We start from the raw sequence: 128,448 nt of genomic DNA, 5'->3' as shown, positions 1-128,448 counted from the left end.
CCCCTACCGCCTCTACTAAAAAAAGAAAAAAAGAAAAAAAAAGGATACACAAAATATATATATATATATATATATCCTTACCAAAAAAAAAAAAAATCCATTCTTTCCGAATTTGCACGAACTTTCCACCACGACATGTGCCTTGCTCTCCGAGGACAAGTATTAACTTCTAAATCCCTGCGCACACAGACGCATGCCCTGCACGCATAGTTACAAACAGACAAGCAATTACATGAAATAAAAAATAAAATCCAAAAAGGTGGTATTTCTATTTGTAAAAAGAAAAGAAAAAGAAATTTAAAAGATTTTTTTTTTTTTTTATAAAAGAAAAAGAAAAGACAGAAGGCTGGGCGTGGTGGCGCGCGCCTGTGATCCCAGCCCTTGGGAGGCTGAGGCAGGAGGATTGCTGTTAGTTCCAGGTCCAGCCTGGCCTTACAGAGCGAGACGCTGCTTCAAGAAATGAAAAAAAAAAAAGAAAAGATAAAAAACAAAACCAAACCCAGAACATAACAAAGGAAAACAACACTATTAAGGAAGTCAAAGTACTGGTCATGGCTTGTGACCCCGCACCCCTCAGCCCTGCCCCCACCCCCCGTCGGGGGACGGGACTCGCCTGGTGCTCATTGCCTGCCACGCAGCCCCTAGAGTCCCCAGCCCCGGCCCCCCAGGGAGGGGCTCTCAGGCCTTCCCCGCCCCAGGGCCGGCCTGGGGGGTCGTCCCTCCCCAAGTGCTCTCCTCCGTCTTCCAGCCAACCCACGAAGCTGAATATATGCAATATCCGTCCGTCTGTCTGTCTGGGTCGAGCTCAGCTGTGGGGAGGCCCGGCCGGGGCAGTGGGGACACAGCCGGCCGGTGTCAACGTCCGTGATTTCAATTTTCCTTTTTGGTTTTGTTGTTTGTGGTTGCCTTTGGATTTTCGTTCTTTTTGTTTCTTTCTGTCTTCTGTTAACTCTGCTCTTAAACTTCACCAAAGCTAAAGACAATAGCCAGGGGGGCAGACAGAAGTCCCAAGACAGGGCTCCAAGCCATCCATCCCCTGCCTCTTCCTGCCCCGGCCCTCCACACACACACACACTCAGCCCTCCGAGTGCTGGGCGCTGCCAGAGGCCTAGTGGGGGGCGTCCTCCATCCCCCGGAAGTAGGGAGTCAGTGGGATGGGGCAGCAGGTGAGGTGACACCATCAGCACGGGGTGGGGCGGGCACAGTGGACAGGGCGTGCCCGGCGGCAGGTTGACAACAGCCAATCAGATCCCCTTCCCCGCCCCGATTTCTCAGAAATTCTCCAGTTCCCACCCGGAGACCCCACGCTGGCCCCGTCCGGTGATGGATGACCCGAAGCTGGAGAGGGCCGTTGGGATTTCGGGGTTAAGTTCCTTTCTGTATAGGAAACTAACATTTTTTTCAAACCCACCTCCACTTCAGGCCATCCCTTGCCCATCCGTGACGGGCATCACGCCCTGGCGAAGCCCCCCACGGCCTTGCCGCTCAGGGTCTAGCCTGTGACCCTGTTTTCCAGGTGGGGACTAGATGATGTCTGGGGCCCTGAGCTTGATAACCAGGAACGCCCAGGGTGGTGGGAATGACGCCAGGAGGTTGGGGTTCTCACCGCTCCCCAACAGAGACAGGGCCCGGGTCCCCCGGGGGGAGAACTGGCCGGTCAAGCTCACCCCACCGTCCAAAGACAAGGCACCTGAGGCCTCAGCAATATGTCCCGGCCTCGGGGGCAGTGTGGCCGGGGTTGAGCTGTACCCATATGTACATATACTCGTATTTAGTTTGGAGTTAATCCCTGCAGTGCTGAACACAGTAGCTTTCTCCCTCTATCGGGATCCTCCCTGGGTGGTCCTTTCTCTCCTGGGGTGCTGGGTTCGAGGCCCAGCCACTTACTCTCTACCAAGTGTTTTGATATCTTAGAGACAGGTTCTCCCCAGGTAGCCCAGGCCAGCAATCCTCCCTCCCTCAGTTGCTCCGACGACAGGCGTGTGCCACCACTCCTGACTTCCCCATCCCTGCCCTTACGAACTTGTCCAGCCTCAGACCCCACTTGGCAATGGCTGTCCTCTCCCCTCCATTCACTCGTCCAGCGCACTCAGCTTGGGCCGAGGAAGGAGGAAGCCCCACAGCGATTGATTCCCCAGGTCCTGTAGCCGGGGTACCAAACAGTCATTTCCCGATCAGTGCCTCACTCATCTGATGGTGCGGTTTGGGGGTCCTCCCCTGCCCCCTCAGTCCCCACACCTGCTCCCCTCGGAAGTGAGACAGGAACCGGCAGGTGCGCTGGGCGGGAGGAAGGGATGCGCCCCCAAACCACCACCCCTCCTCCGGCGCCCTGCCTCACTACCCCAGCTTGGGGGACCCAGCTGGGTACGCTCATATCCCAGCCAGGCAGCCATGTCCCCTCAAACCGAAGCCCCGTAAGTCTGAGGGTCCCAGAGTGAGCCCCCCGAGTTCCCGGGACAGGCACTGGGTGTGAGGGACTGGACAGGGTGCTCGTGGGTGGCAGGGGGTGCGTGGACGTTCCTCTTCATCGATCCTCACTCTCTCCTCTGGCCTCCCCTTGCTTTCTGGGTGTAAGGCTGGCCGTTTCATTTTCCTGCCGAGATCTTTTTGGGTTTTTACTTAGAGATTTTTGTTTCCATTCAGCCATTTTGTATTTTACTCTTGGGTTGATGCACCTCTGACCTTCGGCTTTCCATAGCTGCGCTTGCGCAGTCTGTGGCGCCCTCTGCCCCGCCCCCCCAAGCAGTGGGCTCTGGCTGGGGAGTGGAGGACAGCCCAGGCCCCCCGCTTCGTCACCGCCCGCGCCCACAGCATACTCCACTCATAACCTCATATATTACAAATTCATTTTGGTTTCTGGTTTTTTGTTTTGTTTTGTGGACGCGCCTCAGCACCACTGCCTGCTGTTCCGTTTCTCCCTATGCAAAAAAAAAAAAAAAAAAAAAAGGGAAGGGGGGGGTCCATAAAAGATTCAATAAAAGACAAAAAAAATAAATAAAAGGAAGAAAAAAAATGTATAAAAATTAAACAAGCTTAAGCTGCAGCTCCTCTTGGGTCTTTCTTTCTGTGTGTCCATGACTGGCTTGGGTTGGACCAGGAAGGGTGAGGCTGTGCCCAGCCCTGGGGCCTTTGCCCTCGGACCTGGGCACTGGGCCACCGCTGGGGCCCTCCGAACCTCTGCTGCTGGCGGGCTACGGAGGCTCAGGGGCCAGCAATTCCAGCCTTGGGCCTCGCCCTGGAGCCATAGGCTTGGCATGATGGCTGGAGCCTGTCTGGAGGCCAGTGGGTCAGGAGTTCAAGGTCATCTTCGGCTCACGGGTGGACATGAGAGCAAGTCTTAAATAGGAACCCAGCCCCCTGACCTAGAAGGAAGCCTGTGGCCTTCAGGTTCGACTAGCTCTGCAGGAGGGGGTGGAGGGACAACGTCCCAGGACCATGACTCCTCATCCCTGCTGAGACAGGGACCTCCGCGAGGCTGGCAGGCCTTCCCAGGGCCACACAGCATTGCACAGTCCGAAAGCGTTTGTCTTTGGCACGTGAGCCTAAAGCCACGGCCTACATGAGAACCAACCCAGACGTCTGTGTCACAGCTAGGCCCAGGCCCAGCTGCCTCTCGTGACCACGGACCCCTGCCCTGGCTCTGACCTAAGCCCACACAAAGAGACTGACAAAAGCTTTAGGACCCTTTATTAATTGACTGTCCTGGAGGGTTCCTCCGCCCCCTGGTGGCCGTTGCTGGAACTACCCACCGAAAACAACCTCCCCCGGAGGGCTCAGGAATGGGAGACCTCTGGACAAGGTCGTCAGAAAGAACCAGGTGACCATGGGGACAGCCTCAGGACAGAGAAGAGAGACCCTGACTGAGAAAGTGTGGGCCATGGGGTATCCCTCCTCCAGGACAAAATTCAAACACAGGGTGCAAGGCCTCCCAGGAGGTACTGGGGTGAGGGCCGCAGGGGACAGTCACGTGATGTCGGGAGCGTGCCTGGAGGGGGCAGGGTGGAGTCAAGAGAGGATGGAGAGGGAAAGGAGGGCATTGGGTGGGTATGGGCACCAGGTCGATGGTGGGTGTCTGAGTGAGGGGAGGAGATGGATTTCTGCAGTGTAGAGGTGCCAGGCAGAGCTGTCCTCCTGGTTTTCAGATCCAGGCCACAACAGGCCTGCTTCCAGTGGCTGTGGCTTGAGGGGGGTGGACAGAGCATCCCCAGGCTGCTGGAGGCTTCACAAGGCCGTTTTCTTTCCTCTCTCATCATCTGAGGACTCCTTCTCCTCTAGTTCCAGGCCAGCATTGCTCTGTCCTTCCTTCCTCTCCGCCTTCTGCTTCTTCTGCTTCTTCTTGTCCTCTTTACTGTAGAGTTCAGGTGTCACAGTGAGAGATGGTCATTGCACTAGGAGCCACCTTGTCAAGCCCTGTGAGGACAGGCTAAGGGGTCTGCAGTGACCTCAGCATGCCCAGCAGGAAAGAAAGCATGTGTACTCCATGGAAAGAAAACGGTGGATGGATGGGTGGATGGATGGATGGATGGGTGGGTAGATGGATGAATGGGTAGGTGGATGGATGAATGGGTGGGTGGGTGGATGGATGAATGGGTGGGTGGATGGATGAATGGGTAGGTGGATGGATGAATGGGTGGGTGGGTGGATGGATGAATGGGTGGGTGGATGGGTGGATGGGTGGGTGGATGGATGGATGGATGGATGGGTGGGTGGGTGGATGGATGGGTGGGTGGATGGGTGGGTGGATGGATGGATGGATGGATGGGTGGGTGGGTGGATGGGTGGATGGGTGGGTGGGTGGGTGGATGGATGGGTGGATGGGTGGATGGGTGGTTGGATGGATGGGTGGATGGGTGGGTGAATGGATGGGTGGATGGATGGGTGGATGGGTGGATGATTGGGTGGATGGATGGGTGGGTGGATGGATGGGTGGATGGATGGGTGGATGGGTAGATGGGTGGGTGGATGGTGGATGGGTGGGTGATGATGGGTCAGTGGGTGAAGAGAGTGATGCTGACAGAAAACCGTGCTGCATCTCAGGGCAGGCAGCTGTGTCCTCTGCAATTCTAGGTACAGCCATGCCCAGTCTCTAATTCTCAACCCTCCCATCTTCAGGGCCCTATCACATTCATGGCGCTCTTCTGTATGCTCTGTTGGGGGTTTGATCCAGCGCTATATGTGTTCAGATGCTAAAGTCTGGACCCCAAGATCTAGTTGCAGTCCAGACAAGTACATTCTCATGGACACTGAAGAGTGTCTGTAAACTTCGCTCCCCAATTATCTCTGGTTGGTTAATGAAGTCTGGACAACCTGTAACTAGGCAAAAGAGACATGACGGGTGGGGCTTCGGTTCCCAGGCGGGGACCAAGAGGCAGAGAGAAGAGGAGGAAGGAGAGAGAGGACATGGCCTGAGGGAGCAGATCCAGCCCAGACAGGATGAAGACTGGCATGGAGCTTGGGGAGTGTCCAGACTAGTTTAGAAAATCAGTATAAATCGGGCTTAGTATGCTTAAAGCTGTGTAAATGAATCGGTTGGTCTCTGCCTCCACTGTTTGGGAGCCAGCCGGGCTAGGAAAGCCCTCTTGAATTAATAAATCCTCCACCATAATTCCCATCTGCCTGTTCCAAGTATGCCCCACTTCTCTCAGAGCCAGACCCTGCATCTGGGATTCCTGGACAGAGCTGGGCCCTGGCCCGTCCTAGCTGGGCCTAACCATACTGTCTGCCCAGGGGTGGTCGCCCTTGGGGTACCTTGACTCCATGTTCTGGCTCACGATGTGCTCCATTCTGACAGCGATCTCTTCATCTTCCGCTCTGCACGCACGGAACAAAGGTTGCTGTGACAGCTGGAAGCTGTTCTCTGCCTCAGTATCCCCCACCGAGGGCAGAGGGAGGGCGGGGAAGCGAGGTGACCTCCAGGCTGACCCCGTGAGGGAGCGCGGAAAGGCAGGAGGCCGGCAGGTGGGGGTTCCTCACCTGGCTTTGGAGCACCACACTCGGTTGACCAGCATGAGCACGAAGACTATAAACAGGAAGCCCACTACCGCGGCCAGGCCTACCAGCCAGGGTTTCAGGCGGCGCTCAGAGGCTGCGGAGGGCAGGACCAGTCAGAGACAGCAAGGTGGGGCGCGCGGGGAGAGGAGGGGTCTGCGGGGAGGAGGAAGTTAAGGAAAGGGGCTCGTCCTGGAGGGCGGGGCTTAGAGAGACCTAAAGAGGCCGGACTGGGGGTAGGGGTCCTCGCAGTTCTCCTGCTTCCTGGAGGGGAGGGGCTGACAGAGAAAGATCTAGGGGGGGAGGGGGAGGGGCTCCCAGGGGCCTGTATGGACTCAGAGAACCACCTTGGAAGGCAGCGGCCTCAGCTTGTGGGCTCTGAGAAGGGTACCAAGGAGGAGTGCCCTCCCTGGGGAACACTCATCTCTACCAGGGCCCTCTACACTTCCTCTTCTTCTTGTGCCTTCTCCGTGCCTCAGTTTCTCCTAGTGGGAAACGAGGCGGTGGAGAGGCCTTGCCTGCGTTCCTGACCCCCTCCCCGCCCCCCGCATGGGCTTTGCAAACCCCAGTCCTACCCTGCTGGGCCTCAGCCGGTGCCAGGAGCATTGCGGCCAGCAGCAGCAGCAGGCTGCCCAGGGTGTCCATGGCCAGCGGCGCTGGGAACCGGTCGGCGTCCAGCTGCGGGTGTGAGCGGCACAGGGCCCCGGGTGGGGTTAAGACGGGAGTTGGGGGGGGGCGGGGGACCTACCTCCTGTGGTCCGGCCTCCTATGCCCGCCAGGCTGGGCATCAGGCCCCTGCACCCGGAGGGCAGAGTCTGCAGCTGGTTTAATATTAACGCGGGCCGTCCCTCCCTTCCCCCCTCACCTCGCATCCCTACCTGGAGCCCGGCAGCCCAGGGCCAGCCACAGGCATCCGCTCCAGCATCCGGCAAGAGGCCAGGCTATCTCGCTGTGATGCTTGCACCCTCACACGTGCCCACCATCAGGCTTGATGGCTGGGACGGTCATGGCAGCTCTGTCAGCACCAAGCTGCCAGGCAGGAGGAACCCTCAGGTCCATTGCAGGGCCATCTGCCCGAGGAGCATGCGGACAGCGGACACACACCCCGAGCTGGCTTCTGCCCTCAACCTTGAGCCTCAAGCTTGATTAGATAGTGAGCCCCACCTGGGCAAAGGGGGCCCCACCCACGGGGGTCACTCAGGCAGCAGCCACAGCCTGGGCGCCTGACAGGCTAAAGGATCAGGCTTTGGTGCCCTGTGCCTGTCCTTCCCACACGGGGGAAGCCTGAGGCAGGAGGATAGCTAGCCTCAGGCCTAGCCTGGGCACCAGAAAGAAAACATGTGCCGGGGCAGAGAGCTCTCTAGTAGCATGCGTGAGGACCTGGGTTCCATCCCAAGCACCCTAGAAACTGGGTGGGATGGCACACACCTGTCATCCCAGCACTCCCAGGTGGAGGCAGGAGGGTGAAGAGTTCAAGGTCATCCTCAGCTACATACCAAGTTCAAGGCCAGTCTCTCAGGGTCTGGAAAATAAATTTGGTTTTGTTTTTCATTCGTTTCTTTGTTTGTTTGGCAACAGCCGGAGCTATCCTGGAACTCACTCAGTAGACCAGGCTGGCTCATGGAGATCCTCCTGCCTCTGCCTCCTGAGTACTTGGATGAAGGATATTACCTCACCCGGCTTGACTCATTTTTTAGAATAATCATAAACTAAAAGGTTTGTTTTTTTTTTAAAGATTTATTTATTTATTATTTACACAGCATTCTGCCTGCACGTCAGAAGAGGGCACCAGATCTCACTGTAGATGGTTGTGAGCCACCCTGGGGTTGCTGGGAATTGAACTCAGAACTCAGGTTAAGGGCAGCCAGACTAACAGTTTGAAAACCGTTGTGCGGATGGTTATAGAGCCCCGCCCTCCAGATGCCACCACAGACAGACCCTTCAGGTGAACGCTGAGCAGAGTCAGCAAGGACCTGCTTCAACCTGTCAGGCAGGCCTAGGTTAAGCTCCTACTGTATACGTGTCCTCCTAGGCCATCAGGCGCCCACACTGACAGGCCTGCCAGCCGAGGTGGGCCGCCGAGGAATGACTGACTGGGCCATGTCTCACAGCCCAGGGGCTTCACCCCCACGTGGCTCCTTTTGCTCCCTAACTGAGGCTGGCCTGGAATTTGCCATTCTCCTGCCTCAGCCTTCTGAAGTCTGAGGGGGACAGGACCCTAATGCATAGTTCTGTGCTGGGTATGACAAGTCTCCTGTGAGACTTTGCCTAGACATTCTTCAGCGGCCTGCCTCGGTTTCCCATCTGTGCTGCTAGGCTCCCTGGAGGCACCCAGGAAGGTTATGTGGGTGGGGGGGGCAGGGAGACAGGGAGATGGCAGCTGTTGGATGCTCAAACTTCTAATCTGTATGTGAGTCTGGCTGCAGTCTCTCCTCCTCTCAGCAAACACCCCTGGGGCAGGAGTCTGTGTGAGGAATTACATAATGAAGAACCAATGTTGCAGGCAGATGTCTGTTAGCGTCAGGATGGCCAGGGTTGTTAAACAGAGGAACCCTGCCATAAAAAACCTAAAAGGAGATAATGTCAGGCCCAGCCTGTTGGAGGCGCTGAGCTCCATTCCCAATGCCACAAAAGCTGGGGGGGCGGGGCACACCTGTCAGGAGGTGGAGACAGGAGGATCAGAAGTTCAAGTTCAAGTTCAAGTTCTACTATACATCAATTCGAGGTTAGCCTGGACTACATAAGATCCTATCTACAAGTCCTAATAAAGTGAGGGTGGAGTCTGCAACCCAGCACTTAAGCTGAGGCAGGAGAATTGTGAGTTTCAGGACGGCCAAACCCTGTGTCATGGGCCACACATGTCTGTGGGGACACAGGGCCCGTGGAAACCGCTCTGCCCAGCAGAGTCTCAGGGGCTGTCCCTCCAGGTCAGCCCAGCTTCCAAAAGTTGGTTTGCACGGGCGGTTCCTTGAAGGCGATGGAGGGGCGTCGGGGAGCGCGGGCAGGGTCCTCCTCCCCGCGCCAGGCCAGGGCCAGCTGAAGGTCCAGCTCTTCCAGGTCCTCCGCGGCCAGGCTGGCCCGCAGCTCTCGGGGACCTTCCTCCTGGTCGGGCTTGGGGCCAAAGGCCCAGTCTGCGGTGACAAGTAGCTGGTTTGGCCGGGGCTGGCCCCGCCCCCGGCCCCACCCACCCCGTGGGCAGACCCTGCCCAGGTCCGGGGCTCCTCCCCGCACCCCCGGTGACCCCAGCCCGGGAGCGTGGCTCACCAGCCAGGTCGTGAGCTAGGTCTTTGATGAGGTGGCCAACTATGGCATAGGCCACGGCCACCACCAGGATGGCGGCCATCAGCAGGTACATGGCATAGCGAGGCAGGCGAATGGCGTCCAGCGGGGGCGGCCGGTACTCCTCGTACATCGGAGGGGATGGGGTCCAGTCCTCTCTGTCATCCATGGACCCCCGCGATGGCTGGGGCACCTTTAGAAAGGAGCCACGTATGGGCGCATTAGGGGATGAGCTAAAAGGATTAGGACGGCTCCTGCAGGCCATCTGTCAGGGCTGGGTCCCTGCCTCCCTCCCCAGAAGTGACGCTGACATACGCACTGACCCCGGGGCCTTCGCAGCCCGGAGCCCTCTGCCCGGGTGCATGCTAAGCAGAGAGCTGGCCTGCTGAGGGCCCGGGGAGAGCGCTCAGGGGGAGGGACAGAGTGGGGACTGGACGGTGGAGAGGGCCGGGTGGGCACCTAGGGGGCTGCAGGCAGCGCAGTCTGCTCATGGCCGTCCTCTGGTGGCCACTGTGGGGAGGACGGGGCATAGAGGAGTGGCGTAGACGGCGTGGCTCTAGACTGAGTGCTCAGGACAGCCTGGAGGAGCCCTGGGAGGTTCTAAACGCAGTGGGAGCTACGAGGGCGGAGCCTGAGCGCTCCCTGAGAGAACCGGGTTCAAATCCTAGTTCTGAGAGGCGCTCCGGGCTGTGGTTCTCCCCATCTCGGGTGTCCCTGGCAGGGTGGATGTTCCTGCCGTGAGGGCTTGATGTCACATCCAGGACAGCCAAGCCCACGCGCACCCGCACTGCCTCCCGCTTCACGGTCTGAGTCACCGGGTGCACACCCAGTATTCGGGACAGCTGGGCAAGGGGTGTGGGCTTCACTCTGTCCGTGACTTCCACACGGCCTGAGTGCCACAGAAGAGTAGCAGGTGGAGGCCTGGAAATGGAAAGGCTGAGAGAGGCAGAAGGGCCGGGCCGGGAGAGCAAAGCCAGGAGGGATCAGGGAGGGTGACGATACCAGGGGGAGGGAGACCGACCAGGTCAGATGAAACGGAAGGCAGAGAGGGGAGCTGTACCTTGGTTCTCAAGAGGTCTCCCATGGGCAGTTCCTGGGGACACACGGCTAAGTCATAATGGGGAGAAACGGGAGGTGAGGAGGCTTGCATCCCGAGCGAGAATTCTTGGCAACCGCGCTGTGCTGATGGACAGACGGAAGTGACCAGCCAGGAAGAATGTTGGAGGGAGGGATGCCTGGCATCCAGGAGACTGAGGCAAGGGAATTGCCATGAATTCCAGTCTAGCCTGGACTATGCATTGCAGCCCCAACTAAAAAAAAAAAAAATGGTGGAGCTGCCGCATACCTGCCATCGAGGGCAGGGAGGCCGGGAATCATCCTTTGCTACATGTCAGGTTGGAGTTCAAGGCAGCCTGGGCTGCAGGGGACCCGGCCTGGGGAGGAAAGGCAGCTCGCTGGCCAGAGCAGCTCTTGCACAGAACCTGGGTTTGGTTCTCAGCACCCACATGTCTAAAACAGGGCTGGAGGCTAGCTCAGGCGAAGGTGCTTGTCAGATAACCAGAGACCTGAACCCACACCCCCCAAACCCATGCAGAACCCAGGCAGGTGGCCGCACCGTGCCCGTTAAGGACCCGTTAAGCAACACAGCCCAGGCCACTCAGCAAGCTCCAGGTTCAGAGACATGCTGCCTCGAGTAAAGAAAATCTCGTGCATCGAGAGCTCCAGGGCGGCAGTGACGCCAGCCACCGGCCTTCCCCAGGCATCTGGCAGCAGTGGGGGCCTCAAACCAGCCCTGCTCTGGGACAGAGCCGGCTGGACTGGTGCGGGCACTCTGGCCAGGCCCCCTTTGTGGGGAGAGCAAAGAAGGCGGGGGTCTCTGGGACCTGAGCTGAGAGCAGTGGCCACTGGAGGGAGGCCTGGCTGCCCGTGACCCGCCAGAGCCACCCGCCCAGTGGCATCGTGCGCATGGTTAGGGTACCCATCTGGGTTCCAGGCCTTGGAAGGTAGAGCTGACGGCTGTGGGGTGGTGGGCTGTTGTCAAACCCATTTACAGAGGTGGATGGGGTGCAGGGAGCGGGGCGCCCCAGTTAGCACAGACTCATGGACTCTTCCTGTTTACCCCCAAGGCCACCGACCTTGTACACCAGGAGCCAGCATTTAGGAAAAATAACTTATTTTATTTGTACGGCGCCTAGGGTTGGCTTGGGCCCCCTGCTCGGCCTGGATGTGAGGCGAGGTGGCCCACACAACCCCCGTTCCCTGTGAACTCAGGCTTGGTCAACCCTGCCATGGGACCCAGCCTTTCCAAGCCTGGAAGCCTCCCTGCTGCAGGCTGTGCTGGGCTGGACTGGCACATGAGACACAAAGTCACAGGGCAGATGCCAGCAGGAGTGGGCACCCCTCGAGGCAGGCACTGTGGGAGGGCAGGGCAGGAGGCCCATACAGCTGCCTGGGAGCGCAGGCGCGGCTGGTGGGCCCCCACACACAGAAGGGCGGGATCAGGTGACAGGGAGTCCCGGCACATGGTCAGGTGACGGGCAGAATCCAGGTGCAAAGTTCAGGTCAGGTTCAGGGCGCAGACCTGAGACATTCTGAGTGCCGCCTTGGGTGTTGCCGGGTGCCGCCCCGGGCACCGCCGGGCGAGCCAGGAGCGGGGTTAGGGTGTCGCCCTCAGGCGCTCCAGTCCGTCCGCGTACTGGAAGTCCTGGCCGGTCTCGTGCTCGTACATGTCCAGGGCCACCTGGCAGCTCTCCCGCACCACCCGCTCAGGGTCGGTGATGTGGTCCCGCAGTGCCGCCAGGCAGGTGGGCCTGGCAATGGCGCCCAGGGCCTCCGCGCACTCGTGCCGCACCATGGGGCTCTCGGTGGTCCGCGCCAACGTGGCTGCCAACTCGGACACGGCGGCCTCGTGCTGCAGCTGGCCCAGCACATAGCCCACCTCATGGCGGAAGAGCGCGCTACCACAGCGCAGGCCTGCGGGGAAGGGCCGGGACACAGGGTGAGGGCGGCTGGGTGGGCGTGGGGCCCTCCGTGACCACCGTGGCCAGCGACACCCAGGGCAAGCGCCCAGGAGGTGTGGGGGCCACAGCTCCCCTCCCGGCGGAGGAGAGCACCCGCGTCCCCAGGGCCGGGCTCCACGCTCACCTTCGGCCAGCGCCAGGGCGGCCTCCTGGCCACCCACGTTGCGCAGGGCGAACATGGCGCGGTACCGCTCGAAGAGAGGCCGGGCCTCGTCTAACAGGGCCTCCCGCAGCCGAGCCACGTCGTGCTCCTCAGAAGGCGGGGCCGGGTCTACCGAGAGGTAGGGTCCTGCGCAGGCAGGCTCCCCGGGGTGCTGCTGCAGCCACTCCAGGCGCCCGACCGCCAGCTGGCACGTCTCCGCCACCTGCAAGGGGTTGGGGGCGGCGGTGAGAGCCTGCCGGCTGGGTGCGCATCTGACCCAGGCCCCGCTCTCACCCTGCGGCTGAGCCGGGCCGGCTTCGGGGAGGACACGGACTAAGAAGGGGACAGAGCGAACACCTGGGATGAGGGGCGGGGGTGGGGGGCTGGGGGAACACAGAGCAGTCTGTGCAAAGGCCCTGGGGCCGGACGGAGCAGGAGAAGCGAGGGGCATGAGGAATGACAGCCAGCAGTGGGTGGAGCCCAGCGGCCACAGGCACACTGCAGGTACACGCCACGGTGTACCCCTCACACTGCGGAGCATTACTCAGCCACGAACAAGGGCTCATACACACAACACAGCGTGAATCGACCTTCAGGACAAGGTGCTCGGAGACACAGACACAAAAGGCCACACAGCATGGGCTCCATGAAAGGAATGTATAGAATGTTCAGAGGTGGAAGGGACACTCATGGGTGCTGAACGGGGGGCGGGGGGGCGGGGAGGCATGAGGGAGAAGGACCACAGAGGTCACAGGCATTGGCAGTGAACAGCTAAGGGCAGAGGTCAAAATCTCAAGGCTGGAGACCCAGGGCTGTGGGGGGGAACCTGTGGGGTGCCCCTCCATCTCCAGAGCATCCTTTTCCAGGAGGTTGCCCTGGTAACCAGATATGGACTCTAGAGCTGGTCCCGGCAGGACTGGACCAGTCAGTCTCCTCACCTCGACCACTGGGTCGGTGGCATACTGCTTCAGGAGGTCTAGAACTTCCGGGTTACCGATCGCCCCCAGTGCTTCCCCTGAGGAGACAAGCCAGCAGGCAGGAGCTTGCTTGATGCCCAGCACCCAGCTGGTATCCCTGGCCGTGACTGGGCATACAGCCTCCCAGCTGGCCGAATCCTTCCTCAAGAAGCTGGCCTACTGAGGCTAAAGTGAGCCCATGCAAGCCGGAGCCGCTGGGTGGGTAAGAAGTCATCATCAGACCAGGCCCGCGCACTGAACAGGCTAAGGGACGAGGGGTACAGGCTGTCCCAGGTCCCTGAGGCCACAAACAGGCTGGCGTGGGTGCTTCCAGGGACCTGGCTAGGAGGCCGAACTCTGCTGCTGAGAGATGAGGAGCCCCTCCCTTCTCTGCCCACGGCCCTGCGGCTCCCATCTCCCCCTGCAGCTCCACCCGCCTGTGTCCCCGGGACGAAGCTGCACACGCCACTAGCCGCTCCCACTCACCTGCCTCGTGGCGCACCATGGGTTCCTGGCTGGTGTCCCCCAACACACCTACCAACACAGGGATGGCGCGCGGGTCCCGCATCTGGCCCAGGCAGTACGCCAGCTCATGCTTCAAGAGGGCAGAGCTGTCCTCAAAGCCCCTGCTGATCCAGGTGATGGCTTCTGGACCACCAAGTGTCCGCAGCGTGAACAGGGCCCGGAAGCGGGCCGGCAGGGGCTGCTTGGGGTCCACTAGAATCTTCCCTATGGCCTCTACCTCCTGCTCTGTCACCATGGCGACTGCCTCGTGGGCGGGTTTTCTGCGGCCTTAACCTACTGCAGGAAAGGGAGGTGGTGAAGCTAGGTGCCAAGGTGCAAGCATGCTTCCCAGCCCCCGGGAGAGGCAGGATCCCTGAGCTCCGGGACCCGGAACGTTCTCAAACCTCCACATCCACGACCCTCCACCGACGGGAAGGGAAAAAAGAGCCCTCGGGTGCTCTTCACAGCCATCTTGGTCACAGGCTGTGGCTTCCCACTCCCGAGCGGCCCCCGGTTCCTGCTGTGGAGTTCTAACAAATAACTTTCTGCCTCAGGTGAACGGCTTCTCCCCCGGGGATCTGTCTCAGGCTCCACACAAGGACCAGGGATGTAGGCATGAAGCCTTGCCCTGATCTTCGCCCTCCGGACTTCTCCCTGCTCCTGCCCTGGGCCTTTGCTCAGGTTTCACCCTCTGCACCGCTTGTGACTAGGCACAGGAGCTTTCTTTCACGGGTGAATTAACACGGAACCAGCCATCTCCAGGTATGAGAAAGACCTGCTGTCTGCCACCTAGACACCAACAATGACCCTGGCAGCCAGGTCACAAACAGGACGAACAGGCTGTAGCGAGCTGGAAGGCATTCTGGGTTTAATGAGGGAGGTAGAGCCGCCCTGGCATACCTCAGACATCTTTTTTGGTAGTTGTTTTGGGGTTTTTTTGCTTGTTTGTTTTCCCGAGACAGGGTTTCTCTGTGTAGACTTGGCTGTCCTAGAACCCAATGCGATCCGCCTGCCTCCCTGAGTGCTGGGAATAAAGGTGTGCACCACTACGCCTGGGCTGGACGGTCACCTCTTAAAAATGGAATTAACACACAGGAAGCAGGCCCACGGGGAGCGGGCAGCCACTGTGTGGCCACAAGACCCATCTCCCCATTAACCCAGGACAACAGAAGAGGAGGCCCGGGATCTTGGGGCACCCAGACTGCTGCTCTAGGTGTTGGGCAGAAAGGTTCCAGGCTGGTCAGGCCCAGGAACGGCATCACCTCGCTGAGATGCTGAAGCAGGGGCATGACCCGTCCCAGGAGATCCTGTCTTCAAAAACTGAAACTGAGTGCGCACGCGCAGGCCGAACCCCCAGCTCACCCCCGCACCCGGGGAACGGGGCAGCACCGGGTGAACGGGGCAAGGGCGGCAAGCCTGTCAGTCAAACGTGGGACAGAGGGTCAGGAGTTCAAAGCCGTTCGTAGGTACGCAGGAACGTGGAGGCTAGCCTGGGCTACGTGCTACGCTGTGTCAAACCAAATAACGTAAATCAAAGGCGGCGAAGCAGCCCAGGGAAAGCCACGGCGACGCCCTGGGGTCCCTCCGGGGCAAGCTGCCCACCCCCACCCCCCGGCAGCTAGTTCTTCAAAGCGGAAGTCCTCCGGAGGACTTACGGCGACGCCCGCAGTGCTCTGGGCACAGGGACTCGTTGCTGAGCGCCTCACTCGCCGGACGCGTCGGAGCGGGTCTCGGTGACAGCGCCACGGACGCCGGGAACAAGTCAGCAGCCTCGCGGCGCGCAGCGCTCCCTGGGCGCCGCCATGTTGGGGTCACGTGACCAGGCCGGGCGGAACCAGCGCTGCGGGGAGGGGTGTCTCCGGAGGGCGACGGCCTGGGACCGTCCTGGGATCCGGAGACGCGACTTCCGGTCCGCCTACGAGCGAAGACTCTGCCCCTCCGTGCCGAAAAGAAGATGGTTCCTTCCGATTCAAGAGGCACCAGCGACCAATCCCGACAGAGCATGCGCAGACCCGGGGCGGGGGCCATGACCCAAACAATGGAGGGAGAAAGGAGTGGGAGGTGGGATGGGGGTTACGGTGTGGCTCAGCGGCGGGGGCGCCTGCAGCCAATCTGAGGCCGTGCGTCCCATCTTGCGGGCCCACAGGATAGGTGGAGCGAACCTTCACTGTCTGCAGTGACTTGCACATTAAATCGCTGTTTAAAATTTTTGAGTACTAGGCCTGCGTGCGCCTGTAATCCCAGCACTTCCGGGAGGCATAGGCAGGTAGATCTCGGTGAGTTCTAGTCGCCCAGAAGAGTCCAGGGCGGCCAAGGCTACACAGAGAAACCCTGTCTCGAACAAAACAAAAAGAAACAAAAATTAAATATATGTGTGTGGAAGTGTCGTAAGTTCATCTCTTTAAAGATTTCTTTTATGTGCATTGGTGTGTTTTGCCTTACTGTGTCTGTATGAGAGTGCCCCATCCCCTGGAGCAGGAATTACACACTTGTGACCCACCCTGTGGGTGCTGGGAACCCATGAGCCCTCTCTCCAGCACCATGAAATATATTATGTAATTATGAAAACGTAGTCTATTGTAATGACAATATTTAAAATATAAAAATGAAGGCAAGACTAAAATACACTATAAAAATGCTACCAGGAAGCCCATTCTTATATGGGTTTCTAGGAGATTTAGAAATATGGAAATGTGAGTACCCATAGGAAAATACACAATGTATACTTAAGAAAATGCCAAAAAAAGTTCAAAGTATAATGAAAATTAAACTGGGAATGAATTATTTTAAAACATTTTATAGCAGGCACTGTGCCTCGCATCTTTCATCCAAGGATCTAAGAGGCAGGAGGATCTCTGTGAGCTCAAGGCCAGTCTGGTCTACATAGTGAGTTCCAGGACAGCCAGGGCTACACAGAGAAACCCTGTCTCAAAAACAAAACAGAAATCAGGCCATAAAGCTTTTACATGTAATCTCTCCTGTTCAAAGAGAACAAAAACAGAACATAGCCCTGTTGGGACAACTTTTGAATCCCAGCACTTGGGAGGCAGAGCAGGAGGATTGTTAGGAATTCCAGACTACCTCCACTCTCTCCTGTAGATCTTTAGTAGTCAGTCTTCCATGAGTGACAAGTATCCTGAGTGGGAAAACAGAAGGGCGCCGACACTCCTGAGCCCAGTTGCATCTTGATCTCTTTGATTTCCTCTTTAGATGTCTGAGACCAGCTTCTTGCTCTGCAGCCCGGGGCCGACCTCTGACTGGGGACATAGCCTCCTGAGTGCTGGGCCAACACACGGGGAACCCTCTGCCTACACCTACTTCCTGAGGGCGCTGAAGGTCGGCTTCCCTACATGAGGTGGTGTGTGTGGAGGGAGACACAGTAGGATGCTGGGGACACACTGGCCACCTAGCCTGGTCTGATGTGAGAGATCCTGCCTGAAAACAAAAGATGGAGAGTAATGGAGGAAGATGTCTGGTCCCCATGTGCACATACACAGAAAAAATAAATAACAAACATGGCTGCATATAACATACCTTACTGTCACCCTTGGCCAGCTCCAACACATGTTTACATGAAGCTTCTGGAAAGGGTGTGGGGCCCTGGCGGGTCACAGGGTGTGGTGATACCAGGTGTAATCTGGCCCCTATAACAGCTGAGGGGAAGTGATAGGCCCAGAGGTGCAGGAAGCAGATTCGGCTTCAGAGCTTGGCATGATGCCCAGGCTGCCCTGGGAGGAACTGATACCAGGAAAGGCTGCACAGGGCCCATCAGCTAGACTTCCCTTCAGCAGCCCCTCCACCCTTGGTCTGTGATGGCCAGAAGTCCAGCATCCTTGTGGCTCCACCTCCCTCTGGAAGGGTTCTGCTTCAGCAGTTTTGTTGGTTAGCTAGCGGCCACTGGAGCCTCCTCACTCCAGTCTCTATAAATAAAGAGTGGGCTTTGTTAGCCCGGTGACACATACCTTCAAGCCCAGCACTCGGGAGGCAGAGGCAGGTGGATCTCTGTGAGTTCAAGGCCAGCCTGGTCTACAGAGTGAGCTCCAGGACAGCCAGTACTGCACAGAGAAACCCTGTCTGGAAAAACAAAACAAAAACAAAAGAGTGGGGTTTGCTGTCGCTCAGAGTGAGCCCCATGGATTCTCCTGCCTCAGTGCATAAGCCCGGGACTGGCTGGTTTTCTCTGTTGTTCCCTTCTACTTTTTGGTTTACTTATGGGTGGAGCACAAATACCAAGGTGGCCTGTGCAGAAACCGCCTCCTCCTTCTACCATGGGTGTCCTGAGAGAACTGAGCCAGGTTTATTGGATGGTAAGCGTCTTTGCCTGCTCAGTCATCTTGCTGGGCCCATGACTAGGAACCTGACCCCTGTGTCGTGTTTGCAGGGCAAGCAGGATACCCCTTTTTCATTTTATTAATTTTTAAAAATTGTATCTATTTATGGTTTGATGGCAGAGCGGAGCAGCGCTGTGCCCCTCTTGACCCCGGGGACTACATAGCCGGTGGCTATGGATTGGCTGTAGCCCGCCCTCTAGGGTTCCAGAAACCCCAGGGCCGGAGCAGAGACTTGCGGGGTGCCCTGCAAGGCGCTGCATGCTTGTGTCTTCTGTACAACCCAGCAGGCTGGTGGAGGCTTCTGTCACCATATCCAGCTCTATCTTCTCTGGGGACTAGCTTTCCTCACCCCCCCACCCCCGGGCCTGGTATGCTAACTTAATCAAGCTTAAAAATAAAAGTTAGCAAAGGTATAGGTTAGTAAACCTCACTACATCATAAATAACTTTCCAGGTTTTCTTCTCTCTTTTGTTTTAAAGGGTTCTTTATGAGTTTACATGGGGTGTGTGTGTGCAGTACCCACAGGTCCAGAAAGGGGCATCAGGTCCCATGGCGTTATGGTTTTGAGGCACCACATATGGGTCCTGGGAGTCACACCCGGCTCCTTTGCAAGAACTAGTGCTATAACCACCCAGCCATTAAGGCCATGAATCCAGCCTCTGCCTGAACTCCTGATGCTCCTGCCTCCAGCCCCCCAGTGCTGGGATGACAGGCATGCATTTTAATTTACTTTTTGGTGGCTGCCGGTCTCCCTGAACTCCCTCAGTTCTCATCTGAACCTCCCAGCCCCAGGAACCCACATTTCCTACCATAGAGTATACATCATGTTGCACTTTGTCTGGCCCTCTCACTGAGCACAGTGTCTTTTGGGGTGCACTTGATAACCGGTCACAGTCCTGGCCTTTTTCATGGCTGTGTGATGTTCCACTGTGGGAATGGCCCTCTTCCAGAGTGCAGACACTGGGTTGTGAATGAAGGGAGCATGGGTGCTGGTGTAGAGTAGGAGGTCCTGGGTGGGCGGCTGCACTTCTGGCAGCCTGGTCTTGCCTCTTGGCTGTCCTGTGTTTGTTGCTCAACAGCTGCCCCGGCCTCTCTACTGCGTGTGGATTTCGCAACCTGGCCCAACTTCCCCCAAAGCCTTGCAGTTTATTTTGTTCTGTTTTGGCAGAGTACTCAGGCACCATAATCTGAAACTGGTTTCAATGTGTGCTGAGCACCCCAGGGCCTTTGCACAACCCTTTCCCACCTGGCTCACCCTGAAGCTCAGCCCTGAAGCTCACCCTTTGCCCTATACGTATTTTTAAAAGTTTAATAATTTCTATTTGTGCCTGGTAGTGGCGGCACACGCCTTTAATCCTAGCACTTGAAGGCAGAGGCAGGTGGATCTCTGTGGGTTCAAGGCCAGCCTGGTTGGTCTACAGAGTGGGGGCTAATAGGGAGAAACCCTAACTAGAAAAAACAAAACTAAAATAAAATTCAATTTGTTTAGTGTGTGTCGTTAACTAGGGGAGTCACAGGTGCGTGCGTGTGGGATGGTCAGAACGCTGCCTTCCACCAAGGGCTCCGGGTACTGAACTCAGTTCCCTTTGACCTGACTGCGGTCCCTCTACCTTTTAAGCCATCTCGTTGGCCCCAACGTCTATTTTCTGAAATGGAACTTTCTTGAGGTTTGTTTCCGGCTGTCAACATTACGGCTTCTGCAGCACTCAGCCGGGGCCACACAAAGAAACCTCATCTCCGAAAAAAGAGAGAGACAGAGAGAGAGAGAGAGAGAGAGAGATCTCGAAAAATCAAAATAAACCAATGCTTGGTGGGCGGGTCGCCAAAGGCGTCCGGGCGCTGGGCGCCATCCGTGGGGCGACTGCACCTGAGTGAGTCACAGCTTCGGTGGACGCGTCCCCACTTCTTCCCGGGACGTAAGCCACGCCCTCCGCAGCGCCGAGTCACTCCTGTCAGTTTCCCCCTTCCAGCCCCGATCTCCGATCTTCCTGGACTGCACTTCCGACCGCGGTTGCCCCGAGCAACGCGTGCCGCCTTGCTTCCTGTATTGATTTGAATCCTGAAGGACGTCCCATACTCCCGAGCTGCTCTGCGCTCGGACGCGCAGGCGCAGTCTGACCGGGTGGGCGCGAGCACGGCGCGGGGTGGGTGTGTCTGGGGAGTGGCCTTGAGGAAGAGGGAGGAGGCTAGTCAGGGGGCGTGGCCCAAGGGGGGCGTTGTTGGTTTGAAGGGGCGTGGCTTCGGGTCCCGGCACCGAGGATTGGCGGCTGAGCCGTGCGTAAGGGCTGTGGGCGTGTCTGAGGGCGTGTCTTGCTTACGGAAGACCCGGCGGCATTAGGAGGAGGATCGAGGGGCGTGGCCCGACGCGCCTGCGTGTGGGGGCGTGGTCTAGGCGCGGGGATGCGCTCGGCGGCGGGGCCGGTCGCGGGCGCGCGCGCGGCCTGCGGGACAGACGGAGGGAGGGAGTAGGGTTGCCGCTGAGTGCCGCCATATTAGCGACCGCGGAGGCCGGGGGATTCCCGTGAGCGGCGGCGGCGGGGCCTGGAGCAGCGGCGGGGCATCGAACGGGCGCGGCGTGTTCCTGGGACCGGCGGGAACCGGCGGGAACCGGCTGGCGACGGGAGCGCGGCAGGTGAGGACACAGGTGACTCGGGGACCCGCCCCCCAGCGGACCCCTTCCTTCTCTGGGGCTCCAGCGCCGCCTGACCCTGAACCCCACATCCCAGCGGCCTCCAGCTCGGGCCCCGACCCCGTCAGTTCGCCGAATCTGTCAAAGCCGGGCTCTGAGCCCTGCTCCCCCCAGACCCAGGGCGCCACCCGTGCTGCTCCCCGAACCCCAGAATGCAAACCCTCCCGGATTCCAGAGCAGGCCCTGCATCACTCCAATCCTGAGACTTCTGCACAAGGCGACCTCGCCTTGACCTCGCCCTGTCCATCACAGCGCTCCATCCTAAGCCGTTTTCCAAGCCCGGCAATGTCTAAATGCAGGGCGTTCCACATGTTGCTACACTGGACCCTAGGTCAGGCCCTGGGTCACCATAGCTCACCCTCAAGTCCGGGTTACCCCTTACTACTCCCACCAAAAGCACACATCCAGAGGAGGCCGCGCATCCCAGAGTCATCTGTCCCCAGTGACCTCGCCCTGTCCATCGCAGCTCTGTCCTTTCCAGCTACATACCCCCAAGCTGAGGGCATTCTCACTCATGCTGCTCACTCAGAACTCTACGACTGCACCTCCTTGACTTCCAAACGCAAATCCCCCTGCATTTTATCAGATGCTCCCTGCATCCAAACTGGACTCGCAGATCTGGCCTTGTTGGGGGTCCTCCAGTGGATGGGATTGTGGATAGAGTCACCGTGTAACACTCAGTGGTTCGGCCAGGATCTTGGTGTCTCGGCTCAGTGGGGACATAGCCAGAAACCTCCGAGTCTTTTGTCCCCAAACCCACCGCATGCTCTCTCAGATCTGAACCTCTACTCTGTGTCTCTAAATGCAAGTCCAGGCACCCCTGTCCTCTTTGCCTGACTCCAAGCCATTGTCCCCTCAGAGCCCTCAGATGGCCCTGCGCACCCCTCCTGGCCCCCCTAAAAGCCTGACACCATCCCCTGTGGAGGTATCACCTTCCTTCTATGCTTGCCCCAAATTCTCTCCCTAGTTCAGGGTACCTGGTGGGAAGCAGGTCCCCCACCCACCCTGTGGGAGAGATGACCTCATTCCTCTGGCTGCTGAGCCCCAATCCCATCTCCTTCCTGTAGTTTGAATGACCGGCAGCCCCCAGTGAAGATTCAGCCAGAACTGACGACGCAGCTGGCTCTGGGGATCTGTGCTTCGGGAGAAAGGGAGTTTGGTGGCTCCGGTTCTCATGGGGCTGGGTTGGCAGGTGTTGCAAATTATTAATGGAGTTCTTCAGTGTGTATTTGGTACTTGAGGAATTTAGCCCATGTCCTGTGGGTCACTGGCTTGTTCAAGGGTCTTTTTACCAGTACCAGTCTTGCTTCTAACAGAGGGTCAGGAGCCAAAGGTGCACTGAGGAGTGGCAGTCCTGGTGTGTTTCATTTCCAGAGCCTTTGCACAGGCTAGTCAAGAGCCACGCCCCAGCACCTCACTGGGAGATTCTAGGCAGGGACTCTACCCCTGACCACACCCCTTTTATTTTTTATTTTTAAAGATGTGTATGTGCGCCGCAGGACAGTAATGTTGCCCGTGGAGGCAGAGGCAGGAGGATCTCTTTTTGAGGCCAGCCTGGTTTACAAAGTGAGATCCAGGACAGCTAAGGCTACACAGAGAAATCCTGTCTCAAAAAAACAACAACAATAACAAAAAAGAGGGGTGGGTATGTGTGGGGTTTTTGTTTGTATGGGTATTTTTCCTGTGTGTATCCCTGGGTACCACATTTGTGCCTGATGCTGGTAGAGACCAGTCGGACCCCCTGGAACTGAACCAGACAGTTGTGAGCTGCCCTGTGGTTGCTGGGAATTGAACGTGGGTCCTCTGGAAGAGCAGCCAGTGCTCTTAACCACTGAGCCACCTCTCCATACATATTTTTATTTTATGTATGTATGTGTGTCTGCTTCTACGTGTGCCACAGGCAGGCAGAGCCCAAGTGGGTGTTACGTCTTATACCTGGAGTTACAGGTGGTTATGAGTCTCCTAGTTCGGACACTGGGAACCAAACCTGGGTTCCTTGCATGAACTGTTTACTACTGAGCCAACTCTTTGCCTCATTTATTTCCTTAAACGTTTTTTGGTGGTGGTTGGTTGGTTTGGTGTGTGTGCTGGTGTATGTGCATAGGTGAGGATATCATGCGCCCCTCTCCGTCACTCTCCACTGGACACAGGGTCTCACGTAGCCTGGAGTTAGGCTGACAGCCGTCCCGCCTGCCTTGGTCAGCCCCAGCACCGGAGTGAAGTTTGGGAGATTTGAACCCTGATCCTTATGACAGCCACTCGACAGCCCTTCCTTTTTATCTTGAGACAGGATCTCCATAGCTTGTCCAGGCTGGAGCTGGCACTCCTCCTATCCCCGTCCAGTAGCCAAGATGACAGGAAGATGTTCCAAAAGTGCCCTGTGGGTGTGGGGCCTGGTAGGATGGGAACCCTGGTGTTGGGCTGGAAGACACAGCCATTGGGAGCCTGAGGCTAGTGGGTCCTGAGTTCGAGGTCATCCTGGGCTGTAACAGCAAGAACTGTGTGAAAGGGAGGGAGGCTGGTCATTCATCCAGGGGACCATGTGGACATCCAGACGTACCTCCCCCACCCGCCCGGTTCCTCTGAGGCTGGGTCTGACCCCTGGGCTCTGGATTGTGGAGACTTCAGACAGCTCTGGGGAGGAGGCAGGATGTGCGGTGTTCTGAAGGCTGCTTGTGTAGACCTGGGCTTGGAATTTGAGAAATTGGCAAATCCCAGAAGTGCCCCGTCTCCTTGGACCCAGAGTGCTGAGTGGGGTGTGTGTGTGTGTGTGTGTGGTGTACAGGGTGTGTGGGACTATGCAGGGGTGTGTGGGTGTGTGGGATGTGGAGTGTGTGGGTGTGTGGGATGTGGGGTATGAGGGCTGTGTGCGGTCTGTGTGGGGCTGTGTGGGCTGTGCAGGGCTGTGTGGGGCTATGCGGGCTGTTCGAGGCTGTGTGGGGTGTGTGAGCTGTGTGGGTGTGTGGGGCTGTGAGGGCTATGTGGGGTGTTCGGGGTATGCACGGCTATGCGGGGCTATTCGAGGGTGTGCGAGGCTTTGCCGGCTTTATGGGGTGTGCGGGGTGTGGGGGGGTGTGGGGGGGGTGTGGGGGGTGTGGGACTGTGCTGCCCTACGCTGCCGGGCACAGCCTGCAGACGCAGGTGGGGGAGCTGCCCAGCAGCCGCTGGTGTGTGCAGAGTCCAGAGCCTCTGCTGCTCCCTTGTGGCGGGCTCCTGCCTCACAGCCGCAGGACAGCCTCCCCTGCCTCAGCCTCCTCCTTGGCCCTTGGCCTTGCTTCCTTCGTTCAGCTAGTAGATACAGGCTGGCCCCAAACCCACAGCGTTGTAGTTGGGGGAGAGGGTTGTTTGTCTTTTCTTTTTCGAGACAGGGTTTCTCTGTGTAGCCCTGGCTGCTCTAGAACTTGCCCTGTTGTCCAGGCTGGCCTTGAACTCACCAGATCCCTCTGCCTCGGCCTCCTGAGCGCGGGGATTCAAGGTGTGCGCCACCACTGCCCAGCTTGTAGTTGCTTATTTTTTAAGATTTACTTTTTATTTCTAATGTGTGTCTGCATGTGGTTGTGCATGCGCGTGTGTAGGTCAGAGAGGACTTAGGATGCCCTGGAGCTGGACTTAGAGGCGTTCTGAGCCAAGTTCCTCTACCACAGTGGCGACTGCTGACTCAGGCGCCTCTGCACCCCACTTGTCGGTGAGCGTGTGTGTGCATGCGTGTCGGAGGGAGCCTTGCAAGGGCGAATTCTCTCCGTCTACTTGTGGGTCCCAGCTCATGTCTGCAGGTTTGGTAGCAGTGGTCCACCCACTGAGCCCTCTTGCCAGCCCAGTTTTCTGTTTGTAGTTTTTTAACCACAGTTCCACGATAGCTCAGAAAGCCTCAAACATTCAGCAATCCTCCTGCCTCAGCTTCCCAAGTGCCAGGTGGCAGGGGTCCCTGGCCCTACAAAAGCTTCAGGCTGTCCCTGTACCCATCAGGGACTCCTTCCAGCTCTACGAGCTTTTCTTCAGCAAAGCTGATTTTTATTTGATTTTATATTTTTAGGTTTTTATCTGCTTTAACAGTCTCACATCCCACATTTTATTAAACCCAACAGCCCTGGTTTTTATCTGTTCGCAGGGTAGTGCAGCCGTCACCTGTATCTAGTTCTAGAACAGTCCACCATCCTAAAGGCAACCCCATACCCGGCAGACATCACCCGAGCCTTTGGCACCTAGGAGCCTACTTCTGTCCCGGTGTTCCCCTGCTCTGGAAGCTTCTTGCTCTAGCATCTCTGGTCCACATCAGTGGCGATGAATGCGGCCTTTGATCATCTGCTCTGCCCTAAGCCGTAGCTGAACCGCTTCCCCCGTCTTAGTCCTGCCAGGCGGAGTGCCCATGGGGGACAGAGCCCCTGGCCTGCTGTTCGGACCCAGGACTCGGTGTTCGAAGCTTTCTTACTCAGGCAGACGCACACCTGAATGGGTGCCTGGGCACATGGAGCCTGCCCCGTGCTTGTTTCTCAGTAGGCCAGGCAGGGTACCGAGCCCAGTGGACCAGCTTTGAAGGACCCTGACGCCCCCTAGAACCTGCCTGGCTGCCGTGGGGCGGCTAAGAGCGGGGCGCCACTGAATGAAGGAATGAATGGGTATGAATGGGTGTGCACGTGCATCCTGGGCCCCAGGCTGGGTGAGGTCACGTGGTCGGACCCCAGACACTGGGCAGCTACAATATCCCTGGGGTCTCTGACTGATGGGAGCTGTCAAGACCTCTCTCCGCTGGTCTCCCCCGGCTGCGCTGGGGGCCTGTCACGTGCCTGCGTCTGCGTCCGTCACGCTGGCCAGCACCGACTAGCTGGCGCTTTGTATGCGTCTGCTCCAGCCGACTAACACCATCCCCGCTATGCAGGCGGGTGTCCCCTGCAGCACCCCCACACACAGAGGAAGAAAGAGGCCCAGGTACCCCAGCACCTGCTGGAAGGTTCCAGGGCGGAGGAGCTCTTGGAGGCTCTGGCCAGTGTGTGCACAGGGAGCAGACGAGTGAGGACCTTGGTATAGATAGATAGGTGTCTTACAGGAAATTTGGGGGGTACAGGTGAGAGCAGAGCGGAGACTCCATCCCTGGGGTGCAGGGAGCTGTGCCACGCCCTCACGTGTTGGCCTGTGCTGCCGGGAAGTCCCTGCCTTTGACCCCTAAGGGTATTTGAGGACTACAGGCCCTCGTCAGCAGTAAGTTCTGTAGGATATCTGATCTAAGGTCACATGGGCCCGTGTCCAGGCATCCCCAAATGGGCTCTGTTACAGGAGCTGACCCCCGCAGCTCTGTCCTAGGGCTGCCCACGTGGCTCAGCTCTTCAGGTGCCCCATGTGTGTCTCCAGTGCACGTGACACAGTCCCAACCACATCCCCAGCCCTGTTGCCAGCTTGTGACAGAGGGGAGGACGGGGTGGAGAGGCCCAGGGCTTTGCCATGGGCCTGGGTGGGGCCAGTGGCAGGGCCTCTGCAGCTGGCCGCCAGCTCCACGTGTCTGCCGCACGCTGGGGTACCTTGAGCAGTCTGTTGCTCTGACTGGGGGTGTGCCTGAAGCTGGAGACAGGAGTGTCTGTCAGGACCCTGGGAGCCCCTGACGTGGAGGCCAGGAGTGTGGCCCAGCGCGCTGCAGGGCCCAGCAGGCCCACAGAATGTGATGAGGCCCCATGGGCACAGTACAGCATGGCAAGTCCCCATGCTTGGCTACAGGTGGGGGCTCTCCTTGGGTTTCTTGATACACAAGCTGTGGGGACCAGTTTTTCCAGATCTGTGGCCTCTGGAGGGCGTGAGCAGCGGTTGAAGGCCAGATGAGCTGAGCTTCCGTCCTTGAGGGAGCTTCCTGGTGGCAGGAGCCCAAGGCCCTTCCTGTGCCTAGTGCCCAACAAGGGGACAAGTGTGCAGTGGAGGTGGGTGGCCGGTGCTGCTCTGGCTCCTGGTGGCATGGGGGGGGCCAGGCACAGGACTGGCACAGGCCCCATCACACCTGTGGCTTCACTCCCTCCCGTGTGCTCGTGGTCCCCGTGGGCATCACACTGGGATGGCTTGGGCACTGCTGGGTGCTAGGCACTGTGCTGGGCCTCAGCGTCCTGGGATACAGCAGGGTGAGGGCGCCTGGGGGAGACTGAGGCACACAGAAGGTGCAAGACAGCCCCCCGAGCTCCTGAGGGCTCTGTCCCCCAGGTCGGCCTGTCACCTACAGTGGCAAGGTGGCAGTCTGAACAGCTACGCAGCCTTTTGCTGTCCTGGCTTCATGCCCTTAGGTGGAAGCAGCCTGCCTTCAGCCTGTGTGCCTGAGGGTGGACTTGAGCTCCTGATCCTGCAAGGTCCGCTGAGGCAGGAGGGTCGTGCGTTCTGGACTACCTGAAATGCTCAGTGAGAGTGTGTCTCAGGGGTGGTGGTGGGTAGACGGGTGGCACCTTGGTGGCAGTCCTCCTTCAGCCCGGTCTCTGGACATTTCCTGTTATGGAGCCCACACTGTGGGCCTTTCCCTGTCTGCATCCCTCACTGACCACGATGTCCTCGAGGTCGCCTCAGGGCCCCCTCCTGATGGCTGAGTGGAGCGTGTGGGCGGACCCAGCTGCGTGTCCCTCAGCTGGTGGTACGTCCTCCCCTGCCTGTCGTTCTCCCTCGGGCCTGCAGCTGTGCAGGGCTCTGCGTGGGGCTGTCCATCTCAGGTGGACAGCTAGGAGTGCATTTCTTGGGTCACACCATTCTTTAACTGTTTAAGGGACTAGGGCCGGAGAGGGAGCTGGTGTTAAGGGGGACCAGCTTCCTTCCGTCTGTCTCTTGTGTCTATCTGTTGCGTTTCTCTGTAGTCAGTGTGTTCCCCTCTGGTGGAGAGGGGCCTTGTGGGGTTCACGCACGCTCATGCTGTAGTGTTTGGTCAGGAGGGCGGGGGAGGTCGCACTGGGTATTGTCATCAAGGCCTGTGCCCAGGCTGGGAGGGTGTTTCCGTCATGTGGTATAAAAGCCATGGAGTGTGTAGGCGAGGGCCTGGGGCCTGGGTTCTCAGACAACAGTCCCGCAGCCTGCAGTCTTGGACTGTTCCTGCGCAGAGCAGGCTGGGGTCTCTACCGTTGCCGACCGTGCCCCTCCCCCCTCAAGTGTAAGCTGTCTGCCTGGGCACCAAGGCTCAGAGGTCACAGTTGCTCCAGCTGCTGATAGAGGCTGATGTCCCGTTTCTCCGTTGCTCCTGCTTGCCACTAGCCCTGTGTCCCTGCTAGCACTGGACACTGCCAGGGACTAAGGTCACCAGGCATGGCCACCCTCAGATGCATGACGGGCTAGCCTGGCCTTCTGCTGAAATGTTGGGACTAGGATGGAATCTGCTACCCACCCATATAACTCCTCTCCAGAGGCCCAGCAAGCTCCTCCTTCCCAGACTGAGGTATGCTGATGGTGGCTTCTGAGATCTGCTCCCTGGACATGGTGGCACATACCTGAGGCAGGACAGTCAGGATTTTAAGGTCTTCCCTGGCTACATAGAGGGTTTTAGAGGTCAGACTGGGCTACGTGAGACCTTGTCTCAAAAATAAGATTTACAAGCTATGCAGTAGGGACACGCGCTTTTAATTCCAGCATCCGGGAGGCAGAGGCAGTCCTGGTCTACAGAGTTCCAGGAAAGCCAGGGCTACAAACACATTTACCAAAATGCCCAGCCTGTCCTTTTCCGTTGCCATGTCCTGGCCTGCCATGCAGGGTCCCCGTGCTTACCTTTGCCCACCCTGCAGGCTGCCCTCTGCTGCGGGCCCCGCCCCGCCCGCCATGGACCAGGACTATGAGCGCAGGCTCCTGCGACAGATCATCATCCAGAATGAGAACACGGTGCCATGTGTAAGTGACATGGGGCCGTCCCCATCGGGTGCCCCAGGGCATCCTCACCCGTAGACCTGGCACCGTCCCCCCCGGGAACCGTGCATGGGCCGAGGGACCTGCATGCTACCTGGGGTCACCGCTGCTGAACCCCAAACCCGTCTCCTAGGTCTCAGAGATGCGGAGGACCCTGACACCAGCCAACTCTCCAGTGTCCTCGCCCAGCAAGCATGGTGACCGCTTCATCCCCTCCCGGGCCGGGGCCAACTGGAGCGTGAACTTCCACAGGATCAATGTGAGGGCGGGCAGGGTGCTGGGCCTGTCGCCCTGTGGGGGGCACAGCCCCCCGTTGAGGTGTCTCCTCATGGGCTCCTCTCCCACAGGAAAATGAGAAGTCCCCCAGCCAGAACCGCAAAGCCAAGGATGCCACCTCCGACAATGGCAAAGGTGAGGGTCAGCCCCGCCCCTCGCCACAGGCCCCGCCCAGCTAGGCTGGCCTCACCGAAGCCCCGCCCCTGCAGGCCCCGCCCTCCAATGCTCTGCTCTGCTCCGCCCTGCAGATGGCCTGGCCTACTCCGCGCTGCTGAAGAATGAGCTGCTCGGAGCAGGCATTGAGAAGGTGCAGGACCCGCAGACGGAGGATCGGCGGCTGCAGCCGTCCACGCCCGAGCACAAGGGCCTCTTTACGGTGAGCGAGGAGGCGGCCCCTGACTGCGAGGCTGCGGGCCTTGCAGGACCTGTTCCCTCCATTCTGTGGCCTCCGCCCAGTCCGTGTTGGCTTTGGGGTGGTCGGGGTCCCCAAGGCCACTGAAGCCACTCAACACGCACGGTCCTGCCCCAGTATTCCCTCAGCAGCAAGCGCTCAAGTCCTGATGACGGCAACGACGTGTCCCCGTACTCCCTGTCTCCCGTTAGCAACAAAAGGTGAGCCGGGGCCCGGTCCCGAGGGCCAGTGGGCTGGTGGTGGGGACTTGGCATGTAGGGCAGCAGCGAGCGGCACCCTGCTGTCGCCACAGTCAGAAGCTGCTGCGGTCGCCACGGAAGCCCACGAGAAAGATCTCTAAGATTCCCTTCAAGGTGCTGGATGCGCCGGAGCTTCAGGACGACTTCTACCTCAACCTGGTGGACTGGTCTTCCCTCAACGTGCTCAGCGTGGGGCTGGGCACCTGCGTGTACCTGTGGAGCGCGTGCACTAGCCAGGTGGGCTCCTGGGCGCCCGTGCGGCACACGGGGCTGCGCCTTCCAGGGCTGTGTTTCACTAGAACCTCCTGCCCGCAGGTGACCCGGCTCTGCGACCTCTCTGTGGAAGGGGACTCGGTGACCTCCGTGGGCTGGTCTGAGCGGGTGAGTGCAGACGGCAGAGCCCTGGGGCTCCCTTGTCCTCCACAGAGGGAGGAAGGACAGAGCCCGTCTGACTGTGGCTGCTTTGTTGAAGGCTTTTGCCCTAGTGCTACACAAGCGCCTGCCACCTAGCCACGGCCACTGCCTAGCCACACCTCAGCCTTTGGGAGACCCGGCTGCTGGGAAAGCAGGTTTGTCCCAGCAGGAGCAGTGGTGGCTAAATGGTGACAGACTGTCACTTTTGCGGCCCAGGTGGGGCTCCATTGCTGGAAACCCTTGAGAGGATTGTGGGAAGCAGTTTGTAGAGGCAGCTAGGTGCAGTGGCTCCTGCCTGTAACGCCAGTACTTCAAGAGGCTGAGGCTGGAGGATTGCCCTGAGTTTGAGGTCAGCCTGGGCTGTATTTTGAGTGTGTGGCTAGCCTGGGCTAATGAGTCAGTTCTTGTTTTAAAAAGCACTACAACAGCAACAACAACATGACCGCCCTCAGTCTCTGGCAGAGGACAAGAGATGGGCGTACTTGTCACCCTCATGCCCAGCTGATGGCCCCTGGCCCCACTGTCACCCTAGGGAAACCTGGTCGCAGTAGGCACTCACAAGGGCTTCGTGCAGATCTGGGACGCCGCTGCCGGCAAGAAGCTGTCCGTGCTGGAGGGCCACACAGCGCGCGTGGGTGAGGACCTGGCCAGCCCAGCCGTGCCTTGGGCCCCAGCCCTGGTGCAGGCCAAGGCTGACCCCCTCGTGTCACCCTGCAGGGGCGCTGGCCTGGAACGCAGACCAGTTGTCCTCTGGTAGCCGGGACCGCATGATCCTTCAGCGGGATATCCGCACCCCGCCCCTGCAGTCAGAGCGGCGGCTGCAGGGCCACCGGCAGGAAGTATGTGGCCTCAAGTGGTCCACAGACCACCAGCTGCTGGCCTCGGGCGGCAACGACAACAAGGTATGGCTACGGCCGGCCCCGTGCCTGCCCGGAAGGCCGCCTGCCTGCCTGCCCCTCAGCTAGGCTCATGCTAGAACCTGGGGCCAGTGGGTGGCCTGAGGTCCCCAAGGGAGGGGCTGATTTCGGAGGACGTGCAGGTTATGGCCCCGGTACTTGAAGCCCGTGTCTCTGCGACCATCTGGAGATGACCTTGGCCCCGGGTTGCCCGGCATGTGTGCGCGTGGCTCGTTGGGTCGTGGCCGCCTGTGTCTCCGGGTGGGCCTCTGTCACAGCCCGGCCTTCCCCGCAGCTGCTCGTGTGGAACCACTCAAGCCTAAGCCCCGTGCAGCAGTACACGGAGCACCTGGCGGCCGTGAAGGCCATCGCATGGTCTCCACACCAGCACGGGCTGCTGGCGTCCGGCGGGGGCACAGCCGACCGCTGCATCCGCTTCTGGAACACCCTGACTGGCCAGCCACTGCAGTGCATCGACACGGGCTCACAAGTGTGCAACCTGGCCTGGTCCAAGCATGCCAACGAGCTGGTAAGTGCGCGTGGGGGGCGCAGGGGGAGGCGGGGGCAGAGACGGCCCAGCCAGAGCAGCACCGAGCCCGTGGGAACCTGTGGGAGCCTGGGGAATGTGCACACTCTAGACTGAGGCCAGCCCGGGCTGGAGGAACAGGCAGTGCAGGCCGCAGCATGGGTCCTGGTCACCCCTTTTCTGAGGCACCAGGGGTCCAGTCCCGCAGCCTCGCCACTGCAGGCTCCGTGATGCCGCGGAGGGAGGCCCCCAGGGAATCAGCCCTCCGCAGCCCTGACACCCAGCCCCTCCACTAGGTGAGCACACACGGCTACTCGCAGAACCAGATCCTCGTGTGGAAGTACCCGTCCCTCACGCAGGTCGCCAAGCTCACTGGCCACTCGTACCGTGTCCTCTACCTGGTGAGTGTCGGCCGCTGTTGCTATCCGCATCCTGGGGCTCTGTGTGGCAGGCTTGTCTCTGGCTGCCTGACAGCCTCCAGGAACATCACAGCACCGTCCGCAGCCCTCCTGCTGTCCACTCCTAGTGTCGGGAGCCAAGCCCCCACAGTTAGCCAGTGTCCCCTGGCCGCCTCAGCTGTTCCAAGTGCAGGAGCCCAGGGATCAAACCAGGCACAGCTGGGGCCTCTTGTGCCTTGCAGCCTCAGCCCAGGGTCCTGTCCCCCGCTCCCGCTCCCTTCTGCCTGGGTCCCAGAAGCTGCCTGCCGCGGCTGGGAACCAGTCAGGGCCCTTCTGTCCTTTCTGTAGGCCATGTCCCCTGATGGGGAGGCCATCGTCACAGGGGCGGGAGATGAGACCCTGCGGTTCTGGAATGTCTTCAGCAAAACACGCTCTACAAAGGTAACGTGGTGGGTGGTGTCTGCTTGTCCACCTACTATGTGCCCTGGGTTCTTAGGGCACCTGGGCACACAGTCACTTGCATCTCGTGTTCCCAGGAATCCGTGTCTGTGCTCAACCTCTTCACCCGGATCCGATAGACCCGCGGGCGGGATGCACAGCCCCACGGGGCAGAGACAGAGCAGCCAGCATGCATGGGCCCTGCCGTCCCTGCCGTCCCCAGAGGCATCTGGCGGGCGGGCGGGAGCCGGGCCGGAGACCCCAGAGTCTCATTAAACGCCTCATTGTGAGCTGTGGAGCCGGTGTCTGGGACGGGGGCGCAGGGGCCCTCAGCCACCGGCTGCAGCCCCTTCTTGCTGGCTGGCAGCACCCAGATGGACACTTGCGACCTCCCTCTTACCACTGCCCAAGCCATACTGGACACAGCTGAGCAGGAGACCCGAGATCCCGTCAAACCCCCCAAACCCAGTGTCACCTGGGGAACTGTGAACCAGAGCCATCGGGCCCTCCCTGCAGCCGCCCAAGCTGGGCCATCCTGGGAAGCGCTGGCAGGGACCTGCGCCTCTCGCCGTGACACCTGACTGCATCGCCACCCCATGTCTGTGTGTGCACCTCCTGGAACCCCTTCCCGTGCGCGTCACCTCGCCCTCTCCCCAGCTAGCCGCCTGTCTGCCTCCTCCTGGCCTTCTGGAAGCTTCCCAGGCCTCCCTGTCTTCAGCTCCCATCTCTGCTACTGGTCCTCTTGTGGGGATGCTCTGCAGACCCCCAGTGTGGTGGCCGTGGCCTGTGGTGTGTGCACGTGTGTATATATGTATTTGTGACACCTTAGGGTCTGTCTGTTTTGTTCCGTTGTCCAAAAATGCTGACGCCATTGGGATGTGGGTGGCCATGGGGTTCACTGCCTGCAGGGCTAATTACAGCCAGATCCTAACCCCCCTCTCCTCCCAGCCCTGCTCTGGTGCACCCAGCCCCCCTTCTCCTCTTAAAAAAGGGGGTGCTCTTAAGGGGTACTGTCGCACCCCACCCCTCGAGTCACAGCCTGACTAAGCACATCCCACTGAGGCCAGACAAAGCAGCCCAGCTAGGAGAGGGATCCGAGGGCAGGAGTCAGAGGCAGCGCCCACTCCCATCAGGGCCCCCACACGGTGACTCTTGCTGCCCATCTGCTATGTGCAGGGGTTTGGGGTTCAGTTTGTGGTCTGGATTCTCAGGTCAGTGGCTCACCAGCATAGGGCTCCATCAGAAGTGGGGTTCAGGGTTGCCTGCTGCTCACAGGCTGGATTTCATCCCTTCCCCAAAAGAATGACCTCAGCTGTGTGTCGATGCTAATGGGCCACGTGGCATGGCCTTTTGCTGGCAGGAACCGTGCTGGGCATACACACCACCAGGGCCACAGATTGCTGATGTCTCTGGCCCCGTAAGGCCCCTGCCTGGACAGAGCAGTCAAGAGGCAAGGAGCTGTAGTGTCAGGGCTAGCGGGATGTTGGGCTGGGCCAGCGCAGCAAGTTCCACCTCAGCTGCCTGAGTCTTGGGGGAGGGGCGCTAGGCACCTACCCCATGCACCTCACAGTGTCTCTGGGAAGCTAGCCAGGGAACCCCAGAAGCCCTGGGGGTGTGGGTGCAGTGTACACAAAAGCCTGGGCTGAGGCAGGCCAGGCTCAGGGTGTTAGGGTGACGTCTGTGACACAGGCACCACCCGTGCGGGCTGAACAACATTAAGTCTGGTCTGACTGCGTTGCCGGTTTATTATCCTGAGATGCACAGAGTGAACAGTGCGCCATCATAACATGAGCAAGCCCCTGGGCTTGGCATCTTCAGCGCTGTTAACAGTCCCAGAGGCCCCAACCACAGCCCCCGGGAAACCCCTCCCCGATGGATCTCCATGTTGTGGGCATATCCTGTTGCAGAGCCCGTACTTTGTGGCGTTCGTCTCTGGGTCCCTCCATAATGGTTGGTGACAGCCTCAAGCTGAGTGTACTCCAGGCTCTGTACCCATCACCCAGCTGAATCTCTCTGGCCTTCATACCTCACACTCTGGCCCAGTATGCGCACCCACGAGCCCTTCCTGGTAGGTGTTGGTGAGGGTAGGCTGTGGGGACCCAGGCTCAAGGAGGGCACTCAAGAGGCCCCAGGCACTACTTTGATCCTGATGGCTCCAGCCCTACCGCAGGAAGTGAGCTGTCATGGATTGTGGCTGCCCCCTTCCTGTTGCTGGGACACCTTTGTCCCTGTCAACAAAGGCTGTGGGGACTTGGTAGTCAGAGCCTCTGGGAACACAGAGGCAGACATGGAGAACCTGAGGCGGGAGGCTACCCAGCCCTACGTCCCCTCGGGCACCCTCGAGCGTTACTTCCCGCCCCCCCTGAATAGGTGGGTCCCTTCCCCCCACCCCTTAACCTGCAACCCTGGCGGCTGGTCTGCTGAGGCCTCCCAGGCGCACTATGCACAGGGGCCCCCCGGACTGGCTGGGTTCTTCCCTCTTCCTCCTCCCAGAAGCCAGAGTGGCTTGTGCCTGTCAAACAAGTGCTTGGGAGGCAGGAGGATCGCCAACAGTGAGCCCCGCCTCAAACAAGCAGGGGGATCCTCAGGTGGGGGAGCGCAGAGGAGAGGCCGGACAGCGTGGGGTGACCTTGGCAAAGGGCGGATGGGAAACCTGAGGCTGGGAGCAGCGGGCATCCCGGCTCAGTGCCTGTCCTTCCTCAGTAATGACTTTGTGGCCCGGAAGGGGCCCCATTCGGCACCGGCCGTCAAGCAAGACATGCGCTGGAAGTTCACGCCCATGGGAAGGGATGCGGTCGGCCAGGTGTGGTACACCGGCCTGACAAACTCGGCGCCACGCGAGGCCTGGTACATGCTGCCCGCTGCGCTGGACAGCCCATACCGTGAGGCCCACGCGCGCTGGAACGGCTGCTTCCAGAGGGGCCAGCGCGGCCTGCCTGCCGGTGAGTGTCCTGCCCCTGGCCGGGCCCACCCGTGGGTGCCGAGCTGACCATCCCTCCCCCCACCGACCTCCCCCCAGGCTACACACAGCACCTGCGGGAGACGGCCTTCTGGGACCCCGCGCTGCCCCCACAGTACCTCGCCACGGGCACGCGCTGGGGTTGCGTGCCGTGGAAGGACAGGCACATCCGTGGCAAGGAGTTCGGTGAGCTGCAGGGATGGGGTCGGGAGGGGACGGAGGGCATGGGTCACCCTGCACTCTGCTGGCAGAGAAGTCCGGGAGGCAGGCTAGGCTAGCGGGTGTCAAACCAGCAGGAAGAGCCAGGAGGCGCGCTAGACCGCGGCGGGTGGGAAGGTGAGGGGCGGCGCTGCCAGGCGGGGGGCTGGGCTCCAGAACCCCCAGCCGGAGCTGCTGAGCCGGTCGGGGGTCTGCAGTGGCCAAAAGGAGCCAGTTCGGGGTGGAGCTGCCCTGGCAGTCCGAATACGTGCCGAACCTGTCGCCGTCACTGCGGCCGCGCTACACCACGCAGGACTTCACGCAGCGGGCCGTGGAGCGCCGGTACCGGCCCACCGGCCAGCCGCTCGGGGCCATCACGCCCACGTTCTGATAAAGCCCTGCTGCCGACCCCTGCATCCACATGTCCCCATGTCTGCGTCGACGGTTGGCATGCCGTGCCCTCTGACCCCGAGCAGGTGGGGGCCGGGGTGTCTGCCTGGTAATTAGTCTCGTCGGCCTGGGGAGCCAGGAGTCAGGGCCGGTCTCCAGGGTTCCCTGAAATAAGGAGCGGGGTGGCATTGGGAAGGGCGGGTCCCAGGCTGCACCCTCCGGCCCCCACCCAAGTCACAGTGATGGAGACTCACAGGTCCGGATGCGGATGGGCCAGATGAGGAGGCTGCAGAGAGCCAGGGCAGCGGCCACACCCACGCCGCCCGTCACGGCCGCCATCACCCAGTGGTAGAAGCCGACGCAGGCCCCACAGCACAGCTCGGAACTAGGGGACAGAAGGGGGCTGAGGAACACAGGAGGGCCAGGCTGGTCCTTGGGGACTGCTGCAGTGTCCCCTGCGACAGTCTCCACGGCTCCCACCTCAAATTCTGGGGAGGCCTGGGCCGACACGTGCCCCTTGGGCTCCGTCCTACCCCAAGGCCCTGTGCCTGCCCTGCCATGCTCAACTGGCCAGGTTCTCATGGACCCTGCCAGCCTCCTGCCCAGTCCCTGAGGGCACCCCCACCCCAAAGCTCAGCCCACTCCTGCACTAGCAGTGACTGACAAGGCTGGACTCGTCCTGGGCCAGCAAGGTGGCTCGGGAGCCACACTGTGAGGGCCTGGGTGCCTCTGCCTGCCAGCTGCAGCTGGGCCCAACCAGGCTGCGTCCTCAGCACCCAGCTCCCAAGAAACTCAGCTTGTTGAATGAATAAAACTGCCCAAAGTAAGGAATGTGCCAGTCTCCCGGCGTGAGGGGCGCGGACTTACGGGCAGGGATGGAGGCTCTGCACGGCCATGACTGCCAGCCCGTTGGCTACCTTATCCGTAAAGCTCATAGCACCGTACACGAAGGCTCCGCTGTGCTGGAGGACACACACCAGTCAGCGCCCGGGCCGGTTTCCCAAGCACCGCCTCCCGGGGCTGCTCCGCCAGCCCTACCGTGTGTGGCCCAATGAGGTCAGCTGTCATGGACAGGGAGGTGACGAGGATGGTGGCACAGCCGGCACCCAGCAGCACAGAGGCCCCGTACACGGCCACGCCCAGCTTATCTGCCAGGGCCACCCAGGCTGCGAAGGCCAGGATCACCAGCAGTCCCACGAAGTAGGTCATCTAGGGAGGGAGGGGGCCCAGGCCAAGTCAGGGCCACGTGCTGGGCACCCTGCACCCAACACTGGCCTCAACCCAGTAAAAGGCTCCATTAAAACTTGTCCTGTTCCACACCCAGGACAGGCATTCTGCACCCAGCAGGACAGGCATTCGGCACCCAGGGCAGACATTACTAATCAGCTGTGCACAGCCAGGGCAGACATTACTAATTGATTACCCATTCTGCATCTAGTCCAAGCTCCCTAGCATGGTTCCAGAGTCCTGCAACCAGAGAGCCCAAGAAGCCTGGACTTAAGATTCAGGCTGTTGTCTGCCCTGGGGGGGGGGTTCCCCACCTCTGCCGCCTCCCAGCCACACCTGTCACTCACATTTCTCCCTATGCGCCTGTTGACTGGCTTCATGAGGAAGGAGGAGAAGAAGCCGCTCAAGTACATCACCAGGGGGATGGTGGCAATGAACTTCTGCAGAGGGAGAGGCAAGGGTGGTCCAGAGGAGTGGCCCAGAAGGGGAGGGGCTGCCCACCCTCACCCCCCCAACTCACTGACTCACCTTGGGCAGGCTGAGGGAGTAGGTGAGGTACATGGCAATGTAGGTCTGAGACAGGTTCACGATGAGCCTTGTGGTCATGTACAGCAAGCCCACCTGTGGGCAGATCAGCAGGGGACAGGAAGGGTCAGGGGAGCCTGGTGCACTCAGGCCCGTCAGGGATGTGAGGGCTTCCGGGGGAGGGGGGTGCTTATGGGGAAGAAATCTGGGATTAGCCCTGTCTGCCCCGGCTGAGAAATGAAAGTCGGCTGGTAATGTCTGTCCCTGGGGTGGAGTGGAGACCAGGATTTGCCCTGCATGCGGAATGCAAGGCTGTCCGTGCTGTTTGTCCTGGGTGGGGGATGGGGACTCAGCAACGTCTGTCCTGAGAAGTCAGGGGAGGAGCGATCAGCAATGTCTGTCCTGGGAGTGAAATGGAAATCGGTGACATCCACGCTGAGCTTGGAGCAGACTGTTGAATAGTCTATGCCCCGGTGTAGGAGATTGATTGGTAATGCCTGCTCTACAGTAGACTAGAAGGTAATGTCTGCCCTGGGCCCTTCTGATGGCCTTCCTCTCCAGTCTCCTTGGCCCCACAGCGTACCTGATAGAAAGCTGGCTCCCGAAGCCAGTGTTTCCAGAGCAGCAGTGGCCTGTCCGCTGGAGCCACCAGGGGACTGTGCTCGTCGGGTTCCGACCCCCGGGGCCTAGGCCGGCGCCCCTCCTTGGTCCCCAGGTGGAAGAGCAGCGAGAAGATGGCGCCTAAGCCCACCACCAGCAAGGCCAGGTTCTGGGAAGGACAGCAGGGGTCAGCCAAGGCTCTCCCAGGCTCAGGGTGTCTGGGTCGATCATGAGGCCCTGACTTACCCGAAACACAGGCACATCCTGGACTCCCAGCTGGTCCCCCACACCGATGTCCTGGCCGGAGTGCGAGGAGGCCTGCAGGTGCAGCAGCAGCCAGGCGGCGCCATACACTGTGATGTTGGCCACCACGGTGAAGGCGTACCTGCGGGGGTGGGGCGGTCTCAGGACTGGAGGGCTCCCCAGAAACCAGGCAGCAAATGCTAACTCTGTCAGCACACCACAGTCCCAGCGCCTGACGGCCTAGCAGCAGCCCTGCCGGGGAGGGTTCTCCCGAGGGATAGGCTCTAGCCCACTGCGGGCAGCGATCAAGTCTCGGAAGGGAGGGTGCCCCTGGAGGGCCCCGCCCGATCCAGTCACCCTAGGAAGCTGGGTTTGGGCTACACCTGGGATCAAGCCCACTCTGCCAGCCTCAGAAGTGTCAAATGCCTCAACTCCTAGAGGTATATTCCAGGCCAGGCACAATCGTGCTCCGGAGGCTGAGGCCGGAGGATCACAATTTAGTAAGAAAGTGTCTCAAAATACTTATATATATATATATATATAAAAGAAAATGAGCAGGTCAGAGGTGGCACAGGCAGGCAGGTCTTGAGTTCAAGGCCAGCCTGGTCTACAGAGCGATTTCCAGGACAGCCAGGGCCACACAGAGAAACTCTGTCTCAAAAAAATAAAAATAAAAAAGAGCACCGTCCCCAGCCCTGCAGTACCTGAGGGCTGTGAGCTCCACCTTCTCGTGGTCATTGGTCACCAACTCTGGGATGAGACTGAGGTGGGCAATCTGTGTGGCCGCCCAGCCAAACTGGAAGATGACAATGAAGGGTCCGTAGTAGAGCAGGGCGGCCCACTCAGGCGTGGCCTCCCCGCAGCCCAAACATGGGCTGAAGATGAACGGGAATGACAGCAGGACACAGACGGTACCTGGGATGGCAGAAGGGCCACATGGAGGGGTCAGGGGGCAACCGGACAGGCAAACAACAGAGGGGCCCAGCCTCCACCCTCTGCTCAGATGGAGAAACTGAGGCACAGGGCATGCCAGGAATCTTCCGGTCACCTTAAGTGGCCTGCTTTAATTAAGGACAGGGAGAAAGGGCTCTCAATGGAGTCCTGCTCAGGGACACACACACACACACATACACACACACACACACAATCACATCTACCCCCCGCCATGCTCTCTTTCCCCAGCTGGGCAGGAAGGAGTCTGGGGGCAGAGCAGAGCCTGTCATGGTCCAGGACACACTGGGTACCCTGCCCCGGCCTTGGCATGCTCGCCCCAGCCTAGCTGCCCCATACGCACCCTCAGGTCTCTCACGCAGCGCCCTGTGTCGTCCTCAGCCTCTGAGCCCCCTCACCCCACCCCCAGGGGCTCCTGTCTGTCTGAGCTGCTCTGTCGCCCGCCAGGCTGTAGGGGCTGGGGTAGGTAACTCCCCTCCTCAGTCCCTTCTGTGTTCAAGGCACACAGGCTAGACTGGGGACAGTGAACTCCAGGTAGGGTAATAACAAGGGGAGACATTATCACTCTGTCCGGAGAACAGCGATGGCATCACAAGCCCAGGCTGGCCTAGAAGTCCTCATCCCCCTGCCTCAGCCTCCCCAGGACTGGGTTCATTAGGGCTGGGAAGGAGGCCGAAACTCCATGCCCCCTGTGAGCACACTGTCCAACCCTTGCAGAGGCCTCTAAGTGGATGAGCCTGAGGCCTTGTGGGACAGAGAACTCTGCAGAAAGGACTCTGAGCCTTGGTCCTCTGCCTAGCACTGGGCTTCCAACTTCCCCTTCCTGCCTGGAGGTGACCTCACCACCCCCAAGCCTTGGATTGAGAAATAAAACCAACTCTCAGGAGGGGCGCAGGACAGATTCGCAGGGGCTGCCCCAGGGGGCCCTGTGGACTCTCTCCCGTGACCACACCACACCCTGCGGTTTCTGAGACCTGGTTAACCATTGGCCAGGCCAGGGTCGGGCGGGTCAGCTCCAGATGGGCAGCTCGGTCTCTCTGGTCCTTGATTAACCTAAGAGTTCTTGCCTGGTTCTGGGTTTCCTCTGGGACCGGCACCAGGAGGCAGAGGCGGTAGGCTCAGAGTCTGAGGCCAGCCTGGGCTACATAGTGACTCGTAGGCTGGCCAGAGGATGCTTCCCCTGTCCTGGTCCTGGTAGCACAGAGAAGTGGGCCCGCTGCTGCAGTGCCCATCCTGTCCTGCCTCACCTTACCTGACCAGGTGCCTCTTCAGGCTGTCCCACAGCGATGGGGTCCGGGGGCTCCTCCCCAGACCTCAGCTACTCCCTCAAGACCAACCCAGGCTCTGGGCCTTTGCAAGGCTAGGCTGGCCCAGTATCTCCCCACAAATAGGAGCCCTTTTGAGTACTTCTTTCCTTTTTCGGAGACTGGGTATCAGTAAGCCGCCATCCCCCTGCCTCATCTTCTCAATATGATGACAGGTGTGCAGGTTGTACCTTGAACGCCCATACCAGGCTACTACTGCCCCCTCTCCTCGTCCCGGAATCTTCCTGGGTCTACGGCCTCGAACAATCCTGAGAAACTAGAAATTCCAGCCCCCAGGCAAGCAGCTGCCGCCGACCTTCCAGCCTGGGGCCAGCGCTGTCTCGAAAAAAATGTCAAGAGGCCGGGCTGGGCTCTGTAATCACCACCCAGAGGAAGGGCCTGGTGGAACCTGGGATTCCACAAGGAGCAGCTTCGACGCCACGGCCAACCTCCTCAGCGTCCACCAAGAGACACTGAGGGGCACCCAGCTGGGCAGCCAGGATGTGAACTCAGGATGAAGAGCTGAAGAGCGGGTGGCTGTTTTGGAGGGACAGAGGGAGAAGGAAGGCCAAGCCACAAAAGATGACAGTCAGGGAAGGGAAAGACATGGTCCAAGATGACAGGGATCCCCAAGATGCAACATGATGGACACAGGATAACAGTCAGAGGGAGGTCAGACACAGGGTGACAGTTAGATACAGTTAGACGGACATAGGGCGAGAGGGGAGGAACACAAGGGGTAGCACAGGGGGTGGCAAGACAACGGGTGACAGCGGGAGGAGTAGACGGACAGCGGGTGACAGAGGGAGGGAGGACAGACACACATGGAGTGACAGTAGGAGGAAGGACGGACACAGGGAGACAGTGGGTAGGAGGAGACAGACACACGGGATGAGTAGACGGACATGGAGTGACAATGGGAGGGAGGACAGACACACATAGGGTAACAGGATGGTAGGAGAGACATTGGGTTACAGTAGGAGGAAGGACAGACACACATAGGGTGACAGTTAAGAGGGGGAGAACGGACACAGGGGAGGGAAGGAGAACGGGCACACACAGAGTGACAGTTGGAGGACGGCTCACCCGCTAGGTGCCAGGCCTTGCGTGGCCCGCAGCGCGCGCACGCGGCGCGATCCGCCTCGTAGCCCACGAGCGGCGTGCAGAGCCCGTCGGCAACCTGGCCGAGCAGCAGCAGCAGCCCGGCGCCGCGCGAGCTGTAGCCGCGCACGGAGTGCAGGAACAGCAGCAGGTAGGTGAACCACATGCTGGCGCACAGGTCGTTGAGGAAGTGGCCGACCCCGAAGCTCAGCCGCGCGGCGAGGGGCAGCGCCCGCGGCGGCCCGGGGCCCGCGTCGCGCGGCGGAGGCGACATCGCGGCCGCAGCCCCCACCGCCGCCCGCGCGCCGCCCGCGAGCCCAGCCGGCCGCCGCTCCCTGGAGCCGCCTCAACGGGCGAAGCCTCGGAGCGACGGCCGCGCTCGCCAATCACAACGGCGCGCCGTGCCTGTGCGTCCAATCAGCGAGCGGGGGCGTGGCCTCGGCGAGTCGGCCTCCCTACGCCCTAATACCGCCCCCTACCGGTCAGGCTTTCCTCAACGCAGTTTGTTTCTCTTTTCTTCGTATTTTTAGTTCTTTGATTAAAACAACACAAAACAAAACAAAAAAACAAAAAACAACTTTTTTTGGTTTCCTTTTCTAACACAGGGTCTCCTGTAGCCTGGGCTGGCCTTAACATCCCTGCATAGCAGGAGATAAGTTTGAACTCCTGGTACTCCTGGCTCCACCTCCAGGGTACCGGGAGGCATCAAATTTATCCTTTCAACACGAAACCTTTTTGTTTTGAGTCAGGGTCTCACGTAGCTCAGGCTAGTCTTAGGTTCACTACTGAGGAAGACCTTCAACTCCTGCCCCTCCTGCGTCCCCTCCTGAATACTGTGGGGGTCGTTGCACCCCCTTACTGGCCTTTTTTTTCTGTTTTGAGGCAGGCTCTCACTAGCCCTAAAGACCCTCTACAGCCGAGGCTGACCTTCCCTTCTCAGTCATCCAACCTCAGCATTGCAGGCCTGATCCACCGGGCCCGGACCCAGGGAACAGCGGACCCACGCACACGCCTGCCTTGGGCCCCGGCGGCTGTGGCTAGAGGCCAGCTCACTCCTTGGCTCCCTGCAGAAGGGGACCAGGATGAGACCACACACTCTTGGGTGATCCCATAAACTTCCATACATACACATGAGCCGCTTGGGGGACATATTAGTGCTAATTAATCGTTAATTACGGATAATAGTGGGGCGGGACATTGTAACACAGACGAGCCTTTAATGAGGGCTGCTGGTGCCAGCCGACCCACGTGGCTGGTGGGAGGGTTCACTCCCACGTACTGGCTTGTTCTGCCAAGCACACTCAACGAAAGGGGAAGCTAGGCCTCTGCCGTCAGCGGCCTGGTGACTCAGAGACACAGGTGCTGAACACCCCCTCAACTCTTCCAGGACCAGATCACGGGGCGTCAGTGAGACTAGTGTCCTTCTACTTCCTCTTCCTGAGATTTTATTCCTTTTTCCCTCCTTCCCCCAGGCTGGCCTCAAGCTCAGCTATGTAACTGAGGCTGGCCTTGAACTCCTGATCCTCCTGAGTGCTGAATGACAGGCCTGTGCCAGCTCATCTGCTCTTTGCAGGGTCGGGGCTGGAACCTGGGGCTTCGTGTTTTATTCACTGAACTATAGCCCCAGAAGGATTCTCTCATGGTAGCCCAGGCTGGCCTGGGCCTCAGCTTCCTCCTGCTGTACCCCCTCAATGATGGAATGACGTGCCCCATCACCGTACACAGCCTTCCTCCAGGGTTCCTCCATTGCCTAAGAACCACGTCTGTGCTCCAGCCATGTGTGTGACCCAGACATGGCGGTCACTCCTTTGTCCAGCAGAATCCCAGAGGGACCTGTGTGCGTTCCAGGCCAGCCTGGTCAACAGGCTGCGTTCCAGGACAGCCGGGGCTACACAGAGAAACCCTAACTAGAACTGAATGAATAGATAAGGACTTCCACCTCGGCTCTAGGAGGCAGAGGAGGCAGGCCTGCTTCTGAGCCAGCCCTGGGCTGCACAACAGGAGGGGGAGGGAGTCTGTGGCTCCTCGCTGGGGATCTGACCTGGGCTGGGCAGCAGATAACACCACCTCATGGCCCTTGGCCTGAGGGGATTAAAAGATAGGAAGAGGTAGGGAGAGAATGCGCTGATTTTTCCCCCCACTCCACAGGGCAGGCTCCGGCCAGCCTCTCCCAGAGACTGTCTGCCTCAGGCTTGCTGGTAATATTAGCGCTTCACCAAACCTCACAGATGTGGCAACTGAGATCCTCACCAAGCCCCTCGGCCACAGGGCAAGAAGCTTCAGCAGAGATCGGCAGGGATTGAGAGCTCTGAGGCTGTTTAACTGCTGGTTGATCCTGCCTGGGGTTTAACTTCTGATCCTGTCCTATGTCCCCACCCACCCCAGAGGCCCCATCTGCTGAGGAGGTCTCCGGTAGCCAAGGTTGGCCTCAAGCTCCCCCTGTAGCCCAGGAACTCCCGACCCTCCTGCTTCTACTTCCAGAATACTGGGGTGAATGGGTTAGCTACCACCTCCCCTTTAGTCAGTTCCTGGGGATAGACCCCAACGCAAGCTGTGACAACTCTCTGTTGCCCCAGCCTCAGCTTATTTTATTTTAAAGATAGGGTCTCATGTAGCCCAGGCTGGCCTGTAACTCTCTTCATAGCCAAGAGAAACAGTGAACTCCTGACAGGTCTGGGCCCCTGTGCGTGGCTGCCCGCAGCCTCCTGGAGCTGACTCATCAGCAACAAGCTGTCTCTGGGTTTCTGGCCCGTTTGGATTCAGCTCATATTTCCCCTGCCCAGATTCTCCTAGGAAAGCTGGGCCAAAGCCGAGGACAAGGCTCTCCCACCTCCTCCATTGTGCCTCCCTGGCTGCAGAAGTCTGTGTGAGTGTCATAGTGAGGGCACTGGGGAGCCACGGCGGGACTGAGCACAAGGCTTCAGGTCAGGCAGGATCAAAGCGGGACCACCACTGAACTGTACCTCCGGCCAGTGGAGACAGAGACAACGCCAGCTAAAGAGCCCAGCAGAGGCCGTGCTTCTGTCTAGCCTCATGAATGGAAGGGATTTGTGCCCCCGGAAAGGCTTTGGAGTCAGGCAAAGGTCAGAGAAAATCAGTTAAGAGGAAAGTTAGCAGGAAGGAATCAGTGCCGAACCCTGAGGGTCCGACAGATCCTGACAGCCTTTGAAGTGCCTCCGGTGTCCCAGCAGCCCAGGACGCCAAGCCACCCACCGGGCATCGGATGTCCTGGTGGGTGGAGTCCAGCCTCGGGGTGGGGGGCCGCTTTGATGCAGCGGGGCTCAGACCTGCTGACAGCCGGGCTATTTCCAAGGCTCTGCGGAATGTTCTGAGATGTCAGGATGGCTGGAGGGAAGAAGCCAGGCCTCATTTCCCCCACTGTTCCATAAGAGCGAACCCTCACGGGACAGAGTGCTGGGGCCTTGCTGTGGCAATATTTAATTTTTTTTTAACTTAATTTCTTTCTCTTTTTTTCCTTTTTCTTTTTTTTAAAGATTTATTTATTAGTTAATGTATACAGTGTTCTGCCTGCATGTGTGCCTGCACACCAGCAGAAGGCACCAGATCTCACTGTAGATGGCTGTGAGCCACCATATAGTTACTGGGAATTGAACTCAGGACCTCTGGAAGAGCAGGCAGTGTTCTTAATCTCTGAGCCATCTCTCCAGCGCCCTCCCCCACCTTTTTTTTTTAGACAAGTTTTCTCTGCATGACCCTGGCTATTCTGGAACTCTGTAGACCAGGCTGGCCTCAGAGAGTCTCCTGCCTCTGCCTCCCTGAGTGCCAGGATTCCAGGAGTGTACCACAGCTCGCAGCTGAAGAAGAAAGTCTTAAGAAGTCCTTGTTAGCCAGGCGAGGTGGCAGGACAGCCAGGGCTACACAGACACACCCTGACTTCTAAAAAATAAAATGAATTAATTAACTAATAAAAACAAGACAGACCCGGGTGCGAGTCCATGGTGGTTTTAGCAACCCTGGGAAGCACAGGGGACTATGGGAAGAGTTGTTCCCAGGGGTGGGGTATGTTTTCAGGTGTGGCTGGGGTGCAGTGTGGGGGACCACTTCCTCGCTGCTCGGATAGCTGATGGATCAGCTCGTCTGCTCTACACTTTTCATTTTTGGTTTTGGTGGTGGGAATGGAACTCAGGACCTTACTGAGAGTAGGCATCCTTTCTAGCCCTAAGTCACACCCCCAGCCCCTCACTGGAGGATTCTACCCCTGAGCCAAACCAAAAGACCTCCTTCTGGTTTGGTTTGTTTTGGTTTGTTATGTGAAACAGGGTTTCTCTGTGTAGCCCTGCTCTTGAAAAGAAAAAAAAAAATGTTGTTGGGCTGGAGAGATGGCTAAAAGGTTAAGGAGCACTGACTGTTGTTTCAGAGGTCCTGAGTTCAATTCCCAGCTACCACATGGAGGCTCACAGCCATCTGTACTGGAATCTGATGCCCTCTTCTGGCGTGCATGCGTACATGCAGATAGAGCATTCTTACATAAAATAAATAAAATATTTTTTTTCAAAGAGTCACTTCAAAAAAGAAAAAGCCATTGTTTCGTTTGGTTTACTAAACGGGAAGGGATAGAACCAGGACCTGCAGCTTGCAAGGCGAACTGTCCGCCACTGAGCTCTGTCCCCAGACATGACACTCACAGGGGTGTGGGGTGGTGAGGCAGGAGGCGTGCAAACCGCAAGCCCACTGTACAGAGTCAGGAGGCTCTCTGTGAGCTCAAGGCTAGCCTGGTCTACAGAACTAGAGGAGAGCAGGGCTACACAGAGAAACCCTGTCTCACATAACAAACCAAACCAAACCAAACCAGAAGGAGGTCTTTTGGTTTGGTTCAGGGGTAGAATCCTCCAGTGAGGGGCTGGGGGTGTGACTTAGGGCTAGAAAGGATGCCTACTCTCAGTAAGGTCCTGAGTTCCATTCCCACCACCAAAACCAAAAATGAAAAGTGTAGAACAGACGAGCTGATCCATCGGCTATCTGAGCACCCCACACTGCACCCAGCCACAGCTGTCTGAAGCTATACCCCACCCCCGGGAACAGCTCTTCCCACAGTCCCCTGTGCTTCCCAGGGTTGCTAAAACCACCATGGACTCGCACCCGGGTCTGTCTTGTTTTTATTGGTTAATTAATTCATTTTATTTTTTAGAAGTCAGGGTGTGTCTGTGTAGCCCTGGCTGTCCTGGAGCTTGCTCTGTAGACCAGGCTGGCCTCCACCACACAGGGATCCCCCTGCCTGTGCATCCGGAGTGCTGACGCTCTGGGCAGGGTGATCCAGGAGCCATGGTGGCCCCTGTGCCTCCGTCCTCACTGCTGCCTGTCTGTCACTGTCTCCACCCAAATGCACAGATGCTGAAACAGGAAGCCCATCCTTGTTTGACCAAACCCAGCCTTATCTAAGAAGGGCCATCTGCCCCGTCACCTGCTTGGGGGAAGCAGCGCACCATCACAGGGTCGGTAGCTTTGGAGCCCAAACCCCAGTGCATGGTGGAAACACCTGACCACCCCCAGCCCTTACTGTGGCTACCAGGTACCCAACTTTTAACCCCTGGGCCGCACCTTCAAGCTCGCCCGCTCTTTTGAAGGTTGATCTATTTCATGTTTGAGAGCACTTTCCTGGCATGTATGACTGTGTACCACGTGCTGGCCTAATCCCCAAGAAGGTCAAAAGAGAGATCCCCAGGGACTGGAATTACAGATGGTTTTTAGCAGACAAACACGAGCTGGGAATTGAACCCAGGTCCTCCGCAAAAGAAACAGATGCTCTCAACCAGCTTTCTCCAATCCTCTTCCGTTTCCCCTTGAATACGGAATGTTACAGAAGACTAAAATGAAAATCACATTTGGCAACCCAGTGTGTCGTGTGCTCTGTCCCTTCTGTTCAAACAATGGGGACCAAATTCGAGTTGTTGGCCCTCTCCGCAAGCCCCTTCGCCTGCTGAGCCGGTTCCCCAGCCCGCGGCTGTCCTTCAAAACGCTGCTTTTCTGCAAACGCTCTCAGCCCGGCTTCTCGCCTAGAGGTAGGCTGGGCTCAAGCCTGCGAGTCCTCCTGTGGTTCAGTGGAGGCTCCCCGAGTAGGAAAACCAGCGACGCAGGGTCGAGGACCGGGCTCAGACCATTTCCCAGTCCCCTGTTTACGCGGCGTGCGTTCCCTTGTTTATTTTGGCATGTGCATGCATTGCACACGTCACAACGTCACAGGACACGGTGCAGTTCAGGGGAGACCGTTCACACCTTCCACCTTGTGGGTTCCGAACTCACGTCGTCCGCTAGGTGGCAACTGCGCCATCTCACCAGACCCAGATTTTACTTATTTATTTGCAAGGTAGTGAGAAAAAGTACACCTTGCCCCAAGAGGCAGGGGGTTGCCCCTTTGGAACCTGACTCCTTCCCCAGAAGCCTACTAAAAACGTCTCCATGCCGAGGACCACTGCGCCCCTTCCCCACACCCTAGCTCGCTCGAGCCTCAGCACAGGGACAACTGGCCCTTTAAGGAGCTCCGCCCCACAGCACGCCGCCAATTGCCTCCGATTGGTCCCGAGCGCGTCCGAGCGCAGCCGAACTTGACGCACCCGCCCGCAACCTGCCCGACGGGCCTCCCACGCGGCTCCGCAGCTTTTTAGCCAATCACCGCCCGGCGCGCCGAGGCTAATCTGCATGACCCCGCCCCTTGTGGAGTCTTCGGCCAATTGGAGCTCTAGGATCGGGCTATTTGCATAGGGGCGGGGCGGGCGCGGGCGCTTGGTTGGAGCGTCGCCGCATCCCAGGTCCCGGGAAAGTTTTTTCGGAGGTGAAAAGAGCCGGGAAGTCGGGGCCTGCGCGGGGCGGGGGCTGCGGGGCGCGGCCTCCGGGACTCGATCTCACAACAAAGGATCGCGGGGCCTCCCGCTCGAGGACCTCCCCGCCCCAGGATCCGCCTCCCTCGCCCGGGCGCCCCAGGCACTGGCCTGGGGTTCCCATCGGGGTGACAGGCGAGACCCCCTGACCTCTGCCGGCCTCTGTTCCAGGTCCCGCCCAGCCCAGAGAGGCCATGTCCCACGGTCCCCGGCAGCCAGGCGCGGCCACCGCGTGAGTGCGCCTCCCTGAGCCTGTCCCCACCCCGGGTACCCCTGGACCTGTCCTGTCCCCACCCCGGGTATCCCTGGACATTTCCTGTCCCCATCCGCGGGTAATCCTAGACTGCCGTGCCTCCACCTGGGAACCTCGGACATTCCCTGTCGTTACTCTGGGTATCCCTGCTTTGGGAACCTCTGGTCCTGTCCTGTCCTGTCCTGTCCCCTATCTACCTTATCCCCAACTCCTGGAACTTCTAGTCATGGCCTGTCACTATTTGGGGATTTCTGGCTCTAGGGTCTGTACTCCCCCAGAAGTACCAGGGCATCCGGTGGTCGCCCTAACTCATCCTGTTCGCAGACTCTAGGACCCCCTTGAAATCCCTGGGCTGTCCCCACCGTGGTCTCTGACCCTTGGGTCCTCAAGCCTTGGGGATCTGCGTGCTCCCACACGCTTCTCTCTTCTCCAGCCATAAGAAGTGGATGGGTAGGTATGGGGAATGCTTCTGGCGCTGGGGGATGACCCTGTTTTCCCGTGTCCTCAAGACCTGCGGGAGGCAAGACGCCGGGCCAGCACGGGGCCTTTGTAGTGGCTGTCAAACAGGAGCGCAGCGAGGGTCCCCGTGCCGGAGAGAAGGGGTCCCAGGAGGAGGAGGTGAGTCCCCACCAGAAAGCCTCGCCCCTGGCTTCGCAACAGGAACCTCACAGGCCCATACCGTATAGGCCCTCCCACTGAGTAGCAGGAGGCCACGCCCCAACCTACCTGTCAGCGTCTTCAGGCCCACCCATAGGATGCTCAGTCTCGGCCCAGAATTCTGACCCTTGCTCTGCAGCCCTGCCCCTAAGATAGGCCCCGCCCACACGCCCCGACACAGCCTCCTCCTGCAGCCGGTGAAGAAGCGAGGCTGGCCCAAAGGCAAGAAGAGAAAGAAGATTCTCCCCAACGGGCCCAAGGCCCCGGTCACGGGCTACGTGCGCTTCCTGAATGAGAGGCGGGAGCAGATTCGCACCCGCCACCCAGACCTGCCCTTTCCTGAGATCACGAAGATGCTGGGCGCTGAGTGGAGCAAGCTGCAGCCATCAGAGAAGCAGGTGGGGACCAGGGGAGCCGGGGAGGCAGGGACAGGAGGGTCCTCGAGGCTCCCGGGCAGCAGGGCAAGCCTCATGAGAGAGTTCCGGGTTCAGTGAGAGACTCTGAAGAACGAGGTGAAGAGTGATACACTGCACACACTTGCGCACATACAGGCACGTGCAAATTGTACGGCTATCAAAGAAACATAACACAAGCCACACACCAGCCTGCACCCATTGGACATGGAAGTTGGGGGGCAGAGAAAACGCCAGAAGTCAGTTAAACCCGGAGAGGGAATGCTCTCCAGGGGTTTGCTGGAAGGAGGCATGGTGGGGCCTTCGATGGGGTCAGTACAAGCGGAGGGGGTCCTGGCCCTGGCTCCCTGCCTTCCTCTGGACTGGCTTGGTCTGTCCCCTCCCAGCGATACCTGGACGAGGCGGAGAAGGAGAAACAACAGTACTTGAAGGAGCTCTGGGCATACCAGCAGTCAGAGGCCTACAAGGTCTGCACGGAGAAGATCCAAGAAAACAAAATAAAGAAGGGTCAGTGCCCCACGGGGTCGCAGGCGGGGACCCCGCCCTGGGAGGTCCCTGGAGGCCTGGCTGACGTGTCCTCCTCCCTCCCTCCCCTTCAGAGGACTCCAGCTCTGGGCTCATGAACACCCTCCTGAATGGTCACAAGGTAGGGGCCTCTCTGGCCAGAGAACGTGGGGGAGAAGATGCTGATGGTTGTAGTTAGTGAGGGCCACTCTAAGGAGGAAGGGACCATGACCACTTACGGTCAAGATGTACTCCACGGAGTACACGGAGACACAGAAACTCTGGGATGTGCGTAGCTAGGGTAAAGTCACTGCCCAGAATGCTCGGCATCCAGGGCTCCGCCTCTAGACACATGAACACAAGGAACTGAAGGTTTTTTTTTCATTTGAGAGAGGGCCTCCTGTAGCCCAGGCTAGCCTAGAACTTACTGTGTGGCAGAGGATGGCCTTCAACTCCCCATCTTTCTGCCTCTGCCTCTCCGGCTGAGGGATGACAGGCACAGTGGTGCAGCCCAGAGCTCTGTGCTGAGGAAGCGCTCCACCCACCAAGCCCCAGCCCTTCCTGTGGCTGCCTTGGTGAGGTGGGCTCGGCGGCTCACACTTGTGCTCCCAAACACGTGGGAGCCTGTGTTAGGAGGGTTTCGGCAGGTTTGAAGCTAGCCTGAGGCAGAGCGAGACCCTGTGTCAGAAAACATAAACACAGCCAGGTGGTGGCTCTAATCCCTGCACTCAGGAGGCAGGGGCAGGTGGATCTTTATAAGTCCAGCCTGGTCTACAGAGAGAATTCCAGGACAGCCAAGGCTACACAGAGAGACCCTGCCTGGAAAAACCACACACACACACACACACACACACACACACTACACATGTAACATAAACACGAAGGGGAAAAAAACACCACAGGAGGCAAACACAGAAAGTCCTGGCTCCAGCCTAGCGTGTCTCAGGGTTAAGAACACTCAGTGCCTCCTGCAGAGGATGGGTTCCATTCCCAGCACCCCCATGGCTGCTCACAGCTGCCGGCTCCAAGGAATCTGCTGCCTCTTCTGGCCTCTGTGGGTACATGACCGGCAGGTGGGCACACACACACACACACACACACACACACACACAGTGAAAACAATGGCAACAGAAGCAGGCTCAGTGGTCCAGGAGACCTTCCAGGCCCCAGAGATGTGGCTTACCACCAAACTCATTGCCGTGCCCCAGGGTGTGGACTGCGATGGCTTTTCCACCTTCGATGTTCCCATTTTCACTGAAGAGTTTTTGGACCAAAACAAAGGTGAGAATTTAGTGGGCCCTGTTGTTGAAGCGGAAATGGGAGTGTGGGAGTCAGGCCTGGAAGGTGGAGGGGCCGGGGATGGTGGAGGATGGAGAATAGAAGGAAGATGGGGCCAGGGCTAGAGTGTGCCTGGAGTCAGGCTGGAGGGTGGGATAGGATTAGGGATGGAGGGAGATTGGGTTCAGGGCTGGAGGGGGGTGGGGTCAGGGATAGAGGGGCCTAGGGTTGGTGACAGGGTCCAGGATGAAAGGGTATGGGGTCAAGGGTGAGGCCAGGAATTGGGGGGATGGGGTCAGGGGTGAGGCCAGGAATGGGGGAATGGGGTCAGGGGTGAGGCCAGGGATTGGGGGGATGGGGTCAGGGGTGAGGCCAGGGATGGGGGGATGGGGTCAAGGGTGAGGCCAGGAATGGGGTCAGGGGTGAGGCTAGGGATGGAAAGGAGGTGTGGTCAGGAGTGAGGCCGGGGATGAAGTGAGCGCAGCCCTCCGGGACAGGCCAGGTGGCTGCGGGATAGCCCTAGGCTCTGACTCCCGTCTGGCAGCACGCGAGGCGGAGCTGAGGCGCCTGCGGAAGATGAATGTGGCCTTCGAAGAGCAGAACGCGGTGCTGCAGCGCCACACGCAAAGCATGAGCAGTGCTCGCGAGCGTCTGGAGCAGGAGCTGGCGCTGGAGGAGCGGCGCACGCTGGCGCTGCAGCAGCAACTGCAGGCCGTGAGGCAGGCGCTGACGGCCAGCTTCGCCTCCCTGCCGGTGCCCGGTGCGTGGCCCCGCCCCCTGGCCGTCGCCCCGCCCCGCCCTCCCCGCCGAGCCCCGCCCCGTCCTCCCGCCGAGCTCCGCCCCCGGCAGTCAGCCCGCCCGCTCCCGGCCGTCGCCCCGCCCCGCCCCCTCCACAGGCCGCGCCCCCGGCCCCGCCCCTCACTGACTCGGTGGCCCGCAGGCACCGGGGAGACGCCGACGCTCGGGACGCTGGACTTCTACATGGCTCGTCTGCACGGAGCCATCGAGCGCGACCCCGCGCAGCACGAGAGGCTGATCGCGCGCGTCAAGGAGATCCTGGCGCGGGTGGCCAGGTGCGGGGCGGGGGAGGGCGGGGCGGGGGGCGGGGCTCGGCCTCGGGGGCCTCCTCACCTGCCTCCGTCCCACAGCGAGCACCTGTGACCGGCCCGGGAGACGCCCCTCCCCGCCCGCCCAGGAAGAAGCTGCACCTTGGGGTCCCAGACCCCCCTCGGATGAAATCCTAACAGCATCCCTGTAGCCCAGGACCCCACCCCAGGTCGCAGAGCCCAGGAGGACTGCCTACCTTGCAGGAACGGAGCAGCCGCCGAGGCCCGACTTGGACACCCCGCCCCAAGCCCCTGTGTGAGCAGGACCCACCCCGGGTCACCGCGCAGGCACTGACTGCCCCGGCACAGCCCGGGGGAGGCTGCGGTCCAACCCCACCCCCAGCGCCTTCCTTCACTCAATCCGGACTTTTCAGCAAGTGTTCAATAAAAACCAGTGGGTTCGCACTCTCTTGTGTGGCTTTGGAGAAGGGGCCCGTCCCTTCACCCTGCTCCAGCTGCGGTGGCCGGACCGTGTCCTCCCACCTCCGGCAGTCACTACACTGTTATCAGGTGGGGAAACTGAGGCATAGCTGGGCTGCGGTCTCCCATCGCTCTGTCCCCCCTGAGGTCCTCCGTGGGTCAGGGGCTGGGGACTGCTGGCCACAGTTCATCCAGCCCCGTCTCCAGCCTGGACCCCGTCCATCTCGGAAACTTCAGTTTTAGTCGAGCGGTGGTGGCGCACGCCTTGCCTTTAGTACCAGCACTGGAGAGGCCGAGGCAGGGGGATCTCTGTGAGTTCGAGGCCAGCCTGGTCTACAGAGTGGGCTCCAGAACAGAAGTCCTGACTTAAAGGGACAAAGAGCAGCGCCCATCACTGAGTCCTCTGCCATCGCCCTGTCTAGTTCTGGAACGTTCCTCGAGCCCTGACTGCGTGAGCCTCGCCGTGGAGGAGTCCCGGCCTCCGCCGCTTCCTGTCCTCACGTCTGGCTCCCTCAGTGAGCACCGCGGCGTGCCCCCGCACCAGGCGCGCGCCCAGGCCCGAGTCGCTCTGCCCCGCCTGCCTTGTCTGCTTCCTGTTAAGCCATCCATGTTCACGCCCCGGGGCAGGAGATAACTGTCCAGGATAACTGGCTCAAATTCGAGAGAGGCTGCCAGGGCGCTGTTTAATTAATGAGATAGTAAGGGTATCCTTAAAACCTCGCCCAGTTCCACACACACGCCGCGCCAGTGAATCTATCCCCCAAGCCTGACCCAGCCCTCCCCCCCAGAACCTCCAGGCATGACCGTATTAGGAATTAGGGCGACGGCTGTAATTAAGTCCAGTGAGGTCACGTCGGGGCAGAGTGGGCGCCGGGCCAAGAGCGAGTGTCCTTTCGAGAGAGGGGCAGTTGACACAGGCGTGTGACGACAGAGGCCAAGGACAGTCGGGGCCTTCCAGAGTAGAGGAAGGCCTCCCGGAGCACGGGGGGGATGGGTTGAGCCAGGCACAGGAGAATGAATTCCTCCTGAGTTTGTTTTGTGACAAGGTCTCCGGCAGGCAGCTGGGGCTAGCCTCCAGGGTAGCCAAGGATGGCTTTGCTCCTCCTGCCTCCACCTCCCCAGGGCTGGGCCTTTCTCTGTCTTATCTAATTTTTATTCTCTGTGCACTGGTGTTCTGCTTGTATCCATATCTGTGATGATGCCAGGTCTTGGAGTTACAGACAGTTGTGAGCTACCACGTGGGCGCTGGGAGTTGAATACAGGTCTTCTGAAAGAACAGGCAGTGCCCCCCCCCCCCCTTTTGGTGTTTTCCAGACAGGGTTTCTCTGTGTAGCCCTGGCTGTCCTGGACTCACTCTGTAGACCAGGCTGGCCTCGAACTCACAGAGATGGACCTGTCTCTGCCTCCCTAGTGCTGGGATCAAAGGCGAGCGCCACCACCACCTGGCTCACCAAAATCCTTTTTCCAGGGTTGTTGGCAGGCAACTTTAATTCCAGCCCTGGGAAGGCTGAGGCGGGAGGAGCAGGAGGGGTTCAGGGTCCTCCTCCGCCGCATAGTGAGTTCTAGGCCAGCCTGGACTACAGGAGACCCTGTCTCAGAGATGGAGCAAAAATTGTGGCGGGAGAGATCTGGAAACAGCGGCGGCAGGGAATCTTTGAAATAAACAGGTGAGCAACAAGTCACTGGGGGCCCTGGGGACTGAGCCCCAGAGGAGGGCGCAGCTTGTGCAAGGGCCCTGGGGCAGGGCGGGCGCAGGGTGGCGGCTGAGCAGGCCGAGGGGCGCAGGAGCGACCCTGGAGCCGCAGGGGGGCGCTCCGGGGGAGGGTGTGGGCGGTGGGCTGTGCCTGGAGCGGGAGGGGAGGAAGGGGAGGGAGGCCGGGGCGGGGCTGCCCCGGCCGCCCGGCCTGGACGTCGCCCGGAGCCGGGGGCCTCCCCTGTTGTTTGCGGGTCCCCAGGGAGGGCGCGGCTGGCCCTGGCGGGCGGTTTCACCTTCCCCGGGCGGCTCAGGTTCCCGGATCCGCTTACGGCCTGCTCGGCTGCCGCGGCCGGGGCGGGAGGCGCAGGACGCGGCGGACCCGCGCGCCATGGACAGCGCTGCGCCCCCTGCGCCCCGCGAGCCCGGGGCCGCCGAGCCCCCCGCCCGCCCGCGCCCGCGCCTGGTGTTCCGCACGCAGCTCGCACACGGCAGCCCCACCGGCAGGATCGAGGGCTTCACCAACGTCCGCGAGCTCTACGCCAAGATCGCCGAGGCCTTCGGCATAGCGCCCACCGAGGTGAGCGCGGGCCCCGGTCCGACCCGGGGTCCCCCACGCCAAGAAACGCGACGAGACCCCGGGGGTGGGATCCCCACGGCCGCCGAGGACCCGACCCAGCCTGCAGGAAGCCCGTGCGGCTGACGGGTGGCAATCAGCTCAGCGGGCAGGGTGCTCAGGGCAGGGTGCTCAGGGCAGGGTGCTCAGGGCAGGGTGCTTGTGGCTCAGCGGGCAGGGTACTGGGTGCTCAGGGCAGGGTACTCGGTGCTCGGGGTGCTTGTGGCTCAGCGGGAAGAGCACTCACTAGCGTTCTGACCGCCTCGCTCCATCCCCCACACAGGATTAAGCAGGTGTGCTGATGTCATTCCACCACTGGAGGACTAGCAGGCCACCTGGTAGCCTAGAGGGTCAGCCTGCGCTCCATAAGACTTTGCACGAAAAAAAAAAATCACTTTTAATTCCTTGAATTGCATTTTCTTGTTGTTCGGTTTTTTGTTTTGTTTTTGTTTTGTTTTGTTTTGTTTTTTGAGACCTTGTAGCTCTGGTTGACTCGCTCTGTAGCCCAGGCTGGCCTCAAACTCGCAGAGCTGCCTGCCTCTGCCTCCCGAGTGCTGGGATTAGCGGCGTGTGCCACCGCTTACCATGTTTTCAGTTTGTTATATGTGGGGCTGGCAGAGCGGACATCGGAGGCTGAGGGGCAGTTTGTAGGGTCAGTTCCCGCCCCGCAGAGCGGCTCCTGCGGGCTGGCAGGCTGTCTGGAAGGCCCTTGGCCTGCCCGGCCGTCTTGCCTGCTCCCGTCCCTTTGTTCGTTCATTTAATTAAGATAATATCTCACCCTGTAGCCCAGGCTGGCCTGAAACTCTGTAACCCAAGCTGGCTTCTAGCTTGCAGCAATTCCCTTGCCTCAGCTTCTGGGGTTACATTTCTGAACCAGGATGCTTGGCTGTTTTTTCTGGGGGGGCGGGGAGTGGATGACTCTCAGTCATCCTCCTGCCTCAGCTCCTGAGTGCTGGGATGACAGGCACAGAGCATGGCCGCGGTTAGGTCAGGCCCTCTTGTTCACAGGTGGGCGTTGGGGGCGGGAGGAGCTGCAGCCCCATGCGGGCCACGGGTGCCTCTGGCCTCCAGGGGGCGCGCGCAGAGCCAGTCTCTCCCTGAGGGGTGTGTGCAGGCTTCGTCATGGCTGATCCCGGGTCCCTGTCCTGTCTGGGCAGATCCTGTTCTGTACCCTCAACAGTCACAAGGTGGACATGCAGAAGCTGCTCGGGGGGCAGATCGGGCTGGAAGACTTTATCTTCGCGCACGTGCGTGGAGAGACCAAAGAGGTGGAGGTCACCAAAACGGAGGACGCTCTGGGGCTGACCATCACTGACAACGGGGCCGGCTACGCCTTCATCAAGGTGCCTGTGGGTGTGTGTGGGAGGTTTGTGCTCCTGTCTGGAGGCCCTGGGGTGGTGGCCGGGCGGCCCCGTGAGCGGCTGTGGTTCCCCGCAGAGGATCAAGGAAGGCAGCATCATCAACAGGATTGAGGCAGTGTGTGTGGGCGACAGCATCGAGGCCATCAACGACCACTCCATCGTGGGCTGCCGGCACTACGAGGTGGCCAAGATGCTGCGCGAGCTGCCCAAGTCCCAGCCCTTCACCCTGCGCCTGGTGCAGCCCCGGAGAGCCTTCGGTGAGGGCGGGCGGCGGGCTGCAGGCTGGCCCCAGGCCACGCGAGGCAGGTCCCCCGGGTGGCTTGGAGCGCCCCATCCTGGCCCGCTTTGCAGCGATCTCTAGGGTGTGCCAGCGATAGGCCGATCTAGAAGAGCTTCTCAAGCTTGGCGATGGGAGCACTGTTTTGGGGTGCTTCCTGTGTAGCGTGCTGAGCTTTTCAGGGTGCCGGGCAACTTCGCTCCTCAAGGTTGGACGGCCATGCGTGTCCCCAGAGGAAGAGTAATAACTCACTATGGGATTCTAGAAAAGCCCCACCCTGACCCCGCCCCCGTCCCTCACTGGAAGATTCTAGGCGGGGTTCCACCTCTGACCACGCCCACAGCTCCCTAGTCCTGCAACAGCTCTCCAGAGATTGAGGCAGGCAAGCCCTGAGTTCAAGGTGAGCCTGGGCTATGAAAGAAGAAGACCTGTTTGCGGTGATCGCACACACGTTCAATCCCAGCACTCAGTAGGCAAGTGGTCTCAGAGTTCGAAGCCAGCCTGGTCTTCAGAGCAAGTTTCAGGACAGCCAGGCTTACACTGAGAAACTCTGTCTCAGTAAAACAAACAAGCAAACAAAAATAAATAGACATAAAAAAGAAAACAAATGTGAAGAACGGCCCACACAAAACCACACATCTGTCCCTGCCTTGTCTGCTCCAGATATGATTGGCCAGAGGAGCAGGAGCAGCAAGTGTCCTGTGGAAGCCAAAGTCAGCAGCGGGAAGGAGACGCTGCGCCTGCGCTCCGGGGCCCCTGCCACTGTGGAGGAAGCGGTGAGTGGCCGCAATTAAGGCTTGTCAAGTCCAGACCTGTCACCGCAGCACTCAGGAGGATGGTCACGAGTTCAAGGCCAGCCTGGGCTTCTGAGCAGGACCCTGTATCAATAAGAGCCTCAGTTTCCCGGCTTGTGCAGCGGGTACAAGTTGGAGGACGGGACAGCAGGGAGAGGTCCAGGTCACAGAGCCCAAGGAATGGCCCCTACTCCTGGCCAGAGCAGCAGCAGCAGCAGGGGCCGCGGGGACCCCAACTTACCTTTACCGTGGGGCTGTTTTACACTCGTGTGCATGCGGAGGTCAAAGGTTAGCGTCTGTGTCTTCCTCTCTCCCCAACTTTTAGTTTTTTAAATTGCATTAATTGCTTTATTACATTTTGCCCCGGGTTATGTGTGCGCGCGCTGGTGCGGATGAGTGGCTACACCACTGAAGAAAGCGGTTCCAGTCTCGGGGTCCCGGGGGCGGGCCTGGTGGGCGTCGCCCTCGGGCTGGGGGCGTGGCTCCCGCCCCTCACTCAGCGGCGTTCCCGGTCTGCAGCCCAGCGACGTGGAGGAGGCGGCGGCGCGCAGGGTGGACGACCTGCTGGAGAGCTACATGGGGATCCGGGACCCTGAGCTGGGTAAGCGGCGCGGGTAAGCGCGGGGCCCCCGGCGCGGGCGTGGGCGCGGGCGCGGGCGCGGCGGTCCGTCCTGCCCACCCCGTCCTCCTGCCCCTCCCTGCCTGCCTGTCCATCCCGTCCCTCCGTCTGTCCGTCCGGCCCTGCAGCGGCCGCGGTGGTGGAGACGGCGCGGAGCTCGGCGGGAGCGCAGGCCTTCGCGCGCGGCCTGGACGCCGTTCTGGGCGAGTTCGCCTTCCCGGACGAGTTCGTGGTGGAGGTGTGGGCGGCCGTCGGCGAGGCCCGCGACGCCTGTGGCTAGCGTGTGTGGGAGGCCGCAGCCCTGCGCCCAGCCCCCTGCCGCAGCGCCGCTCCAGAACCCAGGACAGCCCCGAGACAAGGCCCGGCTCTCGAACCCGCCCCAGTTCCGCCACCCAGGCCCACCTCAAGGCCCAGCCCAATGCTAGCACCCAGCTCAGCCCCGACGCCCGGCCTGGATCCAGAACCCGCCCCGGTTCTGTGACCCAGGCCCAGCCCGAGGCCCAGCCTGCTTCTGGAACCCCAGTCCTCTCTGAAATCCAGCCAGGCTTTAGCACCCAGCCTGATCCTGGGATGCAGCCTGGTTCCAGAACCGAAGTCAGCCCTGAGGTGCCGGCTGGCATTGGAACCCAGGACGGCCCTGGGGCCCAGCGTTGCTCCGGAGCCTATCCTGAAACTGAAAGCCAACCCGGCCCTAGAGCCCAGGCTGGCCCTGAGTCCAGGCCCAGTTCTGGAGCACAGGGCAGTCCTGAAGACCACAGCAGCCCCAGAGCCCAGGCTGGCCCTCAGGTCAGGTTCCACTCGCAGACCAAGGCTGCTTCTGGAACAGAGACAGGCCGTGAGGGTGGGCCCAGTTCTAGAACACAGGCACACCCAGACAGAAAGCCCTGCACTAGAGCACGGCCAGGCACGGGGCCCACGCCCCATGCCGGAGCCCAGGTCCCGGCTGACCGTCAGCCCTCCAAAGTCCAGCCAGGCCCTGCTGCCCGGCAGCCGCGCTCTGGAACCCCGATGAAGAGCCAGCTGGGCTCAGAGCACCGCCCCAGTCCCGAGTCCCGGCAGCCAGGTCCCCAGACCCAGCTCAGGGGTGAAGCAGTCGCCGGGGAGGGCCGGCCCTTCTCTGACGCTTGGAGAGGCTCTGGAGGAACCGCTGACTCCAGACCCCACCCAAGGTCTACCACACCGCTGACTGATGGGACCCAAGCCCGCTCACAGAGCCAGGCACCTCCCCGACCCCTGGGCAGTGCAGGCAGCCAAAGCCAGGCTGCTGCCCCCTCCAGACTGAAGCCCCAGCCCTGCCCCTCAGCCAGGCCACCCCCCAGCACCTCCCAACGCCCCACACCCCCAGCTGGCTGCAGCGATGGGTCTCGCTCTGAGGCCCAGCCAGGGGACGGTCCCCACTCCCGAATGCCATGCACCCCAGAAGCGAGGCCCAGCTCCGGGATGTTGCCGGCCACCAAGCTCTCCCCACCCAGAAGGCATGCCAGCTCCAGGACACAGTCCGATTCTGGGACCCAGACGGACTTCCAGGCCTGGCCCAGCTCCGGAGCCCTCTCGGGTTGTGCTAGCGATCAAGGGTCTCAGTCACAGCCTTTGGCAGAGAAGGAGCCCGGCTCCAGGGCCTTGTCTAGTTCTGGGGACAAAACTCAGCAGCCGAAGACAGCTGGAGCCAGCTGTGTCCCCAAGGCAGACGCAGGACAGCGCCTTGACCCTGGAGTCCACTCGGCCTCCAGAACCCAGTTCAGTTCTCAGGTACCAGCATCCAGAGCTCAGCCCAGGCTGGCAGAGGCGTTGAGTTCCAGAACCAGGCCAGGCCCCGGCCCCAGCAGTTCTGAAAGTCAGCCCAGCTCAGGAGCCTGCCCCCTCAACTCTAGAGACAGCAGCAGCCCTCAGACCCCAGGCTTTGAGCCCAGCACACAGCCTGCTCCCCTGGCCCCACCTCAGTCTCCAAGCCCCTCGCACCCAAGAGCTCCCACCCCTGCCCTTAGCAAGGTTGCTAGGCCCCAGCCTCAGGAGGAAACACGGGCCACAGCCAGCCCCAGGCCAGGCCCCTCAGCCTCTCTCCTGAACCGCGGCTCCTGCGCCCCCAGCGCCACCGTGGAGAAGCCAGCCCTTTCTCCCAAGCCCCAGCTGGGTCTCCCGAAGCCCGTGTCCCCCACCATATGCGTCACTCCCAGCCCCGCCCCCAGGCCTGGGCCCCTCCCTCACCCCAGCCTGTAACCCTGTGACCGGACTCATCCCAGTAGGAGGGCAGGAGGGTGGAAACTGAGGCTTGGGTTTCAGGGGCCGGGCTGCAAATCCGGCGTAACGGGACCTGGCCAGGCCACGGGAGCCTCGGGAGGCTCCTGGGACCTTGGTGGTGAATAAAGGAGCCGCGTGCCCCCACAGTCGCCTCTCTCCCTTTGCCTGTGGTCTGCACGGAGCTGCGGGGCGGGGTGGGGGGAGGCAGATGGACGCACAAGGGACGCTTGGCTGAGCACCTGCTGTATACATGACCTCCATCACTTGGCCTTTCAACCGTTTATTGAGCACGTGTGTTAGGCAGCCTCGGAGCGAGGGCGCCTAGCAAACAATGGAGGGGTTGGTGACCCCACCGAGACCTGGCCGTGGGGACCATGGTGGGCGCTTCCAGCACCCAGGGCCGGTAACGCTTGAGCTCCAGGCTTTGGCAGGGTGGGGCTCCCCATCCGTGCCCCAGGCCCCTAGCTGATAGGGAGGCATCTTCGGGGTTCACAGCAGCGAGACCCCTGTTGATGGCTACCCTCCTTAGTCCATAGAGCCTTGGAGCTCCTGAGACGGGCCCGGGCGGCAGCAGCCACGAAGGACCTGAGGTCTAGGGGACGGTCCTTCAGGGTCCGCTGGGCGTGGTCTGGGCTGGGACCTGCGCTGGGGGCGGGGGCGAGAACAGAGCCCAGAGCCGTGAGCTGAGCCCCGGATGCAGGCGCCGGAGCACCGACCTGCGGAACAGGATGTACACCCAGGGGTCCAAGATCTGGTTCCACGTGGCCACGCGCAGGTAGATGAGCAGCTGGTGCTCCTTGGCCCGCGACAGCTGCCCGGAGGGGCTCGTGACGGGAGGCACCTGCAGCAAGATCTGTATGATGAAGACCTGCGGAGCAGACTTGTGCTGTGACACCTGGGGCGGAGGGACGCGTCTCTGAGCTGCTGCTGGCCACGGAGGCGAGCAGGCTCTGGCACGTGGACCTACTAGGGAGCCAGGCTCCGGCCTCCTCCTTTGCACTGATTTTATTTTACTGAGTCAGGGTCTCACTGTGTAGCCCAGGCTGGCCTCTGCCTCTCGAGTGCTGGGATTAAATGTGTGCGCCACCACGCTGGCTTTTCTTTTTATTTTTAGACAGAGCCTAGCCAAACTGGGACTCGGTCCTGAGAGCCTGGGCCACGCACAGCTTCTCCAGGCTCAGAGGAAAGTCGGCTTTGTGCTGGGGGAGCCTGTATACAGTCGGCACACAATAAATGTTTGCTGAAGGAATTAAAAACCAACCCATGCTCATGTTCAAGCTACCCTCCCTCTGACAGCTGAGCCCTGCCCTCCTGGGAGGACACCTGCGCAAGCCCAGAGTCCATGTGGCGCCCAGGAATGTCCTGCACCCGCTCTACCTAGAAGGCTTTTCCCAGCAGTCTAGCCGGCGCACTCCTATTCATCCTTCAGAGCCCTCCCGCAGAGTGTACAAGCCCAGCAAGCTTTTCCTGTGACACCTGCGGCCGATCCTGGAAGCCGGAGAGGATCTGAACCCTGGGGCTCCCCCTCTCCCGGAGACACGGGGTGGGGGTCTCCCACGCGGGGACTCACCAGCAGGGGCATCCAGCACGCGGTGGCCACCGTCATGATGCCCAGGAGCTGCACCATCATCTCCACCTCGCTGTCCCGCGGGCGCTGCGCGGCCGGGGGCGCGCGGTAGACGCGGCAGAGCGCGGCCACGCTCAGCGTGTTGAGCAGGAAGGCCAGGGCCACGGCGGCGGCGCCCAGCAGCGCGAACAGCAGCCCGAAGGCCAGGTCCCCGCGCCGCGCGCCCAGCGTCAGGAAGCACCAGGAGCCGGGGTACTGCACGCTGTAGCGCCCAAGCCCCAGCAGCGGCAGCAGCGCCAGCGCCCCGGCCGCCGCCCACGCCAGCGCCACGGTGGCCCACGCGTGGCGGCGCGGCGCGGGGCGCCAGAACGGCCGCATGATGCCCGCCGAGCGCTCGGCCGCCATGGCGGCGCCCAGCAGCAGGGGGCAGAGGCCGAAGAACACCATGGCGGCGCCCATGAAGCGGCACAGGTGGCAGCGGGGGTCGGTGGCGTGCCAGTCCAGCAGGGCGGCGTGCTGCGCCGCCGCCACGGCGCCCGTCACCAACAGCCCCAGGAGGTCCGTGAGCACCAGGCCGCACGCCAGGGCCGCGAAGGCCGAGCGGGGCCCCGCGCCCGCCCGCGCCCCGGCCAGCGCGCTCAGCGCCAGCAGGTTGGAGCCCAGGCCCAGCGCGCCGAAGGACGCCGAGTACCAGGGCGACGCGATGGCGCGCCGCTCCTGCAGGGAGATGTTCACCGGCCGCAGGCAGGCCCCCTGCGCGCTGCTGTTGGGCCACATGGCTTCCGAGCCCGCCGTGGCCGCGGGGTCAGCACCGCATCAGGCGCGGGTGGTCGGCCCGGTGTGGCTCAGGCGCCCCTGCAACACAGGGCGGGCTGTTCACGGTGGCCTGTTGTGAACTCCTATCCAGCCCTCAGAGTCCCAGAACAAATGCCCTTTCTTCGAGGCGGCCTTCTCGGCCCGACTACCCCTCCTGACCCCAGCCCGACCTGGAACGATAAATCCTCCTGCCTCAGCCTCCCCAGCAGCTGCCACAATAGAGCTATGACCTAACACGCCTCCCCCCTCCCTGAAGTCCTGGGTTTGGGCTCCAATCCTTGAGCTCACTGCTCGGCCTCAGTTTCCCCGCCTGTCAGTCATCCCAGGCTGTGAGGACTCTCCGAACTGCTGTGGGCCCGTCCACCCCTTCCTGACGTCACCTTTATATTAAGAAATGGACCCAGAAGGTCACGGTCCATTTTGGGAAAAAAAAAAAAAAATGAGCCAGACAGATGGCAACGTTTCCCCAGGGAGGACTCGGGCATGGAGACCGGTGTAGGGCAAAGGGCGGGGACAGAGCCCAGGTCTAAAAGTGAGACCATGCAAAAACCAGAGGCTCCCCCCAACCGGGAGGCTGAGGCAGGAGGATTGCGGTGAGTTTAAGCTACTCGGGGAGACTTGAAAAATAAAACATAAGTAAATGAGTAAATAAAACCAAGCCCAGAGACCAGAGTGAGGCACCAGAGCCACACGGTGTTCCTGTGAAGCCCAGAGCGACAGTTACGGCACCCCTCCGGCCTCAGCTCCCTGGTCCCAACCATGTTTGGCCTTTTTTCTTAGGGTGTTTGTTGGTGGTGGTTGGCTGTTGGCTTACTTTGTTTTTTACATCACTTACTCTGTGTGCGAGGGCACACATTCAGCCCAGTGCATGCGGAGGTCAGAGGACAACTCGGCTGGAGTGGGTCCCCGCCTTTCACCCGTGGGGCGTCTGGCTGGGCTATGTTATTAGCCCTTGGCCCTCTCTCTCTCCCGGCCTCTAGACCTCTCTCCCCTCACTCTGGTCATCCAGGGGTCAGGAAGTATCCTCTGTTCTTGTCCCCACGTCCCCACAGAGCCAGAGAGTCAGTTTCCCCTCCTGGTGCTGGGAACCGTTATCTATCCCTTACATCCGCACCTGGCACACAGCAGGCGCTCAATGCATGCAACCCAGAATGGTCCAGGCAGGCACAAGCAGCTGAGTGGGTGCTGCCGCCTTGCTCCAGGGAAGAAACTGAGGCTCAGAGACACGGGGGCAGGGCAGGCACCCTGGCTCTGAGGCACATGCTCGAGTTGTTGTGCTGGGTCCCCCGAGACTGCTGCTCCCCCTCCAGGGTGGGTTTACCGCAGCAGCCGACCCCACTTGGCCCAGCCTTGCTGAGGACACTGCGTCCCTCACACCCGCTGTGTCCCTCGCTTGGCTCTTTGACCCCAGGAAGCTGGGATCTGGCACCAAGGATGAATGGCGGTTTCCAGACCTCCTCCCCTGGGGTTCAGGTGATAATGGCAGGCTCAAGTGGCCCAGGAGAGACCCTGCAGCTCTCACGCTGGCCAGCGGTCCCTGGAGGATCATTTGGCGTCCCTGTGGCACAGCAGGTTTCACAGACTCAGAGCAGAGAGCTTCAGGCCTAGAAACTTGGAGGCTCAGGAACTTTATTGCCTCCCTGCCTGTCTGTCTGTCTGCCTGTCATGATGCAGATTCTCACTGTGTAGACCAGCTTGGCCTGGAACTCACCGATACCCTTCCAGGATGACAGACGCAAGCTGCCACATGTGACCCCCTGACTCGCTGGAATGGGGTGGGCGACAGGATCCCTCAGGGTGGTCCTGTGCTCCTGAACCATGTGCCCGCTGCTGGGGCCAGGGCGCTGGTCCCCATTCCTTGAGGCCCAAGAGGCCCAGCTGCACTCCAGCCTTGGGAGGAATGTGGTGTGTGGCCGGGCTCCAGGCCCCTCCTCCTCCTCCCAGCTCATCATCTCCAGCAAGCCTGGCAGCCTCCAGCAGCCCTGCTCCCCACACCCGTCACTGGGGCCACCCGGTGCGTGTGCTACAGCCTCAGTTTACCCCAGTGCAGTGAAGCTGCCTCCCTTGGCGGCTTTCTGCTTCGGGGCTCCTGAGGGCCTCAGCCTTGGCCCTGGCTGTCCCCCAGTGGGGACGCTGTGATGGCTCTGCCAATCCCCTCAACACACTGTGCGCCCCACAGCCCCTCAGGGTTCACCACAGGCTGTTTCACTCAGGACCACTTCCTGTGTGTTGCAGCCCCAGGGTGCCACTCTGGGCTGGGCCTCAGTGTCCTGGTGTGTTTGGTGGACACCCACTCGGGGTGGGCAGGGGCTGGAGCTCGGAGCTGTGTGCCCAGCCCCACACTCCGCCCCAGCTCCATCGCTGTCTGCGCATCCTGGACAGGCCTTTCCCAGACACACGGAACCAGGATACCCACGTGCGGCCAAGCAGCTGGGCCAGTGCAGCCCATCTGAGCAGTAAAGGCCACACCCCAGGGTCTTTAGGGAACTTGGGTACCTGGATGCCGCCACCACGCCCTGCAGCAGGAGGAAGCCCCAAGCTGAGCGGGCTCCTCGGGGACCAGAGAGCACAGAAGCGGTGTCACCTTCGAGGCCAGGGGCTCACCTGTCCAGGGTGCCGTCTACGCTGTCCCAGGCCAGGCAGGGAGCTAAGTCCTTTGGGGAAACCGAGTCACGCGGGTTGAAGGCAGGCCCCAACAGAAGCCCTGGGGCTGTGGGTGGATGGCGGAGTGCTGGGGACTCCCGGGAGGGGGCACAGGGCCTGGGGGATGGAGCAGTGAGGCCACGCCCTGTCTCCATCTATCTTTCTGCCTGTTTCTCGGCAACCCCGCCCCCCGTGCTGACCCCGCCCCCTGTCCTGGGGCGGGAACCCGGCAGGGAACCAGGGTCGGTGGTTGAAAGGCCAGGAACTGAGGCCCAGGCCCCGTGTGGGACAAGCTGAGCGGCCAGATGGAGCCAGTCCTGGCGCAGCACTGCCTAACCCTCGAGGGGGCTGGGGCGGCCAGCTCCAGCCTGACGGCAGGGGCCAGGGCGCTGAGGGAGGGGGTGCACGTGGTGAGGGAGGGATGCTAAGGGGAAGGCCACTGCAGCCCTGGGTTGCCGGGGCCGGGCGGGGCTACAGGTCTTCTGCATTGTGGCTCCCGGGTGGTGTGGTGATCCTCTGCCCTGACCTGGACCAGGATGCCTGGCCTTGCTCTGACCCCGCCCCACCCAGGATCAACCGGACTGCCAGCAGGAGCCGGAAGCCCCCTTGTCTGTGCCCTGCCCCCAGCTTTCCTGAGGGGCCCTGCACCCTAACTTGCCTCTTCCCTGGTGAGGCGCCTCAGAGGCTCCAAGGCCTTTCTTCTGGCCTCCGGGCGGGGCCTGCCCTTGCCTATCCATTTCCCCAGGTTTCTGTGCTTAGGGCTGCTGAGTACATACATGTCCCCACCTGCCCAGCCTTAGGCTAGGAATCAGCGCTGTGGGGAAAGGGCCTGAGGATTTGAGTTTTGGGGGATGCACAAGCCTTCTGGTCGGGGCTACCAGCTGGCACGAAAGTCTGGTGGTGGGGGTGCGATGCCTTGTGGTGGGAAGAGAATGTGCTCGGGGCTCTCACTGTGGACAGGGTGGGGGCGGGGAGGCCGCTGACTCTTCCTCTCCCTTGGCCTGAGATAAGGACATGTCCGGCCTGGAGAACCAGGGAGTAGTCAAAGAACATTCAACTTTGTTGTCACTTCTACCATGGAGGGGACAGAGCTCAGCATGATGGGGAAACTGAGGCAGAGATGGAATGTAATGCGGAGGCCACAGGGCCATCAGATATGGCCTGGGGCTACAACTGTGCGACCACTTTGGGTGCGCAGCTATGGCTCCCAACTTCACGCACTGTGCAGGGGCTGCGGGCGGCTGGGCTCAGGGCAGCAGCGAGGCTCAGGACGTACCCCCTGTGGCTGTGGCTTCCGCCGAGCCTGGGGTGCCTATTCTTAGCCCTGGACACAGCCAAAGGAAGGAAAAGGCTGGAGTGGGAGGTGGAGGCAGCTTTCCGGGATACGAGAGCACACGTGTGGACAGGGAGGGATCTGTATCCTTGCCACGCTCACTATGGCTCCTCAGAGGGTCTGGTGCCCTGGGCTGGCTTGACCCCCTTCCGCAAGGCAGGGCCTACCTCGGAGGCCCCTTGCCTCCGTGCCTCCCCTTCCCCAGTTCTGCCTCTCCCCTAAGGCTGGAGAGTTCATAGTTTGGGGAAGGGAGGGAACGGACCCCTTGTAGGCCAAATAGAGAAACTGAGGTCCCAAATGCTGGGCACAGCATCAGGTAGCTCCTAAGCTCAGGTGTCCCCGGCTTGGCCCAACTCAGCAGGACCATTAGGGCCTGTCAGATGCCACAGGGCGGACAGGACAGTGATGACTTGGGCTGCTGCATGGCCTGCCTGGGCCTGCCGCATCCTCAGGCCCTGGTCAGAGGCCACTGGACTACGGGCCGGAGGAGACAGGGTGGCAGAGCCAGGATGCAGAGTGGCACCCTTGGCTTCCACTTCGTGTAAATCAGGACCTACCTCTGTGATGACAGCCACACTCCCCAGGAGGTCTTGGGGTCAGGTAGGCGGGGCAGACCCCAAGTCCTGATCCTGAGCTGCTTGGGTGTGGTGTCTGCGCCTACTCAGACTTGAAGCCATTCAAGAATAAGCTTTCTATTAAACGTATCAAGACCACAGGGGCGTCCGAGGCTCGACCAGTCTGGGGAAATGGCATTTCTGCCGCCTGGGGCAGTCTCCTCTGAGGAATAGCTCCGTTCCTTTCTGGATGGGAGGGGACCCACATGTCCGCGGCCATATGGCGCTGCTGACGTTGGTGCGCAGTCAGTCCCGGGGCTCGAGGGAGGCACCCGGGTCTCTTCGGCCCTCCCCCCGGGGGCCGCCCAGGGCCCAGGCCGGCGGGCAGGCGTCACCGGCGGTAGCGGTAGCGCTTGAAGTGGAACCAGAGCTGGAAGATGCCGTTGGCGAACTGGCAGCGGAAGCCGTGGCGGTGCGAGTACTCCCACTCGCGGCTGACGATCTTGAAGGCGATGTCCTCATAGGGTGGGCCAGCGTGGAAGCGCAGGATGGCGAAGTCGCGGTTGTCCGGGCAGGCCTCCAGGAAGTACTCGGGCGTGGCGCGCTTGCGGATGAGGTCTGGGTAGAAGATGTTGAACTTGTAGCCCTGCACGATCTTGGGCGGTGGGTTGTCGAAGTCGTAGTGCGTCTGGTTGTACTTGTTCCACTCGAAGCCCGTGTGCACGCGGTTGAAGAAGCGCGGCTTGCGCGGCCGGTACTTGTCCGCCCACAGGTAGGCGCGGCCGCTGAGCGGCATCTCCACGCTGAACTGCGCCTCATCCTGCCCCATGCCCTCGCGCGCGCGCCGGAAGAAGATGTCCTCGGCGCTCTCGCTCGCGTCCCCTGTGAGGGTGGGGCAGAGCGTGAGCGGCGGTCGCCCGGGCCTCCTGCCCTGTTTACCCCCCTCCCCCGGCTGTGGGCGGCCCCACCTGTGGCCTGGAGCTGCTGGCGCGACAGCTGCAGGCGCTGCAGGTCCTCGTGCGGCTCCAGCACGTGCGCGTCCAGCGGCAGCTCGTGCGCGGTGAGCAGCCGCGGGCTGTAGCGCCCGGCGTCGTAGTCCGCCAGGCTCTGCTGGATCAGGTCCTCCTCCATCAGCACCGCCTCGCCATCTGCCTCAGGCTCCGCCTCCCCCTCCCCGGAGGGTGGAGGCTCCTGGGGGTCCACGGGCTCCGCCGACGGCCCCGGGCTGGGGTCCTGATCCTCAGGCTCCGGGCTGCACGGGGCGGTGTTAGGAGGGGCGGGAGCAGACGTGAGCCGCAGGCCGACAGCTGAGGCCACCTGCGGGGTCCCGGGGATGGGGGGGGTCTGCCCTCTGCAGCCCCTCACCTGTGGGCGGCCGCGGGCTCCGACTTGAGGATGGGGAACAGCGGCTCGCTCTCCACACCTTGCTCCTGCTTCAGCTTGAACAGCTTCTGCCGGAGAACATCCTGGTGACGTTCACGGAGCCTGGGGACAGGAGGGCGCTCACCATCCCAGTCCCCAGCAGGACAATTCTCACAGTGTGGCCCAACTTGACACAGTGCCTGGACCACTCAGACCGCCGCCCGCCGAATGTTTACAGCACGGTGCCAAACATGCTCGGAATCCACACACAGTCCTCTTGCCAGGATGGGAGGGGCAGAATGAGAGGGACAGGGACAGGAAAGGCAGACCGGGAAGGGTGGAGAGGGCTGAGGGAGAGGGGCAAAGGGGGTCAGCAGGAGGACAGGCAGCCCAGGGGCCCCGCTGGGCAGGCGGTCCTGAGTCAGGTGCGGAGGCTCACCTGGCCCTGGCCATGTGCGCGCGCAGCTGCTGCAGCAGGCTCTCCCAGTAACCCATGTCGAGGTTGGGGCCGCCCGCGCGGATCTTGCCCTCAATGCCCTGGAAGATGACCTGCAGCTGGTTGTATGTCTTGCCCTTGAACACGGACTGCACATCGGAGCTGACCGAGGCGTTGACCCCCTCACGGCGCTCACCTGTAGGGTGGGTGGCTCAGTGTGCAAGAGATTCCCTGCTCCCCTCCCCCACTGGGTGCTCCAGGCTGCTCTCCACCCTGCTAAGGGACGGCGGTGATGGGCTCGCCGCCCTCCTGAAGCTGGCTGGGCGGCCCCTATAGAGCGGGGGGCTCTGCAGGCACTGAGGGCGGCTGTTCCAGGGCTGCCGCCTTTCCCTGAGGCTCCCGAGACACATCCCGCTGTCCAGCATTCTGTGTGGAAGCCTCCTCAGGGGCCGCCCTTGCCCTAACTGCTGTGCCCTCACAGGCGCCTCCCAGGAGCCGGGAAGACGCCTCATGCTGCTCACCTGGACCTTTGCCGGAGGCCTCCAGCTTGCGGAGCTTGGCAATCTCGTCCTCCGTGATGGTTGTCATGTCCCGCCAGAAGTCCACATTCTTGCCCTGTTCCAGCTCCATGTACACCTGTGGGCAGGGCCATAGGGAGGGGGTGAGGGGCAGGGCCATGAGGGGGGGTGAGGGGCAGGGCCATGAGGGGGGTGAGGGGCAGCGCAGGGCAGAGCAGCATAGTGCATGCAGGCTGAGGCCGGGCAGCACCTGGATGTCCTCCAGCAGGTCCTCCATGTCGGCCACCGTGAGGCCGTTGAGGAAGGTGTAGGGCTCGTGCATCTCGACGGCCAGGTCGTCATCCTCGGCGCTGATGTACTTGGCCAGCAGGTCGATGGGCTTAGCTCGCCCGTCTCGGATTCGGATCTTGGAGCTGCGGGAGGGGACAGGGTGGTGAGCTCAGAGCCAGAGTTCAACACGACCCCAGCTGACCCAGGGGTTCTGCATGGAACAGCTGGCAGGCTTGGGCTGAGCAGCGTGTCAGGCCCCAGGAACCTGGCCCTCACCAGGGTGGGACAGCCAGACCGTGCTGGTCCGCACATCTGTGTTTCAGTGAGGCCTCCAGCAGGCACACACCGGGCCCCCCCTCCCCATCACTGTCTTGAAAGCCGAGGGAGCTGCCTCGAGCCCACATGCCCTTCATGGCAGAGCCAGGGGAAGAGGGACTGTGGTTCTCAACAGATGGTCAGGAGACACACCGAAGCTTGGCCTGCCGCAGGTGGAAGCTGTCCTCCTGCTCCTCCCAGGTCTTAAAGTGTTCGGCCTCCTTCTCCCGCTGCAGCAGCTCCAGCTCCTGCTCCCGCATGGCTTTCTCTCGCTCCCGCTCCAGCCGCAGCTGCTTCACCTGGGGCAGCAACACATGGAGCCACGGTGGGGAGAGGATCGCACACCTGAGCCTCTCCCCGACCCAGCCACACCTGAAGCCAGTCTACCTTCTGCAGCTCCAGCCGGTTGTCCTCCTGGATCCTCTTGTTGCGCTCCTTCAGCTCCTTCTCTTCCAGATGGCTGATGCCTTTCTTCTCCAGCGCCTGCAGGAGCAGCCACTCCCTCAGCCCTGCACCCACCCAGACCCCCGCGCCTTGCAGAGGAGATGACAGAGCACCCAGAGGCGGCCATGCCTGCTCACAGGCCAGGAAAACAAGGCTTTAAGACGGGATCCAAGCCTGCCCGGGACTGCTTGATCCACGGTAGGAGGGGCTCCTGGGGGCGGCCTTCTCCCCCACACAGTCCCTGAAGTCCTGCTCTAACCACCTGCCTCCAAAGTGCACACGGACGCGGAGTTACCCTGCAGGCGGCACAGGCCACCTCTCACGCCCTGCTGTCTCCAAGCCTGAGGAGGGTGGCTGCTGACAGCTGAGCCTGGAGCCTGCACAGGGGCAGGGACTGGAGAGCACAGTGGTGGGGCACCGACACAAACACTGTGGGGTCTAGGCCATAGGGCCAGGATAGCTTCCCTGAAGGACAAGACCAGGAGGAGCTGGCAGAAGGAGCAGCAGCCCACCTTGTTCCAGATGAAGGTGCCCAGCAGGTTGTTGTCCCCAAAGGGGTTGTCGGTGTTGGTGTAGCCCATGTACTCCTCGCCCCAGCCCATCTTCTCTCGCTTCTTGCGCTCCTTGGCCTCCTTCTTGGCCAGTCGCCGCGCGCGCTTCTCCTCAGGCGTCTCAAAAGCCTTGAGCAGCTCTTCTTGCTGCCTCCGCTCCTCACGCAGCCTCAGCCGCTCCTGCAGGCTCTGCTGCTGGCTCAGGGCCAGGGTGGCTGCCCCAGGGCTCCGGGAGCGCCTTGGGGATTCGGAGCTAGATGCTGATGACCCTGGGGACCACGAGCGCCTGCGACCCCGCCGGGCCCAGGAGCCTCGTGGCCGCTCCTCACCAGAGTCAGAATGGGAGGACTTGTCCTGTGAGTGCCATCGGGGTGGCCGAGGGCTCCGGCTTTGCCTCCCAGACCGTTGCCCCTGGTCTCCCTCTGAATCTGACCTGTAGGGAGAACATACCAAGGTCTACTCAGTGCTAGCTGCAGCTGGGGCACCATCCTAGATGTTGGGGTCACGTGACCAACACATTCAGAGCATCTGCCTTTGAGGCCTCACCAACCCGCAAGTCCCATCAGTCCCCACACAAATTACGTTGGCCTATACGGAACTACACAAGGCCCAGAGCCAGAACAAACAACACACCACGGGAACTAAAGGTTGAAGATGAGGGAGCAATTCTTAAAGGAGCCAAGGACAGGCCTGAGAAAGTGGGGAGCAGAGTGCTGGGTAATAAGGGCACAAACAAAATTCCCTGGGGCAGGAGCAGACTCAAGAACCAATAGGAGGCAAAGAAGATATATCAAGGGCATAGGTTTTTTAACACAGAAATTCTCTGTGTAGCCCTGGCTGTCCTGGACCTCACTCTGTAGCCCAGGCTGGCCTTAAACTCAGAGATCCACCTGCCTCCGCCTCCTGGGCTGGGATTAAAGGCGTGCACCACCACTACCTCTACCTGGCTTGCTTTATTTCAAACATAATCCTTACAGTGCTCTGCCTGGTGGGAACTCTCTCTACAGCCCCAGCTGGCCACCAGCATAAAAACTGCCCCGTCTGCCTCCTAAGTGCTGGGGTTACTGGTGTGTACCGTACCATCAAGAGTCCCATTGAGACGACAGGTCGAAGGAACGAGGAATAACAGATGAGGCCCAATGGATGGATTCTCTGACATCCCGGGAACCATGAAAGAGGAAAAAGCACCACCAGGTAGCATTTGAGGACGTGAGTTCTAGCCTCCAGTACCCACAAAAAAAAAAAAAAAAAAAAAAAAAAAAAAAAAAAAAAGCCAGATGTGGCCGTTTGCGCTTGTAACCACGGTGTTGGACAAGTGGTGTCCTGGTCAGTCTTTTTTGTCAACTTGTGACAACCTACGACCACTTGAGAAGGGGAAACCTCAACTGCGCAGAAAAAACTGAGGGAAGGCAAAAACCCTTAACTCCGAGGCAACAGCTGTCGGCGCATGCCTGGAATCCCAAGCACTCCAGAGGCTGAGGCAGGAGGCCAGCCTGGGCTGCAGGACCGGGCTGTAGGCCCAGGCTGTGCGTAGGGTAGGGTGGGTGGCGAGTGTGGCTACGTCAGTCCCCTGCTCTCACGCCCGGGGGTCCCGCCCCCTCAGCTTCCAGGCCCCACGCAGTCCCCGGACGCTCACCTGCGTCCCCGGCTGCGGCGCCTGCGTTCGCGCCGCCTGCGTTCGCGCCGCCCCTCGTGCTCCTGTCGCCTCCGGCTCTTGCGCCCATGGCTGCGGCTGCGGCTGCGGCTGCGGCTCCGGCTCCGCTTCCTCCGACCCCTGCGACCCGCGGACCGTGAGCGCGAGCGACTGTCGCGCCCCATTTGGCAGTCCGCGCCGCGCACGCGCGGGCCTAAACTCCCAGGGAGCTTGGCGCGGGGGCTTTCCCTTGCCGCGGCGCGCCTGGGTCTGTCCGGAGGCGCCTGATCCCGCCGAAGGACTTATTGCCTCTGCCCCGCCCTGCAGCGACGCCACAGCCTGAGGCGTCTCTTGGGTTCTCAGCTTAGCCACGCAGGACGGACTCCGAGCGGGTCGCGGTCACGCCGAGCGGGGAGATTCTCCATCAAGGCAATGACGTAGGCTGGCCCAGGCGGGTCCTCGCGCCGCGGCTGGGTGGGCCTGTACCGCGAGTAGGCGGAGCCAAGACGAGGCTGTTACAGGGCGGAAAGGGGGTTACAGGGCGGAAAAGTGGGCGCCTCGGGGCGCGCGTGGGGCGGGGCCCGGGGAGGCGGAACCTGCAAGCGGCAGTTACGGGAAAGAGTGGGGCTGAGGCGGGCGGGGTTTACGGAGATCGACGCTAGGGCAGCCCGGAACCAGGCCGCGGGTCCCAGGGAACCCAAGCCTGGCGGTTACAGAACCCGGGATGGGCGGAGTCTAGTAAACCAGATTGACAGTCGTAGGCCCGTGGGCGGAAGTGTGCAAATCAGGACCTGAGGGGACGGGATCGAGGCAGGGGAGCCGGGCTGGCGGGGCTGAGGCCGGATGGACGGCCGTAGCCGGACACTGGGAATGGGTACGGGCGGGATGTGGAGCCTAGGACGCGGGCCTTCGAAGGAGGAGGAGGCGAACCCGCGGCGGGTCCTACCCCGGTGGGCGGAGCTTAGGAGTCGGCTCGGAAACTTTTGGATGTGAGGGAGGGGCCGATGAATCCAGACGCTGCGCGGGAGGCCAGCCGGGAAGGGAACGCCGAAGTGGCGAGGTCAAAGTGGGCGGGGCCTAAGCTAGTCGGCCGCGTGAAGCTCTGAAAAATGAAATACGGAACTGAATACGCAGTCGCGGGATGCTCTGGGTGTTCAAGGCCAGCCTGGGAACATGGTCGGCCCGCGATTAATGAAACAGGACAGAAAAGGAGCCTGCCTGACACTGGGTGGGTCGGCTTCCTGTGCCGCCGGTCAGCTAGTTACGCGGTGCTTTCAGCTGTGGAGAATCTAGAGAGGGAAGCTGTCTGCGAGCTGGGAATCCATCCCATCGGGCTCAGAGCGAGGAGACGCTCCTCGGAGCGCCCACCGACAGACACTGAGGGAATGCCTCTCCACCGACTTCACCAGCTCTCCCATCTCACCAGACCATGAAATCATCGGAGACTGAGCTGTTATTCATTAGATTTATTAGAGATCCCAACTTAAAAAGAGGGGCTGTGGCGGGTGGGCGGGAACCTGGGCTGCATACAGAGGCTGGCTATGGCCAGCAGTGGCTGCACTGGAGGGACACGGTCCCCTGGTTGGATTGTCACACACTAGACCGCATGGGCTGAGGACCCGGGAAGCCCTCGCCCCGATGAGTAAGACACACGAGGTTTGTAGTTTTCAGAATGGATTCAGCAATAAAAACAGGACGGGGTGAGGGTGTGAGTTTTAACCACCGGAGTCTGAGGAGGTGGGGGTGGGAGACGAAGAACTGCGGAGACAGTACCGTGCCAAGGGACCCCACGGGGAGGGCATATTGCACTGAGGTTGGTGTGGGGCAGAAGAGGGCCTTGCTGGGATGGCCTGAGGGGACAGAGGCGGGCCAGGGGGACACCTCATCAGCCTTGGAGGCGCCTCAGAGCCTTACAGTACAGTTCACTCGCTGTCCACGCTGGGGCGATAGCGGCCGTTGGAGAGAACAGGATATGGGGCACAGGATGGGGAGTCACAAAAATATTTACAGATTCTTTTTTTTTGAGAGGGTTTCAGGACGACTTTGCACCCCTGCTCCTTCTGCCTCCACCTTCCAAGTGAGGCATGCAAGTCGTGTGCATGCAAGCCTCTGGGCTCCGAGATGCTGGGATGGACCGTGGAGCGCATGCGGCTCGGTGAGCTCTGCCCACTGAGTGATAGGGCCAGCCCTGTGTTTTCCTTTTGCCCTCTTGAAACAGGGTTTCATTCTGTAGCCCTGGCTAGCTTGGAACCTGCCACAAACCTCCTGCCTTAACCTTCCAAGTGGTGGGATGACAGATGTGACACTATGACCAGCAGGATCTAGGCAAGGCCTGAATTTGCATTGCAACCCTTGAATTAACTCTCTCAGCAGTGGCTCACCACAGCCACGTTCACTTGTGGGTCCCAAAACAACAGGACTTCCATAAGCAAGCGATGCAGACCTTTGAAGGGGGCTTTGAGACTTAACACAAACGTGACAGGCCATCTCTCCTACTGTGGCCCTCACCAGCAGAGGTCCTGGCCCAGCAGCATCCTTTCTTGCCATGATGGAAATTGGCTCCTGAGGGAAGGGCTGTGTCAGGCTCCCCATTGCTCCACTAGCCCGCTGCAGTCCTTGTAAGCCAGCCAGGTCCTGACCCACATGTCCCTGAAGGGGCAGCCTGAGAGGCCCATGCGGCTGACCCAAAGGCAGTGTACCGGAGCTGCTGCTCGGCCGTCAGAACATCCCAGCTTGACTCTTTCTACCGCACCAGCATGGGTGGAGCATCCACAACGCAGGGACCCGGCATGACTGGGCTGTTCCCAATGCACTGGGGTCTGCCCGGGGAGGAGACGGCTCCCACGCCCTGGCACTCTGGTGGACAGAGTTAGCTGTGGTCGTGACATCACCATCTCCCTTACCTTCTTCGGCCAGGGTGTCGGAGGACCTCAAGTCAAGCTGTGCCCTTCTTGAGGTGGGATCTGCTCTGAGGAGAGTTCCATGGGAGTTGAGGGGGACCCACGGCCCCTGCTCGGGGGTTTCTGGGGGATGAGAGGCAGTCAGCATCAGGGGACTGTAGCCGCAGGACTTCGTGCGCGGGGGACATCCTTCCAGTGCCGGTAAACAGATGCAGAAAGTGCACAGGGCATGGCTAGTCCTGGTCTGCCTGGGCCCCAAACCTGAGGTGACACATGGGCTGGTGAGGCAGCCACTTAGGAGCACAGACCTGGATGGCAAGCGAAGACTCCAGGGCCTGTCCCCTCTGCAGGCCTCCACAAGTGCCCTGGAGTGTGTGGGCTTTACTGGAACCACCTGGGTCCTCAAAGTATCGAGACATGTAGAGCCTGATCCACCAAGACTGGTGGCTGCAGCCCCTTCCTGGGTTTTCTGTCCTTTTTTCCGAGAAACTCACTCCTGTGTCCCCTCCCGTGCAAAAAGGACCCAAAATAAATACAGGATCGGCCCCCAACAGGCACAGGTAGCGGCAGATGGTGGGCCGAGCTATCCTTGGGACGGGCCTGGCCGCTGGCATCCGACAGCGGGGAGGGCGAGAAGAGGTCGGGCCAGGGCCATCAGGGTGATGTCGCTGAGCTCTGGGCCCCAGTCGGGGGGGCAGCGCCTCCAGGAAGTGCTGGGGTAGCAGAAGGACGCTGGGCTCCAGACTGGGGGCTGCATAGAAGTTACTGCAAAGACCAAAAGGTTAGATGAGGGAGGGTGGAGCCCGGGTGGGGCCCAGCCACCCGCTAAGCCTCCTGCTGCCGGTGGGCGTGGCCCAGAGGCCAGGCTTGGCTTTCCTGGGCCGAGGGACTGGCGCGTACAGAGAGATGCCTGTGGCTAGAGCAGCGGGAAGGAAGGCACGGAGGAGTTGGGGCGGGGGCGGGGGGTGGGGATAGGAGTTGGAAAAAAAGGAGCGTGAAGAGTCTACGGGCAGGAGGCTGGATAAAGGGAGCCAGAGGAAGAGAGGGAGGTGGCCAGAGGGAGGGAGGAGCCGGAGGAAAAGGAGGCGTCACCAAAGGGAGGAGGGCCGGCAGTCACCCGGGGAGGGGAGGAGCTCCGGCCTAGTCCTCCCGCCCTGCCTGGGGACTTACTGTGTCGCTCTCGCCGTCGGAGGCGGGCCGCGCGCTATAGTGAAGCGGGGAGTACACCCAGCTCCTCTCGTCGGTGGGCTGTGCAGCGCGTGCAGGAGGGGTGCAGAAGAGCAGGGGGCGAGGAGCAGACAGGCAGAAGGAAGAGACAGAAAGTAAAAGAGGGGGACCCCAACCCTGGGGAGCAGCTGCACTCCCTGCTCCCTCTGTGAGGGGCACCTGCCCCAACCCTCGGCCCTGGGGCAGCGGCGGCGGGTGGCAGCGGGCAGCAGTTAGTGAAGCTGGGCGCAGGCGGGAAGGGGTGGGCGCCGGGCGGGCCGTGGTCTCCCCCCCGTCTCCTCTCGTATCCTCCCATCTGCCCCACTGCCCTGGTCCCCACCTGTCCAGCCAGCAGCGGAGCCAGGCCCTCCCTGCTCTGGCCAGCCCCTGGGCTGCCCCCGCCCGCAGCAGTGGGGCGCTGAGCAGTGTGGGTGCAGGGACAGGCCATGGCTCCCGCATGAGTGCCACTGGAGCCGAGCCTCGGCGGGCTCCCACAGGCCCAGAGCTTGGGTGTCACCTGACCCCTGCAGGGCTTCCCAGGACAAGGAGCGCTGGCTGTCCGGGAGTGGGGCCCAGAAGGGCCTCAGGCGGCACGGCTGGCGGTGCTGGGCAGGGAAGATCAAAGCCCAGCCAGGCTCACCTGAGCAGACGCCCAAGGTCTACTTCCTGCATGGTGTTCAACATAGTCTGCCCTGAAGAGGGCAGCCTTCCCCCCACTTTAGCAACCCCTGATTCCATGCAGTCCCAGTCCTGGTTCCACCTCTCAAAGCTGGGGTGAATGCTGCGTGCCACATCTGTGCTCTTCCTGCGACTGCAATGCCGTGCAGCCCTGAGCAGGAAACCCAGCCTCTCTGGGCCTGGCACTCCTTGTCGATCTGGAGGTAACAGCCCCAGCTACAAGGCCCAGTCCGTCTGCTCCGGTCCAGTCACGTGTACTGGGAGGTGGCTTGGGCAGTGATGTGATGGGGACTGTGCGGACCGGGTTCCCTGTATAGTGTGGGCTTCAGTTTCTCCTCCTGTGTGTGAAGTATGCTAGAGGGAACGGCCGAGCCTGGCTCACTGGTTCCCACAGCCCCGGGCTCAGCAACACCTGATGCTAAGTCCCCTACTCGTGACACTGGTGGGCCAGGGTCTCAGCTCCTGCCGCAGGTGGGTGGCTGAGAATGAGCGGTGTTCAGGTCACAGCGTACACCTGGTCTGGGTGGGGCTCTGCTGACCTACACTACAGCTCTGATTTCCTCAGTCACTTGAGAGAAGGGTGTGGGGTGCCGTGTTCCGAAGCCCCATCTCCACGCGTGATGGGCTGAGGTCACTTACAGCGCCTGTGTGGCTTGGTGTCACGGCCCGCAGTTGCTGACGACGGGGAGAGAAAAGCCAGTATCTCCCGTGAGCGAACTGGCCACACAGCGGGCCGGGCGGGAAGAAGGAAGAGAGGAGAGGGCAGAGGATGAGGCGGGAACCAGGCAGGGGACACAGGCAGGTGGCTGAGCGGGAGGGCAGGCAGGAGCGAGCAACTGAAGCAGGACGTGTAGGTGGGGTCGGGGCTGGGGACCCAGTGAGGCCAGAACCTAATCCAGGAGGCACCCCTGGGCACTTCCAGGTCAAAACCAGCAACACATGCCCATCCTCGGGCCCAACACAGCTGACCATATGCCGGGCCAGCGCTCTCTAGGGACTCAGTGGAGCAGCGTAGACGGGTGAGTTAGTGGGGAAGCAGTAAGGACCCCAGATGAGGCTGGAGCACCAGGGACAAGAGACAGCATTGGGGTACTGCCAGCTGACCCCAAGGGGCGGCTGAGCTCTGACCTGTTTGTGGGCCTGTCCCTTTACTGGGCCAGCGACCCTGCTGACTTTTCTCCCTGTAGTGGATTGTGGGGGGTGGCTGTCATGGATGGTCCCAGATCCCCAACGCCTGGGCAGAACTAGCCTTGTCCACGAAGCGCCATGTCCCACCTCACTGAGCAGGCAGCATGGGGCCTTCCTGTCACTCACAGGGTCCCCAAGACCCAGTATCCTGAACAGAGCCTGCCCCAGAAGGACAGAGCTTTCTCAAGGGTTCCCAGCTTCCCAGAGACACAGGGCCTCAGTCTTTGCTCAGGTCTGCCCATGGCCAAGAGGAGCAATGGCTCTGCCACCCTGAGTGAGCACACCAGACACAGAAGCAGGTGTGACTGTCCACAGGCCGAGGGCACAACGGCCACAGGGGCTCGGAGGAACTTACAAAATAGATGTCTGTAGAGGGAGCATCTTCTTCATCCGAGGCCTGGCTGGCGGGCTCTGAGGCCTGGCTAGCGGCGTCCACTTCCACGGTGGCTGCAGCTGACGCCCCAGATGGGGGGACCTCCGCTCTGGAGACAGTGGTGGAGCCCCAGGTGGTTCTGTGCACTCCCTTCCCAGCCCTTCCTGGGCCTACCACCTCCCTCCCCACCTCAGGGGACACCACTTTTGGTTTTGGAGACAGGGCCTCAACACATAGCCGTCTGTGCTGCCTGGTTCTGTGAACGCAAACAAGCCAGTCACCCTTGAAGAGGGACCCATGACGGAGAAAAGCGCCCCACATCTTCCAGACAACAGTCTGTGGGACAGTCTTTCTTCTACTGACTTATGTATTTATTTCGAGACAGGGTCTCTCAGCCCAGCCCAGATGCCCTGCAGCTCACTCTGTAGACCCGGCTGGCCTTGAACCAGATCCACCTCTGCCTCCCCTGTGCTGGGATGAAAGCCTGTGCCATCATCCCCAGCCTGCGGGACATTTTCTCTCTTTCTTTATTTTTCCCCCCAAGACAGGGTTTCTCTATGTAGCCTTGGCTGTCCTGGGCTCGCTAGCCGCTAGCCTCAAACTCACAGCAATCCTTTTGCCTCTGACTCCCAAGTGCTGGCACCAAGGCTTGCGCCACAATGCCCAGCTGGGGGCACTTTCTTAATTGACTGATGTGGGAGGGTCTGGCCGCAGGTGATTCTGGGATGTGTAAGAGAGCAGGCTGAAGGAGCCCCGGGGAGCAGCACCCCTCCATGGCCTCAGCCTGTTCCAGCCCTGACTTCCCTCAGCGATGGCAGTGACCTGACAGTTATAAGCAGAAGTAAACCCTTTCCTCCCCAAGTTGCTTATGGTCATGGTGCTTACTGCAGCAACAGAAACCGTAAGCCAGACAGCGTCCTTGGGCCTCTGCCTCCCCACTGCTGAGGTGACAGGTGTCACAGCCCTCGGCAGCTCAGCCTGGGGCCTTCCTTGTGTTGACAGAGCAGGCTGGGTGGGCTGGGTGGGCTGTTCTCGGTGGGCCACCAGGCGTCCCTCGGTGCCCCCTGGAGGGTTGCCCTGGCATCACCATCCCTGAGAGGAGGGCACTCACCCCTCACCCTGCTCCTTGGGGGCCACAATCCCCACATCGCACACTGGCTCCACCTGCACTGTTATCTTCTGCAGGTCCTCCATGTGGGGCTCCTCCTGGGGCCTGCAGGGGGTGGCCCAGCCTCAGTATCCTCCAGGGCACCCAGAGCTGCATGCAATTCGTGGTCCCGGGGAGTCCTAGCCTGGGGCTTCAAGGGCCTGGGGGCTGCTGCTGGGTCCTGCTGTGGCCTGGGCAGCATGGGTGGGTGACCATGTGGCCAGTGGCCCACAAGCTTGGGAGCTGGGCACTGCTCCGGTGTCTGGACTGACGTGTAGGAGGGTCGGAAGGTTCCAAAAGCCAGCCAGGCCTGCAGTGTTTGTGGGTGGAGCCTGGAGCTCAATGCCAAACGCTGCTGCCTTTGAGGCAGGGAAATGGGACCCGGGGAAAGAGGGGGCTCACCGGCCTTCCTGGCCCGAAGACTGCGCACGCCGCCTGTGGGGGAGGCACAGGTGATGGGTCCCTGCTGTCAGAGCCTGCCTGCTCCCAGCACCGGCTCCAGACAGCAACACCCACCTGTACCGGGGCTGCTCTGACGTCTCTGAAGGAGAGCGCTCTGGGATGGACAGGGAGGTGGAGGACAGTGTGGTGGCGATGGAGGCCGTGGTGGCTTCCTCAAAGGACGGTGGGGTGCAGGGCAGGAGATCAGGCCGGCCTGTGGGAGCAGCAAGCAGGAGCTGGTGTGGCTGAGCCCTTCTCTCCGGCTACTCAGCTCCGCCTCAGGCCTGATGCGCTGGCCCTCCCTAGCCTCTCCCGGGAGCCTGCAGATGTCCCCACCTCCCCCACCTCCAGGTGTCACATGCCCCAGCCCAGGTGCCCAGGTTCCTTCGAGGGCTGGTTTCCTGGGTGCCCAGACTTGAGGCTGGCAGGTCACCTTCGTCCTCCAAGGTGGGGTAGCTGCGGGCCCCCCGAAGGTCGTACTGAGCGTCTTCTCTCTCGCTGGGGATCTGGCTGGCTGAGAAGGCGGCCGTAGGCCCCAGGGGTTTGACGGCCAACAGGGCGCCACGCCCTTTCTTGGATGGGGAGGATTTCAAGGCTGCAGGGAGAAGGGGCAAGGGTTCAGTGGGGTGGGCTGCAGTTCCATGGCTTCTGGAGGCAACTCTCCCCCCTTCACTGGCTGCGTCCTGTCTCCTGCTGCCGCGCCAGAGTGATCTGGGAGGTGCTGCCTGTCTCTTGACCCAGGCCCGGCTGCAGGTCAGGCTCACTGGGCTCACTGGCTGGCCCGCTCTTCCCCCATCCCTGCCTGGGACTCTCTGGCCCGTTCCCCTCCCACAGGTGGTGGCTCACAGGAACTCTTCCGGAAGACCGTGCTGCTCATGAACTTGAAGAAGCGTTCGGCATAGAAGCTGGGCCGGTGGACCGAGACAGTGTCCTAGGGAGACAGCAGGGAGGGGACGAGATCATGCAGCAGCCCCTTACTTGCTACCGACACAAGGTCATGATGTAGCCCAGGCTCTGCCTCAGGCCCCAGTGAGCGGATCACAGGCGTGCACCACCTCTCCTCTCCATCCTGACCTCAGCACATTCTGGAAGCTTCCGCCTAGGTCCTCCTAATGACCCTGAGGAGCTTCCCTGTTGGGCCTGGAGTCTGTGTGCAGTCTTAAACAAGTAAGAATCCCTGAGGCAGGGGCTGTGGGTGCAAGGACCCCAGCAGCTGATCACGTAATGACACCCTTCCAAGTACTCCTGTGGAAACCGGGCCAGAGGCCAGCCACGAGCTGTGCGGCACCTGTCTGTGCCCTGTCCATCTTGGCCCGGACAGGTGACAGGCCTGGCCTCCCTGGGCAGGACAGACCCTGAGGAGCCTGAGCTGCTCAGCGAAGGGCCACCGGGTGCAGTGAAGGAGTGACACTCACCCCATCGTGGACGAGGGCCTTCCAGGTGTGTTCTAACTTCTTAATGAACCTGGGGACGGACAGACAGGCAGGCCCCGAATGTCAGCCACTGCTTGGCAAAGCCAGCCTGGAGGGCAGGGCTGGGAGGGACCCAAGGAACTGACAGGCAGGGGCGTGGCCCGGAGGGGTGCACACCTGTAGGACTGCAGAATGTCGATGATTCCAATGTGCAGCAGCAGCCGTTCCCCGCGCCCATTCACGGCAGGGATCCCGCCCATCCTGCGGAGAGAGGCCAGGTCCACAGCTCCGGGGGCGGCCGTGCCGGGGCGACTGGGAGGCCGGCAGCTGCCCTGGGGCCCAGGCTGAGCGGACACGGCACGCCCCCATGCACATGCACACTGCACGCAGGGCATGGCTGCCTCGCACATCCTCAGCTTAACGCCCCAGGCCTGCCCCGAGAGGGCATTAACACCCAGGCCAGTTAGTGACCCCCCTCGATGCCACAGCGGCCCAAAGCTCCACAGGCTCAGCTCACTCCACACAGGGTGCGCAGGCTCACCTGGTCCCCTCGGGGCCCCACGCAGACCCTACAAAAGCCAAGATGAGCTGAGGGGTGGCGGCTGCATAGCACCTCTGCTCTTCTCCCTCCACACGTGACAGAGCCATGGCCAACAGTTCTGGGAGGCCAAGCCAGGGTCACCGGGCCTCACCCCTCCCCACTCTGGAGACTTTGCACAGTCAGAACTCTGAGGGGCAGGGACCTTCCCCGTCAGGGCCATGGGGGTGGGCTGGATGATGAGGGGAGGTCGTGCAGGTCTCCTGATGGCCACTGCAAAGCCACTCTCCCTCTTTTTATTAGACAGGGTCTCATTATGCAGCGCTGGCTGTCCTGGAACTCACAAGATTCTCCTGCCTTCACCTCCCTAGTGCTGGGATCAAAGGGTGTGCCACCACATCAGGCTTCACTGCCCCCTTGGGGCCAGGACCCGTCACTACACAGCCGGTCCACCAACCCACTTACGTGTCATCGGTCTCAATGGGCTCCCCTCGGGCAGCGCCGCCCTGGATGGACTCCATGGCTGTGGAGTACAGGGCCTTCTGTGCCACCGGCCGCTTCTCGTCTGCCGTGCTCCGGGCGCCCTCTGCCTGGCGCTCCCGCTCCCGCTGGTCAATGTTGTGCACCCCCAGCAGGAGACTGTAGTCCATGATCTTGAAGCTCTCCAGCACCTGGAGACGTGGGTCAGCCACAGGTGGGGACTGGAGCCAGGGACAGGCAGTGCCGCTGCCAACCCAGACCTAACGGGGACCCGGGGCTTCTGGCACCGGATTGTGGTGGCCTGGCCGGGACAGAAGGTCCGGGTTCTCTCCCGGATCTAGGGCGTGGACCAGGAGGTGCTAGATGCCCCTGCGGGGGGGGGGGGGTGTCCTGGGGCTGGAAGCCAGCGCAGCTCAGCACAGGCAGAAGAGGCAGGAGGGGCCTGAGCGGCTCCTTCAGGGAGCCTGAGAGCTGTGGACAAGCTCAGAAAACAGGGTGCTGATCGCTGATGGGGCCTGGTGTGCTTCAGGCCCAGGACAAGTGGCTGCAGGTTCTCCCAGCATTCCTCAGTCCCTACCTGCTGCCTTGCCTGGCTGGCAACTCTCTACCGGCAACCCCCCACCCTGAACTTTCCAGGGCAGGAGCTTCCCTCCTCCTCAACATGTAATCTGGACATTTCGTTGTTATTACTTTTTTTCTCTCTTACCCCCTTGCATGGCAAACAAGGGCTGCGTCCAATGAACCTACATTTATATACTTTAACTTGCTTTATATGAGAAGCAGCCCAAGCTCCTCCTTTTTTAATTATAGAAAAAGGGAGGAATGTTAGTTTTAGGCATCCTGCTTCTGGGCTGCCTAGCAACCTATGATGTCATCAAGTGTCCTCCGCCAGGTAGCCACACCTTAAAAGGACCAACCCACCACTTAGTCATTCTCTTGCCCTCTTACTCTCTCGCGCTCTCCTGCTCTCTCTCCTTTCTCTGGCGGGGCGCCCCTCCTTCCCCCTCCTCCTATCATGTCTTCTTCTCTCCTTCTCTCTCTTCATCTCCATCTAATAAACCTTTCATATAAAATCTGTGTGCATCATCATTTCATTGGTCCTAACAGGGCCCTCCTCCTCATCTCGGCAAGACACAAGACTTAGAAAGTGCTTTTAGGTAGGCCTTGTTCGGTGAACTCCTTTAATTCTAGCACTTGAAAGACTGAGGCAGGTGAGTCTCTGTGACTTTGAGGCCAGCCCAGGCTGCGTAGTAAGACAGTATCTAAAACAACAACAAACAACCCACACATGAAAACCAAAATGCCGGGTGTGGTGGGCACAGGTGACATCTAAGCACTCAGGGAGTGGAGATAGGAGGCCAAGGTCATCGGTGGGGAGTTCAAGGCCAGCCTGGGGTATGTGACCCTTCACACTATGTATCAAAATGTGGCAATCTTCTTCTCAGCCTCCCAGGGGCTAGAATGACAGGCGCGTGTGGCCACAGCTGTTTGGGCTGCAAACCCCACCCCCCACGCCCCACTGTTCCAGGATCCTTGGAAGGCAGTAGCTTTTCTTCACATGCTGGTCACTCAGGACCACTGAGCACTGACCCATGTGGCCACGGCACCATGTGTGAGCATGCTGCAGAGCCCTCATGCTTTTTTCACAAGTAGTACTTTGCTTTGCCTTATGTTTGAGAGAGGGTTTCACGCAGCCCAGGCTAGCCTCAAACTCATCATGTAGCTGAGGATGACCCTCCTGCCTCCACCACCTGGTTTCTGTAGTGGTCGGATGGAATTCAGGGCTCCAGCATGGTGGGCAGGGCCTCGACCCTCTGAAGCCCTGTTTCCAGCCAACCAGCCCCAATGCTACCTAGGCACTAACCCCTGAGCTACCCTCAGCCCCTCTTCATTTTCTATGAGGGGATAGGTTATGTTTAACCTACCCTAGCTTTGAGTGCATCCCCAGCCCGCCTGTCCTCCTACCTCAGCCTCCCGAGCGCTGGGCGGGCCGGGCTCGCCAGCGCACCCAGGCGGCTGCGGGGTGACGGCGGGCTTACCAGGCAGTCGCGCTGCAGCGTCTTGACCAGGGCCCCGAAGGTGTCGGGGTCCAGCAGCAGCCCCTCGGGCATGTCCTGCAGGAAGTCCAGGTCCTTGTAGGTGGGCAGGCTCTTCTCCTTCTCCTTCTTGCTCGCCCTGCGCTTGTACGTGGAGCCCTTGAGGTCAAACTTGAGGTGCATCTTGACGACACGGGGCAGCACGTTGTTCATGACCACCACACGGATGTTCTTGCCTCCCGACTGCACGCAGTACAGCCCATAGAACTTGGGCAGCAGCGTGCGCGGGTTCTGGTTGAGGTTCTGTGAGGCGAGGGCACAGGGGGCTGTCGGGTGGCGGCTATGGTGTGACTTCTCAAGCGCCCCCCCGCCCTCCACCCCCAGCACCTCACTGGGGCATTCTAGGCAGGGGCTCCACCCTCCTGACCCTCTCATCTCCTTGTCTTTCCTTTTTCTTTCTTTTCCTGTTTTGTTTTTTGAAACGGGGTCTCTCTGTGTAGGCCCAGCTGACCTGGAACTCACTCTGTAGACCAGGCTGGCCTCGAACTCAAGACCCGCCTGCCTCTGCCTCCCGGGTGCTGGGACGAACGTCATGCCCACCACTGCCCGGCTCTCTTCTAGTTTTTATTTTTCTGCGGATGTTTGCCTACATGCGTCAATATGCACGTTGTGTGTCTCTGGTGCCCAGAGGCTAGAACTGGGTGTCAGATCCCTTGGACCTGGGGTTGCAGGCAGCTGGGAGAAGCCATTTAGGCACTGAGATCTGGGTCCTCTGCAAGAGCAGCTGACGCTCAAACCACTGGGCCACCTCTCCCATCCCCATTACCGCTGTTTGTTTGTTTGTTTGTTTGTTTGGCAGTTAGGGCCTCACTGTGTAGCCCTGACTACTGCATGGGCCAGGCTGGCCTGTAGCTCGGAGATCTGCCTGTCTCTGCCTCCCACGAGCTGCAGATTAGAGGCCTGGCCACACACCCACATTTAACGTTGATTCTGAGGCAGTGTCTCACTGTGCGGTCCGCCTGACTCAGCCCGCAGCTACGGTGAAAGCGTGGATGGCGCACCCTGTCCCTTGCTAGTGTGGCAGTGTGCACACGCACAGGGCCGCACACCACAGCACACATGTGGAGGTCAGGGAGCATCTCTCTCCTTGTTCTGTGTTCCCCTGCAGTGCAGTGCAGTGTGTTGGGCTGGGGATGGGCGCCTTCCCCCGAGCTGCTCTCCGCTGCAGTTACCTCGTGCCTGGAGTGTTCCTGTGGTCTCTCAAGGCCAGAATTCCCATCCCATCCCATCTAGGAACACAGTTGCTAGCCCCTGAGCTCAGGACACCTAGGGCCTCACCTGGGCACCATTCAATGGAAGAATGATGCCTCAGAGGGGAAACTGAGTCACACTCAGTCTGTGCTGAGCTACCCTACGGTGGTCACATCTGACACTCCAGCCCATCGCAGCAGGCCATGCCAAGTCACTAATGAGGCTCTCGTCCTGGGCTGGGAGTCCCTAGGCCTGCACGAGTCAAGGGCAGAGACAGCTCCTGCCTGGCCGGCCTTTTACGAGGGGCCCTCGAGTCTGCCTGGGAGTCAGTGCTCTCCTGTCCCTTGGGCATCTGAGAGAGGTGCTGCTGCAGGCCAAGGGCCGTGGCAAGGTGGAGGATGGCGGTGGGCACTCCCACACGCCTTCCCCTGCCCGGGGCCTGTGAAGAAGGCTCAGGAAGGCCCGCCCTCGCCCCCGCCCCCGCCCCCCCCGCCCCCCCCCCCCGCCCCCGGCTCACCATATAGTAGCCCGGAAGCAGTTTCTGCAGGAACTCCGCCTCCTTGTGCATGACCGTCTTGATGATGAATTCATCGTCGCTGGTGACATAGAAGACAGAGCCGCTGGCACCGGGGTTGGACAGCTCGATGAGAGGCTCGTTACACAGCGAGTACTGGAGAGCAGAGGTGGAGACATGAGCTCTGGGACCGTACTCCAGGGTGCAGAGGAGGAAACGGAGGCCTCGCTGGTCACCAGAGCAGGATGGGCTTGGGCGTGCTCCCGAGTGGCAGGCCTCAGCCTCCCTCCAGCTGAGGACTGCTCGCTAACTGGGTGACGATGGCACACCTCTCTCCTTCCTACCTACTCCCACCTGCATCCTGAGCACGATTCCAGAACCCCAGCAGCCATGCCAGCTCATGGGCAACTTGTAATGTGGAGGCCGTGAGCTACGACGGCCCTCGGCCATCCTCCCTCCCCACCCTCCTCCATAAGTCACTGTCTTGCCCACACTCCAGGGAGGATGCTCATGGGGAGGGACACGAATCTCAGCCAAGCTGCAGCCGCTCCCCAGCCAGGCCATCTGTCTGTCCTTCCCCCACCCACTGCGCTGAGCTGCAAATATTCCTGGGAGGAGCGGCGCCCACCCCTGGCTGCGGCCCTGTCCCCGCACTGCTGGCCATGTGGTCTCAAGGTCACTGGGTGGTGCAGGACCCTCCTGGGAGCTGAGGTGCCTGCCCTGTGCCTGTGGCCACTCCGACCTCTGTCAACAGCGCCCCAAGTTCACTTTCCTCAAGAGCCTCTCAAGCACAGGTGCCCCGGGCCTGAAGCCCCAGCTGCTCTTTCTAGACGAATCCACGGCCCCTGCAACCTGTGCCACCTCAACAGGAGCCGGGAAACAAGGACCATGAAGAGCACACAGGGCAGGCTGCCACAAGGAGGCCTTGGGTGGCAGGGTCAGGCCAGATCCCATGGCCGAAGGCCTCTGCCCAGTGTGTGCTCCGGGAGAGGATGTGAGGTCACCGGGAGGTGTGTCCTCAAAGGGGCGGGGGGGTCTCCACTTCTGTGCCTTGGCATCTGCGTGGAGAACCCAGCAGAAGCGCACACTCCCGCCCCAGGAGGAGGCACGCAGCTGCCACTCTCAGGCTCCAGCCAGGACCAGCCTGTTACTTGGCTATACTGACTGATGTACTCACCAAGTAATCGTCTGGCCGGATGCCGAAGAGCTCCCGGAAGTAGCGGAAGGCAACAGGTGCATAGGTCTTGAAGCGGAAATCCTGGAAGTGGTGGGCGGGGGTGAGGTTGCTCCCTTCGCTGCGGAGGAGGACGCAGGGGGATGGCTGTGAGGGATGGTGGTGTTTTGGGGTGCCTCTTCCCATTTGTTCCATGCACAACCCCACAAACAACTTGGGGTCCCTGCTTAGTGAGGATGTTGTGACTGGCTTCAGGAAACACCCTAATGATCACCCCTCCCTCCCTTGAATGCACACGTGCATGTGGGGGTCAGAGGTGAAAACCTCTCCACCGTATTTCCTGATGGCCAAACGGGCCATGGATGCCCTGCCTCCCCTGCACGATGTTACAGACAGGCAGCAGGCCTGGCTCTCGAATGGGTTTGGGGACCAGAACCCAGAACCACATGCTTGAGACTGAGCCATGTCACCCACAAGCCTCCTCCCTATCTCACTGGCATGGGGGCCCGTGACACTTCTGAGGACACTCCTGAGGGCAGAGACGCTGCAGAGCAAGACCAGGCAGTCCAGCCTCTCCAGCAGCTGTGGCCGCGGCACCAGCTTTGGCCATCAGGCTGCAGGTGGGGCAGATGCCTGTACATCTATCTCCTCCCTCCCGCTGCTGAAACACTGATGTGAAGGCAGGAGCACTGGCGGCCTCGCCAGTGACAGGCGGCTCACAGAGTCCAGCCATGTGGGCGGGGCGCCTCGGCCTACCTGGGAAAGAAGATGCTTTCCACCACATAGAAGTCCTGCATGAGCACATCACGCTCCGGCTTGGAGCTGAGGTTGCCCACTGTGTACCCGATCCCCAGCTGGATGGCGCCCTTCAGGGTGGACGAGGTGGTCTGCGGGGAAAACTGCTGGCATCAGACCCTGGGGGGGCCTCTCTGTGCTGTGCAGAACCACCCCACCCACCGCAGTGTGGACGCGCGGCGGCAGCGAGACTCAGCCTCTCCCCAGCAAACAGCCACCTTCCCCAGCAGGGGTCACATGGGGCAAGTGGCTCCAGGACGGCAAGCGATTAGTGGGTGCAGGGGCTCAGGCGGGCAGCCACTTGTCATGGGGTGAGTGGGCTCTGTTTAGGGCAGCAAGGCTCTAGACCAGGACAGCAGGGACGGTCTCACGCCTCTGACAGCTGGACACTTTTGAAAAATCGTATTCAAAGGTGCTGCCTATCTCAGCAACCTATACCAACAGCCATGGGAAAAGGGCGGGGCCCAGGGGCTCGGGAGGGCCTGTGTGTCTGCACGGCCCTCCTTGCCTGGCCATCTAGGCCAGCCCCCGCCTACCTTCTTATAGGTCGTCTCTCCAGACGCATCCACGCCTCGATGGCCCAGCTTCTTCCCATGGCCAGGGCCTGGCTGCCCCATCGCTGAGGGGGCCTGGGGGATGGGAACCAAGAACAGTTAGGTTGGGAAAGCGGTCAGAGGGCTGGGGAGGCAGGTTACTGGTGCTGTGAGCTGCCTGTGGCTCTCCACACCGGCCACCAGGGGGCCACCGCTCCCAGGAGCCCAGCCCTGTCCCCCTCAGGACACTAGAGCCCGGGCTCCCGCAGCCCCACAGGCTCTGGGGCGTTCCTGGGACCCTTCCTTCCGAGGGCTTGAGGAAAAGCGGTCCTCAGCCTGGGGGACAAGGCCTCCAATTCCTCTCCATGGACCCAGGACTCTCAGACTCCAGGCCGTGGTACTAGACACCAGGCTCAGGTAGGCTTTAAATAGAACCCTCCCCCCCCCCAACATCTGCCACTGCTCTTCCTCCCAAGACACACAACAGTGTTTGGGCCCAGAAAGTGTTGTGCACAGCCTGAGGACACAGGGCTGAGGGTCAGGCACCTGCCTCCGCAGAGCGCGGATGGACGACTCACCTCAGTGAGGACTGCTTTCTTCTGGGTCATACCTGGAAAGGGAGGGCACCTTTAGTAGCTGTCCTTTATTTTATTATTATTATTGTTTTAGCTCGATGTGCACATGGATGCCAGAGGTCTAGGCCAACGCCTCCTTCAATCACGTTCCATCTCCCTGGACCGTGAAGTGTGTGTGCGTCGGTGCTGGGGTGCCTGGGGTTGCAGGGGTGGAGGCCCACACAGTCACGGGCACTTGCAGGGGGTTCAAGAGGCCGATGTGGTCTTTGCCTCTCTGTTGCGAACACTCTGGTTTAGTGTCTGGGGCACAAGGCGGTGCCTCAGAGAGACAAGCGCTCGCAGCCTTGGCCCGCTGCTACAGGACGTGAGGCCTGACCGGAGACACTCAGGTGGTCACAGCCGGTGTCGGGGGGGGGGGGGGGACAGCGAGCTGCTGGGACGGTGTGGTTCTACCTCCTGGAGCCCAGTGTCACTGTGGGGTCCTGGGGGAGACCGGCGCTGTGAGCCAAGCAATGCAAGCTCCCCGCTCACGGGACAGGCTTGGGACAGATGTTAGGCACAGCTGGATCCAGGAACACTGTGGCCCCAGGACACTCTGATCCTGACCCTGACTGGAAACGGGGACCATGGGTGGCTGCACACGGGTGACAGGGAGCAACCATTCAGCCGCAACGATGGGCCAGCACTGGGCGGCCAGCGGAAGGTTCTATCAGCTGACCCAGTATCTGCCTCGGGAGCGGACCGATCTGTGGATGTGGCACACTGTGGCAGAATTTTCTTAGAACTTGTGATGGGGGGAGGGGGGTTGGAAGCGAAAATTCAGCTGTGCTGTCAGCAGCTCCCAGGGCTGCAGGTAACATTCCGAGATCCTGAGTCACTCGCCCCGCCTACAGCCAAGCTGAGACTCCCTTGGACCATGGGCTCCTGCCTCAGTTTCCCCTCCTGCCAGCTCACCCGAACTGGCTGAAACACGAGAACAAACACGGACCCTGGGGTCACAGTCAGGAGGGGGACAGCGCCCCTCTGCGGCCCTGACACAGCTCAGATGTGCTCTCCTCTCAGCCGATTCTCTTCTCAGCGAGCAGCCCCGTTTTCCAGGAAATTATGTTTAAAAATAGTCAGGGAGGAGGGGAGGCAGGGGCACCAGCTGGCTATGGCACAGTGCCTGAGGCCCAGTCAGCCCACGCCTGCCGGCAGCACCCAGGCACGTGAGTGTACCTATAGGGGCCACGCAACGGCCCCTCAACCTGAACGCCAATGTCTGCTTTCCCAAAGCTGTGTGACCTTGGCTAAGTCTACAAATCTCTCTGGGCAGATTGGAAGTTGTGTCCCAGCCTGTCACAGGGCTACAACCGCACCCTGCCTGGGGACGCCATGCAGGCCACTCCATCTGCTCCATTAACCTCTGTAAAACTGGCAGTGCCCATCTCCTGCGGACACTCCTTCCCAGCTGTCTCCTGCCCCGCCAGCCACGCTCTCTGTCCTGCTCGCAAGACCTCAGCTGCTTCCTCCTCTGGGTTCTTCCATTCAACAACCGCTAACTGACTGACAGGTAGATCCCAGCTCTCCTCCTCTGCACCCAGCCCTCCCTCCACAGGGGCTGCTTTCCCACATGGTGGCTGTGGAAACTGAGGCAGGGAACAAGTGAACTAGGGTCATACCAGCTGCAACCCACAACAGAGGAAAAACAGGCCTCGGGCACAGGAAAGAAGGGAAGGGGCTGAAATGGACAGGAAACAGACACTGCGGCCAGGCCGGGCCTCCGCTCTGCCTTCAGGAGAGGAGGAAGTAGAGACAGGGGAAGAGGCGGCCTTCGGCCCACTGCCGCCTGCAGGCGGGTCACACCAAGTGCTTCCTTTCCAGACACCTCCTGCTTCCTTCCAGTCTGCTCAAGCCTCTCCCTCACTCCATCCTGCCCCAAGGCCTTTGCACAGCTGCGTCCTCTGTGTCCTCTGTAGCTCCTCCGCCCCACACTGATCAACACCCTCAAACATGCCCCCGGTCATGCTGGACCACCCTGTTGTTCAGCTGCTAAGGGCCCAGTGGCCGCTGCCCCGCAGCGCATGCTGGCCCTGCTCTGTCTGTGGAAGAGGCCTCATCAGGGAGGAAGACAGCCTTGGAAAACCTGGCCTGTGGTCCTGGTGGCCCAACACTTCCTGCCACACATGCCCACGGGAGCCCCAGGTGCCTCTCCACGCCGCGGCGAGGCCTGCCGAAGAGCTATCTGCAGTGACGAGCCCACTCACCAAGCGTGGCGTGCAGCCCGCTGCACAGACCAGACCGACGTGGCGCCTGTGCTCAGACCTCAAGGATAGAGAGAGCACACGCTGCCCAGCTGGGATCCCTCACTCCACTCCACGCGGTCCTGTCCTGTTGACCCATGGACTGGAGTATCACACAGCCAAGAACAGGATCTGAACCTGACACTGAGGACCCAGACAGGAAGGCTACACAGTGTAGGCTCTGTGACAGGACGTGCCCGGGACGGGAGAACACAGGGCAGTGCATTCGTGCACGGGGGCTGCCTTTCAGAGACGGAATGCTCTAGACCTACACAGATAACCCCGCTATACAATCCGAGATCGCCCTGAAGAGCACAGGTGTGTGCCTTAAATAAGCGAACCCTACAGTACCCCAACTGTAGCTCCAGGTCCCCAAGTCAAAGCACACAAGTGAGTGCCCACATCTATAAACACTGTGACCACTAGGGTGGTCTCCTGGGACCCGCATACTCCTCCTGTCACAGAGCTGGGGCCCTGGACCCTGAGTGGCCAGGGAGGGAACGCTGTGTGCAGGCTTCAGAGCCAGACATTTCACAGAGAGCCACCCACTCCCCCCCATCTGGAAGCCTGTGGACCCGGCAGGTGGGGATGGCCTCCAGCTGCAGCCGCAACCCTTAGTCCCAGCTGCCACCCTGGCAGCGCGTGAGGCGATGGCCAGTGGTCTCTTCATGCTTGAGAGAAAAAGCCTAGCTCCCCTCACAGGCAGGTGCACAGGGCCTCAGGCTGCACCCCCACCCGCCATCTGACCAGTGTGCACTGCTCTGTGCAGATGGATGCCCACCCGCCCTGTGACCCCTGTGTAGCTGGGGACACCCAGGGCACTCAGCACGCTTCTCTTTCCTCCAGCCACTTTGGGAACCCTAGCCTTGTCTGAACAACACAGTCCCACGTGAAGAGCCGCCTGGCCCACATGGGCCTCCAACAGCAGGGGCAATTTACTGAGAGAGGGGCTGGGTGCCACGCACTTCAGACACAGCCTGACACCTCTATCCCCAGAACTGCAGAGACAGGGAAAAGAGACAAGAGGGGGAAACAAAGGCAGACCTGGAGTGGGAGGAGTCGGAGGGCAGGTGGAGGAGGAGGTGACAAAGAAGGAGGGGATGGAGAAGGAGATGGAGGAGATGGAAAAGGAGGAGGCGAAGGAGGAGGAGATGGAGGAGAAGCGAATGGAGAAAGATAAGGAGGTGGAGGAGGAAGGAGAAAAGAAAGACTATCTCAAGCCAGGAAAGGGACCATCCCTGGTGGCGTAAATCCACCGTCCCAGGGCTCAGGAGGCTGAGGCAGAAGGACATGGGGAGATGATGTCACCAAGGCTAAATGCAAGACTGCAGCAAAGCAACAGCAACGCTGAGCTGGCAGCCTGCACAGGGTATGGGACCTACAGTTCAGGAGGGCTATCCTCAGCTACACAGTCAGCCTTGGCCTTGTCTCATGGAAAGCTCCAGTGTCTGGGTAGGCGACCACCTTTTCCTGGAGAGCAAGATGCCACGTTACCGGTGTGTCCTGTCACCCACTCCCAGGGTAACTGGGCCCTGTGCACTGCCCCACCCAGCACAACAGGCCACAAAGAATGGTCCATGGTGGGAAAGAAGAAATTTGCCAACCACAGTGGAGCAGCCGCTCGGGCCCTAGAGCTCCTGCTGCCCTCTCTGCGGGTTAATCTTTATCCCACGCCATCAACAGCGGGGCAGCACTGGACCCTTGGACTCCATGGGGCCCTGAGGGCCGCTGTCCCCACCCACTGCGCCGCTGCTCACTGCACAAGAGCCTGGTCTCAAGAACTCAGCCCCGCGTGGTGGCCCGTGACCATCATCTCAGCACCCAGAATCAGAGGCAGTGAGATGAGTTTCAGGCCAGCCTAGGCTACAGAGCAAGATGGCGTGTCCTATGGTGGGCAAGAAGTGGATGTTGAGACAGTGTCTCACTTCTGTTGACCAGGCTGGCCTTGAACCCACAGATACTCATGCCTCTATCCCTAGTGCTGGGGGCTCAAGCCAGGTGAGGGCTCTACCCATTGAGCCTGGGAAGATGCCTGGCCTCTGAACCCTCAGAGTTTAACTGGGGACAGGGAGGGCTGAGGACCTAGATTTAATATCTTAAGAAAACAAGTCACAGTGCTGGGTAGGACGCTGAGCACTGGGAGGCCTGGAAGCCACACAGCACACACCCAGTGGCATGGGGTGGATGGAGGGAGGGACAGGACAAGGGTCTGCTGCTGCCGGGAGGCCAAGTCTATTGACCCCCAGAGGGCCTCACATTTTTCTGATAATCAAACTGGTCCCTGGGGACACAGCCTCCTGCTGGGCATTCTGGATGGGGTGTTCTGTTCTGGCTTAGACAGAACCTACATGTGAGTGAGCTTGGTGCCTGCCACATGCTGTCCCCATCATTGCCCCAAGCCAGCATCTCTGCCACAGGACCTTTGCATGGCTGGTTCTGTCCCTGGCTCTGGCCACCAGCACCTCTATGCTGCCGGCTGCTGCTCAGGGACCTCACCTGCCCCGTACCTTCCATTTCCATGACCTCAATCCCTTTCTCCTATTGCTGTTTATTTTGTCAATTTATCCTCTAAGCATCTCTGCAGCGTGAACTGTGGCAGGACTCAGAGCCGTGTCCCAGCTGAGATTCCATCGGTTCATCCCAGGGACACCTGCAGGTGCAGGCCCTGCCCGTGCGGGCTGCTGACTCAGAGGCCATTTAGGGGCGCAGCTCACCCAGCATGCACGAGGACACCCTGCGCTCCCTGCGCCACAGAAAGAGAAGCAGCCCTCACCCGTCATCCTGGTCCTCAGGAAGCTGAGACAGGAGGATGGAGAGTTCAAGGCCAGCCTGAGTCTCACAATGACAGCCTGTCTCAAACACGGAAGGAACAGTCACAGTGACAGGGTGGACACATGACTCAAGGCACTGGCTGTTCTTCCCGAGGGCCTGGTCCCATTCCCACCATCCACATGGTGACTAGCAACCACCAGCATCTTCAGTTCCGGGGATCTATGGCACCCACATTCACGGGTGGCCGCAAACCCAGGAGGACACACGCACACGCACAGAAATAAACAGCAAAACAACCCACAGGGACACGCTTCCTCACACCTCTAGAGCAGCTGTGCTCAGGAAAGAGATGCAGGAGCTGGCGAGAAGGCTCAGGGGGTGAGGGGCTTGCTGGCAAGCTGGACAGCACGGGTCCAGTTCCCAGGACCTCACGGTAGAAAGAGGAAAGTGAGTCCTACAAACTGACCTCTGACCTCAACACCCATGGGGCAACACCCACACGCAATGTAATAAATACATACGTAACATAAAAACTGACAATAACCAAGAAGTCGGTAAAGCTGTTGTGGAAAGCCACCTGCAGCCGGCAGAGAGGGAGAAGCGTCGGGTGGCTGTGGGGGAGCCTGGCTTGACAGGGTTTCTCTGTCACTCAGCGAATCCGCCCTCGGGCAGCCACCAGGGGAAGTGAAAAGATTAATCCACCCCAAAACCTTGTGCATATACTCCCTAGGGACTTCCCGAACACAGCTAGCGGGGAGGGGGAAGGAGATGGACATCTGCGCACGGAGGAATGGCACACCAGGGTGGTTCATCCCCTGCTGGAGTATTACTCAGCCGCAAACAGGAGCCAGGCTCTGAGCGACAAAGGCTCACATCCTGTTGGCTCCCGGACGGGGCACCCAAAGACAGGAAGTGGATTCATGGATGCAAGGAGGTGCCGAGGAAGGGATGGGGTGCTGTAAGATTCTGGAATGATATGGCACAATTCTGATCTAATACTGCTCGGGGGTTCGGCAACCTGGCCCCATCCCGGGACCCTGCATAAAGGCGGGGGGGGGGGGGAGAGAGAGAGAGAGAAGTGGCATGCGCAGCAGGGGGTTGCTGGCTGCTGCTGACGGGATGCAGCCTAAGCGATGGGCTACGCACACCCACTGTGGGTGTGGATTTCACCTAGAGCCTCGAGAGTGCAGAGGTCAGCCTGCCTCTCACATCTCAGTTAACACCGGGCAGGTGGCAACCTCCTGGCTGGGCAGGCCTGGGCTCTGTGCAGGGCTGGGCTGCACTTCCTCTCCTCAGCCTGCCACTGTCCTGGGAACAAGAGGAAAGGAAGTCCCGGTGGCCACACATACCGCAGGCCCTCGGCAGCTACTGGAGACCAGCAGGGCAGGGGTACGCAGTGGGGTGAGACCCAGGGGGGCACAAGAAGGAACCCCGCGGCCCTTGTTCTCCAGGGTGACTGTCCCCTTGGCCCATCACACAAGGCAAACCCTGTGCTTCCCCATTGGTCAGTGCTGGTAAACAGGAAGCCAGGCCAGGCAGGATGACCTGGTCCTCAAGGAGCTGGACACTGCTCAATACCGGCGGTGGACGGAGGAGGGAAGGATCCAGTCTGCCCTGAAGAGCTGAGTGTCAGGCAAGGCAACCGCCATCAAAGTCCTGGACACAGGGCCTGCCTGACCCCAGCAGGACACGAGGTCAGGTGCTTGCGCCCCCGTGGGCACAGTGTCCACTGAGCAGAGGTCCTGGTCATTTTTGTTGCTCTGTGTCCCCAGCCTGGCTACGTGTAACCCCGCCCCCAACCCACAGCTCAAAAAAAAAAAAAAAAAAAAAAAAAGGAAAACGGGGGCGGGGCTGAGGCTCTCCCAGCATGTGCCAGGAGCTGGGGTCCATTCACAACCAGGCACCACAGGTGTGGCTTGTCACCCACCACTCAGGAGGCAGAGGCAGGAAAATGGGAGTTTAAGCTCATCCTCTGCTACATAGTGAGGTTGAAGCCAGCCTGGGCTACGTGCAACAGAAACAAAACAAAAAGAGGGATCAAGAATAATAAGGAAGTGGATTAAAACCCCAAAATGGAGAATTTCTTTCTCTACGATGTCCAACTGGAAACAAACAGATGGACACTCCTGACAACAGAAACACTAAGATTTGCTGATGGTCGGTGGCCCCAGAGGAGGTGTGTAGTGTGTGATGCACACTGGTGTCACAGATGAAAGTGTCACATATACGAAGAGCTCCTACAAACCAACAAAGGATTGCACAATTGGAAGCAGAAAATATGGTTTCCAGAAAATGAGGCCAAAGTTGTGTTTGGCACAGGAGCATGGAGGTGAGGGAGGAAGGTGGCAGAAGACTTCCAAAACAAAGAAACAAAAACCTAGTTCAGCGTCAGACATGATGGCCTTGGCTGAGCTCTGCATGCACCCTGCCCAATGAGCACATCAGTCCCCTCCTCACAGCAGACCCTGCCTGTACCAGCTCTCTGAGCAGGGTTAACGCCAGTGTGGTGGACCACCCAAAACCCAGCACCCTCAGAGGGCCAGAGACATGCCCTCCTCCACCCAGTGCCCTGTCAGTGCAGGCTGGGGATTACACGCGCCCCGACACAGGTGGGCACACGAGGCCACTGACCATACTGGGAGTCAGGTCCCTGAAGGCCTGTGCTGACTACGGTTCTGCCCAGCCCTGCACTGCCAGCCTGCAATGCCACGGCTTTGCACCGGCTCTGAGCTAATTCCTGGCTCAGGGTAATCCCGTGGCAGGGTCTCCCTGGGTGGCATGGGGTACAGGAAGGCCACTCGGCCCAGCAGGAAAAACAGCTGGGAACCAGCCGCTGCTTCTTAGTCCGCTCGGGACCCACCAGAGCCCTCGCCCAGCTCTCCACGCCCCTGTGGCAGCCACCACACTCATTCTCAAGGGACACAGCTGCCCATGACCAACGCCACTGTGGCCTTGACTGGGCCCAGGCTGCCATGGCATGGGTCTCATACATGCATGCAGCACACACACAAGAGCACAAGCAGCTCCGGGCTCTGGGTGGCCAGGTTCCAAAGCCTCCAGGTTCCTGCCTCCTTCCATAAGCAAGAGCTCCAGCCCAACCCCGGCCATTACTGCCCTCCACCCCCACCCGGCAGCACACCCCACCCTGCGCCCACAGCCCCGAGTCTACCAGGCACAGTTAAGCTCAAGACAGGTGAGCACTGAGAAACAAATGGCTCAGTGAGTGAAGGAACTGCCATCAAGCTAAGGACCTGAATTGCACCCCCAGGACCCACAAGACAGGAGAGGACCAACCCCCTGGAGCACGCAGCCAAGGCTAGCCTTCACTTCCTGAGGACTGGGTTTGTGTGGCAGAGCCCAGAGTCACAAGCGCTCTGCCCAGGCAGCTCCTTCCCCTATGGTCCCAACCCTCATGTTGCCTTGATGATGGCTGACCCCATCTAGTGTGCTCCTACTTGAGTCTGGGAGACACCTCCGGAGGGAAGCAGCCTGAGTCTGTGCGGGTCTGTGTGACCAGCAGTCCCAATGTAGCTGCCCAGCTCCACAGCCAAACAGGAAGGCACCCAAGGCACCCTGTGGGATGATGGGCCTGGCCGTGTGCTGATAAAACTTTATTGACAAAACTAGCATGGGGGCTGCCACTAGTCCAGCCCCTCCCCGGGCCTCAGCTCGCTGCACATGAGAATCCTGACCCCAGCAGTCTGTCGAGGAAGGGCCCCAGAGCCTCTCTCCATTAGGGAGACTGAGGCAGCAGTCGTCCAACTGCACCGTCTCAAGATGACATCTAAGACAAGACCTGAATCCTTTGTCTCTAAGGTCAACAGTTCTGACCCTCATGTCAAGGTCACTAAGTCTCCCCACCACGCTTGGCCCTGGCCACTTGGCACACCTCGGCAGTTCCTACATACCTGTTGAATGGCTCCCTGTTTTGGTGCTGGGTTGCTGGAGGAACACAAAGGCTCCTGTGGCCGGAGTGGAGGGGCAGAGCGGGAGGGGGAGGGGAGGACAGGGTTGTGGGCAGAGGGGGCCCTGAGCCAGTTTTTAACTGGGCTCCTTCTGGAACGGGAGAGCTGGTGGAAGTGGAATGAAGGATGCGAAGCTGGACCAGGTGGAGGCAGCGGGTGGAGGAGACGTGGGCAGACTCTGGGAGATTTTAGAAGCAGCGCTGACATAATTCACCGCCACTTTAGCTGGGGGAGGAGGCAGCGGCAGGTTGGCAACGATGAGGCGTAGGAACACAGCCCAGGCTCACACCACGGCCCAGGCAGGTCACAGCCCTGTCCTCACTGCCCAGCCCTCCCAAGCCACACGACGCACACAAATCAAACAGGGGCCCCCGCAGCCATGGGAAGACATGAGGCAGGCAGTTTGTGGGCCAGGCCTCTGGAGCAAGGAGACTTAACATAACTGGATTCTAGACAGCAGAGACTGGTTTTCTTCCCATCAGATTGGTGGAAATTACCAGAGCAGGTAATGGCCTGCTGGCCGGGCTGCAGGGGAGACACCAGAGCACCCCGCCTTCTGGGAAGGTGCAAGCTAGGCCTCGCTCTGCCTGCCTGTGACCTCCAATCCCCCCGTGGCTAGGGACACCAACACTCAATGCCAGCACGTTCACACATCTGACAGAGCAGCCACAGCGGAAGGCTGCGGGACTCATGCAGGTGGGTATACAGTTGGCAGTAAATAAACACAAACAGGAACAGCAACAACGACTACTTTAAGGCGGCCAGGGCTCCGGAGCTCCAGCCGAAAGGCAGAGAAGATGCAGATGGCTTCCCACTTCACAGCTGGGGGCACGTCCAGGAGCGGGACTGGTGGGATCATGAGCAGGACACGATTCTGTGTGGATGACTCTCTTAACAGGACCACAGGCGGGGGAAAAAGGACTTCTGCCAGGAATAGCCCTGGGGCCTGAGACAGGTTTGTCCTGAGCACAGTGACAGACCTTCTCGCCTCCAGACAGCTCGTCAGTCCCCAGTGAGGATGAGCAGGCCCATGGGGAAGAGATGCCTGCCGAGCCTGCCGTGGGAACTGAGCGCCCAGAACTATCAGGTTTCTGACACTCAAGGCCAGAAGGTGGACAGTGAGGAAGGGACCCTCTGTCCTCGGCACAATTCCTCCAGTACGGCAAAGGACTGACAGCGCCAGGACAGGAGGTGACAGCAGAGAAGGAGGGCAGGTGGTTGGCGGCAAGGGGCAGGTGAGCTACCACTGGGTTCCAGATGGCATGAAGGACCTGTGAGCCTGGGGTTGGGGGCCACTGGCTCCCTGGCTCCTCCTCCCTCCCTGGTGTCTGATAAGGACAGTCATCGAGATCTCTGGAAGCCCGAATGAGTCCACAGAGACCTAACCAGTTGTCAGCCACCGGGTGCTGCTGGAGAGAGCCTAGGGTTTTGTGATTCCGGAAAGTTCCTGTGACCTCGAAGGGAGCGTTCTGTTCTCTCTGAGCAGTGCATACCGTCTTGCCTGCGGACAGCGGGCCCAGAGCCATCCCTCCCGACCAAGAAGGGGGCACTAGGAAGCTAGGTGGCCTCACAGCCCCGCCAGCATGGCAGACCACGTCGTGGAGAAGGAGCTGGGACATCTGGGGGTTGACAGGACATCCGCTCACCAGGGCAGCATGGAGGAGGCGCATCACATCATTCCTTTACCTCCCCACCCCGTTTTAGAGAGAGGTAAACTGAGGTCTACGAATGGGTGATCAGAGGTGTGTAGCAGGAAGAGACCAGAAGGTGACACTTGCAACACTGACAGGCCAGCATGGTGGCCCCAGAATGGGGGTCGCGTGGAGGACATACCAACCAGGCAGGGTCCGCAGGAGGAGTCCCCCAGCAGAATGAGGGTGCTCCAGCAGCCCACACACTGTGAGAAAACCAGCTGCCACGCGCCCAAACGGGCAGCTAAGACTCGCTTGTCCCCATCACCTGCAGCAAGACGATGCCCCTAAACGGGTCCCCTGGACCTCCAAACCTGAGGACCCCTTCGGCGCTATCGCAAGCATGTGAACGGGGCTCGCTACAGGCACAGGCTCGCAGGATAAAGAGCCGCACCCACACTCGGGTGCGGATCCACCGTGCCACCAAAGTACCCTAAAACGGGCCGGGCGCTGCGAGCCCCGCATCCCCGGGCGGGGCCGTGCAGCCTCCGCGACCCGAGAGCTCGCTCCCCCCTTCCCGTTCGCGATGGGAGGGCGCGCACCCCCGCGCCGGGACGGCGATGGACCAGCCCGGCCGGCGGCAGCGCGGCGCGAAGCGAGCGGACGAAGCCACCGCGCCGCGGCGGGGGAGCGGGGAGAGGTCACCGCGGCGAGCGGGGGGACCCGGCTTACCTGCCGCCGCCCCGCTCTCCGCAGACCAGGCCGCCTCCGCCGTCACGGCCCCCGCCTCGGCGCTCTCCGCCTCGTCCGGCACCTCCAGCTCCATGGCCGAGCGCTCCGGCGGCGGCGGCAGGCCCGAGGATGCACCCGAGCTCGGCCGCCGCCGCTCAACAACAAGCGCCGGCGGCCCCACAGCGGAGGGAGGAGCGCCGGCGCGCCGGGGCGGGGCTTGGACGGGGCCTGGCGTCGACGCGAACCCCTCAACCAAACGGAAATAAGGACGGGACTGAGGGCAGCGCCTACTCAGGGGAGTTGCGAGCGCCCTCGGGCGTCCGGAGCCGGAAGGACTCGCGTTCACGTGCAGTACAGGGGCGAGGGAGGGGCTTCGGCCAGAGGAGAAACCTGACCAATCAGAGATTAGGGGCGGGGCTACGGCGAAGCACGACCCATCAGCGCCCCCAAGCGTCCACACAGGGATGAGCAGAGCCACGCAAACCAGATAGGGGGAGGGGCTTCTGGGGGCGGAGATAGGGCGGGGCCTGGAGCCCAGTACAGCCAACCGGGCGTTGGGGGCGGGGCCTACGCTTGACGCGCTGGTCCAGCAGGGACTCTGCAAAGGCAGCAAATCTGTGTAGGCCAGAGACAAAGCCAGCCTGGTCTACATAGCAAGTTCCGGGCTAGCCAGGGCCACACAGTGGGACCCTATGTTCCAGGCCAGCCAACGTGACACAGAGAAACCCTGTCTCAAAACAAAGAAACTACACAGACAGTATCTGCGACATGATAAATATGCCCATTTTTCTTGATAGCTTGTTACGCGGTAAAGTGATAAAATGAGAGTGGTAAAATACGCTTCTACTAACGCGGACGTAGCCCAGGCTGCTCACTGACCCAATAGGCTGCTGAGGAAAGCCTCGAGCCTCCTGCCTCGGCTTCCCCTCGGTCCTGTCCGTCTGGTGTGTGGCCTGGGCCGAGCCGAGTCGGCCTGACCAATGCCAGGGCTGAACCTGAAGCCTTCTCGCCGCAGAGACTACGGTGGGGTCACTAAACCCTCCGGAGATGTGGACACCCGGCAACACCTGGGAATTGTCCGGGCATCGCAGGAGAAAACTAGGTCACTAGAGCGCCAATCAAGAGGAGGCAAAGTTAAAAACGACAACCCGAAACCAAAGGCCAAGTGTACAGACAGGGAAGTCAAAGCCAACCTGGATAATGATCTCGGGTGTGGCTAAAGGGGCAGCCCCGCCTAGAGAGGCCCAGGGAGGGGGATGGGGGCGTGGTCAGGGTGGAGCCCCGCCTAGACTCTCCCAGGGAGGGGGATGGGGGCGTGGTCAGGGTGGAGCCCCGCCTAGAGAGGCCCAGGGAGGGGGCTGGGGCGTGGTCAGGGTGGAACCCCGCCTAGACTCTCCCAGTGAGGGGGTGGGGGCGTGGTCTGGGTGAAGCCCCGCCTAGAATCCCCCAGTGAGGGGCTGGGGGCGTGGTCAAGGTGCAGCCCCGCCCAGAGAGGCCAGTGAGAGTCTGGGGGCGTGGTTAGGGTGGAGCCCCGCCTAGAGAGGCCCAGTGAGGGGCTGGGGGCGTGGCCAGGGTGGAGCCCCGCCTAGAGAGGCCCAGTGAGAGGGCTGGGGGCGTGGTCACGGTGAAGCCTTGCCTAGAGAGGCCCAGTGAGGGGGCTGGGGGCGTGGTTGGGGTGGACCCCCGCCTAGAATCCCCAGTGAGGGCCTGGGGGCGTGGTCAGGCCGGAGCCCCGCCTAGAATTTTACACTAAGGGGATGGGGGCGTGGTCAGGATGAAGCCCCGCCTAGAATGTTACACTGAGGGGCCGGGTTCAGCGGTGAGTCCTGATCTGCTCTGCCTCAGCCCCTAAATGAACGCCGGAAGCGCAGCAGGTGGGTCTCAGCAAGAGGCAGGGCCCGTTCATCCCGTAGTGCGCTCGGTGTTTTCTGAGCACCTACTACGTGTCACCCGTGGGGCGCAGGCCTAGGCAGGCCCCTGGGCGCTCAGGGGTTAAGGCCTGTCCTGCCACGTGAGAGCACCTTGCGACAGAGCCACACGCCCTCCCACCTGCAGGCCGGCCTCCGGGGCGCTCACCAGCGCACGCAGTCCTGCCGGTCCCACCCGGAGGAGGGACGCGCTCGCCCGGCCCCTCTCCTCCTCCAGGGCGGCCGCGCTGAGCCGACAGGTCCTCCGGCCTGAGCCGCCCATGCCAGACAGCCATCCCGGCCGCGGCCGCCACCGCCCACCGCTCGTCCTCTCAGCCCTCCCGACGGGTAAGTCTCCCGCTGGGCTGCCCCCGAGGGCACTATGCATCCGGGTGGCCCCGCCGCAGGCTCCCGGGACCCTCGAGTTCGCCGTGCGTGCCCCCATGGGGGCCGGAAGCTGGCATCCTGCGTGGGCATCTGACACACTTTCCGAGACTTCGTGCGGCTGCCGTTTCTGCCCTGGCACTGCGCCCAGGACGCTGCAGCCGAGCCTTCAAAGGGTCATTGTGAGCGCAGGTGGTGGCTGGAGAGGCGAGGACGGCACGCTGGCCCCTCACCCCCCAGCAGGAGGGCCAAGGGGACCCTAGTGCCCGTTGGAGGTCCACACCCCCTGACAGGAGATGGCCTCCCTGGAAGCTGGGCTTCCCCTGGACTAACTCTGAGTTTTTCCGGAACTCTGCCTAGGGTCACCCCAAATTTCCAAGGCATGACTGTGCCGCCTGTGCTGGGTTATACACTGTGGGGACGCGAGAGAATCTGGGCTCTGTGGGCTCCTAGGCCAGGACGTGACAGAATGGATGGACAGATGCCTGAGGGGAGAGGAGAGGGCCAGGGACGGAGAGAGGAGCTGGAGGGGCACAGGAATTGCTTGCATCTCATTTGCCCCAAAACAAAGAAAGACAATTCCTCAGTAGGGTGTGTCAAGCCTCCCCTGAGGTGACTTTATCCTGGACCAGGAAAGCTCTAGACACAGGTGGACCTGGCATTGGGAGTTCCAGCTGTCGGCCACTGTGCTGGCCCTGCCTCAGTTTCTCATTCTGCACCACAGAGGAAGCCTGGGCAGGGCAGGTTCCGATTTCCAATGCAGTTGACTGTTGTTTGCCACAAAATGAATGGAGGCCCAGAGAGGGCCAGCCACTTCCCCAGGGCTGCACAGGAGAGTAAGATTGCCACAGAGGGGCCCCTTAGAACCAGCCCCCTAACAGACTGCCCCAGGCTTGTCATCTACAAAAAATCCTTGCCGGGCTGGCCGGGCACTTCCTCGTGGCCCTGAGTCTGGGGAAAGTCCACGGTAAGAATTTGGGCTCAGTCCTTCCTCCTGGGCCTGGCCGGGTGCCAGGGAGGCAGTGTTTGCTCAGGGTAGAGCCCAACACCCTTTGGCATGGCCGAGGTCAGTGGGACACGCAGCTATGGGCATGGGCTGTCTAAGCAACGACCTGTATTTATCGAACAGTTACTCTATGCCAGGTGCATTGGGAACAAGGCTCAGAAATGCGTAATTTCATCTCTTCAGTTTTTGGAGCCAGGAGCTCACATAGTCCAGGCTGGTGTCTGTCCATGCCTCACCAAGGGAAAACGTCAAACTCCTGACCCTCCTCCACGCCTGAGCTCTGGGGTGACAGGCCTCCACACGCGGCTTGCTGCACTTTAGGAAGAGGGGAGCCCTGAGGGGGAGACATCCGGGCAAATGGTTGAGGGACATGACTAGCCGCCCAAAACTGACGTCTGGATGGCCACAGACCTAGACAGAAGACTAAGGCTGGAGAGTGCGGAGGGAGAGAGGGCTGCGCACAGCCGGGGCAGGCTCCCTGTGACTGTGAGGGATCGGGTGGAGGGCTGTGCTGAGGTGGAGGTCAGGGCCAGGGTGGGGCGGCCGGCGGCGAGGCGGGGAAGTTGGCAGGACATTGGGGGCACGCCTGAAAGCCTGCCCAAAAGTTAAATTATTCAAAGAGTGCTCCGGAGTTAGGGACCATTCCTGAGCTAGCGAGTTCATGGAGTCCCCCTTCCTCAAAGCCTTTTTGTCCTGCTGCACCCCCGAGCCAGCCCACTATTCAGAATAAGATCTGGCAAACAGCAGGTACTCCATAAATGCACAAATGGTCCCTGGAGGAAACCGAAAGTTTTTGACACGGGACGTTACAGAGGCGTGGTGGTATAGACAGCTGCAAACTGAGTGACACCCCCGCCACCCCCATCTACATAGTGAGCTCGGCGCCAGCCTGGACTACACAGCAAGCTCTGGGAGACGCTGTGAGCGAGACCCCAGTGCAGTTTGAGGGCTGTTTTTGGGGGGAGGGGATAGGGACCCTCTCGTAGTCCAGGGACACCCGACGAAACTCCTGGGTCCCATGTGCCTCTACTGGCTGAGGCTGGCATGGTCCCAAGTGCCCCAGACAAGGGGCCCAGGTAGCCCAGGCTAGCCTTTCTGAGTCAAGATTAGGAGCCCTGTTTTCCAGAAAGGGAAACTGAGGCAAAGCGTGACGGGGCTGGGATCCCTCCTGGATTCTCACTTGCTTCTGGGTAGGTGAGGGAACGTCGGGGCCCAGGCGACTTCGGGTTCCCCCTTCCCCCCCATATTTTTCTTTGTCCTACTGTGTGCGTTGTCATGATGGGTGTCGCTTTGCAGCTCCGCCCGCCTGGACCTCAGTGTGCAGTCCAGGCTCCTTGAGAGCTGACCGCCATGCTCCTGCCCCAGCCCTCCCCACAGGAGCGCTGGGAGGCCACGTGTGTGCCAGGGCCTTTGCAGAGTACGCCGCACCCACCCAGCCCTCTGCATCCCTCACCTTCCTGCGGCTGACCCGGATCCCTGCCTCCCTGACCCCTCCTGACACAGCCTCCTCCCGAGGGCAGCGCCTGCCCCTCCCACCCTGCAGACCCAGCACAGTGGACATCTTCACAGTTCTTGAGTTCCAGTCAGACCTGTCCTGCCACCCACCCCAGGGGACATCCCGCCCCCCAGTGACCTCCCGGCTCCAACCCCACCCCACAGCCACAGGCCTGTCCTCTGCACGTGCCTCAGTTCCCCAAGATAACAGGCTAGCAGAGTCCTCCAGGAGGACTTGGGGCCGCGTTCGGCTTTCCCTTCTCACACCCGCTTCCTGGCCTGCAGACACTGCCCCTCCTGGCTGGCGGCGGTACTGCATCCCGAGCGCGGGTCCGACCTGCGTCGCGGGGGGGGGGGTGGCCTGATGGAAGAGTTCCTTTCACCCTAATAATATTTAAATACTTATTTATTTGTGTGTGCGCACGCGCACAAGCGAGAGCGTGCGGAGGTCAGAGGACAACTCGGTGTGGGTCGGTGGACCCCCCCAACTGTCTCATGGGGCTGAGGATGGGTCCCAGCGGAGGCTTTGGCAGGGGGATCGTGAGTTCCAGGACGGCCGGGGCTACATGCGCGCCCCTGTGTCAGAACAGAGGCAGACCCCGCCCTAAGTGATGGCAGCTGCATCGTGAACAGACCCACCCCGTGGCCTGCAGACAGACAAACCACCAGTGTCCCTTTCAGTCCCTCTGCGCACTCTGCCCTGCAGAACCTAGGGTTTCCTTACCCATAATGCTGGGGCCGAAACCGGGACACACGAGAGAGAGTCACTTCTCCGAGGCCACACCGAGATCGAACCTCCAACCCTGAGGGTCCGAGAACTAGGTCTGTTGGTGACTGGGATGAAATCTCGGGGCAGGAGGGTCGTTGAGGTGCTGGGAACAGAAATATGCACCCCACGCCTGGCTGTTTTGAAAGACACGTGCTCACAGGGTAGCCCTAGCTGTCCTGGAACGCGCTCCTTAGACCAGGCTGGCCTTGAACTCAGAGATCGTCCTTGCGTCCTGAGTGCTGGAGCTAAAGGCAGCACCTTGCCTGCGCTAAGATTTCTTCCTTCCCCCCCCCCCCCCCCCCCCGAGACCGTTTGTCTGTCTGGGTAGCCCTGGCTGTCGTGGAACGCACACAGATCCGCCTGCTCCTGCGGGCCTCAGCGCTGGGATTACAGGCCTGTGCCGCCCTGCCCTGCTCGGCCCAGAGTCAAGACCCCAGCTGTGTGCCCACCGTCCCCAGGGCGCCCTGACAGGACCCCTGCTTGATCTGGGCCTCTCACACTCTCCCTTCCTCCTCTAGCCGGGGCTGGGAGGTCCCGGAGGGAAGGAGGGTCAGCGCCCAGATTCGCCCTTTGACCTTGGGCTGGGTCGGGATCAAGCTCCTTTTACACCTGAGGAATGTGTGGGCGGAGCCAGTCCCACCGTCACGTGACTTCCTTCCACTCCTTGCCCGGGCTTCCCTGACCGGTCCTTCCTCAGCCCCAGGCCCGAGGAGAGAGAAATCCCAAACTTCTCCGAGTCTAGGCGACCAGAGAAAGGCCAGGAATGTGTCCAGATTGTCTTGGAGACATGTTTTTTAAGGCAGGGACTCGCTATAGAGCAAGGTGGCTCAGACCTGACTGTGCAAACCAGGCTGGGCTCGAACTCACGGAGATCCTCCTGCCTCTGCCTTCCCGGTTGCTGGAAGTGAAGGCGTGCGTGGCTGGGAGACTGCTTTTTCGGCGTGGGTGGTTTCTGCGCGGACGGCTATGCGCCGCCGGGGGGCTGCGGGTCTCCGAGGCGGGGCTCGGGATTTGAACTCGGAGTCTCGCGCTTTCCTAGCAGCCGCTCCAATGCAGCGGGGAAGCCTCCGTGTCTTGGCAAACTCTTTCTGTCTGATTGTTGTTTGGTTTTACAGACAGGGTTTCCCTTTGTAGCCCAGGCTGGCCTCGAACTCAGAGATCCGCCTGCCTCTGCCTCCCCAGTGCAGGCGTTGGCGAACTCTTAACCCACCCTCCGAACCCCACTGCTCCGTCCTTCCCTGCCTCCCCCCTCCTCGCCTCCGGGCCTCCCGGGGGAGCGCCCGCAGGTGGGGAACAGGACGGGAAGGCCGCGGGGCCGGGACTCCGCTCCGCGTTTTCCCGCCAGCCCGCCCGGCCTCCGGGGCGAGGGGCTCGGCCCGCCGCGAGGAAAACCAGGACCGGATCGCGCGTGTCCACCGCGGAGCCCTCCCCGGAGGCGTGGGGCGGGGCGGCCGCGGCCCGGAGGAGGAAGAGCAGGTGCCGCGCGAGCGGCGAGGCGGGAGGGCGGCGCCCCCGCCCGGGACACCCCCGCGCTCACGTCCAGGGGCCGCTGACCCCCCCGGGACGCCCCCGCTCACGTCGGGGGGCGGCGACCCCGTTCCAGCGACCCCCGCTCACCTCGGGGGGCCCCTTCGCACCATGGCGGTGAGATTCCAGGCGAGTAGCGCGTGGGGGGGGCGGAGGGCCGGGGGCTCCCTCTTGGCGCTTTCTCAGCCTCCCCTCCCTGAGTTCGAATCCCACGGAGACCGTGAGGCCGCCCTGCGCGGCCGTGGCGTTGGGCAGACGAGTTTTGGCTGTTTTGTTTCGTGGCTGCCGGCACTTACAGAGCGCATACTGTGTGCGAGGAGTTTAAGGGGCCTGGAGGGCGGGATAACTGTCGCCAGTTCTGGGGACCGTGACGACGACCACGCTGCCCTTCGGGCGAGCAGCCCAAATCCCGAGGCGGGTAAACTGAGGCTCCAAGCCCCGCCCCGCCCCCGAGGCGCCCGGGAGCCAGGGCCCCAGGCGGGTGGCCGGTCCCTCGGGTCCCCTTCGGCTGCAGGTGGCCGGGGCGGGCCGGGCGCGCTCCTGGAGGGGCGGGGCCGGGAGACCTGCGGCCAGCGCCTTCTCAACGCGCTCCTCCACGGCGTCCTAGGGCCCCCCGAACCCCCAGCCCAGCCTCGGGGGGCACTGTGACACCCAACGCCGAGTGGGAAGCAGAGGCAGTCACCGTAGCCCTGGGGCTCTAGCGGCCGAATAAGAGTTTTGCTCAGGACTACCGCTGACCGCTGAGCGACGGATGGATAGGCCGGGTCTTCCACGGCTAGGAGAAGGGGTCGGGGCCCGCGGAGACCAGCCGAGACCTGCGTGGACGGGGCCGGGGTGGAGAGCCAGGGATCAAGTTTATCCTTGCGGGGCGGGGGGGGGGGGGTGTAGACGGAGCCCGCGCCATCCACCGGAGACCAGCCCACACCAGCGGGGACAAGCCGGGCAGGTCGGGACAGGCCTGAGCACCTGCCTCCCCTCCCCCTGGGAGCCCTGGCGCCCTTTCTGTGCCAGGAGAGCCGAGAAAGAAAAATTCCACAGCGGGGGGCGGCCGAGCCTGCCGAGGGCCGCTGGAGGGAAGTCCTCCCCGGGCTTGTCGGGTCCCCACAGGACTCCGTCAGCGGGGACACTGAGGCAGGAGGGCTGCCAGGAGTTTGCAGCTAACCTAGGCCACTGAGCAAAGCCCTTGATCCCCCCCCCCAAAAAAAAAAAGCCAACCAAAGCCCAGGCGCCCGACCTGCGGAGCTGGGGACACTGGGAAGGGGCCAGGGCTCAGCGGAGAGGGGGTGGGGCGGGGCGAGTCAGGTGACGTGAAGATAGTAAAGCCTGGACTGAGCGGACGCTGTGGAGCGATGGAAGGGGCGGGGGGGCAGCTTGGGGGGCAGGAGGGGTCCCCCACGAGCCGCCCCTGTCCCCGCCAGGTAGCAGACATGGAGGAGCTGGCCATCTGGGAACAGCACACAGCCACGCTGTACAAGGTGAGCGGCGCTCGGGGCTCCCGGGGCCCCCCGGGCCGGAGACAGCCCCTGCCCGTCACCTCTGCCCCTCAGGACCCCCGCCGCGGCTTCGGCATCGCCGTCTCTGGAGGCCACGACCGGACCGGCGGATCTGTGGTCGTGTCTGACGTGATACCCGGAGGCCCGGCCGAGGGCAGGCTTCTGTGAGGCTCGGGGAGGGCGGGCGGGAGGAGGGGTGGCGTGGAGGCACCTGGCACCTTCAGCTCTGTCCACAGGGCCTGACTTCCCGGTCGCAGACGCGGGCCAGGGCCCGAGGGCACGAGGCGGAGCCGGAGAGTCTCGGGCTGTTCTCGAGAACGGGACAGTTTTCTGAGGCCTGCAGAGCGAGGCTCCTGGAATCTGGGTGGACATGGCTCCTGGCCCTGAGGGACTTCAGGGACGGAGGGAGGGAGACACGCAAAGATCAGAGAGAGAAGACACCCGAGGGCGGGAGGGAAAGGACAAAATATCTACTTAGAACTAGACGGAGGACACTAGGGAGCCGCCGCCCTGAGCTTCCTCGCTTGCGTCCACCCCCTCAGCACCGGAGATCACATCGTTATGGTGAACGGTGTCTCCGTCGAAAATGTCACCTCGGCCTTTGCCATCCAGATTCTGAAGACCTGCACCAAGACGGCCAACATTGTGAGTGGACGCAGGCTGCGGAGACTGAGGCCCAACCCACCGCTGGCCTCTAGGCGGGGCCTCACTCTGGCCACGCCCCTAGCAGGTCACCTGGGATTCTGGGTGGGGCTATCATGTTGATCTTTTATACATATATTTTTTTTTTAAGATTTATCTGTTTTCCCGGGTGGCGGTGGTACACGCCTTTAATCCCAGCACCGGGGAGGCAGAGGCAGGCGGATCTCTGTGAGTTCGAGGTCAGCCTGGGCTACAGAGTGAGTTCCAGGACAGCCAGGGCTACCCAGAGGAACTGTGTCTGGGAAAACAAGAAGAGAAAAAGACGTATTTATTTGATGTGTGTGGGTGTTCTGTCTGCCGCCACAGCCGCTGATCTAACAAGACTATAGTTAAGAGTCGTGACCCACCATGTGGGTGCTGGGAATCGAACTCAGGACCTCTGCAAGAGCAGCCCCTGATATTTAACGCTTGATCCCCTGCCTCGGTCCGTGTATCCTCAGGATGGCTGACCTTTTGGGCGGCCCGGCTGATGACAAGGCCTGACAGGCCTGGGTTAGCCGCTGCGCTGTGCATGCGGCCCACGGCTGTGCTCACGCGGTCGCCTCCCCCGTGGGCGGGCATCTCTCCCGACAGACGGTGAAGCGCGCCCGCAGGGTCCAGCTGCCTGTCACCCAGGCCGGCCCCTGGCTCTCAGACCAGGAAGAGGCGGACCACGGCCGCGGGTACGAGGGGGACTCGTCCAGCGGCTCGGGCCGCTCGTGGGGAGAGCGCTCTCGCCGCGCCAGGGCCGGGCGCCGCGGCCGCGTGGGCAGCCACGGGCGCCGGAGCTCGGGCGCCGGGTCCGAGGCCAATGGCCTGGACCTGGTGTCCGGCTACAAGCGCTTGCCGAAGCAGGACGTGCTCACGAGGCCGCTCAAGTCCGTGCTGGTGAAACGGAGGAACAGCGAGGGTGAGGCCGACTGGGCAGGAGTCAGGGGCTGGGGCGGGGCGGGCAGAGCCCCCTCCCCCCGAGGCAGGAGGATTGCCTCAAAGCCTGCCTCAGTCTCCCTCCTGCCCCCTCCAGAGTTTGGGGTGAAGCTGGGCAGTCAGATCTTCATAAAACACATCACCGACTCTGGCCTCGCCGCTCGCAGCCGCGGGCTGCAGGAGGGAGACCTCATCTTGCAGGTGGGGAAACTGAGGCCCAGGAGGGCGGCGCCGCGGTCCCAGCCCCCTACCCCCCCCCCCGTCCCGTGCGGCTCGCAGACACCCCAGTCGCCTACCCGCGCCCCGCCCCCTCCCAGATCAACGGAGTGCCCAGCGCCGACCTGTCCCTGAGCGACACCCGGAGGCTCATCGAGCGGTCGGACGGGGAGCTGACGCTGCTGGTGCTGAGGGACCGCGGGCAGTTCCTGCTGAGCCTCCCGCCCGCCGAGAGCGGCAGCGACAGCTCGCTCCTGGAAGGTGCGGGCGGGCGCCCCGCTCCCCCGACGCCGGGGCCTCGCCGTCCCCCCGCCGGGGCCTCGCCGTCCCCGTGCGGCTCACCCGCTGCCCCTCCCCCGCAGACATCTCGGACCTGAACTCGGAGCTGTCCCAGGCGCCCCCGTCCCACATCCCCCCGCCGCCCCGGCAGGGTCGCCCGAGCCCTGCGGACAGCCAGACGGACTCGCCCGCGTGAGTGAGGGGGGGTGGCCCGGAGGGGCCACGCCTCACGCTTCGGCAGAGGTGACCCTGCAGAGGCACCCCGGCTTACTGGGCTCTGTCGTCCTACCCAGGGAGACCCCGCGGCCCCGGAGGCGGGACCGGTCGACGGATTCCCGGGCAGTCGCCGCCGAGCCAGGTGAGGCGCCTGCGTTCAGGGCCTCCTGTCCTGCAGCCGGGAGGCGGAGCCGGGCGGGAAGTGGGGCGTGGTCAGGGTGAAGCCCCACCTAGAATCCCCAGTGAGGGGGTTGGGGGCGTGGCCAGGTGGAGCTCCGCCTAGAAATCCCTAGTGATGGGCTCGGGGCGTGGTCAGGTGGAGCCCCTCCCAGAGTCCCCAAGTGAGGGCTGGGGGCGTGGTCAGGGTGGAGCTCCGCCTAGAATCTTCAGTGAGGAACTGGGGGCGTGGTCAGGGTGGAGCTCCGCCTAGAATCCTTCAGTGAGGAGCTGGGGGCGTGGTCAGGGTGGAGCCCCGCTTACAATCTCCCAGTGAGGGGGCTGGGGGCGTGGTCAGGGGTGGGGCCTCTGCCTAGACCCTTCCAGGAGGGCTGGCTTGTTGCTGGGTGGTTTCCGCGTCCCCTGAAGGAGTGAAGGGCCCTGGTTTCCCGGTTTCTCTTTGCAGAGTCTCCTGGAGAAAGCCGCTATGACATTTACCGGGTCCCCAGCCGGCAGAGTCTGGAGGACCGTGGGTGGGTACCTCAGAGGGGGTTCCTCGGGCCCTCGGCCTGGTTGCGGAATGTCAGCAGCGGTCGGCTGGGCGGCTTGGAGAACCACGGCCTGTGGGGGTCAGGGCGCCCTCCACCGCTGGCCTGACTGTCCCCGCTCTGGTAGCTACAGCCCGGACACTCGTGTGGTGCGCTTCCCCAAGGGCGCCAGCATTGGCCTGCGGCTGGCTGGCGGCAACGACGTGGGCATCTTCGTGTCTGGGGTGCAGGCAGACAGCCCGGCCGACGGACAGGGCATCCAGGAAGGGGATGAGATCCTGCAGGTGACGCAGGACAGCTGGCCCCAGGGGTGTGGTCCTGGATCCTCCCCGTGTTCGCCCCTTTTCCCCTGTCCCTTTTGTTGACCAGGCTGACCTGGAACTCTGCTGTCCCTCCCACTTCAGCCTCTTGAACGTTGGGATCACCGGCCTATGCCCCCACCCCTCACCGGTGCTCTCCCCTCCCCCACTTTTCCCATGGGTTCCGAGGATTTGAACTTGGGTCCTCATGCTTGCATGCTTTCCCACCGAGCTCTCCCATGAACCGCAGAGTTTTTACACGATGGGGTCTGACTTCTCTCCACACTGCCCAAGGCTTTTGGACTTGGCTGTGCGTCCTGAGCCTGGCTGCTCCCGGGGTTCTTTGCCTGGGACATTGGTGTCTGTGTGATGCTCAGCAGTGGGGTGAGACAGGGTCTCAGAGCAAGACGCCTGGAGAGGCAGCGTCTAGGGTTTGGTGCGCAGTGGCTCCGTCCCCAGCCTCACCCGCCCCACGATCTTTCCTGGCAGGTGAACGGCACGCCATTTCGGAACCTGACCCGGGAGGAGGCCGTGCAGTTTCTCCTGGGGCTGCCGCCGGGGGAGGACGTGGAGCTGGTGACGCAGAGCAAGCAGGACAGTGGGTGTCCCCGAAAACTCCTGTCCCCCACGTAAAAAGCCACACACAAAGCCGTGTGCCCGGGACCAGAGCAGGAATGTGCAGGCGGGAGCACCTGGGCTCCCAGGCCAGCCTGGCAGGGGGTTGAGCCCACATTCAGAGAGACCTGAGGTGGACAGACCCTTGAGGGGGGCTCCTGAGGTCACCCTCTGTGGTGGCAGAGGCAGGAGGATCTCTCAGATTGAGGCCGGCCTGGTCTGTACGGTGAGACTGTACAGACCTCAGGCCAGTGGGCTGAGCACAGCCGGGCCTCTCCTGTGGCCTGCAGGCACAGGGCCACAGCCCGCTCGGGGTGGCTGGGAGGGACGGGCTCCTCCACAGTCACCTGCGACCCCTGTGTCCCCAGTCTTCAGGAAGATGGTCCAGTCCCGCGTGGGTGACTCCTTCTACATCCGCACACACTTCGAGCTGGAGCCAAGCCCGCCCTACGGCCTGGGCTTCACCCGCGGCGACGTCTTCCACGTGGTGGACACGTTGTACCCTGGCTCGGGGCCAGGCCCAGGGCACGGCAGCCGCGGGGGCCTCTGGCTGGCTGCCCGCATGGGCAGGGATCTCCGGGAGCAAGAACGCGGTGTCATCCCCAACCAGAGCAGGTGCGCGCCCTCCGGCTCCGGGTCCCCGTTGCTGAGGGCTCACTGGGGTGGCCGGGACACGGAGGGGCCAGGGGAATGCCCCGCGGCCGCCGTGATAACCGTGCCCAGTGCCGTGGCTTCTCTCATTCATCTTCTGTCCTAGTAGCCAATCCATCCTGCATCCAGAGGCCCCGCAGCCCCTGGCTCATGGCCCGTCCTGTCTCTTTAGAGCCCGGTGCGGCCTTTTCCCCTCCCGCCACCCTCCGAGTAACACTGGGTCCCGGATGATCCCTGGCATTCCCAGTTCAGGGTCCTCAGCTTGAACGCCCTCCACCCTTCCTCTAGCCAGTTTGGGGCCGTGTTCTGTGTCCCCAGGGCCGAGCAGCTGGCCAGCCTGGAGGCCGCGCAGCGCGCCGCGGGCTTGGTGCCGGGTGCCTCCTCGGGCTCCAACCCGCGGGCCGAGTTCTGGCGGCTCCGGGGTCTCCGCAGGGGGGCCAAGAAGACGACACAGCGTAGCCGTGAGGACCTGTCGGTATTGACCAGGCAGGGACACTATCCACCCTACGAGCGTGTGGTGCTTCGAGAAGGTGGGTGGCCATGGGCATCGAGCGGGGGACTGACACACGGACTTAGGCCGGACCCTCCTCCCGAGGTCCCAGAGGCGCAAGGCCATTGCCTGCTTTCCCCAAGATGCCCTACTTCCTGTGAGTGGCACAAGCCTGTCACCCCCAGCACTTGGGAGGTGGAGGCAAGGAGATTTCTCTGAGTGTGAGGCCAGCCTGGCCTGCATGGAGATTTCCAGGTCTGCAAGTGAGAGCCTGCCTCAAAATAAGTGACTCCAGGGGCTAGAGAGATTGTATGGTGGCTGAGAGCCCTGTCTGCATTCCCAGAGGTCCCTTTAATGTGATCTGGTGCCCTCTACTGGCCTGCAGGTGTACATGCAGATAGAGTACTCACACAGAAAATATTTTGTTTTTTTTTTGTTTTTTTTTTGTTTTTTTTATTGAGACAGCTTTCTTTTTGGAGCCTTTGTCTTCCTAGACTCACTCTGTAGACCAGGCTGGCCTCGAACTCACTGTGATCCACCAGCCTCTGCCTCCCCGAGGGCTGGGATTGCTGGTGTGCACCACCACTCCCTGCTAAATAAATCCTTCTTAAAAAATAAAAGACTAAAAACAAATTTTAAGGGGAAATGAGCTCTCTCAGCTCAGCTCTGCTCGGTCTGCTGCAGACCAGAATAAGCAGGTGGATAGAGTATATTCAATAAAGCTGTATCTATAAAACCAAGCCAAGGGCCAGACGAAGCGTGGCTTCAGCTACCAGGATCAAAACCAAGACAGAACTTCCTCCTTCTGCTGGCCTTGAACTCCTTGCTGCTTTCTCCACTCTTCAGCCAGCTTCAAGCGCCCCGTGGTGATCCTGGGGCCGGTGGCGGACATCGCCATGAAGAGGCTGACGGCAGAGATGCCAGACCAGTTTGAAATTGCAGGTGAGACGTGGAGTCCTGGCAGCTGGGGGAGCCCAGGGCCACCATAACATGGGGTGTCCCCCATCTACCACACCTGTGCCAGGGCCGGACATCTGCAGTCCATCGGGGCCCTGAGGACCCTCAGCGCAGGACCTGGTGGCTTTGCTGTGTGCTGAAGAGCTGCTTGGCTTATTTTTGTTTGTTTGATCTCACCCGTGATCCCTGCTGTTGAAGGCTGGGACAGGATGATGGCAGGTTTCAGGGCAACCTGGTCCATTCAGTGAAACCCTGTATTCAAGTCGAGGGTCCACCTCAGAATAAATCAGGCTGACTGACCAGGTGGGGGCAGGGCGATCAGGAGCCCAAAGGTCAGCCCTGCCTACCTACAGAGTTGGAGGCCAGCCTGGGCTACGTCAAACCTCATCTTTAGAAATATTAAAGGGGAAAGTGAGCCCCGCCCATAGGCCTCGGGCTGAGCGGTTAGTGGTGTGTGTGTGTGTGTGTGTGTGTGTGTGTGTGTGGCTCTAGGGTTCTGGAGAGCTGGGGAAGGCTGTGGGTCAGGTGTGTCTCACACAGAACCGGCTCTGACAGGTTTCAGGATACTCAGAAGAGGCTGGAGCAGGAGGCTGGGTGGGGCTCACAGGGCAAAGTCAAGGCCACCTCACCAGGCACTCGGGTGCTGGGAAAGTGGGCCCGGAAGCCCTGCAGTGGAACCTCACTCAGCTAGGAACAGTTAGGACACAGCGCAGGGTCCCCAGGGAGGCCCCTGCAGCCACAGAGCGGCAGGACGGGGCGTGGGAGGGGGCTGGAGAGGTGTGCGATGGGGGGGGCTGCACAGGGGTCACCGTGGATGATGCCCCTCCTCAGAAAGTGTGTCCCGGACTGACAACCCATCCAAGATCATCAAACTGGACACCGTGCGGGTGATCGCAGAGAGGGTGAGCACGGGGACCGGGAAACTGAGGCCCTGCATTCAGTGTCTCTGCTTCACAGGAGTCACCTCTGAGGAGCCATGGGCTGAGGGCTCTTACAGGACAAAGGCTTTGGGTCCCCACGCCAGAGGCTGAGGCAGGAGGATGTCATGAGTCTTAGACTAAGCTGTGAGATAGATACACACATATAAAAGAAAGTTAAAAAATCACAAAACCAATGAAGGGCTGTGGAGCTTGCGCTCCCTCGCAAGCACAAGGCCCAGAGTTCAAATCCCCGGAACCCGTCTACAAAGTCTGCCCTGGAGGAGCACACTTGCTATCTCAGCTCCAAGGGGGTGGGGGGTTGGATTCCCGGGGCTCCCGCAGATCTGGCCCCTACACGAGCTGCAGGATCAGACCCCAATCCGCGGCGGCAGGGCGCCAGGCCGGCAGGCGCTCCACCTGTCTGCACCCCGCCCCCGCGGCCCAGGACAGGCACGCGCTGCTGGACGTCACCCCCCTCCGCCATCGAGCGCCTCAACTACGTGCAGTACTACCCCATCGTCATCTTCTGCGCCCCCGAGAGCCGGCCCTCCCTCAAGGCCCTGCGCGAGTGGCTGGCCCCCGCCTCCCGCCGCAGCAGCCGGCGCCTGTACGCGCAGGCCCAGCAGCTCCGGAAACACAGCAGCCACCTCTTCACGGGTGCGCGGGGTCGGGGGTGGGGGTGGGGAGCCGCCAGGCCGCAGCTCCTGCCCGCTGACACCGCCCCGTCCTCGCAGCCGTCATCCCCCTGCAGGGCACCGGGGACTCCTGGTACCAGGAGGTCAAGGCTGTGGTGCAGGAGCAGCAGGCGCGACCCATCTGGACGGCGGAGGACCAGGTGAGGGGCGCGGGGAGAGGGGGCCTTGGGCTCAGATCTGAGGCTTGGTCTTGACTGCAGGCGCTCGAGGTTCGAGGCTGGACCTCCACAGGCGATGAGGGCACTGAGCAGCCCCGGCTCCCCCGGGCTCAGAGCATTTTCGTCCCCGCAGCTGGATGGCTCTTCCGAGGACCTCGACCTGCCCGGCCGCGGCCTGGCCGCCAGCTCCGGGGACCTCAGCTGTGACAGTCGGGCCAACAGCGACTACGAGGACACGGACGGCGAGGGCGGCGTCTACACAGACGTCGAGGGGGGTGGGCCCCAGGAAGCGGAAGCCGTACCCCAGGCCCTGGCCCGCTCCTCGGAGCCCACGTGGGCGGAAGGCCCCCAGGCACTGAGGAGTCCCGGGATGGTCGCGGCCGAGTGGGAGGCGCAGGTGGGCGTGTGGACGCAGGTGGAGGCCGCGCCCCTCCCCCTCCCTAAAGCGTGTCATCCGGGGTCACGGCCTTTCTCCTCTTCCCTCCAGGCCGACAGCCGCCACCCCCGGCACCAGTGGCGCCAGGACAGCATGCGGTAAGTGACAGTGAGGGCCGCGGCCGAGACAGGGCCACCCCACGCCCCACCCAACAGTTACTCAGCCTTGCTCATCCTCGTGTCCACACTGCCTGATGGGAGCCTTGTCGGGGTGCGGGGTGAGGTCACGTGCCCGCCCCCTGCAGCCCCCGCTCCCAACTCCTGCCTCCAGGACCTACGAGCGCGAGGCCCTGAGGAAGAAGTTCACGAGAGCCCGGGATGTCGAATCCTCTGATGACGACCGCTATGACTGGGGCCCAGCCACCGACCTGTGACCCCTGAGGTTACCTCTGGCTCTCTGGAGCCTCAGTCTCCCCTATACGACCCAGAGCTGCTGATCATTTAATAAACCTTTAATTTTTCTTTTTTTTTTTTTTACATTATAAAATAATACAAGGCTGAGGACTCCGGGGTCCCCGTGGGTGGAGGGCTGAAGGTGGCGGGGATGAAGGCACGTGTGGACGGGGCAGTCACAGATACACCGGCTGTTCCTGCCCGGTGAGCAGCCGGTAGGTGGCAGCTGGCATGGTCTTGATGTGGATCTGGAAGTCAGAGGTGAGGGGTCAGGCAGGAGGTCGGGGGACGGGGTGAGGGGTCAGGGGGACGGGGTGAGGGGTCAGGGGGCCCGTGCGTACCTCCTGCGCCTCTGTGAGCATCTGGATGATGCGCTCGTGGGGCATGGCCACCACGCTCTGCCCGTTGACCTCGATGATGCGGTGTCCCACGCGGACGCCCCCGCACTCGGCCGCGCCCCCGCGAAGCAGGCTGCAGATCTGAGAGGGACAGTGATCAGGACAGGGCCCTAGGCTGCGGGCTAGCCTCCACCCCGCCCCCGGCCGGGGCGTCCTGGCCTCACGATGCCATCCTCCACGCAGAAGCCCAGCTGCTCGCGAACGTGGGGCCGGTGGATGACGGCCGTGGTGACCGGCGGGCAGTGGATGATGCTCAGTGTCACGGATGAGTGTCGCCGCACCTCCTGGGGGACCCGCCGCACGGCTCAGGCCTCCGCGGGCCTGCCTCAGTTTACCCACCCGTCAACTCCCCGGGCGCTGCGGAGCCCCGACTCACGCGCACTGCCGCCTGACAGGCGGCCAGCGACAGCCCCACCAGGCTGGTTCCGTTGATGGCGGTGACGCGGTCCCCGATGCTCAGGGCCCCGCAGCGCTCGGCAGGGCCCCCGTGGAGCAGGTTGGCGATGACTGCCGTGGGCAGCAGCGAGCCCCACCCGGACTCGACCAGGGCGACGCCCAGGCCCTCGCCAGGCCGCTTCTGGATGTAGACCTGGGGGCAGGCCTGCGTTCAGGGGGGCGTGGGGCGGGGCTCCGGCAGGGGCAGCGTGGGTGGAGCCTCAGTGGGCGAGGTGGGCCCGCGTGCGCAGGGGCGGAACGAGCACCCACCTCCCTGCAGTTCTGGCTGTTGCAGAAGTGGTCCAGGTCACCGTTGTGCGGGCGGCTGGCGGCCGCCGAGGGCCGCGTGCCCACCTGGCTGGGGTCGATCCCGTGCTCCTGCAGGAACTGGCTGTAGGCGATGCCGAAGGCCTGGCCGATGGCCTGTGCGATGAGCTGGGCCTGTGGGAGAAGAGCGTGTTCCTACACAAGGCCTCCCATGCCCACGCCTTCAGGAGACCTCAGGCTTTCTAAGTCAGGCCCTCCAGACTGGGCGTGGGCGCCGGCCTGCTTACATCCTCCGAGTGGAAGACATGGCACAGCATCTTATAGAGGCGCCTGCCGTCCTGGGGCCTGGTCTTCCTGGCCAGCCGTCTCCGGGCCATCACGACCAGCACAGGCCCGATGTCTGCGATGTAGGAGATGGTCTGCAGGGCGTGGTCCATCAGGGCATCCTGCGGACACGAGCTCGGTGGGCTGGGGGCCTCTCAGGGACCCCAAGCGTCTATGGCAGCCAAGGCCCGGCCCTCCGGGTACCTGGGAGTCAGCGGCCAGCACCTTGACCCGCTTGGTGGAGATAAAGATGTCCACCTCGGCCATGGGCTGCGTCTCACCTTCAGGGGCCTGTGGGGAAGGCAGGGGGGACACGCGGGGTTCGTGGTCGTGGAGAAACCACACCCTACGGCCTGAGAACCCCACCCTAGCTCACCTTGACCCGGTCCACGGCCTCTTGCGCCTGCGCCATGCGTGTGCTGGGCGGCGGGCTGCGCTCCGACAGTAGTTGGGTAGAACCCAGGTATTTTGCCCCAAAGATGACGCCATCCATGAGGTCCTCTCGTCCACAGGGACCTGGAACTGCAGGGGACCGCAAGAGATGCAGCCAGGCCCCTCCATCACGGGGTGCCCCGAGAGCCTGGGGGGTCCTCAACTGTGGCTCATGACACTTGTGGTTCTGTCCTATAAAGCACTTGAAACCCAAGCACTCCATCACTGTTTCTAAAAGAAGCCACAGGGCCCGGGCTGCTGTACCGTGGCCAGCTCTGTGCAGGCCACTCCCAGGGCTCCTGGCAAGTGCCACCCCTACTTTGAGAGCACTCTCCGTGGGAACGGACCCAGGGCTCAGAGACCCCTCTTCCAGAACCTTCTGACCAGGCTAGAAGCTCAGGGCCTCACCGTGGTGTCTCAAACCCCGAACATTCCAAACTGGGCAGGGCCGGGAAGATGGCTCAGTGGGTAAAGACATTTGCAGCTAAGCACAACAGCAGCGGGACCCCACAGACCCCACAGGGTGGGTGAGGAGAACCGACTCCCATAAGTTGACTCCCTTCCCTAATACACGCAAAAAGTGAGACACGAGAGGACTGAGGCCACTTTCCACGACGATCTAGAATTCTCCCCAGCCAGCCCACGTCCCAGTCCCACAGCCTGGGTCCTCCACAGCCTTCAAGCAATTCTACGCATGATTCTAGAGCCTGGCCCTTCCCCATAACCCCCGATTATCTGGGCTTGTTACCACTTCTTTTTAACCCTGGACTGTGGAGCCAAAGCTCGTGTGGACCTGCCATCCTCCTGCCTCAGCTTCCTGTGTGGTACCTTCAGGTCACCCTGAGGCTGACACCTAGGGCTGGAACCGCTCCCTTCTGGGTAGGACCCTATTCCTTTTATGGTTGCACAGCTCCCTTACTTCCGCAGCCCCTGTGACCTCGGCACTCCTGAGATAGGTCGTGGCATCTACCACGATTCCAGACTATTCTCCGGCTTATGTCACCTCTCTGCTCGAACTCATCGGGTCCTCTCTAGACCGTCATCGTCACTGGCAGACTCTGCATTTAACTTGAGAGTCTAGTTCTGGGCTGTTGTGGAAAATTCTGGTCCCTGTGTGACAATGGACACTCACCCTCAGAGACAGCAGGGCAGGAGGCCAAGGTCTCGGGGTTCTGGAAGATAGAGGGGGAGAGCTTAGTCCCCAGGCAGTGCTGGCCATGGGGGTCAGAGGTCAGGGATGAGAAGGGGCTGGTGCTGCTACCTGGGTGGCCACAGGTGGCTCCTGCTGTGTCACCAAGGGGGAGGTCTCCAGCCAGGGCTCTGGAGAGCTGCTTGAACTCCTGCTGTCTGCTGGCTCTGCGGATGTCCCCTCCATCCACCCTGCAGACCCTGGGTCTCCATCTGGGTCCTCGGGCGGCTGCAGCAGGCGCGGCGCAGTCTGTGGAGGATCTGGGGGACCTGGCTGGGCAGGCGACGCCTCACACCTCAGCAGACCCAGAAGGTCGTCTCCGCCAGCCTCAGCCGACAGGAGTCCACCAGCATCCGAGCTCTCCTGGGTGGCCAGGCCTTGGCCAGTTGCAATGTGCAGGGGACAAGGGGTTCCGTCTGGGAACGGGCCGCCCAGGTCTCCTGGCAGAGCTTCCAGCTGCTGGACCAGCTCCCCTACAGCCGATGCATCCAGCTCCATCTCGCTCAGGGTGACAGGGCCTCCGGACCCTGAGGCCCACTGGCTAGAGGGGTGGCCCTCAGAGGATGCCTCAGAGCCTTTGGGCTCCTCCAAGTCCATGGCTGGGGGCCCTGGGGAAGGCTGGGGGACTGGCAGGAACTCCATGCCTGGGATCCAGGTTTAGGCCGGCATGCTCACCAGGCTGGATGACCAGGGCTCTGGCTTCGGATCTCTTAGGCAAGCCATGGTCCTACAGGTGACAGGTTCCATCCCCGTGGGCCTGCACAGCAGGAAAGGACCCCATTTCACACAGGCACAGGATGAGAACTCAGGCACCTGCCCCAGATCCCAGGCTCTGGACCCCAGAACTCAGGCACTGACCCTCAAAACTCAGACACTGACCTCGGGACTGAGGCTCCGCCCGAGAACTCAGGCACTGACCCTGGAAACTCAGGCTCCCGCCTCTAGAACTTAGGCTACAGGCCCCAAAACTCAGGCTGCACCCCCAGATTTCAGGCACTGCCGCTGGGAACTCAGGCTCCGGACCCTAGAGCTCAGGCTTGGCCCGACAACTCAGGCGCTGACCCTCGGGACTCGAGCTCCGAGCCCCAGAATTCAGGCACCCTTGAAACTCAGACACTGACACTCCTAACTCAGGCTTCGGCCCCAGAACTCAAGATTCCAGTTTCAGAACTCACGCTCCGGCCTCGGGTCGCCCCAGGGGACACCCAAGCCCACCAGAGCCCGCCCGGTCCCTCGCGGCCTGCAATACCTGTGCCTCCCTCCCAGGCGGGGACGCCTCGGACTGCTTGTCCTTCCAGGAGTTTCGGCAGCTCTCTGGGATACCAGCTTTAAAGCCTGCTGACCGGTCTGTGCACCACCCATGTCTAACGCGCATGCGTACTGTCACCAGGCCTGCTGGGAAATGTAGTCCTCGCAACCGCTCTCGCCATAGGGGAAAGCGCTCGGGTTGTATGGCAGATAGCAAATCACGGGTTCGAATCCCGAGTCCCAAACTTGCTTTTCTATTCTAAAATTGGATTCTGCATCACTTCCGGACCCAAAAGGCGGAGGTGGGACATGGGAAGAAAGGTAACTTAAAGATTTGAAGACAAAAGAAAAAGTGTGGGCGTTGTGGACAAACTTCCAGTTTGGGTCCCGGCAGGAATATAAAATGGCACACTGTAGATTTGGATCGACAGCGAAATTTACGTCACGGTCCTTGTTACAGACTCAGACCGATAATAGTCCCTAAGCTGATCTGTGTGCTCTGAAACAGGCCAGCCAATTAGGGTTGTAGCAATGACTCTAGAAGATTCTAGTAAGAGCCTATTTCTTTGGGACAGAGTGTCTTGAGGCCTAGGCTGATCCTCCTGACACAGCCTCTCTTGAGTGCTGGCTGTCAGCCTCCGTGTCTGCGGGGCTGGGAGTAGAACCCAGGCTGCTACAGAGCCTCAGTCACCACCCCCATTTTCTTTTCTTCTTCTTCTTCTTTTTTTTTTTTTAAAGATTTATTTATTTATTATGTATACAATGTGTATTTGCATGAACACCTGCACTCCAGAAGAGGGCACCAGATTCCATTTTAGATGGTTGTGAGCCAGCATGTGGTTGCTGGAAGAGCCGCCAGCGCTCTTAACCAATGAGCCGTCTCTCCAGCCCACCATCCCACTTTCCATGTTCCTGTATGGTCTCACCAGGTAGGCTGGGCTGACCTGGAACTCAGCCCAGAGGCTGGGCAGAGGGGACTGCCCGCCTCTGCCTCCTGAGTGTGTTAAACTGGAGTTCACCACCTCTGGCCGCGCATACATTTCAGCCTCGTGTAGCCCAGCTGACCTCAGCAGCTGACAGCAACCCTGAACTCCTCGTGCTCCACTTCACATAGCAACTGACTGTCCTTTGAAGCTTTCAAAAATTCCGCATGGAGGGGCATAGTTGAAGAGGGAGGGTGGGGTTGAGAGGGGACGGGGGGGGGGCTACAGCTGGGATACAAAGTGAATAAACTGTAATTAATTCATTAATTAAAAAGTCCAAATGGATGCAGGCATAAATTTATTCTGACATTTTAAGTACATAAGGATCTAAGGGCAAGAATTTTATGAAATATTCTTTGAGCAGGCGTTAACTACAGAAGTTCTAACTAGTCCCTAGCGGGCCGAAGCAGAGACTACATTTCCCAGAAGGCCGCGGGCGCCGCCACCATCCTAAAGCGGTCCTGGGAGCACTGACGTAACCCGGAAGCGTGCACGTGCAAGCGGCCGGCGAGTGTCATGGCGGCCCTTCGCCTCCTCCGGGCTTCCCGGATGTGGGCCGGCTGGCGGCTCCGGGTGCTCCCGGTCCCCGAGAGACCTGGAGAACTCTTTATCCGGGAATACGCCAAGAAGCCAGGTGAGCTAGCTCCGGAGAAACCAACATGGGCACGGCGGGAGGGACGGGAGAACGCTCGGTGCGCAGGCGCGCCGTGTGGGGAGGCGGGGCTTTGGGGAGAATTGCGCAGGCGCAGAAACACCGGGTCCTAGTCTTAAGTGGTGCCGTCTTCGTCGCTCGCCCCTTGCCTTGGTGCTCGGTGCGCAGGCGCGATCCTTGGGGCCGTAGAGTGGGGCGGGGCTTTGAGTAAATTACCTAAAAGGACCAGCGACGAAAAGTTACTGTTCTTATTTTGATTTTTTAAAATGTGGGGAAGCCGGGCGTGGCGGTGCACGCCCGTCACCCCAGCACTCAAGGCAGGAAGATCCCCGTGAGTTCAGTGAGTTCTGGTAAAGCGAGTCCGGGACAGTCAAGGCTACGCAGGGAAACCCTGTCTCAGGAAGAAAACTGTGAGTGGGCAGGTTGGTTCAGTGTGTAGAGCGCTTGCTGCGGAAGCCCGAGCTCGACCCTCAGGACCCGCGTAAACGGGTGCGCTGACAGTGCCCATCCCACAGGTTCACTTTTTAAACATTATGTTTGAAGCCTTTAATCCCAGCACTCGGGGTGGAGAGGCAGGGGGATCGCTTTGAGTGTTCCGGGCCTGCCAGGAAGAACCCATCTCAAAAAAAAAAAAAAAAAATTAAATGTTTGTATTTTTTGGTGTTGTTCCAGGAGAGTTAAATAAGAATGTTTTTAGACACAGAAGTCTAATGGCAGGTTGGCCTAGGGCTGCTGAGCCGTCTCTCGAGTCTCAGTTTTGGTTTTTTGTTGTTTTTGTTTGTTTGTTTGTTTTTGAGACAGTCTTATGACCCCACCCCCCACACATACACCCCACCTCAGCCCTAGAATGCAGGGATGACAGGCCTGAGCCACCATCACTGGGGGAGGGGGCAAGTGTTATGGGCAGTGCCTTCAGGACGCACGACCACTGGGCTGGGAGGGTCTGTGCCTCGGCCACAAGGGATCCCATTATACATGGAAATCGCTGGGGTGGCCGGGGCCTGGAGGCCACTCGGGGCGCAGAGCTGGGCAGGCTGACGTGACTTGAGCTTTCACTGTGCAGCCATCAAGGGCAAGGGCGGCAAGGGCTTCGTGGCCACCGAGGCACTGAAGGACCCCGAGATATGCACAGACCCCGCACAGCTCACCACTCACGCCATGGGGGTCAACATCTACAAAGAAGGCGAGGATGTGGCCCTGAAGCCAGACTCCGAGTACCCTGAGTGGTGAGTTTGGTGGCTGCACCGAATTGGGCCCGACCACCCAGCCTGGAGTGACAGGATACGCCAGGACCGCTTCCCAGTAGAAATGTCCCCTTTTTGGAGCAAGCTCAGAACCAGACAGTTAGCTGAGCAGGCAGGTGTGGTAGGCCACATTCCCAGGACGCTGGGGGAGCCAGGGCCAATGGGATGCAGGCTGGCTGATCAGTGAGGCTGCAGTGAGTGTTTCCTGAGGAGGCCACAGGGAGCCAGGACCCAGGGCGTGGCCTATGCAGAGATCCTGGGGCAGGATAGAGCCCGTTCTGTGGGAGCAGGAAAGAGGCTTTTGTGGCTGGAACAGAGGGGACAAGGGGCAGAGGGGTACTGGAAGTAGGCCAGGGTCCTTAGGCCCATCCTCCTACCTGAGACCCAGGACTCAGGGTTCAAAGCTCCAGCTGGATGTTGCCTGGAGCTCAGGAGTGGCCTTGCAGCCTTGACTCTCCCCCTCCCCCAGGCTGTTCCAGGTAAATTTGGGTCCCCCCAAAAAGCTGGAGGAACTCGAACCAGAGTCCCGAAAGTACTGGCGACTGTTGCGCAAACAGAACATCTGGCGTCACAACTGTCTGAGCAAGAACAAGAAGCTGTAGTGAGGATGGGACGTCTCCCTGGAAACTGCCTGGGCCGGGGCCGGCGAGGGGGCTCGGTGGGGAAAGGGCCGTGCTGCCAAGCTGGAAGTCCTGAGTTCAGTCCCCAGAACTGGAGTGGGGGAAGGAGAGGGCTGACCTGTAACTTGACCTCTGACCCTCACTCACTCTGGCGAGTGCAGGCCACACGCAGATACCCATGCACACGCTGAATAAATGTGAAAATAAAGGAGTGAATAAAGGTGCACGCTGCCACACCTGGGAGGCCCCCAGCTCTGGCGTCGGAGTGGCCGAGCCTCTGCTAGCAGGCCGGGCTGTCCAGGACACCTCATGGGCAGGCTCTCCTGGCCTGGTCGGGCAGGGGTTGCTTATGGACAGGTGTCGTGGACCCCCGGCCAGCTGCATGCCCCTGCTTACCAAAGGGAGCCAGGCACAGGCCTGTCCGCCGCTCCCTTCTGTCTGGGACGGGGGAGGGCCTGAGCCTGTCTTTGCCACCTGGATGGTGAGCCAGCCTGGCCTGGGCATGTGGCCTGAGTGCAGGTGGCCCAAGAGGATGGGTGAGACTGTGCTGTTGGGGCCGTGGGTCATGTAGATGCCCAGGTGGCAGGGACACCTGGCCTGGGGCCCACTGGGTGGTCCCGGTGACCTGTGCCTCACTGAAGGGACCTGAGGCTCCATCCGTACAGCAGGTGTCTGGAGCCCTTTCTGGGTGCTAGCCCCTGTGCTGTTGCCCAGCAGGCAGAAGGGCAAGGATTCCGCCTTACTCCTGATGCCCCATGGCTCCCTGTGCTTCCCCAGGACATTCCAAAGTGAGAGCAGAACCAAGGGTGTTAGCTGACCGCCCCCTGCCTCCCAGCCCCAGGGGCCGCTCCCCGGCCCGGGCCTTCTCCCCTGCTGTGCTCTCTGCCTGGACCACCCGTGCTCCTTCCACTCATCCTGTCAGCCTGGCAGCCCCAGACCACGCCACGGTGGGCACTGCGGCTCTCCCGTGGAACGTGCATCTGTGTGACGATTACAGCCACTGAGTTTAAGAGAGAAATTGTCTCCCTCACTGCTTGACAGCGCCCAGTGGTGGCCGTGTGCTTCCCCTGGAAATGGGCCATTGGGGAGGTTGGTGGGGGAGTTTGGGGGGATGGATGGGTGGGGGGGTTGGGGGGTTAATGGATGGATGACTGAGTGGTTGGTTGGCTGGGTAGAGGAGTGGTGTTGTGAATGGATGGGCGATCTGTGGGTTGAGTGATGGGTTAGATGGATTGATGGGGTGGTTGTAGGGATAGGATGGTGGGTAGACAGGCGGAGGGGCAGTGATTGGAGGGTGGATGAGTATCGGATGGATGGGTAGGGTCGCCGAGAGATGGGTGGTGGGTGGGTGGCCGGTGGCTCATCCCTGGGTGTGCCAGGGATGGGTCAGGTGATAGGTGGCATGTGAGGTCAGACAGCATCCTGTCTGTGCCATGCTGTCAATGATGTCGTTGTCAGC

The 128,448-nt window shown here is 61.0% G+C and overlaps 15 protein-coding genes and 2 long non-coding RNA genes across 32 annotated transcripts in view; 8 read left to right on the top strand and 9 right to left on the bottom strand.

The window, feature by feature from the left end:
- Nfic (nuclear factor I C) overlaps nt 1-2,968 on the top strand; it is a 59,770-nt gene extending 56,802 nt beyond the window's left edge. For all 4 annotated transcript variants that reach the window (XM_060371169.1, XM_021636829.2, XM_021636830.2 and 1 more), the window contains one exon: nt 1-2,968. This exon is cut by the window's left edge and continues 1,806 nt beyond it. The gene's annotated coding sequence lies outside the window, so the exon portion shown is untranslated.
- A 702-nt stretch (nt 2,969-3,670) lies between these two features.
- On the bottom strand, nt 3,671-6,776 carry Smim24 (small integral membrane protein 24). The gene is made up of 4 exons (XM_060371175.1): nt 6,564-6,776; nt 5,974-6,085; nt 5,749-5,811; nt 3,671-4,348 (listed from the first exon to the last, which is right to left on the bottom strand). Exons 1-4 carry the CDS (start codon nt 6,631-6,633, stop codon nt 4,222-4,224), a joined length of 372 nt encoding a protein of 123 aa, XP_060227158.1. The 5' UTR covers nt 6,634-6,776; the 3' UTR covers nt 3,671-4,221.
- A 439-nt stretch (nt 6,777-7,215) lies between these two features.
- Smim44 (small integral membrane protein 44) lies at nt 7,216-11,269 on the bottom strand. 2 transcript variants are annotated; one of them, XM_060371174.1, is made up of 3 exons: nt 9,727-11,269; nt 9,253-9,460; nt 7,216-9,119 (listed from the first exon to the last, which is right to left on the bottom strand). In XM_060371174.1, the coding sequence occupies exons 2-3, from the start codon at nt 9,434-9,436 to the stop codon at nt 8,917-8,919; spliced, it is 387 nt and encodes a 128-aa protein (XP_060227157.1). In that variant the 5' UTR covers nt 9,437-9,460; nt 9,727-11,269; the 3' UTR covers nt 7,216-8,916. The 2 variants fall into 2 exon arrangements, with proteins under 2 accessions (XP_060227157.1, XP_060227156.1); XM_060371173.1 differs by having other exon boundaries at nt 9,253-11,269.
- Nucleotides 11,270-11,423: 154 nt separating this feature from the next.
- Dohh (deoxyhypusine hydroxylase) lies at nt 11,424-15,707 on the bottom strand. Of its 3 annotated transcripts, XM_060371170.1 has the most exons (6): nt 15,545-15,707; nt 15,252-15,396; nt 13,872-14,186; nt 13,368-13,444; nt 12,412-12,652; nt 11,424-12,240 (listed from the first exon to the last, which is right to left on the bottom strand). In XM_060371170.1, the coding sequence occupies exons 3-6, from the start codon at nt 14,143-14,145 to the stop codon at nt 11,924-11,926; spliced, it is 909 nt and encodes a 302-aa protein (XP_060227153.1). In that variant the 5' UTR covers nt 14,146-14,186; nt 15,252-15,396; nt 15,545-15,707; the 3' UTR covers nt 11,424-11,923. The 3 variants fall into 3 exon arrangements, with proteins under 3 accessions (XP_060227153.1, XP_060227155.1, XP_021492572.1); XM_060371172.1 differs by lacking the exon at nt 15,252-15,396 and having other exon boundaries at nt 13,872-14,183; XM_021636897.2 differs by lacking the exon at nt 15,252-15,396 and having other exon boundaries at nt 15,545-15,705.
- Nucleotides 15,708-16,046: 339 nt separating this feature from the next.
- LOC132648772 (uncharacterized) lies at nt 16,047-17,420 on the top strand. The gene is made up of 2 exons (XR_009587180.1): nt 16,047-16,165; nt 17,100-17,420. It is a non-coding gene; the product is annotated as an uncharacterized LOC132648772 (long non-coding RNA).
- Nucleotides 17,421-20,631: 3,211 nt separating this feature from the next.
- Nucleotides 20,632-33,181, top strand: Fzr1 (fizzy and cell division cycle 20 related 1). Of its 2 annotated transcripts, none has more exons than XM_021636847.2 (14): nt 20,632-20,864; nt 28,637-28,739; nt 28,888-29,013; nt 29,102-29,165; nt 29,279-29,406; nt 29,560-29,642; nt 29,735-29,918; nt 29,997-30,062; nt 30,628-30,730; nt 30,813-30,997; nt 31,287-31,520; nt 31,814-31,918; nt 32,264-32,356; nt 32,452-33,181. In XM_021636847.2, the coding sequence occupies exons 2-14, from the start codon at nt 28,671-28,673 to the stop codon at nt 32,491-32,493; spliced, it is 1,482 nt and encodes a 493-aa protein (XP_021492522.1). In that variant the 5' UTR covers nt 20,632-20,864; nt 28,637-28,670; the 3' UTR covers nt 32,494-33,181. The 2 variants fall into 2 exon arrangements, with proteins under 2 accessions (XP_021492522.1, XP_021492523.1); XM_021636848.2 differs by having other exon boundaries at nt 20,633-20,852.
- An 899-nt stretch (nt 33,182-34,080) lies between these two features.
- Mfsd12 (major facilitator superfamily domain containing 12) lies at nt 34,081-42,222 on the bottom strand. 2 transcript variants are annotated; one of them, XM_021636849.2, is made up of 10 exons: nt 41,837-42,222; nt 39,200-39,410; nt 38,499-38,637; nt 38,236-38,421; nt 37,656-37,748; nt 37,475-37,567; nt 36,939-37,109; nt 36,768-36,862; nt 36,155-36,285; nt 34,081-36,065 (listed from the first exon to the last, which is right to left on the bottom strand). In XM_021636849.2, exons 1-10 carry the CDS (start codon nt 42,123-42,125, stop codon nt 36,043-36,045), a joined length of 1,431 nt encoding a protein of 476 aa, XP_021492524.1. In that variant the 5' UTR covers nt 42,126-42,222; the 3' UTR covers nt 34,081-36,042. The 2 variants fall into 2 exon arrangements, with proteins under 2 accessions (XP_021492524.1, XP_060227151.1); XM_060371168.1 differs by lacking the exon at nt 41,837-42,222 and adding an exon at nt 40,942-41,829.
- Tektip1 (tektin bundle interacting protein 1) lies at nt 34,398-36,731 on the top strand. Its single transcript, XM_021636850.2, has 3 exons — nt 34,398-35,295; nt 35,373-35,498; nt 35,729-36,731. The coding sequence occupies exons 1-3, from the start codon at nt 34,398-34,400 to the stop codon at nt 35,899-35,901; spliced, it is 1,197 nt and encodes a 398-aa protein (XP_021492525.1). The 3' UTR covers nt 35,902-36,731.
- A 6,356-nt stretch (nt 42,223-48,578) lies between the features above and the next one.
- On the top strand, nt 48,579-53,303 carry Hmg20b (high mobility group 20B). The gene is made up of 10 exons (XM_021636898.2): nt 48,579-48,641; nt 48,859-48,919; nt 49,450-49,558; nt 49,792-49,995; nt 50,397-50,517; nt 50,610-50,656; nt 51,723-51,795; nt 52,337-52,552; nt 52,733-52,865; nt 52,941-53,303. Exons 2-10 carry the CDS (start codon nt 48,882-48,884, stop codon nt 52,951-52,953), a joined length of 954 nt encoding a protein of 317 aa, XP_021492573.1. The 5' UTR covers nt 48,579-48,641; nt 48,859-48,881; the 3' UTR covers nt 52,954-53,303.
- Nucleotides 49,989-51,300, bottom strand: LOC132648769 (uncharacterized). The gene is made up of 3 exons (XR_009587178.1): nt 50,943-51,300; nt 50,754-50,858; nt 49,989-50,402 (listed from the first exon to the last, which is right to left on the bottom strand). It is a non-coding gene; the product is annotated as an uncharacterized LOC132648769 (long non-coding RNA).
- Nucleotides 53,304-54,339: 1,036 nt separating the features above from the next.
- Nucleotides 54,340-61,098, top strand: Gipc3 (GIPC PDZ domain containing family member 3). 3 transcript variants are annotated; one of them, XM_060371162.1, is made up of 7 exons: nt 54,340-54,985; nt 55,326-55,591; nt 56,785-56,970; nt 57,065-57,245; nt 57,929-58,041; nt 58,579-58,673; nt 58,807-61,098. In XM_060371162.1, exons 2-7 carry the CDS (start codon nt 55,403-55,405, stop codon nt 60,893-60,895), a joined length of 2,853 nt encoding a protein of 950 aa, XP_060227145.1. In that variant the 5' UTR covers nt 54,340-54,985; nt 55,326-55,402; the 3' UTR covers nt 60,896-61,098. The 3 variants fall into 3 exon arrangements, with proteins under 3 accessions (XP_060227145.1, XP_021492506.1, XP_060227146.1); XM_021636831.2 differs by lacking the exon at nt 54,340-54,985 and having other exon boundaries at nt 55,191-55,591; nt 58,579-58,660; nt 58,807-59,107; XM_060371163.1 differs by lacking the exon at nt 54,340-54,985 and having other exon boundaries at nt 55,196-55,591.
- A 65-nt stretch (nt 61,099-61,163) lies between these two features.
- Tbxa2r (thromboxane A2 receptor) lies at nt 61,164-67,970 on the bottom strand. 2 transcript variants are annotated; one of them, XM_060371166.1, is made up of 3 exons: nt 67,833-67,970; nt 62,487-63,338; nt 61,164-61,784 (listed from the first exon to the last, which is right to left on the bottom strand). In XM_060371166.1, exons 2-3 carry the CDS (start codon nt 63,258-63,260, stop codon nt 61,524-61,526), a joined length of 1,035 nt encoding a protein of 344 aa, XP_060227149.1. In that variant the 5' UTR covers nt 63,261-63,338; nt 67,833-67,970; the 3' UTR covers nt 61,164-61,523. The 2 variants fall into 2 exon arrangements, with proteins under 2 accessions (XP_060227149.1, XP_021492564.1); XM_021636889.2 differs by lacking the exon at nt 67,833-67,970 and adding an exon at nt 65,904-67,821.
- Cactin (cactin, spliceosome C complex subunit) lies at nt 67,952-73,578 on the bottom strand. Its single transcript, XM_021636899.2, has 10 exons — nt 73,362-73,578; nt 71,687-72,158; nt 71,118-71,213; nt 70,884-71,029; nt 70,396-70,558; nt 70,149-70,263; nt 69,631-69,823; nt 69,195-69,314; nt 68,798-69,081; nt 67,952-68,711 (listed from the first exon to the last, which is right to left on the bottom strand). Exons 1-10 carry the CDS (start codon nt 73,541-73,543, stop codon nt 68,221-68,223), a joined length of 2,262 nt encoding a protein of 753 aa, XP_021492574.1. The 5' UTR covers nt 73,544-73,578; the 3' UTR covers nt 67,952-68,220.
- A 1,231-nt stretch (nt 73,579-74,809) lies between these two features.
- Pip5k1c (phosphatidylinositol-4-phosphate 5-kinase type 1 gamma) lies at nt 74,810-102,180 on the bottom strand. 4 transcript variants are annotated; one of them, XM_021636842.2, is made up of 19 exons: nt 101,982-102,180; nt 90,603-90,634; nt 90,028-90,120; nt 89,453-89,583; nt 88,700-88,817; nt 87,526-87,678; nt 85,761-86,060; nt 83,707-83,912; nt 82,881-82,964; nt 82,707-82,755; nt 82,138-82,222; nt 81,725-81,886; nt 81,367-81,505; nt 81,253-81,285; nt 80,815-80,916; nt 79,686-79,812; nt 78,782-78,859; nt 77,429-77,506; nt 74,810-77,023 (listed from the first exon to the last, which is right to left on the bottom strand). In XM_021636842.2, the coding sequence occupies exons 1-19, from the start codon at nt 102,073-102,075 to the stop codon at nt 77,021-77,023; spliced, it is 2,067 nt and encodes a 688-aa protein (XP_021492517.1). In that variant the 5' UTR covers nt 102,076-102,180; the 3' UTR covers nt 74,810-77,020. The 4 variants fall into 4 exon arrangements, with proteins under 4 accessions (XP_021492517.1, XP_021492518.1, XP_021492519.1 ...); XM_021636843.2 differs by lacking the exon at nt 78,782-78,859 and having other exon boundaries at nt 101,982-102,179; XM_021636844.2 differs by lacking the exons at nt 77,429-77,506; nt 78,782-78,859.
- Nucleotides 102,181-103,754: 1,574 nt separating this feature from the next.
- Nucleotides 103,755-119,265, top strand: Tjp3 (tight junction protein 3). The gene is given in 23 exon segments (XM_021636864.2): nt 103,755-103,855; nt 104,037-104,236; nt 110,487-110,543; nt 110,616-110,725; nt 111,104-111,206; nt 111,837-112,152; nt 112,267-112,370; nt 112,487-112,646; nt 112,748-112,856; nt 112,958-113,022; nt 113,503-113,569; nt 113,712-113,868; nt 114,373-114,481; nt 114,867-115,113; nt 115,468-115,679; nt 116,486-116,581; nt 117,428-117,498; nt 117,962-117,988; nt 117,990-118,173; nt 118,251-118,351; nt 118,503-118,766; nt 118,857-118,903; nt 119,076-119,265. Coding segments are annotated over 21 exon segments (2,700 nt in total). The 5' UTR covers nt 103,755-103,855; nt 104,037-104,236; nt 110,487-110,495; the 3' UTR covers nt 119,179-119,265.
- On the bottom strand, nt 119,242-123,611 carry Apba3 (amyloid beta precursor protein binding family A member 3). 2 transcript variants are annotated; one of them, XM_021636865.2, is made up of 11 exons: nt 123,492-123,611; nt 122,312-122,999; nt 122,186-122,225; nt 120,998-121,143; nt 120,826-120,912; nt 120,585-120,743; nt 120,301-120,471; nt 119,972-120,184; nt 119,760-119,879; nt 119,539-119,676; nt 119,242-119,445 (listed from the first exon to the last, which is right to left on the bottom strand). In XM_021636865.2, exons 2-11 carry the CDS (start codon nt 122,882-122,884, stop codon nt 119,374-119,376), a joined length of 1,719 nt encoding a protein of 572 aa, XP_021492540.1. In that variant the 5' UTR covers nt 122,885-122,999; nt 123,492-123,611; the 3' UTR covers nt 119,242-119,373. The 2 variants fall into 2 exon arrangements, with proteins under 2 accessions (XP_021492540.1, XP_021492541.1); XM_021636866.2 differs by having other exon boundaries at nt 122,315-122,999.
- Nucleotides 123,612-124,945: 1,334 nt separating this feature from the next.
- Mrpl54 (mitochondrial ribosomal protein L54) lies at nt 124,946-127,213 on the top strand. Its single transcript, XM_021636846.2, has 3 exons — nt 124,946-125,107; nt 126,189-126,351; nt 126,839-127,213. The coding sequence occupies exons 1-3, from the start codon at nt 124,990-124,992 to the stop codon at nt 126,969-126,971; spliced, it is 414 nt and encodes a 137-aa protein (XP_021492521.1). The 5' UTR covers nt 124,946-124,989; the 3' UTR covers nt 126,972-127,213.
- The last annotated feature ends 1,235 nt before the right edge of the window (nt 127,214-128,448 follow it).

Source organism: Meriones unguiculatus, chromosome 17, assembly GCF_030254825.1.
Source record: "Meriones unguiculatus strain TT.TT164.6M chromosome 17, Bangor_MerUng_6.1, whole genome shotgun sequence".
NCBI lineage: Eukaryota > Metazoa > Chordata > Mammalia > Rodentia > Muridae > Meriones > Meriones unguiculatus.
Note: the sequence above shows the minus strand (reverse complement) of the source record. Positions and strands in the feature narration are given on the sequence as shown.

Bases quoted from the DNA above. Each gene is read 5' to 3' on its own strand.
- Smim24 (XM_060371175.1), bottom strand. From the start codon at position 6,633: ATGGACACCCTGGGCAGCCTGCTGCTGCTGCTGGCCGCAATGCTCCTG. The intron at 6,086-6,563 runs GTAGGACTGGGG...TGCCCTCCGCAG, and splicing joins ACCGGCTGAGGCCCAGCAGG to CCTCTGAGCGCCGCCTGAAA. The intron at 4,349-5,748 runs GTACCCCAAGGG...TGAACTCTACAG, and splicing joins AGCCAGAACATGGAGTCAAG to TAAAGAGGACAAGAAGAAGC.
- Smim44 (XM_060371173.1), bottom strand. From the start codon at position 9,532: ATGGCCTGCAGGAGCCGTCCTAATCCTTTTAGCTCATCCCCTAATGCG. The intron at 9,120-9,252 runs GTGAGCCACGCT...TTGTCACCGCAG, and splicing joins CCTAGCTCACGACCTGGCTG to ACTGGGCCTTTGGCCCCAAG.
- Dohh (XM_060371170.1), bottom strand. From the start codon at position 14,145: ATGGTGACAGAGCAGGAGGTAGAGGCCATAGGGAAGATTCTAGTGGAC. The intron at 13,445-13,871 runs GTGAGTGGGAGC...TTGTCTCCTCAG, and splicing joins CATGGTGCGCCACGAGGCAG to GGGAAGCACTGGGGGCGATC. The intron at 12,241-12,411 runs GTGAGCGTGGAG...CCTTCCCCGCAG, and splicing joins CGCCCTGGCGCTGGCCGAAG to GCCTGCGCTGTGGTAGCGCG.
- Fzr1 (XM_021636847.2), top strand. From the start codon at position 28,671: ATGGACCAGGACTATGAGCGCAGGCTCCTGCGACAGATCATCATCCAG. The intron at 29,014-29,101 runs GTGAGGGCGGGC...CCTCTCCCACAG, and splicing joins TGAACTTCCACAGGATCAAT to GAAAATGAGAAGTCCCCCAG. The intron at 29,643-29,734 runs GTGAGCCGGGGC...CTGTCGCCACAG, and splicing joins TCTCCCGTTAGCAACAAAAG to TCAGAAGCTGCTGCGGTCGC.
- Tektip1 (XM_021636850.2), top strand. From the start codon at position 34,398: ATGCGCACCCACGAGCCCTTCCTGGTAGGTGTTGGTGAGGGTAGGCTG. The intron at 35,296-35,372 runs GTGAGTGTCCTG...ACCTCCCCCCAG, and splicing joins CCAGCGCGGCCTGCCTGCCG to GCTACACACAGCACCTGCGG. The intron at 35,499-35,728 runs GTGAGCTGCAGG...GGGGGTCTGCAG, and splicing joins CATCCGTGGCAAGGAGTTCG to TGGCCAAAAGGAGCCAGTTC.
- Mfsd12 (XM_021636849.2), bottom strand. From the start codon at position 42,125: ATGTCGCCTCCGCCGCGCGACGCGGGCCCCGGGCCGCCGCGGGCGCTG. The intron at 39,411-41,836 runs GTGAGCCGTCCT...CTGCCATCCCAG, and splicing joins CAAGGCCTGGCACCTAGCGG to GTACCGTCTGTGTCCTGCTG. The intron at 37,749-38,235 runs GTACGCTGTGGG...ATCTGCCCACAG, and splicing joins GGGAGCCAGCTTTCTATCAG to GTGGGCTTGCTGTACATGAC.
- Hmg20b (XM_021636898.2), top strand. From the start codon at position 48,882: ATGTCCCACGGTCCCCGGCAGCCAGGCGCGGCCACCGC. The intron at 48,920-49,449 runs GTGAGTGCGCCT...CGTGTCCTCAAG, and splicing joins CAGCCAGGCGCGGCCACCGC to ACCTGCGGGAGGCAAGACGC. The intron at 49,559-49,791 runs GTGAGTCCCCAC...CTCCTCCTGCAG, and splicing joins AGGGGTCCCAGGAGGAGGAG to CCGGTGAAGAAGCGAGGCTG.
- Gipc3 (XM_060371162.1), top strand. From the start codon at position 55,403: ATGGACAGCGCTGCGCCCCCTGCGCCCCGCGAGCCCGGGGCCGCCGAG. The intron at 55,592-56,784 runs GTGAGCGCGGGC...CTGTCTGGGCAG, and splicing joins TCGGCATAGCGCCCACCGAG to ATCCTGTTCTGTACCCTCAA. The intron at 57,246-57,928 runs GTGAGGGCGGGC...TGTCTGCTCCAG, and splicing joins GCAGCCCCGGAGAGCCTTCG to ATATGATTGGCCAGAGGAGC.
- Tbxa2r (XM_060371166.1), bottom strand. From the start codon at position 63,260: ATGTGGCCCAACAGCAGCGCGCAGGGGGCCTGCCTGCGGCCGGTGAAC. The intron at 61,785-62,486 runs GTGAGTCCCCGC...TCTGCTCCGCAG, and splicing joins CGTGCTGGATGCCCCTGCTG to GTCTTCATCATACAGATCTT.
- Cactin (XM_021636899.2), bottom strand. From the start codon at position 73,543: ATGGGGCGCGACAGTCGCTCGCGCTCACGGTCCGCGGGTCGCAGGGGT. The intron at 70,559-70,883 runs GTGTGTCTCCTG...CCCCTCCCGCAG, and splicing joins CTGCGGCAGGCCAAGCTTCG to CTCCAAGATCCGAATCCGAG. The intron at 70,264-70,395 runs GTGCTGCCCGGC...CCCTGCCCACAG, and splicing joins ACCTGCTGGAGGACATCCAG to GTGTACATGGAGCTGGAACA.
- Pip5k1c (XM_021636842.2), bottom strand. From the start codon at position 102,075: ATGGAGCTGGAGGTGCCGGACGAGGCGGAGAGCGCCGAGGCGGGGGCC. The intron at 87,679-88,699 runs GTGAGTACATCA...TCTGCTCTCCAG, and splicing joins TCCGGCCAGACGATTACTTG to TACTCGCTGTGTAACGAGCC. The intron at 81,887-82,137 runs GTGAGCCACCAC...TTCTCCCTGCAG, and splicing joins GGTCTTCCGGAAGAGTTCCT to CCTTGAAATCCTCCCCATCC.
- Apba3 (XM_021636865.2), bottom strand. From the start codon at position 122,884: ATGGAGTTCCTGCCAGTCCCCCAGCCTTCCCCAGGGCCCCCAGCCATG. The intron at 121,144-122,185 runs GTGAGTGTCCAT...GGTCCCCTGCAG, and splicing joins CTGCCCTGCTGTCTCTGAGG to TTCCAGGTCCCTGTGGACGA. The intron at 120,185-120,300 runs GTGGGTGCTCGT...GCCTGCCCCCAG, and splicing joins ACAGCCAGAACTGCAGGGAG to GTCTACATCCAGAAGCGGCC.
- Mrpl54 (XM_021636846.2), top strand. From the start codon at position 124,990: ATGGCGGCCCTTCGCCTCCTCCGGGCTTCCCGGATGTGGGCCGGCTGG. The intron at 125,108-126,188 runs GTGAGCTAGCTC...TTCACTGTGCAG, and splicing joins GGAATACGCCAAGAAGCCAG to CCATCAAGGGCAAGGGCGGC. The intron at 126,352-126,838 runs GTGAGTTTGGTG...CCCCTCCCCCAG, and splicing joins GACTCCGAGTACCCTGAGTG to GCTGTTCCAGGTAAATTTGG.